Below are 144,179 nucleotides of genomic sequence, written 5' to 3'. Positions count from 1 at the left end.
AAGCCAGGAGCCCAAGCAGGGTTCCCTCTAAGGTGTGCACCTGGGCAGGCATGCACCAAGAATTTGACTCCCACACATCTTAGAAGAGACACTCAGAGGCTACTTAGCTCCTCAGGGCGGGCTGCATGGTGAGTGACTGTCCCACCCCAGGAGCAGCTGGGTAGACACTCTGCAGCCCTGTCCCTAGCCTCAGCCCTTTACCAGGGCTGGAGCTGCAGCCAGAGTGGGCTGCAGGGGGCCGCTAGAGATGGAACCTGGGCCGTGGTACTAAAAATAGCACCACAGCCCCAGCCCAGGAGCAGCTGCAGTGTGGCCCTGGCTCCAGTCCTGGCACATAGGGCAGCCAGCTGGCATGCAGCCATGCCCCATGTGTTGGGACTGGAGCTGGGGATATGGTGCTATTTTTAGTACCGTGGTCCCAGCCCCTGAAGCTGCCATGCAGCGTCAGCCCCAGCTGTTCCAGGGGTGGGACCGCATAGTGGGTGGCTGCCCCACATTCTGGGATTGGAGCGGGGATTGCCCATGGAGCTATTTTTAGTACCACGGTCCTGGCCCTGGGATCACAGTACTAAAAATATCATTGCAGGCTACCCTGGCTCCAGTCCCAGCACCTGTTCCCATCTTGAGAGCAGCTGGGGCTGCATGGCAGCTTCAAGGGCTGTGACTTAGGTAGTAAATATAGCTCCTCAGACCTGCCTCCAACCCCTAAAAACTGTGCAGCTGCCTACCGTGTCAAAGGAAGAAGGTGAGGGAAGGGGCAAGAGGAGAACTAAGGGGAAAGTGGACTGATGAGAGGAAGGGGCTTGTGCTGAGGGGAGAGGGCACATGGGCAGGAGAAGAAAGGGGAAGGCACCAGGGGACAGGGTGGAGGAGAGACAAATGCCAAGGGGCCAAGAGGAGACAATGAGGGGAAAGGGCAGGAAGGGAGGGAAGGTGTCCATGGGGATGTGAGAAGGGATGGGACAGGGTGATGCTGAGAGAGGAAAAGGGATTGTGGGGGTGAAGCAGAAGGGCAGACACAGGGAGAGACAATGAGGGCAAGAGGAAGGAAGAGGAGAGGGGAGGAGTGGGTGCCAGGAGAAAAGGGGTTGAAAGGAGGGGTGGGCATGAGGAAGGATGGGAATGGAGCAGGTCATGTGTGGGGGCACAAAGGGGCATGAGGAGAACTGGGGTAAAGGGTGGTGAGGAGATGGGTACCAGGGAGAAAGAGGGCAAAGAGGACAGGGGCAGTGAGGGAAGGGGGAGGTACCAGGAGGGTGCAGGTGGTAAGGGAAGGTGCAGGTGCTAGGGGGATTGTGCTTATTAGAACATAAGAACATAAGAATGGCCGTACTGGGTCAGACCAAAGGTCCATCTAGCCTAGTAGCCTGTCTACCGACAGTGGCCAGCACAAGGTGACCCCGAAGAGGGTGGACCAAAGACAATGATCAAGCAATTTGTCTCCTGCCATCCCTCTCCAGCCTCTGACAGACAGAGGCCAAGGACACCATTTTATCCCCTGGCTAATAGCCTTTTATGGACTTAACCTCCATGAAATTATCTAGCTTCTCTTTAAACTCTATTATAGTCCTAGCCTCCACAGCCTCCTCTGGCAAGGAGTTCCACAGGTTGACTACACGCTGTGTGAAGAAGAACTTTCTTTTATTAGTTTTAAACCTGCTCCCCATTAATTTCATTTGGTGTCCTCTAATTCTTCTACTTAGGGAACTAACAAATAACTTTTCTTTATCGGCCCTTTCCACACCACTCATGATTTTATAGACCTCTATCATATCCCCCCTCAGTCTCCTCTTTTCTAAACTGAAAAGTCCCAGTCTCTTTAACCTCTCCTCTTATGGGACCCATTCCAAACCCCTAATCATTCTAGTTGCCCTTTTCTGAACCCTTTCCAAGGCCAAAATATCTTTTTTGAGGCGAGGAGCCCACATCTGTACACAGTATTCAAGATGTGGGCATACCATAGTTTTATACAGGGACAGTAAGATATTCTGGGTCCTATTTTCTATCCCTTTCCTAATAATTCCTAGCATCCTATTTGCCTTTTTGACCGCCGCTGCACACTGCGTGGAAGTTTTCAGAGAACTGTCCATGATAACTCCAAGATCTCTTTCCTGATTTGTCGTAGCCAAATTAGCCCCATCATACTGTACTCATAGTTGGGGTTATTTCTCCTGATGTGCATTACTTTACACTTATCCACATTAAATTTCATTTGCCATTTTGTTGCCCAATCACTCAGTTTGGTGAGATCTTCTTGGAGTCCCTCACAGTCTGCTTCTGTCTTGACTATCCTAAACAGTTTTGTATCATCTGCAAACTTTACTACCCCACTGCTTACCCCTTTCTCCAGATCATTTATGAATAAGTTGAAAAGGATTGGTCCCAGGACTGACCCTTGGGGTACACCACTAGTTACCCCTCTTCAATCTGAAAATTTACCATTTATTCCTACCCTTTGTTTCCTGTCTTTTAACCAGTTCTCAATCCAAGTTCTCAATCCATTGTATTAATAACACAAAATACACACATGTTCAACCAGAGACTTTGCGGCTAAGAACATGGAATTAATGATCAGACAGCAGTTGTCTGTAGTGCAGAACCACCAAGGTAAATGGTTGCATAATGTATAGAAATGTTACTCAATATCTATTTTAAATAAAAGAGGACCATGAAAGTTCTTGCCCTACAAGAACCTTTATCAGTTCTTGTTTCTATCTACTGTATCCAAAAAGGTAGAGAAAATATTTTTCTAGGAATACTTTGAATGTCTTTGTTAGAGGACATAAAATGAAGTAAATACCATAATACATCACTCTTTTTAGTTAAATAATTTACTTAAAAACAATTTATTTAAAATAACAGCTTTAAGAACCAGATCCAAAGTCCAATGAAGTTAATGGAAAGATTCTCATTCACTTCAAGGAGTGTCGGAACAGGCCTTAAGTGTCCTTTGTTTTCTTGTCTGCTTGATCTATTTTAATTTAAAACAGCAAGACATTAATTAAACCCATCCAGTATGTGCTTTACTTTACACAAATTCTTTTGATAACCTTTCTATGAAAATACACACTTCTTTGCTTTGAGAAAAAATAAGAACTCTTCTAGTTGAGTTGATCACTTGAAATGATACTATCAAGTACCTGTGCACTCTGGCATAAAGCAAAGAATATTATTTGTTACCTTTTTTACACATTATTTTTATTTATAGACATTCAAGCTTTAAAAAATGCTTATGAGTGGCTCAGATCAGACAAGGGCAATCTGCACTTGATTCATCAGAGAGCTTTAGCTCTGATTTATATGTCTTGTGTTCAGAACAAGCATCCCATGTAACTACTTTTTCTAAGTTGGCTATTTATCTGTAATAAAAAGAACTGTCTAGAATTACGCTGGATTGACTTCACCTCTGATTTAAAATAAAGTATAGCACTGAGACACAATGTGAATGGGTAGACATTTTCAATAAGCTGTTATCTAGACGTGTGCCTACACGGTTCCCTAAATTTGAAATAAGATATGCAATTTGCACTATGTAAATTGCGTATGTTATTTCGAATCTATTTCAAAATAGCTTATTTTGAAATTTGTCACATCTACACAGTGCCAAATTTTGAAATAACATGCTATTCTGAACCATCGCTTAACCCTTGTGCAATGAGGTTTACTGGGATGGCGAAGTAGCTCACCTGTTATTTTGAAAAATATTTCAAAATAATGGGCGGCTTGTGTAGAAGTGGGGTAGCTATTTCAGGATACCTCCAGTATCCCGAATTAGCAATGATGTGTAGATGTACCCTAAGGCTGTGTCTAGACTACATGCCTCTGTCGGCAGAGGCATGTAGATTAGACACATAGGCAAAGGCAAATGAAGCCGCAATTTAAATGTTCGCGGCTTCATTTACATTTGCATGGCTGCTGTGCTGAGCCAACAAACAGCTGATCAGCTGTTTGTCCGCTCAGCGCGCTAGTCTGGACGCTCCCCTGCCGACATCAAAGTCCCATTCCTCGTGGGATGAGGTTTACTGGGGCTGCCGACAAAGGGCTTTGATGTCGGCAGGGGAGTGTCCAGACTAGCGCGCTGAGCGGACAAACAGCTGATCAGCTGTTTGTCGGCTCAGCGCGGCAGCCATGTAAATTTAAATGAAGCTGCGATCATTTAAATCGTGGCTTCATTTGACTTTGCCTACGTGTCTAATCTACATGCCTCTGCCGACAGAGGCATGTAGTCTAGGCACAGCCTAAGTGTGCAATGGAAAGTGTATCCTACATAAGCTCAGAAAGACCAATTAACACAGTTCTCTGAAAGGAGAGCCAGATTTAATTGAGGAGGAAGCCCAGCAGGGGAAGGGCCTGGGAGAGGGCTATAAACAGAGGAAGTTGGCTACTGAAAATTTTTCAGGATTAATTTTCTTTTTATTTGACTTCATAGTAAATAAACATTTAAAATCATGCACCTTATTAATTATCCCCTGTTTTAGTATTCTTTCTTCCATAACATTTTAAAAAATATTTATAAGATATTTGTTAATTACATGGGTGCCATGGTGGCACACATCCGAACAAGCGCACATGACCTAAAAATTGGTGCAGAAGACAAAACTCACTCTGCTCATGGATGGAAAATCTTAGAGGGAACAGTAATTGCAAAGTTAATTCTGGGAAATCAAAAGGCTACATTTTACAGAGGGCCTGTAGTTAACACTACACAGAGCACAGACACCACCCAGTTTAAACTCAAGCACTGTTCACATACCTATCACTGACTGGCTGTCTCAGGGTGAGTGCACATAAGACAAAAGACCCCCAAAATGGTGAGTTAACCACCAGGGCAGAGGAGTTCATTGGGGCAATTACCATGAAGTGAGAGAGTCCATCAACTTCCTGTTCTGCATCTGACTAGCCTTGTGTTGATACTCGCACCACAGAGACCCAAGCTTGTTTTCTGCAACCCTCCCACTCTCAACAATAGCTTCAGCACTTCCAGAAATCAAAGCCATTTATGAGGCTTCCCCAGCCTTGGACTGCTGCAACTGGTTACCCTCCTCCAGAGTAGAAATAGTTCCTGACTTCATGCATCTGTGGCTCTTGAGCCATCCTCTGGCTCCCTCCCCCTTGGCACCCTTGTTAACAATTTCTTCCTCCAGGTTTGGTCCACTCAGCCCAATAGTATTTCATCCAGCTTTTAGTAGAACTGGCAGGTCATAGGCACAGCACCAAGGTGGTGGTTTGCCTCCCACATATTATGCCTCCCACATAAAGTTCCTTCACTTTGACACTACACTGCATTGCATCCCAGTCATGGCCACTTTAGGTCATGCATCTGGAGAGCTGCCTTAGGTATAATATTTCTTATGGCTTGTCTGCAGATAAGACTGGACAGCCTTCTCTCCCCAAACACTGATGAAGTTCAGCATCTCGTCATTGCTCCAAAGTAGGGGATCTCCTGGTGTGTGGAGCAAGCATGGTCACCTGAAAAGATGCACTGGGAGCACACCATATATTCCTGAGCAAACAGGAAGAAGGCTTTCAAAATTCCAAAGGAATACAAAGGGCGGATCGGAGGATTGGTCATCTGAGGGGAGGGCAGTAGAGCTCAAACCAATGACCAGAGAGGCTAGAACCAGCACAGGTAGGGAGTCCTGTCACAGTGCTGTACAACACCATGGTGTCCACACTGGCACTCTAGCTCTGTATCCAGAGTGCAGCAAGCTCTATGGGTACGTCTACACTACAGCGCTAGTTCGAACTAACTTAGTTCGAATTAGTTAATTCGAACTAAGCTAGTTCGAACTAACGCGTCTAGAACTAAAAACTAGTTCGAACTAGCGTTTTGCTAGTTCGAACTAGTAAGTCCACATTGAGTGGACTCTGAACAGGGCTTAAGGATGGCCGGAAGCAGTGCCGGCAGGGCATAAAAGGAGGACTTAGAGCATGGAGATGCTGTCTCAGGCTAGCCGAGGGCTGCGCTTAAAGGGTCCCGACCCCCACCCCGGACACACAGTTCTAAGGGGTGCCCCGCTTCCAAAGAAGTTCTGGCTTGGAGTGCCCTGAGTGCCCACACTGGGCACATCACACCACTCGGCCATCAGCCCGGCTGCACTTGCCGCAGGCTGCCATCTGGGGAGAGGGAGTAATTGGGGGGCTGCAGGAGAGCTTCCACCCCCAGAAGCCCGCAGAGCCAGCCCAGTCCTCCCCATCGGGGGCTCGTACCCCATTCCTCCCTCACCTCCTTCCACTTACCCTTCCCTAGCCCCCCTTCTTATTGATGTACAAAATAAAGATAACGTTTCTTCCAACATTGACTCTGTCTTTATTGAAAAAAACTGGGGGACACTGGGAAAAGGAGGTGGGAGAGGGGAAGAGAAAGGCTGGGAGAGGGGAGGGCAACTAACATGATCAGGGGTTGGGAACAGGTCCCAGATGAAGAAAGGCTACAGAGACTGGGGCTGTTCAGCTTAGAAAAGAGGAGACGGAGGGGGGACAGGATAGAGGTCTCTAAAAGCAGGGGTTGGGTGGAGAGGGTGCATTCAGAAAAGTTCTTCCTGAGTTCCCATAAAGAAGGACTAGAGGACACCAAAGGAAAGGAATGGGTAGCAGGCTTGAAACTAGTAAGAGAAAGTTGTTGTTCTTGACAAAGCAAATAGTTAACCTGTGGAACTCCTTGCTGCAGGAGGCTGTGAAGGCTACAACTAGAACAGAGTTTAAAGGGAAGTGAGATCAAGTCATGGAGGTTGGGTCCATGGAGTCCTATTAGCCAGAGGGTAGGAGTGGTGTCCCTGCCCAAAGTTTGTGGAAGGCTGGAGAGGGATGGCACGAGACAAATGGCTTGGTCATTGTCTTCGGTCCATCCCCTCCAGGGTCCCTAGGGTTGGCCGCTGTTGGCAGACAGGCTACTGGGCTAGATGGACCTTTGGTCTGACCCAGTACGGCCATTGTCAGCTCAGGGCTCAGTGTCGGGGGTCTCAGTGGACCCCCTTGATTTTCATGCACACCTGGTCCTGGGTGGCCAGGCTGGCAGCTCTCCTGCCCTAGACAGCCACTTTCCTGTGCCTAGTGCGGAGATCGTGGACGAGGTCCACGATGTCCGCACTAACCCAGGAAGGTGCCCGCCTCTTGCGGTCCAGGGCAAGCTCCCGGGAGCCGCCAGCCTGGTCCCGGCAAGAGGGGGTGGGCTGGGGGGCATCGGGTGGGTGGCTCTGTGCCGTGCCAGGTGCAGGGTCTGCTAGCTGGGTGCTGGCAGGCTTGCACCTGGCACGGGCACCGTAGCCAGCCCGTGCCCCTTTAAGGGGTCCGGGGCCGGGAGGGGGGCATAGAGTTTCCCTGGTGTTGGCCAGAGTGGCCACCAGGGAAACCTGGGGAGGGCTAGCCTCCCACTAGTTCGAACTAAAGGGCTACACAGCCCTTAGTTCGAACTAGCTAGTTCGAACTAGGCGTTAGTCCTCGTAAAATGAGGTTTACCTAGTTCGAACTAAGCGCTCCGCTAGTTCGATTCAAATTCGAACTAGCGGAGCGCTAGTGTAGCACCTATTAAAGTTAGTTCGAACTAACGTCCGTTAGTTCGAACTAACTTTGTAGTGTAGACATACCCTGAGATTCTTGTCAAGGTGGTTTACCCAGAGCAGTGGTTCTCAAAAGTTTTGGACCACTTGGCTCAATGCAAACCTTTCTGTGAGCCACCAGTTGCTAATGGAAACTAACCATTAATTACATAATTATGCCCGAGCCATTTTACTAGTGCGGCAGCTAGGGAGAGTGGTTTAATTTAAATGATTAAACAGATTAAGCATTTTAACTTTCTCGCGTTAGTTTATCAAACTTTATTTTAAATAAAGTAAAATATTAATTTATGTCCAACACAAAAAGTTTCAATGTTTTCTTTATTTATAAAACAACAAATGGTCTGGTAGAACTTTATAGACTAACAAAACTTGTAGATGGTATCGTGAGCTTTCCTGGGTAAAACCCACTTCTTCAGATGACCGGCGTATAATGCAGGGGTGGGGAACCTTTTTTGCATTGGGGGCCACTGACCCACAGAAAAATCAGTTGGAGACCACACAAGTGAGAAGCAAAAATACTTCTCCAAACCCCTTCAACCCTCATTGATATGACCCCCAACTGAGACACCTCATTCCTTTGGTGCTCCAGTCCCACAGGGTGAGGGGAAGAGACAGGGAAAACTGAAGTTCAGGTCTTCCCATAGGCCAGATTTACTTTTCTGGGTTTTGGAGTTAGTGGATTTTATGGACTCCCTTAGGCTCTGGGGTGGGGACAAAATGGGGGATTCAGTGTGCAGGATAAGGCTGCCAGCGAATTGGATAGGGATGGGAGTGCAGGATTTGGGCAGGAGAAGGGATGCAGGAGGGAATGAATGGTAGGGATGTAAGTGACCAGTCAATTAGTTGCTTCCCTCCCTCCCTTGCTGCCTCAATTAGCTTAAAAGCCAGATCTGAGCAAGAGTTGGGGTGTGGGAGGAGATGAGGGTGCAAGGTCTGGGTGGAAGGTAGGGTGTAGAAGCAGGCTGGGAGTAAGGTGTCTGGTGAGGGGAAGGGCACAGGGCAAGGGAGAGTGTAGGAGCAAGGTAGGCGTGTGGGATCTTGGCACAAGGAGAGGGGCTAAGTGAGGAGGCTTGAGGGACATGGGTCTGGACATGGAGGAGGGCACTTCCAAGCCCTCTCCCTCCCACCACTCCAAAATAGCTTATTTCGAAATAGCACGTCTACACTACAGAGAAGCCTCAAAATTAGTCTGAAGCAGACTTCCCTAATGTAGAATAGTGATAGAAATGTAGCCGTGTTAGTCTGGTGTAGTCTGGTGTAGCTGTGCTACCTCAATTTAGAGCCCCAGAAGGCACTGGGGAGGAATAACTTAGAATGGCCCTAATGAGGGTCTGTTTTGAAATAGCAGTAGTGGAGCATTTACGCAGGCCTTATTTTGAAATAGCTATTTCGGAATAGGTGTTATTCCTGTTAGAATGAGGTTTACAGAAGTTGGAATAAGTTGTCCATTATTTCAAAATGATTTCAAAATAATAGAATGGCTGTGTAGACGCGCACATAGTTATTTTGGAATTACAGCCATTATTCTGAAATAACTTTGCTCTGTAGATACACATGGGGTGTTTTGCCACAGTCTTCAATAGGGCTAGAATTTCATCAAGGGATTTTAGTTTTGTGAAAGACATTTACCAGCTTCTTATGTTGTCTAAGGACCAAATTCCCATAAGCTACTGCTAGACATGCACCTCTTGAGTAGAACTAACTCTTTGGGCCTGATTCTTTACTTTTATGCAGTAGGAGTTTTGCCTCTGTAAAACACAAAATTGGGCCCTAAGAGATTAGCCTTAAAAGGAAATTAAAATGAGAATGTGGCTTTCATGATCATTAAGGAGAAGGTGATGTATGAATGACTTTAAAATTAACAGCAGAATTATTGTGAACTTTTCCAAATTTTTTCCATTGTCTGTGCAATTATTTAGATCTTTGTGTTTGTCAAGATTACCGAAGTATAGTCAGATAATTGGCTCTGCAAGAGGATCCCAAATATTAAAATACATTTATTCCTTTCATCTGCTTTCCTTTTCCCCTTCTTCACTAGTACCACCACCAACAAATACAATACATGGACACACCGGGGCCAAGAGCCACTGTGGGCCCAAGGACCAGGCCTGGGGGTGGAGTCTTGGCCAGAGAGGGCAGGGCTGAGGGCAGTCAGCCCTTAGAGCCACCCAGAACATGGCACTGGGCCTCACCGTGCCCCAGGCCTCAGAGCCCTGAAGAGGGGTGCAGGGCTCCCGCTGCAATTTAAAGGGGCCACCACGGCTGTCACAGTAGTGATCACTTCATTTGCCTTTCCCTGTCGATGAGCCTGCCTGGGCAGAACAATGAAACTATTTAATTGAAAAAATTATATATTTTCCTGTTATTGAAATAAAAAGAAAAGGCCTTTTGTACCTCTTATATGAGTGCGTGGAATAATATGCCTGTATACCTCCATCTCCTTATCTTCAGAGGAAGTGATTCATATGGGAGATTATCTAGGTTTGGAGGACTGACCGGATACGGTGAATTTTTATTTACCTCATAAATTCCTTCATGTAAAAGAAAACAATTCTCTCCTTGTGAATAATGCATCATACACAACCTGTTTTTCTCTACTAATAATTCTAGTTGTCTTCCAGGAAGCCACTAAGAGCTTTCTACATGTTTGGGGTTTGATTTTAGATATGCTCAGTCTTCCTGCTTTAATCAATTTTCATATAATCTAGTTTTCTTTAGTTTGTACCGTCTGATTTTTTTATTATTATTTTTATTTTTATTTTTGGAACAGACAGGAAGGAGGGATCCTGTATGTAATGTATTTGATGTAGTGAGTTTGTCAGGTTTGAAATGAGATTTGGTTACAAAGAACAAGTTTGCACAGAGGAGATCAAACCCTCTTCTGATTAAATTTGAAAAAAAAAAACGGGTGTTTTTCCCATCTGTCTAGAGAAACCAGTTGTTAGACAAATAGACCTTTTGATAGAAACTGCTATATTTTCAGAGTTGGCAAGGCAAGGTCATTTTTATTGCTGCGCTAAATATTGGCTGTAAGATCAAATGGTGCCGGCACCCTGATAACATGAATTATAATCAGCAAACACTTTGATTTCCTTTGCCTGTGCATCGAGTGACATTCAGGTTACTAGAAGTATGCCATTTTCCCTGCCGTTTTTTGCTTTTTGTTTGTCACAGCTGTCCTTCCCTCAGCCTGCTGGGGCGAGTGTCAGACGATTTATCCAGCTTAGCTGGGTGAGCAGGGCAGTGAAATAGTTTTGGTCAAGCCCATTGCCCTCCCTGCTATTCACTTGGCCCTTTTCCACCTTAACGACAGAGCTCTTTGTCATAGTTTATACCATTCATTTGACTATTGTGGGCAAATGGAAGATCAGACATCCATCCAGGACAGTGGAACATTTTATACAGCAAAGGAGCGCTGTACTGTAGAGTATTTTGGTACTAATAATAGCTTTGCAGTGGGGATACATTCTTGTAGCAGGAGAGGCAGTAATATGGTAGTGGAATAAACTATAAGGTATTAGCAGTATTGCTTTACCTGAGCATGATTATCCAGAAGATAAAACCCCTGAGGTGAGGGATGTCACAAATGCCTCTTAGCAAAGGGTCTCCTTTTCTTTCAGATAGCTCTCATCTCTGACCTGAGAAATTTACTACCTCTGATACAGTGCTTACAGGATATTTATCCATAAAAGGTAACATGTAAGGTTTCTAGTGAAAGCTTGCAATGTACCGAGGTTCATAATCATGATATGTCTCTACGGCTAATAATTAAGGAATAATGCAGTTGTAGTGAAGTGTATGCCCTTATGGATTTAAATGTAAAAAAAGTCATTGTGGAAGAATATTACATGGTGACGGCCTATTCTTGCAGATGGGATTTGCCACCCATCACTGGCTGGCTCAATTGTCTACCTTTGCCCCATCCCAGAACAGTCATTGGAAAATCAAAGACAATTGCAAACCATCAAAACATCTCGGTGGTCACAAAGCAACATTATAATAGACAAGGTATTGCCTGCCTCGAGTAAAGGCGAAAGACTGTTTCAGGATCACACCGAGTGGAGATAGGAACTCTGCAGCCAGTCACTGAGGAGATATATTGTAGAGCCAGGAGAGTTATTCATGAAAGTTTGGTTCCATATTCAAGGGAAGCTAGCCAGCTCTGCAACAGATTGAACGTTGGGGGAAACCTCCTTTATTCGCTAGGAAAGGTGACTATTAATATGTGTAGGCCCTTGTTCATCTTTTTAGGATTTTGTTTTATATTGCAACTCTTTGTTTCCATCACTCTCTTTAGTTTCCAGATGAATCTCTAATCTTTCTTAAATAATCCTGGTTTCATTTTATTATGAGTGTGGACAAGTGCTACATAGTTCGCAGGAGAGGTGGTTTAAGGCGAAAATGCAAAGCAGGGTACACTACTGTGATAGGGGCAGAGGCTCTGGGATTTCTGAGCGTATCCAGTGACAGGAATTGATATCACAGGGGGATGCTTAAAAGTGGTTAGGGAATTAGTGGACAAGGCAAAGACTGGGCTGGCGTAGCCTGTAGGAGAGTGCTGAAGTGGTTAATAGGTGGTGGTGTTAGGGAGATAACAGATAGCACAGGCAAGTCTCCCTCTTGCTAGTGGCAGAGGGTAACCAGGTGACATAGAATCATAGAATCATAGGACTGGAAGGGACCTCGAGAGGTCATCGAGTCCATCCCCCCGCCCTCAAGGCAGGACCAAGCTCCGTCTACACCATCCCTGACAGATGTCTATCTAACCTGTTCTTAAATATCTCCAGAGAGGGAGATTCCACCACCTCCCTTGGCAATTTATTCCAATATTTGACCACCCTGACAGTTAGGAATTTTTTCCTAATGTCCAATCTAAACCTCCCCTGCTGCACTTTAAGCCCATTACTCCTTGTCCTGTCCTCAGAAACCAAGAGGAACAAATTTTCTCCTTCCTCCTTGTGACACCCTTTTAGATATTTGAAAACCGCTATCATGTCCCTCCTTAATCTTCTTTTTTCCAAACTAAACAAGCCCAGTTCATGAAGCCTGGCTTCATAGGTGTACATGCTCTTGGGTACACCAACACCTGACGGCTATTTCACTTGTGGACATACCTGATTTTCTCAGCGTTCTGTTCTTTTGTACGACCTCACTGGAGCTTTAGCTCTGACTATGATGCCATGTTCAATGATATATTTTGCCTTCGTATAGCTCCTTCCCTCCCAGATCTCTTCACTGACTGTTTACTGGAGGGTAGTCACTGCACAGTGGAAGTCAGGAATTGCCTATACAGTAGGTTTCAAGAAGTCATGTCAGATGAAAACAGCTGCAGCTGAGAGTTATCTGGAGGTTGAACCTCAGAATCAAGTGGGGATCCTCCTATAGTTCTAATTTTATTGCAGTTATTTGACTTTCTTCATTATTAATTAACTAATTGATATAGTGCCTAGGAGCCATAATCATGCACCAGGACTCCATTGTGCTAAGGAGTGTACAAACCCCCTGCCCCAGAGAGTTTGTTCTGATCCAAATCATGAGAGCTGAGGAGACATATTTGTCTTAGCAGATTGTAGGAGACATTGGGACAGATGCACCCCACATGCAGTGCCATGCTGGGAAACAGCACGGTGAGGGGAAGCAGGAGGGAAATGTGATTAAGAAGACTGGGGCAAACCCTTCTTCATAGATGTGCCATTGGTTCTGTAACACAGGAGCAGACACCAGGAATTGGGTCACCTGCCTGAGCTGTCTTCTCTATGTTCCCTCACAAGGAGGTTGTCACTGATGTTCTTTAGCATTTTGGTAGCCACTGGTTCAATCACTATGGGGTAGGAATTACGTAAGGAGCTGACTAGGAAGGATATTACTCACAGGCATACCACAGAGTTCTGAACAAAACTGTCATGGGCTATTTTGAAAACAGTGTCTCACACTCATTTCCTTGTACATCAGAGTTTAGTCTCAACAATAATCTACTAAAACAGATTGATTTCTAATGGAGCGTTATGAATATTTACCTTCATATGAGCATTCTTTACTTATGAAAAACACACTTATCTATACTATAGGCCTCCTAATAGGCCACGGGGTAGCAAGTGTTTTTATACAGAGCTATTTGGTATGACTGTCCGGCTCTGTAGCTATTTATGTTGATTGAGTGACCAAAGTTCACATTGCCCTTCTTTTGGATTCACAAATAGCTGAAGAGATAGTAGTTTTTGGCAGATATTCTAAAGTCTCATTTATGAATGTTGAGGATGGTTGAACTAGCTACAGCTAACCTCTCCTCCTACCCCAACAACTCCTCCCATTTCTTATTATTACTATGTTATGTATTTATTAGTGTAGCACCTAAGGAGCCCCCATCCCAGACAGGTCCCCATTGTGTCAGGCACTGTACAAACACAAAACCAAAAGCTGGCCCCTCTGCAAAGAGCTTACAAGTTAGGTTTATCACTATCCCCATTCATAGGAATAAATACTTTACTTTAACTCTGTCCTATAGATTAACCCTCCTGGCATTAAGGTGCTCAACTTTGGGAATACCAGCATGAGGAGAGTAAGGGAAGGAAGCAGGGTGCACTTCAGAAAATCCAAGAAGAGGATTTGACATGAATGTTTCTGAAAACAAGAATCTACATTTTCAGAGGGCCAAACAATGGAAAATGTAACCCGTCTCTAGGGCCACCCTTATGCACAATAAGGGTGTCCCATGACATATCATTTTCAGGGCTTATTGACTGAGACATTCCAGGGACATTTCCAAAGGTATCTTGCACCTCGAGACATTCTACTCGTGGCACCATTGAGTAGTCTTATGGATGTCAGTGGGGCTTGCGGAGTTAGATATTATTCAGTGTGAATGAGAATGGCAGAATCTGGGCCTTAATGATTTAATATCTTTAAATGAAAAGAAAATTCTAATACTCTGAATATTTTAAATCATATCCCTGTCCTGATCATTTTATCTTCTCTTAAAGTGTGGCCTAGAGTTAAGTTCATGGGACATAATCATATGCTTATGTGCAGCCCTGAATGGGAATACACTAAAACCCACTCCTATGTGCTTCCTCAAACAGGGTGTGGCAGCCTGGTCACTAATAGTGCTACAGCCTGGAGAAGGCTGCAGGCCCACCTGAGGGAAATAATACACTTTCTGGTGGTGGGCTGTGAACACCTGGATGACAATTACTGAGTTAACAAGGTAATTGGGGGGACACTATAAGGGGAGGAAACAGGTGGCAAAGGCAGCTAAAGAGCTCTGGAAGTGAGTGTGGGCTGGGGGAAGTGATGGCTAGAAGGAAGGGAGCCTGTATTATGCAAGAAGGCAATAAACACCCTCTATGGTGAAAGATAAACAGTGTGGTGTGCGTGTGACTGCAGAACTCTCTGAACAGGCCAAGCAGTGAGGTTCACTGGGTAGCCAAGGCAGTGCCTTGTCAGAAGGGCTTAGGAAGATACTGTAGCTAGAAGTCACAAATATTTTGAGAGCCATCTAGCCACAGGGATAAGTCAGAAACTCCCTTTAGCAGTGGAAGAGATCAGTAAAGGCAATAAAGAATGGAGCCCTGCCCTGAACTCCAGGCACCCAGAGAATATGTTGCAAGAACTCCAGTGTAATTGCTGAGAAGTGTTTAAGCAATTTGGAAATGTCCCTGGAAAGTCTCAGTCAAAAAGGCACTGAAGATGACATGTCATGGAACAGATGATTTTTGTTCAGTGTGTTGCAGGGTTTCATCCACAAGGAGTGGCCATAAACTGACTCCTAATACATAAAACAATGAGCATTTGGCCTACAATTGTGCACGTACTTGAATTCATAACAATGATAGTTTTACAGTCAGGAAAACCCAGTTAGGAGATAAAATAAAAATCATCTTCCAGTGAGAAGTGATGTTCCCTTTCTACTGACACAGGAGAACCCCACTCCTTCAAACTCCCAGTCTGCTCCTATCTTTTGGAGAACTCCTTATTGCAGGGGCGGGGAGCCTAAGGTCCGGGGGCTGGATGCAGCCCCTGGTTTGCCTGGATCTGTCCCCTAAGGCTCAGGGCTACCTCCAGCACTGCGGACCCTGCACTGGTGCTCCAGTCCCTGCACACTGCCAGCAGAGCTGGAGCACAGAATCTACTAGCCTAGGCCCCACTAGGCTTTGGTGTGCGAGGGGAATGTGAGGAGTGTCTTTCTCCTTCTCAGTCAGGGGCCATGTCAATGAGGATTAGATTTTGGGGGTATTTTTCTTCTCACTTGTGTACAGCCCAGACTGATTTTTCTGTGACTGTGGCCCCTAACCCAAAAAAGGTCCCCTACCCCTGACTTACGGCACCCTAATTTCCTCCACTAAGGCCATTACTCTTGATAGAGAACATCATGATCCTCCCCAGATTCCTAGCAGCTCCATGAGCTTATCCCTCTCTTGCTCATTCTTTGCTTTCACGTCGGAGGTATCTTGCCTTCAGGATTTTCTCTCTTTACCAGGTTCCCTTGTGTATCCATTGAGGCCACTGCTTCCCTTTCAGTCCTGGCACTACTTCCATTGCCTTGTCTGCACTACAAAGGGTTGGTGACAAAAGTTATGCCACTTTAATTAAACCCTCTGTTGCATGTCCCATTAGCTCCTTGCACTGGCAGAGTGCATCCACAGTAACAGTGCTTGCATTGACACAGAGAGCAGTGTCCTGTGGTACCTATCCCACTGTGCAACTGGCTGCAAGGTGCTTTTGGCAAGGTTTGCAATGCCTTGTGGGGCAGGCACAGTGACACATGATGCAGGTTTTTCCAACTGAAATGTGGCGGGGGGGGGGGGGGGAGGAGGGAGAAGAGAATGGTGTGTTTGGGATGGGGGATACAGCAGGTGGACCAACCTATCCTGAAGCAAGGAGAGGGGAACATCCCTCCCTCCATCACCCTCTGGCTCTGCTCGACGTGCAGGGCCAACCTAGGGATGGACCACTTTGGCAACTGCGCAGGAGTGCCTTGGTTTAGGGGGCTCACTGTGGCAGCACAATGTAGTGTCAGAAGCTTCTCCAAGCTAGCAGAAAAGTGTTGTGTGGGGAGCACTCAAATTTCTCCCTGCTTCCTTCTGGCAGAGGAACATGGGGGGAATGGTAATGCACAGGCACTCCTTGTCCCCAACCCCCACCATGTTCCTCCTCTCTCCCCCCCCCCCCACTTGAAAGTAACACCAAAAAATCTTTTTGAGTCCTTTTCCCCCTGGTTATTGGTACAGACGTCATGGCAGGGCAAGAATGGACCCCGTCCAGCAGCGAAGTGCCATGGCAATCATAGCAAACATCATGTGTCTTATGCTGCAGTATGTCCAGAGCTTATCCTAGATTTTCTGGAGCAAGGCGGCAGGGCAGAGGCTCAAACCATGTTTTGCTGGGGATGAGCAAACAGAGGTATACTGCTGTGGTATCCATATCATGGCTTCCCCTGCTCCATCCACATTGCCACATGCAATATTGGTCTTCTCCAAATCACAAAGAGTGACAGGGAGCAGATACTGACTCAATGTGGCCAGAAACCTGGATCTTATGTGGCAATGCTTTGTGCTGCAATGACACCAGACCACTTACTGCTGGCTGGCTGGCATGGAGGATGGATTAAAGATGGATCCTACCATAGGGGATGGATGAAAGAGTTCCTCTAGGAGAGCTTTCTGGAGATATGCAGGGAGGATTCCCACTCTGTCTCCAGACACGTTAACAAGCTGTTCTGGGGAGCCCCCCCACTATGGAGGCAGAGTGGCCACCACAGGTCACACCCGATTGCCTTAACCCACTTTTATCACGATTAAAAATGTGATGTCACCAGAAATTCCCTCAGGGCCCAGCAGCGATATGTCCAGGGAGGAGGGGATGTCTCCAAAGTTATAAAAAGGTCTTGGTTGTTGGTGAGATCAGATGTTCTGCTTGCCTACTGACCATTCTCCTCCTCTTCCTCTTCCTCACCCACGCTGTCCTCCATGCTGTTGCCTGAGGTTGCCTGAGGAGTCTATTGGGAGGGATCTATGGACTGGTGTGGGAAACTGGTTGGGTGCCCCTCAGAATCCCATGCAGCTGCTCATAGATGCAGCATGTATGTGTTGCTGATCCAGACTGTCCATGTGCCTCCTTTGTCTTCTGGTACACCTGCCTCAACTCCTTTATTGTCACATGCCACTGCAGGGTGTCCCTGGTGTGTCCTTTCTCCTCCATGCCCTGTGCAATCTTGGCCTAGATACCAATGTTTCTTTTGCTGCTTCATAGTTCTTTGTGAACATATTGCTCTCCCCATACAGCAATCAGGTCTAGGATCGCCTGCAAGCTCCACGCTGAAGTTTGTTTGTGACACTGGGCACTCATGGTCAGGTGTGCTGCTGAGGAATGCTGCCTGCTCTGACATCTGCTCACCATGTTGGCCAAACAGGAAATGAAATTCAAATTTTCCTGGGGCTTTTCATGTATACCTGGAGAGCAGCAGAGCTGAAAGTCCTGGCCAGAGCGGTCACATTGGGGCACTGTGGGACACCTCCCAGACGTCAAGAATGTTTAACTTTCACAGCAATGCATCTGTACTACCCTAAAGCCAACCATGCAAGGTCCATTTTACCGTTACTCTTTGTGAAAAGCAGAAGTACCAAAATCAACTTTTATGGTCCTTAAAGTTGGTAAAATGGGTTTGTTGGTGTGACCTCATTGTTTAGAAAATTGTCAATGCAGCAAGTTCAACCTAAGCTCCTAGTATAGACCAGGCCTTAAATGGCACAGTGAATGTTGAAAAGTAGACAAATAATTTCCTTTGATTCTTCTCAATGAAAGAGATTTATTAGTTTTTAAAAATGCATGGTGCTCTCTCCACACATTCCCTCAGAACCCCCTTTTCTCTCCTTTTCCACTCTGGTTTCACATGTGTAGTTGCAGAGATTAGGTCAATATGTGAAGTGGAGAACATCCCAAAGAAGAAATGAACAAGACTGGCATTTTGTCCCAAAGAGATAAATTTATTGCAGAGATAAAACTTCATTACCTCAATGTATTAAGCACGTCATCTTTTGTTACAGTTTCCCAAGAACTCCCTTTAGTGGATGGAACCAATTCCTTATTTCAGTAGATGTAATTATAAACCCATAGTTCTGAATGTCACATTCCAATGAGACCTAAACATATTGTTTAATATCTTATAATCTGATTTATGCATATACAGCTATGGAGCCTTTTAAGTCTTCTAACTGGTGCTTACATAGCTTAAATACAACTTTTACGGCAATTAAAAAACAGTGTTGTATTGCTAGACTGTTTGGCCCATTATATTTTGCAGGGCTCAGAAAATGCTGTCCTGGTGTAGCCATATAGTTCAGAGCCATTACATAGGAAACACTATAGCTGTGTCTAGACTGGCAAGTTTTTCTGCAAAAGCGGTGGCTTTTGCGCAAAAACTTGCCAGCTGTCTACATTGGCCGCTTGATTTTGTGCAAAAGCACTGACGTTCTACTGTCCGAAATCAGTGCTTCTTGCGCAAATGCTTTGACGTTCCCGTTTGGGCAAAAGCCCTTTTCCGGAAATGTTTTTGCGCAAGAGGGCCAGTGTAGACAGCTAAAAACTGTTTTGCGCAAAAAAGCCCCGATGGTGAAAATGGCGATCAGGGCTGTCTTGCGCAAAACCGCGTCTAGATTGGCATGGACACTTTTCCGCAGAAAGTGCTTTTGCGGAAAAGCCTCCGTGCCAATCTAAACGCTCTTTTCTGCAAATGCTTTTAATGGAAAAACTTTTCCGTTACAAGCATTTATGGAAAATCATGCCAGTCTAGATGTAACCATTAACTATAGAGCAAATTTTATGGTCTGTGAATTTTACAGTGATTACTCTTGATTATTGCATGTAGGTAATAATCATGTTTAATATAGTTGTTAGCACTCAGGGCATTGCTTTAGTTTAAAGGGAGACACAATCATTTATTATGGTATTTCAGTGTGTCCATACAGAATTTAAGGCAGTCAGCTGTGAAATACAGGGCTGTACATAATCTCATTGAGGTGTTTTGTGGACACCATAAAGGATAAGTGCAGCTATGTGGTTTATGCAAGTGGCCACTACTAACCGGTGAAATTATATCCCTAAATTTTAAAAGGGCCAGTTTATTTTATATGTTACTAGAAGATTTACCCAGTGTTGTGCGGGCCCTTATCTCAATTAATTTTTAAAAAATAAAAAGGTGGTGCTGGGGATGAAGGGTTCAGTACGAAGGCTGTACCCAGGGAGAGAGGCCAACACCAGCCCTCTCTCACTGCAGCAGCTTGGGGCCAAGTGAGACACACCTTTGCATGGTCACTGTAGCTTCAGTGGGCACACCAGGGGGAGGGGTGCATATCCTTCAGCTGGGGCAGGTCTAGGTTCATCAGCCTTCTGTGCTCCCCATTCCCAGTATAGAATGCAGCAAACTGTGTACTTTCCCCTCGCTCCCTGACGAAAGGGAACAGTCAGCAATGTTCCTGTACAAATTGGGAGAGGAGGGAAGCTAAAGGGCTCGGTGTTGCGGAGGGGAGGCTCGGTGTTGGGATAGTCCTGGAGGAGGGGGGCATGCCCCTAGCCAGCCTCTTTCGCCAGCCTGGTGAATCTGTCTCTTTTCTGTATGGTTTTATGCATCCCCATGTAATGGGGGGGCCTTAGGGTTGGGGCACTCTTAGATGGGGAAGGTGTGCCCCCAGCTAACTTGTTTCACCTGCTTGGTGGATTCTGTCTCTTTTCTGCATGGTTTTATGAGAAGCAATCCCATTCCAGGCACATCCCATTTTCCTGGGATAACCAAACCCAGACCTTGCTTTAAGTTGTGATAAGAGGAAGCTACATATCAGATTGGTGGTCCTCGCTCTTGTTTAGGAGAAGTTCTTGAAAAAACAGACGGATGGACGGACGGACAGACAGACAGACACGCATGCTCACAGACAGACAAACTCTCTCAAATATATAGTAGATGATATGGACTCAGGTCTTGGAACTCTCTTTTGTTTTCTCCTTTCCATGGATGCTGCTTTGTCTCTTCCTCTACCCAGCTTCCCAGAAGTGGGGTTTTTGTTTTGTTTTGTTTTGTTTTGTTTGTTTGTTTGTTGTTTAGCTTTACTTCTCATCTCCTTCCCAAGAGAGAAATGGAATTTTTCTGGAGTGGCAAAGTGGGAGTGTGGCTGGATATAATTAGTAAACTACTCTTTAATCTATCAGAAAAAAAGTATAATACAATCCAATGGCTAGAAGGTGAAGCTAGACAAATTTGGATTGGAAACAATATGCACATTTTTTAATAGCGAGGAAAAATAACCATTGGATCAGCTTTACCAAGGAATATGGATTTTCATCATTTGCAATTTTTAAATCAAGACTGAATTTCTTTCTCGGTGACAAGCTACATGTAAACAGAAGTTTTGTGCTTCATGCAGAAATTATTAGGCAAAATTGTATGGCCTATTATATATACCAGATCAGACTAAGACAATCACAGTGGCCCCTCCTGGCTTTTGAAATGATTACATTCATTTTAAAGTGAGTATTTTAAAAAGTTGCCACAATCATTTTTATGCAGTAATTGGCCTGCTGTTGAATGAAACGCAGAAAAGATTGCCAGTGGCTGAACTTCATTCTACATACTGGCAAAATGCACTAATAGAAAGGGTCCCGTCTTGTAGTCCACACTCATGTGTTGTCCACAGGTTTCAAGGAACAGCTCATATAAGTAGGGATCTCTTATTTTCTATTTTCATCTTTGTACATAAGTGATGCTTATAGCTTTTCAGATGTGCTTACCCTGTGTTTCAGATGTGGTGCTGTCAATGTAAGTGATACATTGAATCTTAAGAACATGTTTAACTTTAAGATTATGGCTAATTTCATTTCATTTAATAGAAATACTCAAGGGCTTAAAGTTGAGCATGTGTTAAGCCTTGGCCCCAATCCTGCAAATACAAATGCATATCAGTAACTGCAAATGTGACACTGGCAGATGGGGGTTATTATGGGGCTACTCATATTTTGAAAGTTACACACCACATTGGTATCTGAAGTATCAGAAGTTAAATCTGATAGGAGAATTTGTTGGATCTTATCTTTGGATCTAAAGCTATAGCTTAGGTTACAATTTCCATTATAAATTCCCGCTTTTTGAAAAATGTCATCTTTGAGATTTATACTACTATGCTTTGTCTCTGCACAAAAGTGATTTTTTGGGGAAGATTTGAGTAAAAATCACTTCACACACTTGTTTAAAGCTCTGTGACCTCAAGGGAGATGAAGCATATATACCAATTGTATGGATGTATGTGTGTGTGGTCACTTGCTTGTATGTGCACAAATGCACACAGCATGTTTAGAACACCTTTATATAAAATGGTTTAAAACATATCTTCATAGTAAAATTTGCAAATTTTAGGGAGATTTTTCAGGATACAAAGTTCTGAATGTTTGTTAGCTATTACATTTTGAGCATTCATATATGCAATATTTATATGTCTGCCGGATGGGTGAAGGGTATCTGTTAGGTGCAGTAACCTAGAGGGAGAACAAAAGTATTTTCCCATCAGTCCCTCCTAAAGCACAACCAGTGCAGTTTATTCTGCTCTGATCAATGATAGCAAATAGGTACTTTTTGCCTCCGGGTTTGGTTTTATTATAAAAAAGCAACATTCAGATTTGAAAAATAAGATGGAATTCTATGTATTTCTACAGACTGCAATTATTTTTTTATAATTAAAAAATTACTCCCTTGTTGTTTCTCTCCTTAAGGATAATTATTTAATGTAAATGAGCCTTTCTTTCAGAGACACTGCTTTGCTCTCTCTCTGGCTTTCATCTTTGCCAGGATGGATTAAAGAGCCTGTTTATGGCTGCTTTCAGCTCATATTTGGGAATAAAACTGAAATCCAATGTTGCAATTACTGCTTCATAAAGGGTTTCTTTGTTCCTCATCACATGTCTGAATGCTGAAACCTGACAGCCCTAGAGGCACACACCCATGGGTCAGGAGGCCAGGATATGCCCTTTTCCTGTGTTCCACACTGGAGCACGATCATATGCAACCCATCAGGGTATGAAAAAGCAAACACAGTTTAGCCTGGAGCAGTTTAGCTTGACTGCACTATCTGGTGTATCTCTGATCTACTTTACCCCTTGAACAAAAGATTAGAGGAGCCGTTATCTACTTAATTATAAGGTTTGCTTTATTTATTTTCTTTGCATGGATAGCAGATTGTTGTTACAAGGAGACTACAGTAAGCTGCCTTTAGGCAACAGAACAGACACAGTTGTCTCAGGGCAATTAAAATTCAGTGTATAACTGACAGCATTTAAGAACATAAATGCAGCTGGTTGTTTTCTGGGTGTCGAGTGACATGAAAACCACTGGTGAAACACATTCATACTTTCTCACTATAGTCCCTACTTTGTATTAAATTGTATTCACTTTGCCCAACTACTTCTCCTCTTTCATTGCCAAGCTTACTGATTCTCTCTTCCCTCCCTTGTGCTTATCATTTATGTTAACTGTAATGTGTATCAATAACATTAACCTTCCAGATGCCTTGACAGAGCTGATTTTTAGACCTCTCCCAGCCACACGATTTGTGCAACAGTCCTGGGTGTCATGTGGGACTGGGAAGAGTGGGGCTGTCTTCTCTCTGCGCATACCGACCAGTGCTTTGCTAGTGGAACCTTATTGAAGTAGCATGCAGATTACCATGGTGATGAGTGAGGTATACAAATCCTGATCAAATAGGCAGAGAGAGAGAGAGAGGTGGTATTATTCCCCATGAATAAACTGGGTGGATTCTCTCAAATTCCTAAAGCCTGACCTGTGCCTTGAAACAGTATTTTGGCCTTTTATAGTGTCTTCCATCTAAGGCTATCAAATATAAATGTATGTATAAAGGGCACAATTCAACTCTCCCTGGGAATTTTTCCATTGATGTCAGGAGAGAAGGACTAGACACTAAACCTCACTCTGGCCTTGGGAGGTAGGTGAGTGTTGGTACCCGCATTTGAGAATAGGATACTGGAGGTGCACAGAGGTGGAATGGCAAGCCTGAGATCATACAGAAAGTCTGTGGCAGAAGTGGGAGTAGTTGCCAGATGTTCTGACCTTCCCCTCCCCCCACCAGGCCTGAGTTTAGCCACTAAACCACATTTGCACCTCAGAAGCAAAGAGCGATAGGGCAAAGTTTTTAAAAATAGGAGACTGCAGAGAGGTTCCCTAGACTAGAGAGAGTGCCCTTGATGAGTTGCTTCATTTTCAAATGTATTGAGCACCCAGAAGCTCCATTCATTTCAACAGGAGCTAGGTGGCAACATGGCTGGTGCTTATGTGTGGATTAGAGAGCCTACCTGTAGGATTTTTTTTTTAATTCTTTGCCACATCATGTAGCAACTAACTTATCTCACTGACTTTGTCCTCATGACCCATTACATTTTCTTAGACCATTGGCAGGTGTTTTGGTTGTAAAGACACGTTGTTGTCCACATTACTCTCTCTAATTGGTGCATATATAGAGCATTTAAAGCTTTGAGACGAAAACATTTTTCCTGTTTCTGATAGTCTACATGACAGTTACATTTTAAAGGTACTATTTTACTTCTTATTATGCAATATTTAGATGCGTAGACAGAAAATTAATGCCATATCAGATTTCCTTTTTCAGCAGTGCTCAACTGTTGTCACAGAATTCCTTCTCTCAGGAACAAAAATAGTTTAACTTTCCCTCAGGGCAAAAAGTTTTCAAAAGGAAGGAGCAAACACAAATCTTTTCCTTGAATGAACTGGCTGTATTTTAATATTAGGTCCCTGTTGCCAGAGCAAAAAATCTTTAAGAGCAACAGGTTTACCTCTGGGCATGCTGGGACAGAGGTCTAACCACTAACTATTAGAATCAAAATTAATTACAAAGTGAGCATTACTCACCAGATCCAGAGGAAAACTCCTTGAAATTCTTTCTCAGATTTTACTCATTTGTTACCCAAATAGAAACTCTAATTAATTTAAATGGATCCTTTCACTGAACAGGAACAAAGTAAAACCAGAGTAATTACTTCAGGATTTGGCCCTAGATATTTGCAGTTTAGTTAGAAAAAGGTTCAGATGCCATGCTCTTTAATGGATGTTAATTGGCTATATCCTTTGGATAAGGTTTAGAATACTATATTGGTCAGAGTACTAAACAGTATTAAAGGCAACACTGAGTAATTCTACCAAAAATATTTCCTCAAATATTTGAATGTTTAAATGAATTTGACTTCGTTATGTCCATCCCTAGACTTCCCTTTTGGATAAATATGTCACGTGACATGTTTCTCTATTCTGATTGGATAGGTGAAATCCCTTAGCATCTGATGCAAATACTTGCAGTTACATATTTCAAATTCCAATTAGTAAACTAATTCACAGAATGATCAGAGGAAGTGAACATTAAAGGGGCATGAACCCAGCAAAAATGAATTAATCTTCTTGCTCGAATTAATATTCATGAAAGTTTTTGTTTAGCTATTGTTCTGGCTCTCATCTTTCCTATGAGAAGATGGCCAGAATTATATATGCCAACAGATGTGTACCAAACAATACTTTTCACAGAAAAAAAATCACTCTATCTTGTGATTTAATCCCTAATCTTGTGTACATTTAGGCCTGATCTACCCTATAAATGTACATCAGTACAACTACATTGTTTGGCGGGGTGTTAAAAATCCACATTTCTGAGCCATGCCAAACCCCCATATAGACAGTGCTATGATGATGGGATGGCTTCTCCCGTTGGCATAGCTACTTCCTCTTACAGAAGTGGATTAACTATGCCAATGGGAGAAGCTCCCTTCTATTATAGTAGTGTCTTTATGAAGAGCTACACTGGTGCAGTTGTACCGATGCATATGTGCCACTGCAAAGTTTTAAGTGTAGACCTGCCCTGAGGTCCAGACATTTAGGCATCTCACAATGCAGAGGAATGCCTCGGGGGAATTTTAAAAGCACCTATAACAGGTTAGGTATCTAACTCCCATTGGTTTCAATGGGAGTTTGACATCTAGTCTGCTCAGGTGCTTTTGAAAAATCCATCTAGTTGTTTAGCTACATGTTTAAGTTCCTAAATAACTGTGCAGATATAGCCCATAAGCACAAAAGCAACTTTACTCAGACGCGTAGCCTCTTTGAGCTCAGTGGGACTATTTATGTCCACAAGCCTTTGCAGGATCATAGCCTTTGAGTTTGTCCCTCTACTTGATATCTTGGCCAAAAAAATATAAATAATAGCCACTATTGATGACTTGTAGTTATCATAGAATACTAGGACTGGAAGGGACCTTGAGACCTCAACATAACAGGATCCCAGGATCTCAGGCCACGACTTCCTTTCCTTATTCCTTGGAAATGTAAGGTATTTACATAGCCTTGTTTTGATCCACATAAGTTACAGTCTTTTCTTTTACAATCAATCATATATATCATTTAGTATTATTTTTTTCTCAGCTTTCTTCATGTATTTTATTGCAATAGCTTTTCCTGCTTAACTGGTCTACTGAATAGAGATTGACTGGAGGAGCAATTACTAAAATAAAGAACAACTGGAGAGGAGCTAATTTTATTAGTTAATTAGCCATTTTTATAACTAGGTTTTTAATAGAGAGACTGTTACCCCTTATCCTAGTCAACCAGTCCCAGCACAGCTTGTTATCACATGATATACACAATGATCTCACACACGCTATTGCATTTATTTCTGAATAATCACCAAGCTATTGTTCAAGAATGATGGCATGTCAGAACTGATCAACTTCTAATCCTTTTGCAGAATAGCCTGGTTAGGAGAGTGTTAGTATGCATTAATCACAACATGTATATTAATTATTAAAGTAACTCATTCGACAGGAAAACCTCAAGTGTGACAAACAGCATTAATGCAATAACAACTTCTGAATAATTCCCTCTTAACTGATGAAGATAAGTTTTCATAGTTAGGAGCTTTAGACAAAAGCAGAGGGGCTGTAATTGTTCCCAAACCAGTCAATGTCACGTGAATACTGCGTGGTGGGTGTTTAGTTCAGTCTAAGTCCAGGTCTACATGCAGATTTTGACCTGGGATAGTTATGTTGGGGTGTAATTCCTCTCCAGCCCCGCCGAAAAAGTTGTGCCATTCCATAGTGTGGATGCAGTTAGAGAAGCAATGGGCACCCTAGGCTGGTGAGTGTGCTGCATGAGTGACCCTCCCTCTCCTCAGTGGTCCACAAAGATTGCTGTGACCATGATGATCTCCCAGGATACGATGGTTTTGCTAGCTGTGCTTGCATTTCTTGAATTTGTGAGGTGTGCTGATTGAACCATATCAGCACTTTTCCTGGATGCAGAGGGAGCACATAGCTCTCACAGTCAATACTGTGCGCAATCCCCATGCAACTCACTTCACGTGATCCTGCTTTATGTGCGGGTTACTTTAGTAGTATCAGTAGGGAAAAAACGATGCAGACGGAAGCCAGAAGAATCTGACAGTCCTGTGTGGGCAGCAGTGAACAAAATGTCTTGCGGGCCACAAACAGAACCACAATGGCTTGCACGTGGTCCCCAGGTTGCAGGTTACCCACCATTGAGTTGGAGTGACATAAGGGTGCAACATACCAGTTTACTTATTCTCTTTCCCTTACAGGAATACATTTCAATGGCATAAGCACTTTTATATTGGTATGACTATGTCCATACTGCTTTAACTACACCAGTAGAGGGAAAGTGATTCATCTCTTCTGGGTAGATAAGCTCTGAAGTTCTGCAGCGTTGCTGTATTTGTTACTTGTAATTTGCATACTGTTGAATGAAGCAACGAAAAAATGTTAGGACATCTGTTCGCATCAGACTTGCTTCAGTGTGCTCTGTTTCAGGAGTATGTCAAAGCATTCTACAGGTCTCTGAGTAGCAGAGAGTAGGCCCACATGGCCAGTTAGTGGGTGCTATACTTTCACATCCCAGCTTGCCATGCTCTCGCAAGCTGCGTAGAAAAGCCTTGTGCCATTCCAAGTCATCCAAGCAATGGAAGATTATGAATGTTAGTCCTATGAAAGGCAAACCTACAATGGAAATGACTTCACTTTGGGTTTGTATCCAAAACAAAAAACATTCCTTTGACTGAACTCTGCACTGCAATGCTGTAATTATATTCCTGCCAACATCGGGGACAAACTCTCTGGGTTTTGTGTAGGTGTGAGACGAGAAGCAATTACCAGCCACAGTCATAAGGGATATAAAAGAAATCACATTCTCCTTTTCAAACTATATAATTAATGCCATATTCCCTATCTACTGTTTTTCTGTCTAATGCTGTTTTTGATAACTCCACTGTCATGTAGTTAAGGGAAAAGTAATTGTAGATAGTCATAAGGGTAGAGGCTGTTGTAGTGAAATGAATTTTTCTCTGCAACTTTTTGGACTTAATTTTATTTAACCAAATCTGCAACAGAATTATAGAAATTTAGGCCTGGAAGGGACCTGAAGAGCTTATCTAGTTTAACCCCCTCAATTGAGACAGGAGTAAGTATTATCAAGACCATTCCTGATAGGTGTTGGTCTAACTCTAACAGTGACAGAGATTCTACAACCTCCCTACGCAATTTGTTCCAATGCTTAACTGGAATGGGTGATTACTTTGATTTAAAATCTTTTCCATTCAGACTTGTTATTGCAGAAATTTAAAATGGTAATTCATTCATTACAAGATGTCCAGCAGTGCCAAGTATCATGGAGAGGTGTCCAAAAAAAAAAAAAGTTTTGATAACACTCTATAATATCATCACAGGGAAAAGGGCTAGTAAAAGAAGTTAAAGTTAATTTTCAGGGGAACTTCAAGATAAGATTTGTTAGGCTCCCCAGTAATGCACCAGTGGGCCCTGCAGTTTAACATCTGGATAGTGCTACAACACATGTATTTTTAATATATGCACTCCACTTAGCATTGAAATGCTATCTCTGGGATGAAACAAGATGGCTGTGTCTAGACTGGCCAGTTTTTCTGGAAAATCAGCCGCTTTTCCGGAAAAACTTGCCAGATGTCTACACTGGCCACTTGAATTTCCGCAAAAGCACTGACCATCTCATGTAAGATTGTCAGTGTTCTTGCGGAAATACTATGCTGCTCCCGTTCGGACAAAAGTCCTTTTGCGCAAAGCTTTTGCGCAAAAGGGCCAATGTAGACAGCTCAGATTTGTTTTCTGCAAAAAAGCCCCGATCGCAAAAATGGCGATCGGGGCTTTTTTGCGGAAAAGTGCATCTAGATTGGCACGGACTCTTTTCCGCAAAAAGTGCTTTTGCAGAAAAGCGTCCTGCCAATCTAGATGCCCTTTTCTGAAAATGCTTTTAACAGAAAACTTTTCCGTTAAAAGCATTTCCGGAAAATCATGCCAGTCTAGACGTAGCCGATAACTGCCCTTTCACCTCTCCCTCTCACTCAATACTCTGCAGTTTCTCCTCTTCTGGTTCCTCACCTCTTGCAGTTTGCCTCCCTCATGAAGGCTTTCAGCATTGTCTTTGCAAGCCTTGTCATGTGATCTGCCTCCCTCCCTCCACTAGTGAGTTCAGCACCATTACAAGTGTACCATGAGGGAGTTATGCTCAATAACAGGCATCTGCTAAGCTGGGAAGTGAAGCCTGGGGACTATAGCAGGGGCAATACTAAATGCTGCAAAGACAACAAGCCAGTCAGGGAGCCTTTGAGGGTATGTCTGCCCAGCAAACTAGATCCCCTCAGAAGCTGACTTGGGCTTGTGGACTCAGCTCTAACACTGAGGCAGATTGGATGGGGAGAATATCTTATCTGCCAGAAGACCACTGAATGCCTCAGGGTGTGGAGTTACTCAAAGTTCATTGAACTGATTTGGCTCTTCTCTTGTTTATATGCCATTGCGTTAAAGTGATGTGCTATCTCGCAGCTTCAGATCACCTCCCACTTGTGGCATCTTAACCTCAAAACTTCTATTTCGGGCCTTTGTTTCCTGCTCTAAAGGGCTACTTTTACCTTGCGAAGACCTTGGATCTGATTTGTCTTAAGAATGATTGATTTTATTTGAGTCATTAACCTTTGTATTGGCAACTTCATCCCCTCTTGCTCCCTTCTGCCAGCCTGGTTCTTAAAACAAATAGTCTTTTGAGTGTGGAGAAACTTATCTGTAAATGTTCCACACTTGTGCAATCTGATCTAACTTCCACTAAAGTCAGTGGGAATCAAATCAGGGCCAAAGTACACTGGCTATGTAAATGCTCCTAGTCTGAGTAAAGGCACGTATGTGCTAGGACAGGGTTGGGAGATCTTTTTTGCATTGGGGGCCACTGACCCACAGCAAAAACAGTCGGGCACACATAGGCGAGAGGGAAAACAAAAGCAAAAACAAACCCTCCCTGATGTGGCCCCTGACCGAGAAGGAGAACGTCACTCCCCTTGCACACCAGAGCCTAAGGGGCTCCAGCCTAGTAGATTTTGCATAGTCCAACCCCGCGGTGGGGTGGCAGGAGGCTGAAGTGCCAGTATGGTCTTCCTATTGCTGATGGGTGGCCCTAAGTATTGGGGGCCAGATCCAGGTGAACCAGGGCCACATCTGGCCCTGGACCTTAGGTTCCCCACCCCTATATTAGGAGATCAGAGTGAGTCCAAGGGAGATTTAATCAGCGGAGAATCAGGAGCATCTCACTGTTGAGCCACATTGGTGGGGTCCTGTGGGGAAACTTACATGTCACTGCCCAGATGTATTTTTGATTGCAGTGTTTTTGTAGCCATGTTGGTCCATGAATATCAGAGAGAGAAGATGGGTGAGGTAATATCATGTATCGGACCAGCTTCTGTTGGTAAGAGACAAGTTTCTGAGCTGCCCTGAGGTCTTCTTTAGGTTGAAAGTGGGTCCAGTAAAAGACATTACCTCACCCACTTTTTCTCTCTCATGATGTATTTGTTCAACTGATAAATACAGGATGTCAGCCTCCAAGATGATCAGGAAGGCGTATGCTCACTTAAAAAAAAAATCACTGCACACCTTCATTTGATAAATTGTCCCCCAAAATGGCTGTAGGTTGATTCCACCAGATGTGGAAGGAAGCGCCATGTCATTACAGCTTCCAAAAATGTCTCCTTGCAATAATGCTGGCAGAAAGGCTTGAAAAGGGGGTTTACTGCAGGTCCAGAGAGGCAGTCCCTCTCCTTTCAGCTGGCTATGCTGTATGCATTTTTATTTTCAGTTTATACTGATGGTGGGAATATGCATTCATTGTGGTTTCAAACAGCTGGATTCTGGATTTGAATACAGGCCCACAAAGTTGAAACCAGGCATATTTGTAGTTCTATATAAACAGAATGAATGAAATAATAAATAAATAAACTATACATTGAAGCATGCCCTGACATTTTCAACCCTCTCTTTCTCTATAAAATACTCTTTTGTTGCTATCTGATTTCCTGGTGGTGCTATGTTAACTAATAAAATGCCAAGAAGGCTTAGATATGGCAGTGTTTCCTTCTGGTAAAGAAGCAATAGCTGCACAGCTTTGGAAAGAGCCTGAGGCATTGGACTCAAAACTGTGCTAGGTCAGTGTGTTTGTTAGTGGGAAAAAGAAACAAACACATTTACAGAGTGATATCACCCATACAGCACCCAAATGAATAATCAATGTTAAAATGTTAAGGGAGAAATCATATTTAAGCTATTTCCCCAACCCCCTTTCATCATTCATTACAATCTTTAGCTTCCTGTATTTGAGAACATAATGTTATCATCTCGTTCCAGAAACAATCTGGACACATTTCTTCTTGGAAAACCTTCCCACGCATGTATATTTTGATGTCCTTTATTTCCCAGGCAGTCCGTCAGATCCTACTGAGAGCAACAGAATGCCGTAGCTAGGGATAGCTTGGTGTCCCTCCACCCATCCACTTCCCACCACCATGGCATGAGACTACTTCACACAGTGTGTTGCAATTTTGAAATATCAGAAAGAGGTTTCAAAATCACGGTTGGGGAAATGTGCATTTTACAGAAAAATCAGCTTCTTAAAGCATTAAAACCAAATTTACAATCCCAAAGATGTCTCAAGACCCAGCCCTCCTTGGCTGACAAGCTGTAGCAGAAGCATTCCTAAAGCCATTCTGCTTGTAAGTCGTGTTAAAAATATTATATGAACAATAGTTCACAATTGAAGGCCTGATTCTGCCATCAGATCTGGGGGGGGAGGGTGGCAGCTTCCACTAATGCAGAGACCCACAGATATAAGTGAGGCTCATTCCACATACTCTGGCTGTCAGAACAGGGAATGAATGGTGTGGGAGGCAGACAAGTAATTTTCATTTCTCTTCTGGCAGAACATACCTCATGTTCACTGATCCATGGTTCATGTTAAAATGATGGATTATTACCTCATTCAATTAAGGGGCTAATAAATGCTTTATTGTTGATTTTTTTCATCTCTATCTTATTCTTTTTAGTGATGATGAATGGGAGATGATTCTTTACTGCCTTGTGCCCAGTGTAGTTGTTTACTCCTGCACAGTGAAGGCAAATGAGTGTAAAATACCACAACATTGGAACCGTGAGGGACAGATGTCTCTGCAAAGAACAGGCTATAAATAGGGGCTGCTAGACTAGGACATCTCCCACAAGGAACTGTTCTTGCTCCATCCCCTGGTTTGGCTCAGGACCTGCTGCTTCCATAGAAGATTGCTTTGCATGGTGAGACTAATTCAGGGGTGGGCAAATACCATGTAGGCTGGATCTGGTTCTCCAGGGTTAGCCCCTGGTGGGCCACTGCCGCTATATTTACCTGCTCCTCTACAGGTCTGGGCAATTGTAACTCCTGTTGGCCATGGATCGACGTTCCCAACCAATGAGAACTATGGAAAGCAGTCTCCTGGTCTGCACCCCTTCCCGCAGCTCCCATTGGCCAGGAATGACGAACTGAGTCCAACCAGAGCTGCAATCACGCATACCTGTGGATGTGCAGGTAAATATAATGGTGACAGCCACAGGGTTAACCTTGGGGAGTTGCCACCATTTTATTGCCCACCCCGGTCTAATATCACCAAGTAAGGATGAAGAGCAGCCCCCCCCCCCAAGGTATGGTGAGGGAGAAGGGGGAGCCCTTCTTCTATACTAAGCAAGAATGGAGATCTGAGCTGGCCAGGACTCCATCTTCAGCTCCTGGTAATATGTCCACCTCTAAATAGATCATTCCCACCTCTCCTCTCATGAATCCCCTAGTTACAAATAGAATCTGCATTTGGTATTCTGATTGTGAGTGTTCTTCCCTGAGCCGTGGTAAATGAGCCACCAGAAGAGAAGACGGCGAGTTGTTCTGTGCCCAAGCTGGAAGTATGGAGCACTTGGAAATTCCACAAGACAGGGGTTTATTGTCTCAGATAAAAGGCAAGCTCCACCTACTCCCCTGTTCTACTTGTTCGAGGCTGGCTTGTAGCAGTGTGGCGCTCCTGTGAAGTTTAGCTGTATTGCAAAGTTAAATCGGAAAGCCAAAAGACATTTTGTTGCGAAGGGTTCTTATTTTTAAACCTTATCCTTTTTTTCATATCTTGGCTTTTCCTTTTCCCATTCCTTCCCTCCTTGCTGGTTGTAGATTTGCTAGAAAACTTTAGCTGGGCGGTGATAATGAACAAGCTTAGTAAGCCACATTTTGGGAACTCAGATTGTGAGAGCACTCTAAATCCAAAAAATTACTCAATTTCATTTTTTTGGTAATGCGATAGGGCCTCTGAGACTTGACATAGCTTAGGGCCTCAGCATGTCTTAATCAGCACTAAGTGCTGCATAAGAAAAACACCCCGATTAGCAGGAATGGTGGCAACATTACATTGCCAAAGAGGCATAGTATTAAACCACAATCTTAATAATCCTGTGTGGGACTGGCCTTGGATGTTTTGGCTCCAAGAACCAACAGATGCTCTCATTAAAGAGGAACTCTGCAGCGGGATCTTAATTGTGGCTCATCCAAGTCATTTACCTAGAAATCTCCTACATAGGCCATTCATACAGACTCTCCTAGAGAGATTACAGCTAAATTATAAATTTACCATATTATAGATCTGAGCTCATTGCATACCTAAAATAGATTGCATGAGCAAAACAAAGAATAGCATAGCCTAGATGGGTACATGTAAACAGGCAGAGTGCCCTGCTTCTTAAGAAAAGCATTACTCTCCCAGGGGGAAAAAGATTTGTTTTGTTTAATTCACGGAATTAAAATAAACCACAGGAGAAGCGGAGAACTAGTGAGCTGATGTTGCAGATACAGGATGGGAAGAGTCTTTGACCTTGTGAGGTATTTCACCAGAGAAAGGAATAGCTTCTTGGCTGAACAGCTGCTGTACAGAGGTATTTTTATTAGCTAAGTCCAAAAGGAAAAGGCATGACTGGAGAAAGTAGATCCTTCCAGTTTTAAACCTTGTATTTTTCCTCTAGAACTAAATCTGAAGCAAGTGAGTTTCAAATACTCAGTAAAAAGTCCCCATTGGTCTAATTTGCTCAGCAGTTTCTATCTCCATCATTATATTCTCATAAAGCGTGTCAGTCTCAAAAGTTAAGGTATATAAGAATATACAGAAGCAAAAGCGGCTAGTTTTTTTATTTCTGTTTCCTGTATGTTTCCAGTTTGCTTGGATGGTAGCACTTGAGAAAACACAGTATCGAGGTGTTCTTATTTTCAACTCTAAGTCCCTATGGAAGGCAAATAAACAGCTGACATTTTATGACACAAAGTTGATTAAAAATAGACGCTGCAGGGCTAAAGAAATACAACTGCTCAACACAACATCCAGAGGTGAACCAGGATATACAGCCGGTTACAGACTCTGACCTAAAGAAACTTGAATGACAAGGTTTGTTTTATACTGTAATACTTTTGATGATACAGTGGTCAGATGGTAAAATGTATTGTTGGTCTTCAAGATATCTGTAAGTTGTGCTGGATGTTGGGTATGGGCCTGTGAGGTCCTGAGCACCCTCAGTTTCCACTGATGTCAATTGGCATTCAAGGCACTCAGTACCTCACAGAATTGGATCCTTAGTGAAGATCAGTATCTGAGAAGGTATATAATCCATCTGGGTAGGTATGACTGGCTGTCCAGATAAAGCCAAAGCCTCCTCCTCTCCTTCCCCATTTTTTTTGTCAGGAGGACTGCAGTGATTTGAAACCAACCAGGCAGGGAGCTAAGTGGCTGTTGTGGAAGTGCAGCTGAAACTTGTTAACCCAAGCTCTAGCTTAGGTAATAGAGGAGAGGCAATACCCAGCACAGAGCAGAGTCCGGACTTAAGTTAGGGAGCCTTGCTTGGATTTCAAAGCAGCGAAGCTGGCTTTTGTTGGACCATCCTTCTGTTCCAGAAAGAGGAAGCTTTTTATTTGGATTTTGCTTATAGTCTGAGAAAGGGGATGAGCCTTTGGGTCTCTTTTGAGAGTGGGGTAACTGTACCCTCAGGGAGATGGAGCCCAGCCCATGATATTCAGCATAATTGAAGATACACTGATTGTCTGGAAAAACCCTGATTTTCATTCTCTCTGGCTATGTCTACACTCGCAACTTCTTGCGCCAGAAATATGCAAATGAGGCTAAGTGTGGAATATCACTGCACCTCATTTGCATACCTAATGAGCTGCCATTTTTGCAGAAGAGTCTCTTGCACCAGAAGGAGCTGTCTATACTGCCCCTTCTTGTGCAAGAAAAACCCTCTTGTGCAATGCCACTATGCTGATTATTTTCAAGAATAACGGCATTGCGCAAGAGGGTTTTTCTTGCATAAGAAGGGGCAGTGTAGACAGCTCCTTCTGTTGCAAGAGCCTCTTCTGAAAAAATGGCGGCTCATTAGGTATGCAGATGAGGCTTGGCGATAGTCCACGCTTAGCCTCATTTGCATATTTCTCGCGCAAGAAGCCGCGAGTGTAGACATACCCTCTGTGTCTCTTATGTTCCTCAAAGGTGTCCATACCATGAATTTCTTTCAAGTCCCTTCTAAAAACTGTGGTAATGGGAAGTTATGTCTTGTTTCTTAAAACAAACTTTAAAAGGCGTGATGGCAGATAAAGGAGGCACTTAACATACTTTAAGGTGAGTTCCTAATGCCTCACTTTGTAGCCTTATCAGAATGAGCAATAACATTGTGTCTCAATCTTTTATCACAAAGAATGTGCCTCTTTAGAGTTTGTCCTGTAATACACTTTATGAAAAGGTACATTACATTCCCTTAAAGAGCCAGCTTGGCACAATGGCTAAAAGTAATAATCTGTACTGTTTGGGAACCATCCTGCTTCAGCTGCTGTTACAAAAGGGAACTTGCTCAAACTGATTTGATGTCACTTCCAAGTGGGGAAACCCTGCAAAAAAAATGGTATCCTTCATTTTGCTTATTCACCACAGTCGTCCCCTCTTTGGCAATGGTGTATTGCCAGAGGCTGATTTAGCTATAGATAAGCTAGACAGCTTCCTTGAGTGGCAGATTTCTGGGCGGTTGCCTAGGGCAACAAATTTGGCCTGGCTGCTCTTCTGTCATTAGGGAAGGGCAGTTGGGCCAAGTGTGAGTGGCAATGCAAGCCTGCATGCCAGGTTAGAGTGCTACAAACATTCGCCAAATATAAACTTATTGTACTGGCAAATCCAGTGGTGGAAGTAGTGTAACTGTATTTTTATTTTCATTTTAGGTAGGGTGGGTGAGGAACAGGATATGTGGGATGTGTGCGCATCAAGGGCAGTTTGCATACTGCCATGCAAGCACAGCTTGTTGGCAGGTCTCTGGACTCACAGGCCTGGTGGAACCTGTGCAAATTGGCATCACTAGCCTCTTCCGTCAGCCAAACAGAGATAGAGGTAGACTGGATGTTGTGTGATCCCTGACTTGGCAGTAACTGCCATGGAACGGCTTGTCTATAGATCAATGGTCTGGGAGGAATGACTTTCAGCGCACAGCCTGACTGCTGGGATTCTGTGCTAGGGGCAAGATCTGGGTCAGGCTCACAATCTATGTATGTCTTTCTTATGGCTAATATCTACTGCTCAGGGGCTTTCAGTCATATTTTTAAACACTTACACTGAACTCCTGTGTCCACACTGTATTTATTGGTGCTGGAACTAGGGATGCTTCGCCCCCTCCTTCCCCCCATCCTCCCCACTTGAAGTGATTTCCATTATGTACCGAGTTTGCAGTTTGGTTCTATGGCTTTCATCAGCCTCACTATAAACATTGTTTCAGCACCAATAACCATATGAATGTCCGATACCAGGACTCTGACATTAAACTGTGCAACTAAACACTGCAATAATGAGTTTTGTTTTTGTATTTTGTTTTTCGCATAGGATAAAAACAAGAGTATTAAGGAACTGGAGACACTCAGTCATAACAACCCTATTACTTATTTCAGCAGTCTTTTTGAGCCAAGTGGCATGCAATTCCATGTTCTGTTTATTATAGGAACATAGATGTGTAAATATTTATTACATTCACCAAAAAGAAAAACAAGAGATAAAAACTTGGCAGTGATATAAACTAGTGCAAATGTTTTGTTTGCCTGAGTGCATTCTTATAGCCTCAAGATCAACTGCTATGAGCAACAAGATCTGATGACTAAAACATTGGCGTCTTAGAATGGTGATCACAGATCCTTCCATTTAGTGTCACTTGTTGCCAAGGTCTATCAAACAATCAAGGTCTATCATACAATCTAGGGATAGAGCTTGTGTTTCAGTACAAATACTCCTGCATGAGTCGTCCCCTTCCTCCAAATCACCCCCCAATCCTGTTCCTCACCCACCCTACCTAAAATGAAAATAAAAATACAGTTACACTAGTTCCACCATTGAATTTGCCAGTACAAAAAGTTTATATTTGACGAATGTTTGTAGCACTCTAACCTGGCACGCAGGCTTGCATTGCCACTCACACTTGGCCCAACTGCCCTTCCCTAATGACAGAAAAGCAGCCAGGCCAAATTTGTTGCCCTTGTCAACTGCCCAGAAATCTGCCACTCAAGGAAGCTGTCTAGCTTATCTATAGCTAAATCAGCCTCTGGCAATACACCATTGCCAAAGAGGGGACGACTGTGGTGAATAAGTAAAATGAAGGATACCATTTTTTTTGTAGGGTTTCCCCACTTGGAAGTGACATCAAATCAGTTTGTGTATACGTTATCAATAGACTCTCTAATGATCATTTATTAATATCTTCCTCTGTCTGGTATATTTGAAGTAACTTTCATCTGAAGGTCTCAAAGCACTTTATAAACACTAATTTTACTTCACAATCCCCATATGAGGCAAGGACTATTTTTCCCACTTCAGTATTGGGTAAACCGAGGAACAGATGCTGTTATGAGACCAAAAATCACAGAATGAATCAGTGGAAGATCAGGGAGCAGGACTCTTGATTTCTGGAAGCCACTACTCTGCAATAATCATTAGAACATGGAGACTGCTTTCATGACATGCTGCTTTTATTCCAGAGGTGGTCAGAGACCAACTCGCAGGCTGAATGCAGTTCACCAGGGTTAGCTCCTGACAGGCCACCACCACTGTATTTACCTGTGTTTCCACAAGTATGGGTGCTTGCAGCTCCCGTTAGCCACGGATTGCCATTCCCGGCCAATGGGAGCTGTGGAAAATGGTGTCCCAGTCCACGCCGCTTCCTGCAGCTCTCATTGGCTGAGAGCTGTGATCTGCAGCCAATGGAAGATACAAGCACCCAGACCTGCAGAGGCACAGGTAATTAAAATGGCAGCATCCCACCAGGGGCTAACCCTGGTGAACTGTCTCCATTTTATTGCCCACACCGACTTTATCTTCTGTTCACACATCTGCTTGATTCCCTTTCCTTATTTAAATGGAGTTGTCATCTCATTACTTAACATGCTGATTCATCTTCAGCAATGATGAAATGTTGGAACCCATTGAAAGGTAATTTGCATAAAGCTAAGGGAAGATTGCAAGATCAGTCTAGCATCCTAGCTTATTTTGAAAGTGAACCAGGCTAAGGTGAGGAAAATGAAAGAGATAATGGAAGGCTGGCTACAGCTGAACTATGAAATAACAATTGGGGCTCTATAACTAAGCTTTGCACAGCAGCCTGTTTTATAGGCATATAAAGTGAGAAACAGAGATTATAGACTTGGTCAAACTATCACAATTAGTCAATGGTGGTTCTGGGAACAACCTAGAAATACTAACTCCCACTCCCTTGTTCTAATGTCTAGTTAACTGATCTGTTATAATGACTGGTATTTGGGGTAAAATGAAAGCAACTGCATTTACATTTGCCAACATGAAGTCCAATCTTGGGAATTAGCTGTTTTTGGATCCTTGCATCCTTGTGGGGAAGAGGACTGTCCACTTCTCCTTAACTGATTCGGAAGATTCCTGTGATTTGGGTTTACTGCATGGAGTGCATAGAGAAAAAGAGATCAACTGCAAAATCTGAATCCCCAAGTGAACGGCTGTGGGTCTCCCCATTCACAATATTTATTGGTTACATCTTAATAAATATGGAGATATACCTATCTCATAGAACCGGAAGGGACCTTGAAAGGTCATCTAATCCAGTCCCCTGCCCTCACGGCAGGACCAAGTACCATCCCTAGATGGCCCCCTCAAGGACTGAACTCACAACACTGGGTTTAGCAGGCCAATGCTCAAACCACTGAGCTAAGAGGATCAGAAGTGCTCATGTGTATTGGAAAAACATTTGAGTACAATCTGCTAGGTGTGAAACACCCGACAATAGCTGTGAACATTCTTTCACCAGTCCTCCAGAGTGTGTTGTGTGTGTTTGTAAATATATAAATAACAGCAGCCAAATGCTGCTGCTTAAAAGTGTTGAGTCTCCTGCCTGAACACTTTTCACAATATTCTTTTGTCTTTTCTGAAGCTAAATAAGGTATGGACCTAAGAATGAATTTGCAGCTTGTTGAAATGACTATGACTAATGCAACATGGCTTTGTCCCCTTCTGGTGGCTAGATCACACAGTCCTGTTTAAGAGCTAGTTATTCAGTCCAGTTCTTTAGTCCAGGTAATAGAAGCTCCCGTTTTTAGGTCCAGCCAGCGTACATTTAGTCCCTTGAAGAGTGACCCATCTGAGGTATTATTACTACAGTGCCGAAAAATAATCTGTTCTATTTAAAGATCATGTACAGCACTGTCAGTAGCAGGATATCTCAACTATGACCTGGACATGACCTCTCTCAGAGAGAAGGATATTCCATTTCTTTGCCCACCATTGTCTTCTCCAGTGAGTGTTCAGAATTGTAACCATGAGGTTATATAGGAAAATGATGTCAGATAAACCATGTAGGTCAGACAGCTATTCCTGTGAGAAATCGCTAACACTATTACGACTACTTTCTCTGGGCAGTTTAAATAATTTAATGCAGGGCCATCATCAGCAAACCCTGCAACTGTGCTCCAGTTATGAAGAGACTTAATAGTCTGTTTCTTGGGTCATTAACTCTCGGGTTTCTGTGGGCTTTCTAGTTTCCAAGTCAGATAAATGCACTAGGCCTCTTCAGTCAGAAAGCTAACACACAGGGTGAAATTATGGTTCCACTGATATAAATGGGAGTTTTACCCTTGACTTTCCTCAGGCCAAGACTTTTGTTCCCGGAGCAGCATCTTCTGGGATGAATTCTGCGTGTACACAGGCTTTAGAGCTGTCCCTCCATCAATTTCAGTGACACCAGCAGCATAAGCGAGAGGTTAACCAGCTACTGGATCAGCGTATTGTTACGGTAAACTTCGCAGTTTTTGTAAAGAAGTGATTTGTACTATTTCCTAAGTTACCATGATATCTTTCCTCTTTCTTCATTACTAGCCTTGCCATACTGATAGGGCAGGTGAGGGAAAAAACGTAAGAGAAAAGCAGATGATGGACTGGTTTGTCCCCCCTGAAACAGAGTTCCAGTCTAATCAATGGCCTAGAGCGAACTTATTATTTCACTTTCTAGCTGATGGTTGCTCATATCCCAAAATCCCAACAAAGAAAGGTTTACAGTAGTTCTGTTTGAGAATGTGCCAGTGGTGGCCTCAGACTGAATCTAATTTCTCTGCTTGGGGGAGAAAATGCTAGGCTGCCAACAGCAACACAGTTTAAAGCAAGAGAATCCAAAAGATAGGGTACTTCATAAAGGAAGAAAAGAAGTTGTGCTTGTTTGTGCCATTTGCCCAGCTGCTGCTTTCTAGGACGTGTTGCCTGAAGGAAATCTGTCTTTGTTGAGCCCTTTCAGGTAGGGCTCAAGGACAAATATAAACACCCACTAGTTTCAATTTCATAACAGTTGGAAAATCTTCTCTTGGGATGTGAGTCTGTGACAAAAAATATTAAATATGTTAATTTAGCATGTTAGCATATTTGAGTCCTTTCCTTATAAGCTTTACAGTGGTGTTAAAAGAAAAAAATCATTCTTGACTACTGTGCTCACTGGGTTTTGTCACTGACTGTCTTTTCTGACTACCACAGACTCACTGGGTAACTCTGTATATATAACTAAAGGCCTCAGCCAAGACCACTGAAGTCAGTGTGATGTTGGGCATCAATAGTACCAGGGTTTGACCTGATGGGTCTTTCAGAGGACATCAGTGGGTTCTGGATTGGGCCCATTATCTCTGAGTTTATCCCCATTTCACTGATGATGATGACACCTACCTCTAATGTGCTGCACAGCTGCATTAATGTTTCACCAAGAAGCTTGATAATAAGTCCAAAAAAGTGCAGGGGGGTTAATATTTTCAAGTAGCTAAAAGTGAGGCCCAGCTTCCCCATGGATCTCTGAAAGTGGTGATTTTTTAAAAAAGAAAATGGAGGTGACATAGCAACATATTCACCCCACTCTTCATGGGTCATGCCATTTCCATTCAAGAGGGGATGGGATATAGATATGATGTCCATAAACTATTTAAAACATCATCTCTTTAATTAGAAAAGGAAAACATGCATGGACAGGTGAAATGAAATACCCCCATTAATAGCTACTAGTCCGCTGGATTCTTTATCCTACCTCAGGACATACCCTGTCTATACACTGAATATATAAAAAATCTTTACCTCTTTGATAATTAAGTATCAAACACTGCCTTGATATAAATAGGCATTACTCCCCTGGAGCAAATTTACACATGAATTGGGCCCAAAGCGGAAACTGAAACCAGGTGCACAAATCAAAAGTGAATGTAGTTTTTATTCAAAGGGGAATATGCTAAGAGTGCATGCAGTTGCCTTGGTGATAGAAAACAGTGACAGAAATCAAATGAAGCCAATACCACCTGCAACTTACACAAAGGAGACTTATCTATATCGTCATACTCTTCATTTAACCTTTAGGGGGTCAATCTCTGCATCAAATCCATAAGAGGACCTGTATTTCAAATTCCCACTGCCCTCAACAGAAGAAGTATGGCTCAAGATTTGGCCCTATTTGTTTAAGCTTTTGGCTGAATAAACGTTTTTCTTCTGTGCAATAATAAAACTAATTCCGTATACCCTGCCCCACAATAAATAAATAAAATAAAGTAATGTTTTCTGATAGTGATATTTGTTTTGTTTTGCTAAACTACATCATGGCTAGAGTTTCTAGCAATCTCTGTTTGCTGTATTTTAAAGGCTAAGTGCTTGTTATTGGGTCTGATCTTCAGGAACTATAAATCCCTATATTTCGGTTTACCTACTGGAGTGACGCTGATTTACACTACCTGTGAATCTGCCTGAATTGACTCTGTTTATGAAGCCAGTTAAGTATCTTTTATTATTTTATAAGTTACGTGTTACTTATTTAGATATCAGTTGCGAATGGATCAGACATACATTGGTTATTGTAAGCAGTTAGTGAGTCAGAAAATCAGACAAATTGTAGCACACTGAATTATTCATGTAATTTGTGGGCCGACACTGAGTGAGTTAATTACTAGCTTTCTAAAAGCCATCGCTGAGTCAGTCTGAAGTGTAGACTAATGAAAACAGACAAATGGATTTTTCTGAATTTAAGTGAAAAGTTGTGAATATATGCTGATTTCTCTTAGGACTTGTGAATGCTTTTCTTTTGCATAGAAGCTGAATCCTGCCCTGCATAGCAATTGCAGCTAACCAGTTATGGTGTAAATGTAGATCAAAGTTGTGCCTTGAAGCGCATCCCACCATCTGCTTCAGTTGGGGTTGACGTGATCAGCGGTCTGTCCAACAGAATAGACACCAAGCTCAAAACTTTAAAGGCAAACATATGCTTTTGGAAACAGAAATATATAACATTGGCTTGGAGGAAAGGAGAAATGTGGTTGGCATGAATATGTAAACCACAGTGTATGGCTTTCATGTACGCTTTAAAACAAAGCCATTTAGTTAGTTTCCCAGATGCTCAGAGAGTGTTAATGAAAACTACAATTTCAGTAAGAGCTACAGTATTCATTCAACTCTCTTCTTCAGTTTAGATACAGTTGTAATATTGACCAGCAAGCACTGAGATAGACACTTAGATTCAAATATTACCTTTATAAGATCATTTTATCTCAGTGGTGCTGGAACAATTTGTATTGTGGGGGTGTTGAGAGCCACTGAACCAAACAGCAAACCCTGTATGTGATAGAAACCACTCCAAGCAAGAGGGTGTTGCTGCACCCCCTGCACCATCCGTTCCAGACCTATGTTTTGCCTATACCGTGCAACTCTATGCACATCTGTATATTGTGCACATGAAGATAGGATAACAAACCAAAGATGATTGGCGCAAAAAGGAAGAGAATTAGACATTCCCATATGGAAATTTGGTTCTTTCAGGAAATTAGGGCCAAGGTTTCTTAGAAAACAATTCCAGTTAGACTCGAAAGAGAGAATCAAGCTCAGACAGGCTGGCGTTGATTTGAAATGCCTAGCGGGGAAATGAAGAAAGCAGTAAAGAACTGTTAGTGTAGCACAGAAGTACTGTATAGACATACTCAAAATGTCTGCATACTAGAGAACCTGAGGCAACCCCTGATGGCCCGTCACCTGCACACACTGTTGCTGGAGACTGGTGATGTGGTATCACGGTGTCTAAAAATGCACCAACAGTGACCAGAGCTTCTGCACACGTGTGAGGGGGCAGGCAGAAGGAACCTCTTCTTGTACCAGGGTCATTCCTACCTGTAGTTATCTCCTGAGAGCAGCAACAGCTCCCTCCTAGTGTCCCCTGGGCACAAATTACTCTAGAAATTGTTTGGGGGAAGGCAGACCATGGCCCGGCTTCTCTGTTCCCACCACCAACATTGGCCAACTGTGCAGGGGTAGCTGAACTACCCCATCCTCAAGGAATAAAGTACCAGGTGAAATCACCCACAGTCCTGAGACGCAGAATTGATGAGGCACAACCTTTTCCTGAATTCTCACTGTAGTAGTGTGGTTCTTCTCTGCTCCCACCTGGGTCATGTGCTAAAGGACGCACTTGAATTCACAGAAAACAGTGACTACATTTGGACTGCCACTGGTTTGCATGTTAGATTTGCAACCTGATTCCTGAGGTAATTCCTTTCAGATTATTCCAGACACACTCAATGAGCACATCACCGGCATGTTTGTATTAACTCTTAACTTCCCAGTGACTTATATTTTGCATTTTATTGATTTCCTCGGGTGTCATTGAGTTCGCACCTTTCAAAGCTTATATTATAACATATCTGCAGGGTAAAGTCAGCGATGCTGGCTCAGTTTCATGGTTTTCATCATGAAAAGGATCAGAAATTAAGCTTTTATATTTTAAAGTATCTTTAAAGTTTGTGGAAAACCCTGAAAATAACCACAATCCACATAAAATCCCTATGCCTTCCTCCAAAGTCTCTTGACTTCAGATGGTGCACCCTGTGCTCCTAACAGTAGCAAAATTATTAGAGCCCTATACAGATACAAAATTTGTATCTGCATCTGTATTGGCAGAAATGAACTGCAGATATCCTCAGATTTGCAGGGCTCTAAAAATGTTTGCTCATGCTTGATTGTCACATGTAAAACTTTACTTGTAGGATGCCTGACACTTCCATGCTGGATAAATGCCTCTTTGGAAAACTATTCAGCCATTTCTGAGAATGCAGTAAAAAATGCATTGGTCTGCTTGTGTTTAAAACATCTTTGAGAAGCTCTCTCTCCCACATAATCTGACGCAGTGACTTGAAGAACCAGGAGAAGAGTCCACATGTGATCTTTGTTTTCAGGATGTGCATTTCAACATATTTTTTTAAACAATACAATTTTTTAAAAAAGCCCAAGTCTGGATAAGCTATAAGCCTTTGAAAAGTCCTAATTCTCACACGCGCCATAAAGACTTGCTAGGGCTTCACAGATGAATTCCCTGAAGAGCCTATCTGCATGTGATATGCTCTAACCTAAGGTTGTATGGGGCTGAACAGGACTATCCCTGCAATTGTAGAGCTGGAATTCTGTGCACTGGACTGGGGATGGACATTGGGAAACTTGAGAGCTGGAAGCTTTTCTCCCTTATCCACTCGGTGACTCAGGATGAGCCCAGAAACGCATGGAGGAAAAAGTTGGCTGATTCAAATACATGAGAGAGAAGAACCAGACCAGAATGGAGAATGTTGATTGGAACAGTGACTATTAGCCAGGATGTGAACGGCTATTGACTATGATGGGCAGCAATGCAAAACCATGCCTAAAGTGTCCCTAGCCTCTTTTTGCCAGAAGCTGAAACTGGGCAATGAGGGATGGATCATGTGAGGATTACCTGTTCTGTTCATTCCCTCTGGGGCACCTGGCATTGGCCATGGTCAGAAGACAGGCTACTGGGCTACATGGACCTTTGGTCTGACCCAGAATGGCCATTCTTAGGTTCCTTATAGTCTTAATTGGGAATAGGGGGTTGAGAGAGGTAGATAGGAATGGGAAGCCAGTGGGCACAGCAGAGGAGATGCAAGGAGGTGAGAAAGCAGTAGGTAAGGGTGAAGGAGGGAGTAAGCATGGTGTTGGAGACAGATCTGACAAGGATGGTAGGCTGTTTGTGGAGAACTGGGATTGGCTGGACAAAATGATTGAGAAGTTGTGGAAGGGAGTAAAGGAGGGAGAAGAAGATTAGACAGTGTACAGACCCTAATAGGAGGAGAAGGAAGCAGCTCTGTATGCTGATGCTCCCACTCTTCCCCAGCTGGGGGAACAGTTGCACAGGAAAGTGCTTTGCTGGAGGTTTTTCCCCACCACTACCATACTGGCAGAGGGTGGTGCCTGGGAGCAGCAGGCGGAGCAGAGCGGAGATGTGTGTGTCCCCAGGAGCAGGGTTCCCTGTGAACTCCCCATCCCCCTCATTCACTCTCTCTCCGTCTCTCTGAGACCCCTCACCCCAGTGCCCTCCATAGTTCACAAAACTTTCTTAATCCGGCATGCCCTGTTTCCCACAGTTGCCGGATTAAAGAGGTTTAAGTGTATGAGTAAAATATGTTCTCATGTAGAGCTTATTAGCAACTGACCTCCATTATATTCAGTGAGAAATTTCAATGTACCAGAAATTCAGGAATGGGTGCCATGTAAATCAAAATAAATGATACATTCTCTCCATTAGAACTACACCCATTCTATAAGTACTAGGAGAGCGAGCGAGCAATAGGGCTGTGTTGTAACACAAGTCAACATCAATGAACATTGCAACAGCAGACCCTTTGGCAACTAGTCTCTGCACTCAGGAGGTTGGAAGGCCATTCAGATTGAGTGCATGGGGAAAATTTGGAGCAGAAATAACTTTTTAATCACAGTGTATATCACCCTGCCTTAGAAAATTAGTACAGATTGCCAACAGCCTTCTGAGCCAGCAATATATCTTCTCCCACTTCTAGGAGTTGGGCAGGTGAAGACCTAAATGAAACATGTAGTGGTAGCCATAGCAACCATCAGGCCTATAAAGCAACCGATAGGATGTGCTTCCTTTTATAGCTGAAGGGGAAAGCAGCACATGGGAAAGCAGGTATGTGATCAAACAGTGAGTTTTAGTGGGGTTTTCCAGTCTCTGAAGTAATCATTTTCTAATAGCATCTAGCTGATTTTCACTTTGCAAACTATTAGCTTATTCATATTTAAAGGGAACTATTAGTGTATCTGTATCTACTATTTCATAATGCATTACAAAGTGCTCTAAGTACCTGTATCATATATTAAAATATCAGCTCCATGGACAGTTGGTGCAGCTAGGACTGGGGAGGCAGGACCTCCAGCCCCATCTATAGCCTTGCCCTCTCTGCTGAGTCCCCACCCTCACAGGGAGGGGAGGAGGCAGGACAGCATGCCAAGCTTGCCCCCCCCCGGGGGGGAAGAGATAGGGGAGTGTGCTGAGTGTGCCCCCTGGGAGGGGAGCAGGTGCGGCAGCATCTGAGCACTCCCCAGTCTCCCCAGAGCACTGGGGAGGGGAGGAGAGGCAAGGGGGCACGTGCCCCAGCCACATTGGAGCAGTGCGGGAGGGGAAGAGAGGTGAGGGAGCACGCGTGCACAACATGGCTCCCCAACCTTCCTGGAGCACTGGAGGAGAGGAAGAAGCCATATGGTTCAGCTCTCAAAACACCGGGGAGGAAGGAGACCATGTGGTTCCAGCCTCTCTGGCCAAGAACATGGGGAGAGCAAGCGCTGGGGGCAGAAGCACTCCACCCCCAGACCACCTGCAGAGGCATTCTGGGGGCAGAGTGTGGGTGTGGCCATGCCTGGTGGTTTGGGAAGACAAAGCCCCCCTGCCTAAGTCACCAGACACCCATGGTCTGCTCTATGGGTACAAACAGCAGCCGATCCAGCAGCCTCACAAGAATGGGAAACAACCCATTCTGCACACTGTTCCCAGTCCTCCATGTACCCCCTCTCTCCCCCAGAGAGAAAGAGAAAGATTTTAATGTGTGCCCTGAAAGTCAACAGATCTGACCTAATTCCAACCAAGGAAAGAAGTAAATTCAGGAGAGCAGCATCTCCCATTGAAGATGCTATACTTAGCAGGAAATTGGCACTGTGGGGATCAGTTAACCACTTGATCTTGTTCCCATTGACTCTGGAACTCCACTAAATCAAAAAGAGGAAGGGAAGTCAGTGGAGATGCCACAATAGCACAATCTAAGACAGTGCTACTCAACTTTGGAAGCCCCAAGAGCCACAATGATACTCACAGCACTTGCTGAGGGCCACAACTTAAGTGTGGTTGCATGTACGTGCAAATATTTATGCAAATATACGCAAATAGCTTCTTTCACACTGGCAGGCATGAATACAAAGATTAAGGCAAGACTACACAACATTCAGGCCCCATTTAAGTCAGTTCTGCTCATATTAATAAAATGCAATATTTACCCGATTTCCACCAATATGACAGCACTTTTAATAATCAATGACAGTCCAAGAATTTAACTACTAAAACGCATATCAACAGAAGACTTATATTGACTATTTTTTTGTTTTGGCTCCCACCCACGGGCTGCGTGTTGAGTCCCGCATAAACCCGAAGCACACCACGGGCCGCAATCAAAGAGGCCATGGGCCACATGTTGAGTAGCCCTGATCTAAGGTATGTTGACTCCAGCTACACTACTCATGTAGCTGGAATTGCATACTTTAGTTTGACATTGGCCCTTAGTGTAGACCTGGCTTTATATCTGATCAGAAAGCTGTCACCTATAGCTACTAATAACACTGCATAACCATTGTATGTGTGCAGTATTTTATAAACAATCAATGAGCATACTTGATGCTAATGGTGAAAAGACAGCTGTTAAAGGAAGTGAACTGAGTTTATTTTATGTATTGAAAATTTAGTTTACTAGGAAACTACTGTTGAGATTAACAAATTTAAATAAAGGGAGAGTTGTTGAGGAATTGGATAATAAACGTAAATTGTTATACGTATATAATAAAAGAGTAAGTAGCTTCTCCATGGCACTGAAATCTATCATATTACTGCCATCTACCTATGTGCCAGATAGTTCATTACATTACTTCCTCATTTCCTCTTTTTTTCCCCTTCTCAGGCTGGATTCTCAGATGAGTCAAATTAGGTCTTGTCTATACTTACCTGAAGATTGACACTCCTGAGATTGCTCTTCTGGGATTTGATTTAGTTGGTCTAGTAAGGACCTGCTAAATTGAATGCTGATGGTGCCTTCGTCGATCCCAGTGCTCCACTGGGTTGTTAGGAGTAACTGAAGTCGATGAGAAGTTTCTCCTGTCAGTCTCCCACAGTGGGGTTGATGCAGAAATTTGATTTAAGGTACGTCAACTCCAGCTATGTTATCTTCATAGCTGGAGTTGTGATCTTAAGTTGAATTTATCCCATACTCCACCTCCATGTAGACCTGCCTTCAGTATAACTTCTCTAAGGGCACGTCTAAACTACATTCCTCTTCCGAGAGAGGAATGTAAATGAGCCCAATCAAAAATGCAAATTAAGCACTTCATTTGCATAATCACATGCGAGCGCTTTTCAAAAAAAAAAAGAGGAGTACGGGTTCTTTCAAAAAAGGGATTTTCCCCCCTGAAAGAACTCTGTCTAGACTGTGGTTTCTTTTTTGAAAGACCCTTTTTTGAAAAATCGCTCACACACAATTATGCAAACGAAGTGTGAGATTTGTAAATCCGCACTTCATTTGCATTTTCGATTGGGCTCATTTACATTCCTCTTTCGGAAGAGGAATGTAGTTTAGACATAGCCTAAGTGCCAGGTTCTTCTCAAGAGACATAGCTGGCTGGAAGAACTGAGATCTCATCTACATTAGAGATCCATATATAACTGCATCATTCACAGGTGTGAAAACTCCACAGGCCTGAGCGAAATAGTCTCCTGTGTAGATGGTTCTATGTGGACAGGAAAGTTTCTTCTGCTGACCTGACTAGCCCCTCTATAGGAGGTGGTTTAACTAAGCCAATGGGAGACACTCTCACCCATCAACTTGAAGTGTATTCATTAAAACGCTACATCAGTGCAGCTGCACCAATGCAGTGTTTTAAGTGTGGATGTGCCCTCAAAAAAAAGGATGTGTTTGTAGTGCAAATAACACTAAGGCCCGGACTACACTGCAAACTTGTATTGGTATAATTTATGCCACTTAAGGCTGTGAAAAATCCATACACCTGAGCAACATAGCAACCTAATTTCCAGTCTAAATAGAGCTATGTTGACAGGAAAGCTTTTCCCATTGATATAGTTGCTATCTCTTGGGGAGGTGGATTAACAAGGCCATGGGGAGAAGCTCTTCTATTGGCACAGCAGCATGGTCATTGAAGTGCTATAGTGACACAACTGCACCATTGCAGTGCTGTACGGAAAGACAAGTCCTTTAGGGGAAAGACAATTATATGGTGCGTCTGGCCTTTCTGAAATTCTATATCATAAAACACTGTCTACAAAGAATTACAGTGCCTCCCAGGCAAACGTATGTAATCTGGCTATCCAAGAATATTGTTTACTTGAATAGCTGCAAATGTTATTAAGAGTCCTGAAAACATCCTGGAATTTCCTTGAAGTTCTTTCTTTAGCACTTGTTGGCCTCAGGGTTGTAAAAACACGAACAGTGTTGGGAGGGAGAGTACTGAGAATGCAGGAAGGCTGCAATCCCTTCAAGAGGAGAGACAATAAGATAATAAACCTGTTATAAAAGAAGCTGTTTCATTGTCCTTGCTCCAGCCGGGCTCTTTGTGCATGAACACTTGACTGCTTATGCTCCTAGAAGACTCCTCTCTAAAAGTATTTGCTCCTTTGTGTTGGGTGACTGGGTTCCATTAGCTTGCCTTTCTCTACAGCACACAGTAGTCATTTCCAATGTAAGGTCTGGCAGCCCAGGCTAGAAGAGGGGAGAACTTTTACTTAATGAGGGAGGACTTGTGTTGAGGTTTGAGATCAGGATGGGTTCCACAGAACTGAGGTTTACCTAGCCTATTTAATGACCTCATCTAGTGTTTCATTTCCCCTAGTAGTTTGACATAAATGGCCTAAAGTCATTTCACAAGCCATGCAGGGACATGGCTACTCTGCTCCAGAGGGAGTTAATTCTCAGGTCAATTATTTTAAACTTAATGGATGCTGATGTGAACTAGCACCTGTGCAGTGCTGAGCACCCTCAACTTCCCTAGGCTTCACAGGATCCTGAAGTGAAAGTTTAACAGCATTGCAGGGTATTTAAATGTGTGTTTCCTTAGATAATCTTAGAGGGGTAGCCGTGTTAATCTGTAACTTTAAAAACAATTAATAGTCATGTGGCACCTTATAGACTAACAAAAATATGTAATATCATGAGCTTTAGTGGGTAAAACCCATTTCATTAGATGAATAGTAGTCCAAATAACAGAAATATATATATATATATATATATATATATATATATATATATATATATATATATATATATACACACACAATATAGCAAAAGTAGTACCTGTCAATTTTAGGGCCCATGTTAATGAGGTTAACTAAGTGGGCTGGATATGTCCCATACATAGCTTTTGATGAGGAAATGCAGATGTTAATGGCAGGAGAAATTGACTTTGTAATGAACTAACCAGTTAATGTTTTTGTTCAAGCCCAAGGTAACAGTGTCAAATTTGTAGATTAGTGATAGAAATGAATTTCAGTTCTGCAGTTTCTCTCTGTAATTGGTTAGTAAAATTCCTTTGCAGAAAATGGCTATTTTAAAATCCATGATTGAGTGACCAGGCATGTTAAAATGTTCCCTACAGGTTTATGTGTGTTACCATTTCTCATGTCTGATTTGTGTCCATTTACCTTTTGTCACAGAAACTATCCAATTTGGCCAATATACATGGCAGAGGGGCATGGCTGGCATTACTGGCATATATCACATTAGGGGATATGCAGTTGTATGAGCCCTTAATGTGGTGGCTTAGGTGGTTAGGTCCTGTGATGATGTTGCGTGTATAGATATGTAGACAGAGTTAGAAATGGAGTTTATTGCAGGGGTAGGCTCCTGGATGAGTGTACCTGAGGTTACATCTAGACTACAGGCTTCTTGCACAAGAAGTTTTTTTTGGAAGAGATCTTAAAAAAAAAAAGTATTGCGAGAGAGAGCATCCACACTGCAAAAGCGCATCGAAAAAGCCTGGACGCTATCTTGCATGTAAGCAGTGATTGCTATAGACAGAATGGCCACTAGGGTACCTGTGCTTTTTCCTCTTCCCTCCTCTCTTCTTAAAAAAACTCCCTCTTCCCCGTCCCCACATGCCTTTTTGTGAAAGAGCTCTTTCGCAAAAAGTTATTCTTCCTCATAGAATGAGGTTTACCAATTGTGGAAAAAGCCCTCTGTTCTTTCGATTTACTTGCAAAAGACTGCAATTGCAGTGTGGATGTAACTCAAGTTTTGTCAGAAAACCGGCCGTTTTTCTGACAAAACTCTATAGTTTAGACAAACCCAGAGATATGATATGTGGCTGCTGGAAAGAATTTGCTTCCAGATGAGTGGTTGTCTATAGGGGAGAATGAGATCCTGGTCTGTGAGACCAGTGGTGTAGTATTCTGTTATTTTCCTTGTTGGGCCTGTCTTGAACTAGTTGACTTCTGTCATCACCTACATATCCCAGCTTAAACCCCTCCAGCGCATCATGAACAATCTACCACCTATCCTAGACACTGATCCCTTACTCTCACAGGCCTTGGGAGACAGGCCAGTTCTCACCTACTACTCATTTCTTAGTTAAATGTGTGGCTCAGTCTCCTGGTCTTCTCTGAAAAATCTCAGCTCTTGTGTCTAGTAGTGTCAGTGGACCTCCCTGGGTATCTTACAGAATAAGAGCATTTTAGGTATCTTACAGAATTGGGTCCATGGAGAGGACCAATGCAACTTTGTGTTGTAAAAACATACTCTACAATTTCACCCCTTACAACAGCTGCACATTTAGGCAATAATCATAGCTTAAAAGGACAAAAAGGGGCTTTCAAAACATAGCTTTCCCAGCACAGTCTTTTATTCTTAAATGGCAATCTGCCAAAGCTTTGAAACCCGACAACTATTATTTGACAGTTACTGGAAATGTTGTGTTAAATGTCTGATAACATATGCTGTGCTGTGTACTAGAGTACTGACAGTTCTACAAAAGTCTCTTAGGTAATATTTCCTTAAAATGTCACTGCTGGGAATTGGTTGGTTATTGATGCACATTTTGTAGCAAGAGATACTTTAGTATGATCTTAGACTACCCCTTTCTGCGTAGGCAGGTCTGGCTTTTGAGCTTGACCAAGTCCAACCAGTTTTAATAACTTCATAGTGGTTTGTTAGTGCATCTTTCAACACACTGAGGAATTCTGATACTGACACCAGTTTATTTCAGTAACTTCCCTGATGGAGCAATTTTCAGTGTGCTGATATAGCCAACTAGTCACCATTTTTGATAGATATACAACTCATGTATTTCAGTATTAGACTTTTAATAGTGCTGTGTCAGCAAAATAGGAAACCTATGACTATTACCTTATGAGGATCACCTTTATTATCCTCTCATAGCTTCATTACAAAGGTGTATTTTGTATATCATAGCATTTCCAACAACAACAACAACAACAAAAGCTGCTCATTCCTTTTAATGTCCCCCTGAGAATTTAGTCACAGTATATGGCAGTACGATGGAGAGAGGGGCTGGTGTTCTTATTAATCTCATATCAGTGTATAGTACATACATGCCGATACATTCTTGTTGGGAAATCACTTGTTTAGTCCCACAGTACTGAAATGTGTTTATAGGACACTAACGAATGCTGAGTCAGATTTCTCCCTTGTGTTACTCCTGTGACTTCAAGTGGCGACTAAGCAGGGATGAATCAAAACTTTTCCCCCTTATGTGGGCTACGTACAGCACAAACAAGTCAGTATCTGAAGCCATTTCATTAGTAGAAAGCAAAGGCAATGATTCTAAAGAATAAAAGACAGCAATCTGTGTATATATCCCTAGTGTCTGCAGACCTATCTCCAAATGAAAGTACATCTGATTATCCATTATTATCTCTGATGGCCATGGGCAATCTCTACCTCTTGTGCGGGTACATTATAACAGGGTCTTTCACTGTGTGATCATAGCCTGATGTTGTATTTGAAGAACTGCTTGGCAAAAGTTAACTTAATGATGTCAGTGGTTACGGCATGTGTGACTTTTTTGGGGGGTGGAATGGGGGGAGGATATTGCTTGATTAGTAGTTACTGATGCTTCATCCCCTTTTACAGATTCGTGTTCTGTAAGCCCAGTGATGACAAGTGAAAGCATACTAATATTTTAAATGTTATATCAAAATTTGCCAGAACCTATCCAGTTACTTTTGCTCACGTTATTTGTACAAAATGTGTAAAATAACACCTATGCAAACATTCTTCTTTCTGCCTCTGAGGACTTGGCATCTCAGTAGAACATTCAAAGAATGTGTCAGTTAATGTTTCTTAGTAATCTGAGAAGGATTCTTCATGTGTTCAGTGACTTGGAAGGGAATTGAAGCAAAGTTCCCTGCTATCACAACCCTCCCTTTTTGTTTGGTGGGAAACAATCACATTCCATGTACATCCCATTTTCCTGGCCCAACCAAACCCTGACCTTTCTTTTAAATTATGATAAGAGGGGGCTACATACTTAATTAGTGGTCCAAACTCTTATCCTTTAGGAAGAAGTTCTTGAACTGATGGATGGTAGACAGACAGATGCACAAACTCTTTAAAATATATAGTTGATTAAATCCTACCTTTTATACTTAATACATCACTTTTGTTTCTGAATAAACCTTGTGTAAATAATTGTTACCTGTGAAGTAAAGAATCTGTGTGCATCTCCTTACACTGAGAAAAAGGGCGATTTCCATAAACTTATAGGCTATGTCTAGACTGGCCTGATTTTCCGCAAATGCTTTTCACGGAAAAGTTTTTCCGTTAAAAGCATTTGCGGAAAAAAGCATCTAGATTTGCACACACGCTTTTGTGCAAAAGCACTTTTTGCAGAAAAGCGTCCGTGCCAATCTAGACGCGGTTTTGCGCAAGAAACCCCCGATCGCCATTTTCGCCATCGGGGTTTTTTTGCGCAAAACAGTTTTTAGCTGTCTACACTGGCCCTCGAGGGCTTTTTCCCGATTGAGAGCAGCATAGTATTTGCACAAGAATACTGACAATCTTACATTAGATCGTCAATGTTCTTGTGTAAATTCAAGACAGCTGGCAAGTTTTTGCGCAAAAGCAGCTGCTTTTGCGGAAAAACTTGCCAGTCTAGACGCAGCCATATTGTGCAGATCTCTATATAGCATTGGACAGATTTATCCAGGGTTCAGCTACCACAGGGGCTGGGTATCTGAGTGCTGGAGACAGGTGTCACATTGTACTGTTTTCAGGTATGGTCTGCAGCTTTGGAAGCTAGACTCCAACCCCGTGTCTGTGTTACAGTAGGCTAGTGTTTCTAACTCCAGGATAGAATACTGGGGGCCCAAATTGGCAGGAAAAACAGTCTCAATGGGGTTTCAGCCCATTGAGTTACAGCAGCAAAGGGAGTCCTCCCTGTCACACCCACACTAGGGTTTCTTTGCTTCTTGGGTGTCTCTGGTCTGCTGATCTAGAGGCATCAAATTATCTAGTAGGTCATGGCTCCTGATCGTGTGACTACAACACAAAGTTTTAAGGAGTCCAAGGCTGTAACAGGCACACTGGGGATACGTCTAAACTACATGGCTCCGTCGACGGAGCCATGTAGATTTGTTGTTTTGGCAAAGGCAAATGAAGCCGCGATTTAAATGATCGCGGCTTCATTTAAATTTACATGGCTGCCGCGCTGAGTGGACAAACAGCTGATCAGCTGTTTGTCCGCTCAGCGCGCTAGTCTGGACACTCCCCTGCCGACATCAAAGCCCTTTGTCGGCCTCCCCGGTAAACCTCATCCCTCATCCCACTGATCAGTTTCAGCAGCGGCTGACACCAGTTCCGACTTACATACAGATTCAACTTAAGAACAAACCTACAGTCCCTATCTTGTACGTAACCCGGGGACTGCCTGTACAACATTTCATTGTATTTTGAGGACTTTGAAAACACCACAGATATATAACTCCACTAAACAAATGTTTTAATAATATATTCTAAGTGAATTCATTGGTTAGATGGAGTGCTGGAGACTTAAACAGTCACTGGAAAGTAATTATCAACCCGTCCAGGTTGTTGTTATCAATAATAAAATTATTTGACCTGCTAAGTAAGAGAGATGATGAATAATTGCAGCTTGAATAGGAACTTTGAAACAGAAGATTTTGGTAGCTGGGGAACAAATCAGTGAATAATAGTGCAAGTTATTATTTTAATAATTGCAATATTCTTAGTGCCAAAAAGTAAATATTTTCAATTGTGTAGAAAATTGTCTTTCAGGTACGTATCATGGAAAAAATAAGGCTGACATGGTTCATTCTCTGTAAATAAGATAACTATTTATTTATAGATTGACAGACTATAGCACACCAAATGAATTATAGGCTTTGCCTATACTTGAATTTATATATGAGTTTAGAAGTTGTGTCCCATCTATGACTGAGTTTAAACATAGTCACATGCTAGTAAATTCTTAAAGACTTAGTCCATTTTAGGAAAATAGATCTTGTGTCTCAGTGTGGATTCCAGCTCCCGAATTCACCTCCATTTGTTGATTAGCACTCCCCTACTGTACCCAGACACTCCAGGAGGATTCAGAGAATTTCTAACACAAGGTGGGAAAAAGATACTGTAGACTGGGTATTAAGGTATCAAGAGAATACGATACGGTTGGTTGGTGGACAATGTTGCCTCCTAGGAATCACACACATCCCTTCTCAGAAGAACTCCTTCAAGTTCTAGGGGAAAGGAAAACATTGCTAAGAAGGCTGTGAAGATGTGCAAGGTGCAATTTGGCCCCAAAGTCCTTTACAAATTGAACGGATATTTTTAAATAAAAGTGGCACATGGTGTAGCACTGAATTCTTCATGGCAGGGACTTGTTCATCTGAAGTGCCTAGCAGAGTTTTGGGTGTCATATTAGTAATGAATATTAATAACTTCCCAAACTGAGTTGCTGCCAACTGTGTTTATATGTATTCTGAATTCTTACTGCCAATTGCTGACACTAAGGATTTGCAAAAAAAGTCCAATTGTTTTTGGTCTCTTGTCTCAGAAGAACTATGTCCACATCCATTGCCCTTGTTGAATACTTTTGAAGTTAAGCTAGTGAGGCTGTCCTTACTTTTCTTTTTCAGAAGAGCAGTTTGGTTGATGCAATTTAGTTGACAAAGTTTGTATGTGGCATGGGAGAGAGTGTTGTGGTTCTGAATTGGAAATAATCCACTTTTTCCAGATAGACTGGCAAGTTATGTTCCAAGGTACAGGGAAACAAACCCTAATTGCTTTGATTCCATCTCAGTTATGGTGACTGCACAATTCAAAAACCTTTAAATCAGGGTACGCCAAAAATGTTAAATTCTATGCCAGGGATGGGCAGCCAGGAATGGTGGGTGGGCTGCATGAGTGGTTCTCCTTCACCTCAGTGGGCTGCAGCAGCCCACGGTCCACTGGGGTTCCATCTCTGTGGGCCCCGTCTGCCTCCTTCCCCCGCATACTCTCATGTACTGGGGCATTGGAGCCCCATACTTACTTGCTTCTCCCCCTCCCTCCCAGCACTCTCAGAGCACGTGAATCACCTGATTCATGCTCCATCCCCACTCCTTTCCCTCTCGCACAGAACTGGAACTACATGAACAGCACAACATTCCAGCTCTGAAAGGGTGGTGGTGGGGAGCAGGGACAGAGCAAGAATCAGACAATGTGCAGAACTCTGAAAGTGCTGGGTGAGAGGGGAAGGAGCAGGTAAGTGAGGGGCTCTAGTGCTTCAGCGTGAGAGAGATGCATGGGGGAGGGAGGGAGGCAGCCAGAGGGTCCACAAGCTACAGGTGGAGCCCCAGTGGGCCCCATGCAGCCTGTGGGCCACATATTACCCACCACCATTCTGTGCAATCTCTGCTTAGAAATTATACACTACAGCTGCTGTTTAAATATAATGATTGAATCTGTTACATTTATTGTGCTACCAAAAAGATTTCAGATGGTACAATCCATTCCCTTCCATAAAGCATATACGAAGATGTCTTTTAAATGCCCGTGGAAATGCCGGAATTCTTTTTATACCAGTGTCATCAGGAAAATCCATCTGAAGAAATTATCAGCCTTAACAGTACCTCTCCTGTTCATTTATCATACGCTATTCCCTGCAATGAAAAGGTATTACAAGCTATTAAGAGTCCATGGGAACACTCTTAGTTTGAATTTGCATCCAAGATGATTGAATGCTAATTAGACAGAACTTTAAGTGCAATAAATAGGACATTTGAAGACAGCTGGGAAGATTGATGGAAAAGGATAATGGCCTTAGCTCAGACTATGGGAAAAAGGCAATCAATTAACTGAACTAATCTAAATAAACTAAGGTACTCTCTCTGTAGAAGCACTTGTGTTTATATAAGATTGGACTCAGAGGAAACAGCTGTTTTTTTTTTTAAAGGGCCAATGTGAGGATGTATATTTTTGCTTTAAATCTGTAGCATGAAGCTAGGAGCTAGCATCTGCAGTGATGTTCATTGAGAGAGAATTTATGAATTACATGATCATTATTCATAAAGCTTTAATTCCAGAAAGGCACACAGTCCATGAAAACAGGCATGTTGTTAGCAGAGAATGCAGAGGTCTGAAGAATGTGTGAAACCCTTTGTAACATTTCTAAGTGACTGGGATAATAGTAAAGAAGATCACATCTAGTCATTGGGATTTCATATAGAGAACTTTCAGAAACATCCTCCTTGCTGTATTGCTAATTCCAACTGTTGCAAAAATGTGATTTGGGTGCCTGAAATCAGGAGATTTTTACAAAAACAAAGTCTGGGTTCTTTTCATTTGCCTTCTGGTGTTTAAGCCTTTTATGATTCATGTTGTCAGGCTTCTCTGCAGCTGTGGGGGTCAGAAACTTTCAAAAGAAAGCAGAGATTCACATGTAAATCTGGGTCTGCAGGACTTGGGGATTTCAGAAAAATATGAAAACTAAGACTCTTTATTTATTATTTGTACTATCATAACACCTAGAAGCCCTAGACATGGACTGGGATCCCATATAGAATAAGACATGCCTGCCTCAAATAATCTAATCTTGTGATTTAAATCACAAGTGTTGGCAACACTGCATTCAGAACTTGCTTGTTAAAAACTGATGACAGGTTTCCTCAGCCTCAAAGCCTATTCCACTGCTTAACTACACTTATAGTTAGACGGTTTTTCCTAGTATCCAATTTAAATCACCCTTGCAGCAGATTAAGCCCATCACTTCTCACCCTATTTTCAGTGGACATGGAGAATAGTTGATCCCCATCTTGTTTATAAAAGCCATTAACATATTCAAAGATTTATTATCTGTCTTCTTTTTTCACGACTAAACATAACTAGTTTTTAACCTGACCTCACAGATCAGGTTTTTAAAACTTTTTATCATTTTTGTCACTCTCCACTGTACTCTCTCCAATTTCCACATCATTCCTAAAGTGTAGTGCCCAGCATTGGCTGCTGGGCTCCAGCTGAGTCCTCACCAGAGTGAATAAAGGATCTATTGAGAATTTTGAGAAAAGGATGTATCCCTGAGACATCCAGTTGGAAACTATTCAGGCTGCAATGAATGTTGAAGCTGCTCATCCTCTCCTAGATCAAACCATGTAGTGCAGAGATAGGGAAGACCGCATAGCCCTTACCCATTTCAATTATTTTACAACCCCTGGGAGCATTCTCAAGTAGTGGGGTGGGTGAGTATAGCTCTCTTGAGGCAACTGACTGAGAACTCTGTTTATAGGTTAAAACTTTTTCTCCCTTTGGAGAATTACCTTTTCAGACTTCCTTCTTCCTTTTTTCAAACATCAGCTAGCCGAAACCATCCCATGGGGTGTGTCTAGACTACATGGCTCTGTCACTGGAGCCATGTAAAGTAGTTTACTCGACATAGTTAATGAAGCGGGGATTTAAATAATCCCCGCTTCATTAAAATAAAAATGACCGCCGCGCTGTGCCACCAATCAGCTGATCCGGCACAGCGCGGCAGTCTAGATGTGGCGCGGTCAACAAGGGAAGCCTTTGTCGACCACTCCTGTAAGCCTCGTTAAATAAGCAATATTACCAGTCCCAATTATGAAAGTATTTTATGTTACCTAAACTGTGCTAATCACTTTACAGAATATAAATAGCGAGGAATCCTGAGGTACCTTAAAGACCGAGGGTATGTCTACACTACCCCGCTAGTTCGAACTAGCGGGGTAATGTATGCATACCGAACATGCTAATGAAGCCCGGGATTTGAATTTCCCGGGATTCATTAGCATAAAGCCGGCTCCGCCATTTTTAAAAGCTGGCTAGTGCAAACCCCGTGCCGCGCGGCTACACGCGGCACGGGCTAGATAGTTCGAACTACATAGTTGTTCCGAACTATCTGTACACCTCATTCCACGAGGCGTACAGATAGTTCAGAACAGCTACGTAGTTCGAACTATCTAGCCCGTGCCGCGTGTAGCCGCGCGGCACGGGGTTCGCACTAGCCGGCTTTTAAAAATGGCGGAGCCGGCTTTATGCTAATGAAGCCCGGGAAATTCAAATCCCGGGCTTCATTAGCACGTTCGGTATGCATACATTACCCCACTAGTTCGAACTAGTGGGGTAATGTAGACATACCCTAACAGATTTATTTGAGCATAAACGTATAGATGCTCTGACAAAGTGGTTTTTATCCGTGAAAGCTTATGCCCAAATAAATCAGTTAGGATACGTCTACACTTGCTCCCTAGTTCGAGCTAGGGATGCAAATGTAGCCGACCGAAATTGCTAATGAAGAGGGGATTTAAATATCCCATGCTTCATTAGCATAATCTCATCCACGAGTTGTTCCACTCAACAGCTGATTTGAACCAGGAAGTGCTTTCCAGTATGTGTTAGTTCGAATCAAACCCCTTGGTTCGAACTAACATTACTCCTCAAAAAATGAAGAGTAACGTTAGTTCAAACCAAGGGGTTTGATTCGAACTAACGCGTCTCTGAGAGCACTTCCTGGTTCGAATCAGCTGTTGAGTGGAACAACGCGCGGGCGAGTTTATGCTAATGAAGCGTGGGATATTTAAATCCCCTCTTAATTAACAATTTTGGTCGGCTATATTTTCATCTCTAGCTCGAACTAGGGAGTATGTGTAGACATACCCTTGTTCTTTAAGGTGTCACAGGACTTTTTGTTATTTTTGCAGATACAGATTAACATGGCCATCCCTCTGAGACTTTACAGAACATAGATGCAGTTCCTGCCCTGGAAAATGTACAATCTCAGCCAACTTGCATTTTATCCTAGTTAGTCTCAGTAATGTTCTTGAGATTTCCCAGCATTTATACATTATCGCATAATGGACTTCATTAGTAATCTGGGGACATGAGAAACAATATATTATGTAGGAGTAAAGGTATGCAAAAGCTATGTAAAGAAACCTTATAAATCTGAAGGCTGGGCCAGCTCACAAAAAGGTTTGTGAATCTTCCAAAACAACAAAAAACGAACTAGGTTATTTCAAGTGATTTTAATCTGATTTTTGGGGCAGGGAGGAAGCCAGGTAGAACTTGATGCCATCGACTGAGGTAGATTTAATGCTTTGCACAACTTATTTCAACTTGAAACTCAGCATGGGTATTCACCCCGATTAAAAGCATATTCAAAAACCCACACATGAACTTTTATTAACCAAAGCTGCATTTACTTTAAATGTACATAAAATAAATATAATTGGGTCTAATTCTGTACTGTTTTCTACCCTGAGCATACATCTATAGTTGTGGCTGTAAAATGCTATCAGTCAAATTTGATTTGAATTTTTAAAAAAGGTCTGCCTCTTGTAAAGGTGAAATGACTATACAAGGTACAAGGCTATAGAATTCAGTGTTTCTCAAAGTAGGTCATGGGCCCAATCGGTGAGAGCTGCTAATGGGCCGCTCCGGTTCCCACGGCCCCTTGGCTGCAAATGGTGAACTGGAGCCAATGGGAGCTGTGAGGCTCCATGGCTGTGGAGTCGGTAAGTAAAGAAACTGGAGCAACCCATTAGCAGCTTTCTCAGAGTGGGCCTCTGGCCCACTTTGAGAAACACTGCTCTAGAAAATCAGGTCCATTGTTTGTTAATGGGATTTGGGTGCACAGCTCAGGTATACATCATTTAAAAAGTAAAGCAGTGTAATTGTAATGAAAATAATACAGGTATAGAAATCTCCTATCACTCTGTTTCTGCCATTGGCATACTGCATAATTTCAGGAAACTCATTTGACTTCCCTTTCTCTGTCTATAAAATGGGGATAATGTGGATTACCCATAATCTGTAAAGTGCTTTTAGATCTTTGGTAGAGAACTCTCTATGGACAAAATCCAAAGATCATGGGATTCAGTGGTAAGACTCTGATCCATGACTGGGATTCCTAGGTGCTACAATTATACAAATAATAAATAATAATATTGATTTAATGAACTCTGCATCTGGCTATTAGTACTATAACTATTAATGGACTTCCTTATCTGTTTTGGTTTTGTTAGTAAATTGATACCAAGTTCTTTAGGTTATTTGTTGAGTATAAACCCGGTGTTTTCTTTCTGCAGGACTAAAAGTACTCTGACAGTATAGCTTGTAACATGCAAGAAGAACAACAGAGCCCTGAAGGCTGCAATGCAAATTTAATCACCAGAACAGAAATAGTTGCAGACAAAAACATGTTGTTTGGCATAAGGATATTTTGGTTCATGAAGGATGCTAGAGAATGAGAGGTTTTAATATGCTTAGCTCTGTCAATTGAAGTGTTTGATAAACATCTCTCTTTGTCCAGAAAAAGATCTGAGTTTTTGAAGTAATCTTTCTAAGCTATTTGAATAGAAGATGTACTACAACAAAGCAGTTCTCAATTTTCCAATCCATTCAATATCTCCTGAGGCTTTATGTAATAGTTGTTTCAAATGGCCCCAGGGTGAAGTCCTTGTCAACATTGCTACAACAGCAATAATAGCATAGTACTGTCACCTTAATGACTTTATATATTGCTAGATTTAATGGGAAAATGTGCCACTTCAGTGAGGCCAAATATAGCAGAAAATAAGGTTTGGAAAATAACACTGGCGCTGTGGAAATGCCAGCTTCTGGTCAGCTGAAGAAATTTATTTAATTAAGTTATAAAAATCCTCATAAATATTAGACAGCTTTATGCTGCTGCAATAAACCAAAATCATACAGAGATGCAGAGAAACTCATTTTGCACGATGATGTGAAACAGTATTATATTGCTGATGAGGACAAAATGACCTATAAATGCGAAACCCATAATTTAACATATAATAGGCGAGCAGCACCATTAGTAGTTGGGCACATGCAATATTTTGAAGTTGGGGACAATGTGAAAAGTAAATGGGGATGGGGGACCCAGCTTATGTTCCTCATGAGTAAATGCTAAACTTTGTGGTCTGAGAGACACTTCAGCCAGAAGTGACCAAGAGAAGAAAGATGAAATGTGTTAAAAGGAGAGCAAGGTGGACTTCTAGGTCAAAACATACTTCACATTTCCCATCAGGAAACATAAAAATGAATTGGATGTAAAGCCATGAACAGGTCACTAAAGGTAAACTGTGGACCCAACTGCTATTCCCATGAAGCTAAGGGTTAAATTCCCAAATCTCAAAGCCAAGTCTAGTCGAGTGGGACTCTGGGGGTTGTCTACACTGCACCCATAGCTCAAAATAAGCTATGCAATTTGATCTATGCAAATTGCATAGCTTATTTTGAGTTAATTTCGAAATAGCGTATTTCAGAATTTGGCGCTATCTACACAGCACTTATATTTTGAAATAAATTGCTATTCCAAAACATACCTTAACCATCATGGAATGAGGTTTACAGGGATGTCAGAAAAGCAAGCCCGTTATATTTTGAAATAATGGACGCGCTCAAAAGATGTATAACAGCTATTTCAGGCTGTTTTGGGATACCTCTGGTTCTGTCAAAAGGATGCAATAGCAGTGTGGACGTAAGGGCCTGACTGTTTGGGCTGGTAAATGGTGAGGTACTGGTAGGCCTTAATTTCTACTATTGGGGTGTGTCTAAACTACATAGCTCCGCCGACAAAGGGTTCTGGGGTCGGCAGATCCCCGTCTAGACTGCTGCACTGAGCCGACAATCAGCTGATCAGCACAGCGCGGAAGCCATTTTGGTGTAAATGAAGCCACAATTATTTAAATCGCGGCTTTATTTCCCTTTGCCGAGTAAACTAATCTACATGGCTCCATCGACGGAGCCATGTAGTTTAGAAGTAACCTTGGTTTCACTGTTTACTGGAGTTGTGGGTCAGGAGAGGCTGTTGGTCTTCTTCCTGTTGTGATTGTATTAATGGGTATGTAAGTGCTGGAAGTTCTGATAGACATTCTTTCCTGTGTCCTTATTATAAATATACATGACTAAAAACCACCAAGAGCCAGAATATCCACTTCCATTTAAAAGTCATATAAACTAACACATTTTTTGTGAGAACACTTTAAAGAGGAAATAAACAAGGTACAAGAATTTTTTCCCCCAACATAAAAAACATCCTATTTTCTGTTCACTTTATTTCTTTACTCTTTAGCCATTGGGAGAACTTAATCTGTAGTCTGCAGAACACCCTTATGTGGTGTGCTTCTTATTTAAACAAACAAACAAAAACCCCAAGAGAGGTAAATTTATCACTATTTCTGTGTCATTATACAGATTGTAGTTAAAGGGATAGAGAATTGCAAATCCAGTTGCAGAAAAAGATCTGTGTTATTATCTTTCGCAAAGGGTTGCTCCCTGTGGCAATAGTTGATTTTCATGCCAGACTAAACCCCGGAGCGTTTGACATTTTTTCTTTTGAAGGGATTCCTGAATTCTGTAGCTGACTAGGAAAAATATGGTAATATGAAGGCATGAAGATCATCTTTTTCTTAATAGGATACACATCATTAGATGAGAAAATCAAGAGGGAATTCCAAGAAGTAGTGCTATGTTTAAGATGCACTCTATGGAATCAATAGACATGGGGTGGCCACAGCTCTTTAGCTAGTTGCACTGGGTCAAGATCACTTGGGTAGAATTCCACCAGAGATTTAACTTGGGCCATTAAGAGTACAATTGTACCTGGAACCAATCACTGTTCATATTTTCATGCCATAAATAGCAAACCAAACTTTCTTTGGGGGATGTCTCTCAGTGAACATGGAATGGCAACAGAGACAATGTTGGAAGGAATCCCTCTGAGGTGAAAATGTCATATTTTGCACAGCATTAAGGTCCTGAGGTAAGATATTGCAATTCTGGGCATGGGTGTGTAGAGAACAATATTGCAGTGCCATCAGGTGCCGTGGGCCAGATAGTCAAGAGCTCAGAACCAACAATGGATGTCTTCCATGGAGACATAAATACATTCATAAGAAATTACAACTGGAAGGATGAATGCAGGGGATAATGGAAGTCCTGTCCATCTCCACTGGTATCATTGAGCATAATAAAAATATGTGCCATTCAGTAGGCGAGTGGGGAGAATGTTAGATGATGGACACCATCTCTGCAAGCCAAAACTAAACAAAAGGCCATGCTTGTGCAGGATTCCCCTCCCCTCCCACCCAAAAAAATCCAACAAAAGAAACTTACCGTCCCTGGGCTTTCCCCCCCAATCTCACTAAATAGCACATGACCTTTCTCCACTAGGCTCTGCCTTGGAGTAATTTTTCTAAAACAAGGGACAATGTTTGTAATATGAGCCAATCAAACCCCAATTTGGGTTTCCTCCTCCTCCTCCAGACATTGTTTATCTGTGTCTTTTCCTCTGCGCTCGTTATCAAGTTGGCCAGAGAACTGCACTTCTCAGCAATCTTTCCCTGCTGAGGCGAGAACAGTTCTAGTTCTTTCAGTACTTTGAACTGTGGCCTTGGGGGACATAGGCTCTAAAGAGATTTAGTTCTCAGTTATTCATGAACAATAACTTGTCACCCTGAGACCTCTTCTCCTGCTCCCTTAGCAACTCTTCTCTGTCCCACAGGTGTGTTCCTTGGAATGGGGGGAGGGATATTCTTTTTACAGTCCCCTCACCATAAAGGAAGGGCTGATACCCCCCACTAGAGCACCTCTGAAGGGGATAAATTAAAGTGGGTTGTTCTTTAAAATCAAGACACTTGCTTATGCCATGAGGTGCTCTGTAAATGCTATTTATTGTCATGGCTCTCATTTTTGGTGGGGGAAAAGCCTCATACTATTAGTTTTGGCCTCTTAGCTGTAATCTAGTAGTTATGGCACTGCAAGTACCTTATGTGCTCACTTCAAATTAAAAATTGTGAGGATTTGAGCATCTTTATGCCTTTGAAAAATGTTAATCTGAGAATTCTTGAGGGCAAGGATGATACCTTGCTATATGTCTGTAAGTAAGCATTCATCACAACAGGGCTCTAGTCTCAGTTGGGTGGCCACTGAATGCTATTTATAATACAAATAAATAATAACTAGGTTTTTTTCCCCCCTGCTCGCTGCGCTCACCAACCCCCCCTCTCCTGGTGTAGTAGGCAACCCCGGCTCTTCCCCACCCCCGGCCACCTGAGAAGTCTGGGCTGTGGCCGTGCCAGCCTGGGTCCCTTTTCCCTCCCCTCTCCATCAGTCTGGGCCCCTTCTTTCTTCTCCCTTCCCCCCGCCAGCCTGGGCGCCTTCTCTCCCCCTCAACCCTAACCCCCCCTCTGGGCCATGGTGCACACCAGGCCCAACTCTAACCCAAGTGGCCGAGGAGGTGCAGGGGTGCCTGCCTGCCCTGCATAGGACACAGCGAGGTCAGGAAGTGCCATGTGCATGTGGTGTTCCAGTGCACTGTGTGGCCTGCTGAGGTGGGGAAAGGAGCAGTATGGGGTGGCCACTGTCCCAACCTCTCCTCCATGTAGTCCCATCTGCACTGCTCAGCACCCCAGCCCTGCCAGCAGATCTGAGGGCCACCCATCCGCCCACCATGAGGGAAGGGAAGGAGCAGACAGATTGGTGTGGCAGCACCCCTGGGCAACTTGGGGAATGCTCTGGCAGCCACAGTGAGTGCAGCGGCTGAGGAGGGGATGAGTCTCTGCAGGGGCAGCTGGACTCTGGGTGGTCTGGCACCGCATTTCGGCTCCCCAAGAGCCTGGCAGCAGGGGAGCACCCAAGAGCCCGCTGCTGGCACATAAGCCTGGCTGGGAGCCCCACTCCTAGCGCCTGTACCCGGGCTGCTGTCCCAGTCACCATATCCTTCCCCCATAGCCCTGGGCTGTCACAGCTGCGATGTGGAGTCTTCCAGTTACTGTGCCGTGTTTCTTGGCATGGAGAGCCCTCTGGGGTGGGAGTGGAGAAAGGGGAGCAGGGGCTTGGTTTAAAATAGCAATTCCAAGTGGCGAGGGGAAGCAGCGACGTTGGGTTTGAACTGGGATACGGGGGAAGGTAGAAGAGAGGGAGGAGGCAGGTGGAACACAGATTGACATGATGACATCACTCTCATCCCGCAGGAATATATATTTTTAATATAGATATATATATATAGAGAGAGAGATAATGCAATGTATTTCCAGTGCGCAAATGGAAGAACAACCAAGAAGGAAAATTATGGGGACAGCAAAAAGCAAAGAAGGGAGAAGCAAATACAAGGAAGGAAAAGGTTATAGAAGAATGACAGAACCAAATGACAAATATGGAGGGGAATAGAATGACAAATAAGGGAACAGAATGACAAAAGGCCAAGCCAAACAGGATGGCCGAGAGAACTAGACACTTGCAAAGCCAGGAAGAAGGAGAAGTAGAAGAAAAATGGGAAAATGAAGCAAAAATAGAACAAAGAAAAAATTATAAAAAAGTAAGATGAAAAAATTAATTAATTCAAGTAAAAGATAGCAGGTACAGGAAAAGGGACAATGGAACCACATTTTTAAAAGAGAGAGGAGAAAAGAGAACACTGTGTATTGATTGTTGAATGTTCAGGAAAATACAAATTAGAATGCTTCTGCCTCTGCTGTAGAGTTGAGAGTGAAAGTCAATTTTCTTTGATCTGCTCCAGTGGTGCAGATGAACTCTGAGGGAATGGATCAATTAAGAAAATACTGAAATTGCTAGTACAGCATTTTAAGTATCTTAGGTTATTCCAGAAAGAGGATGCATTTGAAATTCACTACATCAGTTCACTCCATTTTGGAACAATTCGCTCAACTCTGGAAAAGGGGAGGAAAAGGATTTCCCTCATTCTGTGGATCTTACATATTTATTACATTATAAAACAGAAATGATTTTGTTGTGAGGTCTTGACACCCAAAATATCAATCAGTTATGAAACCCGGAACTTCTTTTCCTTGCCATGAAACTCTTGTCAATTAATTTCCCATTACTTTATCTCCTGAAATGTCAATTGTTATTAATGACACTTCTGGCAACAATCTTAAACAACAACAATCCTCCTTTTGTGCAAAAAAAGTCAACCAGGATGAAAACAACTTCTGAAAACTGAAATTGTTATAGAACTGAACTTTGGTTTCATGGCCAGTTCTTAGGGATGAAGATCAGGCAACGATCTCTCTCTTTTTAATGGCTCTCTGTATTTTCCATTGGATAACATTCTTTTGTTATAGGAGCTCTTCCATCTGTTGAACAGCTGAATTCAGGGTGTGCCCATTTCGTTAGCCAACATTCAACATGACACAATAGTTTCAACACAGAGTAATGAAAATACCTATTATCTAACTGGCTGACCATTCTGTGCTGCTAGAATTGTTAAAAGAAGCTCCCTCAAAATTTGTCAATTGGAATTGGTGAAACATATAATATTTCCTTGGTCAAATACTCTTCCTCTTTGTTCTCTCCATCAAAAATTAATCAGTATGACACTGTTTTCCCCAACCCCACATTTCATTCTCCTTTCCCCATTCCAAATGCATGACTCCTTCCACTCTTCTGGTGCTTCTTAGCTTTTCCTTATGGCAAAAGTAATAGGGGAGAAGTCGTGCTGTCTCTGCTGGCTGTAAATAGTGGTACAGGTTAAACCACATGACTCCAGCACCCTTGGGACCTGACTGGTGCTGAACCTGAAATTTGCTGGACCACAGGAGGTCTAGCAGCATTAACAATACAGTACTTTCACTGTTTACTGGGTTCTTAGAAGACATTTAGGGGTAAATTAGAGCTAAATATCAGCACAGAACACTAAGAGCCAGGCCTGGTGGCTGTAAGCAAACTTTATGGGACAGCAGGAAACTTGGCCACATCTGTGAGGAGTGGACATCAAGGTAACTAAAATCATGCCAGACCATGAATGCTGCTGGACCAGAGAGTGACAGACTAGAGAGGTTCAACTTGTACCAGCCATGTTTTAATCTCAGAGAGAGAGACTGTTCCTTTTGGTGGGGGGCTTGGTGATCACTTAGAAATATACCCTAAAACTACCACCTCCTTCTGAGGTTCTGATCCATACCTTCCATTTTATATGCTCAGGACAATTTAAACCACTCAGACCCATCTTCATTATTCTCCATTGGAGCCCAGCCACATACGAGACAGGTGAAATTATCCTCCTGGTTCTGATGACAAAAACAAGGTCCAATACCTGTCTTTCAAAGGTCTAGTTATCTTTGTTTTGCTCCTCCTCCACAATCTGCTTGACTGAAAGCCCAATATAGTCAATAAAATGACTCCCAGTGACTTTCCTGGGATTTGGATCAAGTGCAATACACACAACACAGATTAATTACCTAAGGGTATGTCTACACTACCCTCCTAGTTCGAACTAGGAGGGTAATGTAGGCATACCGCACTTGCAAATGAAGCCTGGGATTTGAATTTCCCGGGCTTCATTTGCATAAGCGGGGAGCCGCCATTTTTAAAACCCCGCTGGTTCGAACCCCGTGCAGCGCAGCTACACGGGGCTCAAACTAGGTAGTTCGGACTAGGATTCCTATTCCGAACTACCGGTACACCTCGTGTTCCACTGACTGGTGCCTAGTCCGAAGCCTAGTCCGAACTACCTAGTTCGAGCCCCGTGGAGCCGCGCTGCACGGGGTTCGAACCAGAAGGGTTTTAAAAATGGCGGCTCCCCGCTTATGCAAATGAAGCCCGGGAAATTCAAATCCCGGGCTTCATTTGCAAGTGCGGTATGCCTACATTACCCCGCTAGTTCGAACTAGCGGGTTAGTGTAGACATACCCTAAGAAGCCTGGCTACCTCTTTCACTTACCATACAGGCATGTGACACATGTTCTGTGTGTTGTTGGGAATGTGTATGCAATATTCAGCCTTTTTACTGCTTTCTATTCTCTTACAGGAGGCTTTGTAGCTAACAGTTTTTGAAGGGTGTTAGGGGGACTCTTGCAAAATTTTACTTGAACACCCTGTATCAGTAGTAAGGAGTGACCTTTTCAGCGTGTCACCAACCTATTCTCATTCTGCTGGTCTATGAATCACAGCAAGAGCTTTGATCAACTGTGTGTGAAAATTATACCATAAGGTCGTATATCTCTTTGAAAAAACAGCTGTTTCATTTTTTCTCTGTTTAATTGAGTTTGTCCTGCTGCAAAGGACATGGCGCTTCGCTCATATTTCAAAGAGATTAGTTTTTTGCTTGAGTTCACTGCCTTCTTTTTGAAATACTTTTTCTGGTGTCCCTACTTCATCTCTTCACAAACTCCCAGAGGGAACTGTTTGTCTGTATTTACTAGCCTAGTTTAGTCTACATCCACCAATCTGGCAGTGTAGTGCCAGTACAGGGCACAGTCATCATGGTGCTCTGAATGCAGGCCATTGCCCCATGGTTGGCACTGGTGGGGACTGCTGTGGAGGCAGCATTAAGATTCCCCTGGAGGAAGAAGAAGAAGAAGAAGAAGAAGAGTATATCTCTTTCCTACTTTGCCCCCTCGCCTCCCGTTTGGCTGATGGCATAGCAGTGGTGACTGGCCCTGTTAAGCTGTCATTATGTGAGAATAGGGGAGACAGAAAAGTGAACGGGTTAAAAAAGAGGGATTGCCAGCATGATCCTCTTCCCCACATGTGCAACAAAACAACATACTTATAATGGGTACTAAACCAAGCTGAATCACAGTGACTTCTTTCTCATCGATCTACACATAAAAATAACACACACACATGCCATTAAAGCAAGGCTAAGGATGTGACTCAAGCCTATTTCCATTTATGGAGCATGATCTGCAAACTTCTTTAGAGTTATAAGAGCAATAAATGATTCAAACAAAAGAAATGTCTCCCTTGTATTTGTTTACTCTTGTTTAACTAAAATACTGCTGATAGATTCCGCGCCCCCCTCCCACCCATTCAGTCAGTTTTCACGGCCTTGTGTTAATATGCTAAGTTTCAGCTAGGTGAATTGTTTCTGAATGACAACATATGAACATAAGGAGCTTACAGTGAAGATGCTGGCATGAGTTTAAATGCAGCTTGGTTTGTGTATGGCTGTAAGTGCCAGCGCTGTTCTTAATTGGAGAAATCTCCCTTTGGATGCTGGTTATCTTACATCCTACCCTTTCCACAGGCAGTAAACATCAGGGAATTGTGGTCCACATATTGAAACAGTGGTGATGCCCACTAAGGAGCCAGCTCTTCATTGAGCTCCATTCAGCAGTGCTAAGCTAAATAGCTAACAGGCTCAATCCTATAACCTTCCTTCCTGAGACAGAACTCCCACAGAAGTCGAGGGCAGTTAGGGCTGAGTAAGAATGCCAGGATTGGGCCCAGTATTTGTAAAGACCTTTGAAGCTGGAACATGTTAACCTCCCTGTTATCCCAATGTAATTATTATGAAATGGGTGAGTCAGATATAGCGACACCCAGTTGATACTGAGGTAGAACACAAATGAATTGTTTCAGCAGACTGACTCATTGCATGTCAGAAGCCTTAGCCTTGTTGGCTTGTATTAATTTCTCCAGTATGGGGACTCATCTGGAAGAAATTAATTTTTATTGTGGATAATTGGTTGGCATAAATACATGTTGAAATAGGCCAGATAACTTCAACTTCCTTCCAACTCACTAGGCACTTGGATGGCTAATAAGCTCTTCCACTGAGTCTCATTAACAGCTAAAACTAGTCAGAGTGATAATGAAAGCTGAATTAACTCACATCCTGTTATTTGGCACCACGGTTACAAAACTGAAATGACTGGACACAATGCAGCAACATGCATGGTTCATCAGCACTGCTGCCAACTGTTCTTGGCATAAAAATAGGTTGACTCATCTTGAAAATGGGCTTCAGTTACTTAAAACACTGGGGCAGAATGCAAATGTTCATCTGGTGGCTATAACTGACATTACTGGCAGTATGTGATGAGCATTGCTGAGCAAAAAATTCACGGGCATTGCAAATTTGTGGATAGGGTCCAGGCTGATGTGTTAAACTATGAGAGAGAATAATACCTAATAAACGTGAGCAGGAAAAAAAAAACCCTGGTGATATTTTATATCTGCAAATGCCTCAGGAGATCTATGAGATCTATGAGAAGAGCTGCCCATTCTTTCTGACAAGTAAATACACAGTGCAAGTTGTCTGATTCCCTTGGGCAGTGCACTGCATTATCTTGGCCTTGAAAGTAACAGGTGTGTGGGCAGAAGGCACATATGGGAAACGGAGGGCATTGGAAGGGTTACTAATGAAGGCTATCATAGTGAAAAGGCTCAGTCTGGTCAATGGATGCATTGCTTTTCATTTCATTGTAATCGTAGCTAAGCTATGCAGTGTGAGAGAATAGATTTACATTTTCCCACCCGATTTTATGCAAACACGATATTAGTTACTTCATTTTCCATGGCTTTCCTTTTATTATTTCATGCCACAGAAGCCTAGAAATGTAAGCTGATAACACAGAAGGTTTGTAATCCTACCTGCATTGATTGTTTGGCTTCAGACTGGACAGGACGTGCAGTATCCTGTCTCGATGGATGATGTGCAAAAGATATGCTATCCATATACAGCAATCTTTTCACACTAAGTAATGCTGTAGCTAATACTACAGATTATTGGGCTGTTTAGAATAATCCTAACAGAAAAAGATTCCTTTGTAACCAGCTCCCAAAGGCAACCTTGCTCTCCTCTGTGCTTTCTCCCAGTTCATTGCCTCAAACATTACAGCAGCTGCATGAGAGCCTGGAGATTCTTTCAGGAGCAGTCCTCACAAAACCCTGCAGAGCAAGAATATCAGCTCTCTGAAAATCCCTGAACCAGCTTAATAAAAAGAGACTGACTATTGCTTACATTACACCAGACACCCTTTTAAAAATGCACCATGTAATTATCCAACATTGAACCAGTCTAGGCAAAACAGAAATGGAGGGGATAGTCCTTTACCAGAGGCTTGAAGCTAGGGTGGGGATATGAATGGGTCCTGGTTTTCAGCTCACAACCTCTATTAGGGCTATGTCTACACTGCATTCTTTTTCCGGAAAAATATATGCAAATTGCAAACTGCAATTTACGTACCTTTTTCCGCTCTTTTTGGAAGAGGTTTTTCTGACATTTGGCCCATCTACACGGGGCCAAACATGAGAAAAAACCTCCTTTTTCAGAAGATCCCTTATTCCTCATAAAATGAGGAATATAGGGTTTCTGAAAGAACGCACTCACTTTTTCGGAAACTGTTTCGAAAAAGCGGACGTGTTCCCTGGACGCGGCAGAGTTTTTCCGGAGGTATCCCGGAAAAACTCTGTAGTTTAGACATAGCCTGAGTAGTCCTGGTTACATGTGCCTAATGCAAACAATGCTGCAGGGAACATATCTGGGAAAGGGAGACATGAATTAGTTGAAAAAGCTGGTCACCCAATCTCCAGGTAAAGTCAATGGATGCTGCAGGTGATCAGCAAGCACCTCTGTATATCAAACCACAAGTAATTGATTTTAAAGAGGCTAGGTCATTGGACAGTTTTAGGAGAAAGCTCACCTGCCATTTTGCAAGGAATAGGAGGATAGTCTTGATGATGAAAATAAGTGATTGAGAAGAAGTTTGAGTCTGAGTAAAAAGGGGAGAAAGTAGCAGTCGTCTCAACTCAATGTAGCTCTTGGTTCTTGTGGTGGGACATGTTCCTGCCAAGCAAGAAGGGATTAACGAGTTCCTACAGGCATAACCATTCCCAGCCTGGTGCTCCTGTAAGGCTGATCAAATCTGGAAATGGGCAGGTCCTTAAAAAAGAGGATCCAAGCCCAGTGAATGGTGGCACTCTGAGGGAGGCAGGACTAGAGCTTCCTAGCCCCACAGGGCAGGGACTGCTCACCAGGAGAATGGCTGAAGAGCTACCTGGACCTTCTGTAAAAATAGAGGGACAATCTTTAATTTTCTTCCCTTTTGTTGAGTACCCAGTGTGCTGAGCCTTTGTCCTTCAAATTCGAGGAGGAGAGGGGACCAGACCCTTTCACAGAGTGTTGTCACCTCTTACCCAGACTGTTTTGTGAGCTGCACTATGATTTGGTTTGCACTTATTGGTTTTGGACAGCTTTCACACATGCAGGAGAGGCTACTGCCTTCTTAAGACTAACGGCTACAAGGCAATAGTCTCGACTGGCTCTACAGTGACACGGACAGTCAGGAAGGATGTTTGTGATGAGGGAGGTGACCATTCTCAGCCCTAGATTTGGAAACCATGATAAATGACAGAGAATGCAAGCACTTGGTTGCCCTACCTTAATAAAAGGATAAATTAGACTGAGACTAAAAGTCCCTATACATGAGAAACCGAACCCAAACAGTGTGGGTCCAGAGTAGTGGTGCAAGTAGCAGATAGAGATCCAAGGACAGTAACAACCTAGTAACAGCTGGTCCAACAACAGCTATTGCAATAGTGGGCCATTCAACAACAGCTGCAGATAACCCAAGAGCAGCAGCTGCTAAGCGAGATGGTGGCTTGGTACAATGGTTACTGAGAAGGCTTCAGGTTGTGGTGGCAACTAGGGGTCCATGCTCCCAGGAATTACGCTATGACTAACAAAGGGCCTGACAAAATCCCTGAAACGTTCTTGACCACTTTTGAGCGGGAATAAGTGCCATCTTGATGGGCACCAGGACATTGTAAAAGTTTGTGGCTGATACCAAGCTGGGTGGGGTTGAAAGTACTTTGGAGGATAGGATTCTAATTCAAATGATCTGGACAAACTGAGAAATGCTCTGAAGTAAATAAGATGAAATTCAATAAAGACAAAAGCAAATCAGTCCTCTTCGGATGGAACAATTGGTTGCACATGTACAAAATGATCTGCTTAGGAAGGAATATGGCAGAAAAGGATCTAGGGGTCAAAGTGGACCACAAGCTACATATGAGTCAATAGTGTAACCGTGTTGCAAAAAAAGCAAACATCATTCTAAGATGTATTAACAGGAGTGTAATAAGTGAGACACAAGAAGTAATTCTTTCATTCTACTCCATTCTGATTAGGCCTCAACTAGAGTACTTTGTCTGGTTCTGGACACTACATTTCTGGAAAGATGTGGACTATTAGAAGGAGGTGCAGAGGAGTGCAACAAAAATGATTAAAGGTCTAGAAAACATGACCTGTGAAGGAAGATTGAAAGAACTGGGTTCATTTAGTCTTGAAAAGAGAAGACTGAGAAGAGATATGTTCAAAGCTTTCAAATATCTAAAAGGTTATTAGAAGGAGGAGGGAGAAAAATTGTTCTTCTCAACTCCTGATGATAGGACAAGGAGCAACGGGCTTAAATTGCAGCAATGGAGGTTTGGGTTGGACATTAGGAAAAATTTCTTAACTGTCAGGATAGTTAAGCACTAGAATAAATTACCTAGGGAGGTTATGGAATCTCCATCACTGGAGATTTTTAATAGCAGATTAGACAGACATCTATCATGGATGGTTTAGATGTTGCTTAGTCCTGCCATGAGTGCAGGGACTGGACTTGAATACCTCTCAAGATCCCTTCCAGTTCTAGAATTCTATGATTGGATTTTTGCACTGGCCCCCCACATCCAGCCAGCCTACTGACAGCTTAACTCTGTGGCCACATGGGATTATGGACTGGTTAAGGCTGCTCTTCTTTCCTGAAATCAGTGAGGACTGCAACACTGCTGCTTCCAGTCAGAAACATGTCCCTGGGGAATCAGGCCAGGGGTAGTGGCCCAAAATCTGAAAGAGCATTTCTGGTGGTGATCATGACTGGGTAAATAGAGAGAAACCCAAGTGGCTGAATTAGTTCCAATCTAACAACTCATACCAATATTCCCTGCAAGGGACTGGAGGGGGTACTGAGGCATTGCCCAGGGTCTCTAACAGATGTGGTGCAGTTGATGGAAAATATCATACTTACTAATGGAAGGGGAAGGGGACAGACTGCAGCTATGAAGCTGATGCTGCTGACATGAAGGTCAGTCAGTGGATTGCACCCATTGCAGGCCAGGACAAGTATCTTTTGTCTTCAGCTTTCCAGCACCTGGCCCAAGCACTCAACTCTGGGTAAGTCACAGGAACATGCTAAGAAATGCCAGGATGGAAACTAACCAGAGTGGGTGACTCCTAGCCCCATTCCGCAAGATACCAGACTCCTGCCACATCCAGGATTATCATTAGACAAGAGAATGGGCTCAGTTTACAACCTGTGGGCAATCAGGACAAGACCAAAGAGGTATGTCCATCATGGAGTCATGCCTAGAGGAGAGTAAGGCAGAGTAAGGCATGGGAGAAAAGACTCATCAAAATAATTGTCCCTGTATGGATCAATGGGATGAAAGTGCAAGGTCTGTTGGACTCTGAGTGCAGTCACACCGTGGTGCAGACTCTTTTGACTGTGGCATAAAAAAGAAGCTCCTTCATGAATCAATATCTAGAGCATTCACAGGGATGTGAAAGCCTACCCTCAGGAGAGAGCTACAATTAAGTGTGCGATGGCAAACAAAGGTGCTCCTGATGGCTGTAGCCTCAACATTGGCCTGTCATTACCAGATGGGATTGCTAGTGCCTTCAGAAAATTATCATTGAGCTGGAAAAACCAAAGTCTTGAACTGGCAGAACCAGGCAGAACAAGAAAATCCTTGAGGGGAGCTTGAGGCCCACAAGGCACCTATCCATGTAACAGGCAGGAGTGGCAGCTGGAGGATTGCCAGAGCCAGATTTAGAAGCCTTGACTTGTGATACAGATTTCTTCTGACCAAAGAGGGGCTCCAGTGCTGAGCAAGACCTGCAATCCAATTGCTACTGAGAGCAACAAGGTGGTGGAACCTCATTGCCTAAGGTATTGGCTCCATTTTGTATTCTGGTAAGAATGTATGCACAACTGTTATAGCTGTGAATGCTCAAGAGTGAGGCCTGAGATCAAAGCCAGGGAAAGCAGGCAGTTAGGGGAGGTAGCCTAAGGGGCAGGAGTGAGATCCTGGGCTGCCCCCTGCTTCCTCGAAGCCAGGCCTGCCATCACCGCCGCCTCAGGAGCTAGGCCTGCTGATACAGCTGCCGAGGTCTCGGGACATAGCCTCAATCGGGGGAGAGGAAGGAAGCAGCCCAGGGCGGAGGAAGGACCTCTGGGAGGTCAGCGTGTTCCGGCAGGCATCCCCGCCGACCAGGCAGTAGATCCTTTGACTACCAATAGGGCCCTGGGCTGGGACCCAGTGGAGTGGGAAGGCCTGGGTCCTCCTACCTTCCCCTCCCACCCCCTAGTAGCCCAGCCTCCAGGACTGAGAAAAGGGCTGAACTTTAGAGACTAGGCTGAAGGGCCATATTTCCCCTGACCGAGTGGCACTGAACTTTAGAGACAAGGCCTGGAGGGCCGTATTACCCCAGAGTGAGGGGCATTGAACGTTGGGCCAGGAAAAAGGGATTGTGTATTCCCAGAGCAAAAGGGAATCTGCTCTGGGACTGGGGCCTACCCCTTCACAGTATCCCAATTGTACCGATAGGCACTCCTACAGCTAGCCCATGACAGTCCTTGTGCGGAGTGCCTAGACCAGGAGAACATCGTGCCCAGCATGTTGGCTACTTTCTATAGGCCCAGTGTCCACCAGGAGGTCAGAGAATTCTTTCCTTTTGTCCCGCGTGCTAGATGACTAGCCCAAAAGGCAACACAAAATCCTCCTCATCCTGCTGCCACTGATCAACACTACCTTCAAACAAATTGGGATAGTTATAGTAGGCCCCCAGAGAAAAGTACACTGGAATAGCAATATGTTCTTGTGATTGTAAACTACACTACATGGTACCCAGAGGCAAAGCTGCTGTGCTCTGTAAAGATGACAGTTGTCTCCCCAGGACTCAGGAAATGCTTCTCAATTAGAGATTGCTTGGGGGCCCAGTTTTATATCCCAGGTAATGAAAGAGCTACGCTCCCTGCTGAAGATCAATCAGCTAAAATCTATCATCCACAAATGGACACATGAGTGGAGAGATTCAACAAGAAACCTAAAGGCAATACAAGAAAGATATTAGGTTTCCAGTCCCATGCACTGGATCCAGCTACATCTTTCCCTTGTTCTGCATAAGGGAGGTACCACAAGCTTCTATTAGTTTCTCAGCTCCTGAACTGTTTAAATGGGTGACAACCTTAAGGAATATTAGCCATCCTATGATGGGTTCTAGTCCTTCCTAAGCTGTGTGTGTACAACATGGCGGAGTAGAGCCCTTAAGAAAGCCGGGGGAGGAAAGTGTTGCTCATGAAAGTCTGCAGGGGCAGGGGGAAAGAGAGAGGGAGAAAGGGGCTCAGGCACAAGAACAAACATGCAATCAGGGTGCATGTCTTTGTTCTTTCCAGCCCAGACTGAGAACTGTTCCTATCGCCCAGGCCAGAATCCAAGTTGCTAGCTGAAACGGCAAGGAGCTTTTTGAATTGGTTTGTCAGGTTGCCTTTGTAGGACTATGAGGTTTGCCTGCCCAGGAGGTGGAAAGAAACTAAGCTTTACTATGTGAATCTAATGAAGCCTTGGAAAACCAGAAAAGGGATGTTGATAATGCCTTCACCTGAGAAAGCCAGAATTGGAACTCAAGCAGTTTTGCTACCAGGATGGTCCATCAGAGAGACTTAATCAAAGGTAGAATACTAAAGAGGATAACTGGTTGATAAAGAAGCACTAGCAGGCAAATGGGCCATAGGATCCCTTAGGTATTACTTGCTGGGTAGCCCTTTTGCTTTTGTTATAGACCATGCCCCCATCAGTGACTAAACATAGTGAAAGAGGTGAACCTGTCATTACGCAATGGTACTTAATTTTCCAGCTCTAGAAATTTTAGGATGCATCATTATGCAAGACTAGGAGCACCAACAGCCTTTGCGGACCCCTAGGCAATTGGGGAGGAGGTGGTTTCGCACTCCCAGAACAGACAGGGCCTCAGACAGAATGGGTGGGGCCAACCCTCCATGCCACCCAGAGCACAGAGTTCCACCTGCTAGGCCTCAGAGCTGCACAGAGCATGTGGCGCAGCACTCTGGTGGTGATTTAAAGTGCCTGGGGCTCCAGCCAGCGGCAGCTCCAGGCCCTTTGAATCACCTGCCCCCAGGGCAACTGCCTCCTTAGCCCCCACGCCCCATTGGTGGGCCTGTGTCAGAGGCAATTGAAATACCATACACTTCTTTATGCAGGGAATGGGGGAGTCTGGACTGGACAATGGATTTTGGGTTCTGTATTCAATGGGACAGTTTGTCAGCCCAGTCTGGGAGGGGTTAAACAGCTCCTCTGGGCCCAGTCAGCTTGAGCTTGGTGCAGCTGTGAGGCCTGTCAAAACTGGAGTTGTACAGGTCCTTAAAAGTGAAGATGCAAGCCCACTACAAATGGCCCTCAGATGGAAGCAGAGTTGCAGCTTCCGAGCCTCACAGAGCATGGGCTGCTTCCCAGGGGAATGGTTGAAGAGCTTCTGCCACCTAGACTCTCTGGAGAAATGGAAGGACTGCCTTTACTTTGCCTTATTGTTTAGGGTGCTGAGCCTGGGTCCTTCAAAATCAAGGGTTCAAGAGGCCTAGATCCCTTTCACAGAGACTTATCTGGTGCAGCACTGCTGGGTGAACCCTGACTGTCTTTTTGTGGCTGCAGTGCTATTTGTTTGCTCTTCCCAGTTCTGGACAGCTTTACAGCTAGTACTTAACTCTCCAATGCTAGAGTTTTAATGTGCATTATGCCAGAGCAAAGTGGCATGATATTAGAGGGGACCAGCTTAGCATGCCTCTTCTCTCCAAAGGTTCCTCAAAGACAAAAACCAGAATTCAGAATCTGAAGGACTAGGCTGATCATTTAGCATTTTTATACTTGATAGTGTAAATCCTCTTTGGGTGGCCTTTGTTTAGCATTCTGGTATCGACAGAGAATGATTCATATCACATGCATCCATAGCCGTACTAGAGATTTTAAAAAGTGCCCTGAAACTGTTTCAGGATAAATAGAGAACCCAAGCTTTCAGAACAGCTCAGAGAGGATAATCCTTATGACTAACTCAATATTGATTTATGGATTATTTCAGTCAAAATTTGCTGTGTGCTAGGAGGACATTTTGCAGCAAGAAACATGAAGGGACATTGAGAAAACACAATGCCGGATTTTAAATGATTTTGTGTTCCGCATCAGGAGGTAGGTTGATTGCTTTGTGGTAGGCCTACATTCATTATCCCTTTATGCTCAGAAATTGAAGCTATAGCAGTTATACTACCTTTAAGACTGAATGATTATTTATAAAGTTCTTTCACTCTAGCTGTGTATACCTCTTCATCTCTTATGCAGCTGTTACTCTCCACCTGGCACACAGACAGTATTCCCCCTTTGTCGGCCTGCACTGTAAAACTAAGAACACTGGAAGCAACCTCTTCTCTTACAAAAAGGGCAACAGAATCTCTGTCCTTGTAGGGCAGAGTGGACCTCACTTTAAAACCCTATCCCAGAACTTAGTTTGCCTGCTGTGGAAGAATAAAGGGCTGGGACAGAGATAGTAACCTGTAGATAAAGGGTTTTTTCTCAGGTACTGCAGGCAATTTTGACTTGGGTCACGTCTTCATGTACTGGGTTGGTGCAAGAAAGACCTGATATCTTGCGACAATAAAACACAGTATCAACAAAATGAATCTGTAATACTACACAAAGTAGGGCATACCAACACTTTCAGATGTGGACACTGTTTTTTGGGGTGCCCATCTTGAGGCAGCTTGACATTTTTGGAAGTGCTTAGCACCCACAACACCAACTGAGTCAGAGGTAGGTATGTAAGCATTCCTGAAAAGGCCTAACGTGTCTCAACCTGGGCCTGCAAAAATTGAAGCATCCAAGAAACAGAGGCTACTCCTGAAAATTGTGACCACACAAACTCTCAAATGCGCTTTTTTTGAAGTTTCAACATTGTGTTCTATGAATGGCCTATTAGCCTCTTTTTCTAACTTAGAAAATGTCTATACTGCAATTAAAAACCTGCAGCTATTCTGATTCAGCTGACTAGGGCTTGGGCTACAGGACTATTCAATTGTAGTACAGATGTTACAGCTCCTGAGATCCGGGACCTTCCTCACTCTCAGGATCCTAGGCTATGTCTACACTGGTGGGTTGTTGCGCCAGAAGTATGCCAATGAGGTTAAGTGTGGAATATCGCCAAGCCGCATTTGCATACCTAATGAGCTACTATTTTATGGAAGAGGCTCTTGCGCTAGAAGGAGCTATCTACACTGCCCCTTCTTGCGCAAGAAAAACCCTCTTGCGCAATGCCGCTACGCTGATTATTTTTAGGAATAACGGCATTGCGCAAGAGGGTTTTTCTTGTGCAAGAAGGGGCAGTGTAGACAGCTCCTTCTAGCGCAAGAGCCTCTTCTGCAAAAATGGCAGCTCATGAGGTATGCAAATGAGGCTCAGCGATATTCCATGCTTAGCCTCATTTGCATACTTCTGGCACGACAACCTGCCAGTGTAGACATTGCCTAGCTAGAGTCCAGGCTTAAGCCCAAAGCTGAGCATCTACATTGCAATTAAACCACCCTGAGAGCTTGAATCAACTGGCACTGGCCAGCTGTGAGTGTCTAATTGCAGTGTAGACATACCCTGTGATAACACTCTGACTTCCTAGTTCATTAACAGACCTGATATTCCAGACACAATAAAGCATTTCCTTTTGACTGACCTGAAAATAATTGACAGGTTTGAGAGCTGGCAGTCTGCTGACCACAGTAGGCTACTGCAACCTAACCTGCTATTTTGGACTCTTAATGGAATAAACAGCCCATAAAATATCTTTTGGGTTGGACTGATGTTAATTAGTGTGAAGATTAACTCCTCAGTTTTTCTGTTCTCCTAAAGAAGGGTTAGCCCTTTTCACGTTGTGGCAGCAAACTGTGATCCTGTCAGATTACATTGTTTCACTCTAATTAAATTCTGGGCATGGGGAACAAGTCACAACATAGGGAGGCAAAGACATGGTGCAGTAAATACATTTGTTAAACTGACCTCAAGTGGGTAGACAGCTTTGCTGCCCAAAAATACTTAACGGGTGCAAATCTGCCAGACACCAGTGATGCACAATATGTTTCTTTAACAAGTAGAAATCTCTATGGGCTGTTTTTTAATAGCCGTGACTCTTTCCCATGTGCTTCTGTTTATTTATCCTGATATTTCGAATGCTGTTGCTCACAGCTAGACTTGACAATGACATAGCTCATAGATCTTTGCACATTCCTGATTCTTACTTACATACAAACATTTTTACAGTGATCACTGAACTCATTTAAACTTAGAAGATGCTCAAATTTACTGGAATTGAACAGTGGACTCGAACATGGGGGGGGTTGTGTTACATTTGAGCAAGTCAACAAAAAAAAGGGGAGGTAGTGAGAAAAAAGCCAATGAAAAGGTAAGATGAGAAATACAGCATAGGCAGAGAGGAAAAGCAAAAGCAGGGACTCTGGCTAATGTATAAAATGGAATGACCCAGGGAGGAAGAAACCTATTGGTAAATAAGGAAGGAAGAGTCCCAAAAACTCAAACTAATTAGCAAGGTGCAACCATCATCAAGGTGCAACCATCATCACCTGGAGACAAAGACATCTCTGCTCTTTGTATTTCATTACTGAATAATTCCAGCATCTCTATTTAAGATGTTGGTGTATTTCGGGCTTAGGAAGATGATTGTGAGATCAAGCATGAGAATGGTGGGATGGGAAGGGGACTATCAAGCTGCAGAATGATAGGTTCCTCATAGATACATTGAACATATTCCAGCCTCTGCACCTTCAGTGTGGCTAGACACTGAGACAAAAGAGATTGTTTCTTGGGGACAACAATAAAATGCCCACCTCCTCCTAACGTGGAAGGTTTGAGATTGCAACCAAGTGCCCTAGCACTACTGCTATCATAGAGGAGAAATGGGAAGTGAAAGGGGAGCAAACAAGCAGCAGAACCAGTTAGGGAGCCGAGAGGTAGGGAATCAACAGCAAAAGCCACAAAGGCAGAGTGCAAAATTAGCAAAAGGTAGCTACAACCCAGTGCTTCAAAATGTCCAAGCATGCTTCCACGCTTCTCTCTCTCTTTCTCTGTCTCGTGCTCCCCATCACCTCCCTGGCACTTCCACTAGTGACGTCTTCTGTCACCTGTTTATAAAAATCTGAATGTCCAATCGGAGCACATGATATATCATGTGACTTAGGTAATAACTCAAATACTGTATTCTTATTGTTGAATCATAGAATCATAGAACTGGAAGAGACCTCAGAAGGTCATCAAGTCCAGCCCTCTGCTCTAGGCAGGACCAATTCCAACTAAATCAACCCGGCCAGGGCTTTGTCAAGCCGAGACTTAAACACCTCTAGGGATGGAGACTCCACTACTTCCCTAGGTAACCCATTCCAGTGCTTCACCACCCTCCTAGTGAAATAGTTTTTCCTAATATCCAACCTGGACCTCTCCCACCACAACTTGAGACTATTGCTCCTTGTTCTGCCATCTGTCACTACTGAGAACAGCCTCTCTCCATCCTCTTTGGAACCTCCCTTCAGAAAGTTGAAGGCTGCTATCAAATCCCCCCTCACTCTTCGCTTCTGCAGACTAAACAGACCCAAGTCCCTCAGCCTCTCCTCATAAGTCATATGCTCCAGCCCCCTAATCATTTTGGTTGCCCTCCGCTGGAACCTCTCCAATTCGTCCACATCCTTTTTGTAGTGGGGGGCCCAGAACTGGACACAATACTCCAGATGCGGCCTCACCAAAGCCGAATAAAGGGGAATGATGACATCTCTGGATCTGCTGGCAATGCTCCTCTTAATGCAACCTAATATGCCATTAGCCTTCTTGGCTACAAGGGCACACTGTTGACTCATATCTAGCTTCTCATCCACTGTAACCCCCAGGTCCTTTTCTGCAGAACTACTACTTAACCGGTTGGTCCCCAGCTTGTAACTATGCTTGGGATTCTTCCATCCCAAGTGCAGGACTCTACACTTGTCCTTGTTGAACCTCATCAGATTTCTTGTGGCCCAATCCTCCAATTTGTCTCAGTCATTCTGTACCGTAGCTCTGCCCTTAAGCGTATCTACCTCTCCCCCCAGATTAGTGTCATCCGCAAACTTGCTGAGGGTGCAATCCATCCCCTCATCCAGATCATTAATAAAGATATTGAACAAAACTGGTCCTAGAACCGAACCATGGGGCACTCCGCTAGAAACCGACCGCCATCCTGACATCGAGCCATTGATCACTACCCGCTGGGCCCGGCCTTCTAGCCATCTTTCTATCCATCTTACCATCCATTTATCCAATCCACAATCCCTTAACTTGCTGGCAAGAATATTGTGGAAGACCGTATCAAAAGCCTTGCTAAAGTCAAGGTATATAACATCCACTGACTTCCCCATGTCCACCGAGCCAGTTACCTCATCATAGAAGCTAATTAGCTTGGTCAGGCATGACTTGCCCTTTGTGAATCCATGCTGACTATTCCTAATCACTTTGGGTATGTCTACACTACCCCGCTAGTTCGAACTAGCGGGGTAATGTAGGCATACCGCACTTGCAAATGAAGCCCGGGATTTGAATTTCCCGGGCTTCATTTGCATAAGCCGGGCGCCGCCATTTTTAAATCCCGGCTGGTTCGAGGAGTAACGGTAGTTAAATCCACGAGGAGTAATGGTAGTTCGAACTAGGAAGCCTAGTCCGAACTACCTAGTTCGTGCCGCGTGTAACCGCGCGGCACGGGGTTCAAACCAGCCGGGATTTAAAAATGGCGGCACCCGGCTTATGCAAATGAAGCCCGGGAAATTCAAATCCCGGGCTTCATTTGCAAGTGCGGTATGCCTACATTACCCCGCTAGTTCGAACTAGCGGGGTAGTGTAGACATACCCTTTCCTCTCATCCAAGTGCCTCATTATGGATTCCTTAAGGATCCCTTCCATGATTTTTCCAGGAACCGAGGTAAGACTGACCGGCCTATAGTTCCCTGGATCATCCCTCTTCCCTTTTTTGAAGATGGGCACTACATTTGCTTTTTTCCAGTCATCCGGGATTTCTCCCGATCTCCACGACTTTTCCAAGATAATAGCCAAAGGCTCCACAATGACATTTGCCAACTCCCTCAGTACCCTCGGATGCACTAAGTCCGGACCCATGGATTTATGTACGTTTAGCTTTTCTAAATAGTTCCTAACCTGTTCTTTACCCACCACGGGCTGTCCATCTTCATTCCATCTTGCGTCACTTGGCGCAGAAGTCCAGGAGCCGACCTTGTCCGTGAATACAGAGACAAAGAAAGCATTGAGTACTTCAGCTTTCCCCACATCATCTGTCACTAGGTTACCTCCTTCATCCATTAGGGGCCGCACACCCTCTCTGATCACCTTCTTCTTATTAACATACCTGTAGAAATCTTTTTTGTTATCCTTCACATCCTTAGCCAGTCGCAATTCCATTTGCACTTTCGCCTTCCTGATAACCACCCAGCATTCTCGAGCTATACCTTTAAACTCCTCCGTGGTCATTTGTCCAAGTTTCCACTCTTTGTAAGCTTCCTTTTTGTGCTTAAGTTCACCAAGGATTTCCCCTGTAAGCCAGTCCGGTCTCCTACCATGTTTGCCTCTCTTGCTACGCGTCGGGATGGTTTCTTTCTGTGCCTTCAATAAGGCTTCTTTAAAATACTGCCAGCTGTCCTGGACTCCTTTCCCCTTCATGTTAACATCCCAGGGGATTCTGCCCATCAAATCTCGGAGGGAGTCAAAATCTGCTTTTTTGAAGTCCAAGGTGTGTATTTTAATACTCTCTTTTCTTCCTTTGGTCAGTATCCTGGAATCTACCATCTCACGATCACTGCTTCCCAGGTTGTCACCCACCTCCACTTCCCCTATTAGTTCCTCCCTGTTTGTGAGCAGCAGGTCAAGCTGCACACAGCCCCTGGTCGGATCCTTCAGCACCCGTGTCAAGAAGTTATCCCCAACATTCTCCAAAAACTTCCTGGATTACCTGTGTACTGCCGTATAGGTTTCCCAGCAGATGTCAGGGTGATTAAAGTCCCCCACGAGAACCAGGGCCTGCGATCTGGAAGCTTCGCACAGTTGTCCGAAGAAAGCCTCATCTACCTCATCCACCTGATTCGGTGGCCTGTAGCAAACACCAACCACAACATCAATGCTGTTGTTTGCTCCTTTAAACTTAACCCATAGACTCTCAACAGGTTTTTCTCCCTCTTTATACTGGAGTTCAGAGCAATCGTAGTGCTCTCTTACATATAGTGCAACTCCTCCTCCTTTTCTCCCCTGCCTGTTGTTCCTGAACAGTCTATACCCTTCCATGACAGCGCTCCAGTCATGCGAGTCATCCCACCAAGTCTCTGTTATCCCAATTAAATCATATTTCTTGGTCTGGGCCAGGGCCTCCAGTTCTTCCTGTTTGTTGCCCAGGCGTCTCGCATTAGTGTACAAACACTTCAGGTAACCAGTTGATTGTCCTATCTTCTCCATTCGAAACATGGGTCCTCCTTTCTTGCCCCTTCCTCTCTGCATTTCTTCCCGGTATCCAACTTTCCCACTCCCCTCAGGGTTTTGGTCACCGTCCCCCGACAAACCTAGTTTAAAGCCCTCCTCACTAGGTTTGCAAGCCTGCCTGCGAAGATGCTCCTTCCTCTCTTCGTTAGGTGGATCCCATCTCTTCCTAACAATCCTTGCGCCCGGAACAGAGTCCCATGGTCAAAGAAACCAAAGCCCTCTCTGCGACACCATCTGCGCAACCACGCATTTACGTCCTCAATTCGACGATCCCTGCCCAGTCCTTTCCCTTCAACAGGGAGGATAGAGGAGAGTACCACTTGTGTTCCAAATTCTTGGATCCTTCTTCCTAGCACTACATAATCCGCAGTAACACGTTCAAGATCATTCTTGGCTGTATCATTAGTTCCCACGTGGAGAAGCAGGAAGGGGTAGCGATCCGAAGGTTTGATCAGCTTGGTAAGCCTCTCAGTGACATCCTGAATGTGAGCTCCCTGTAAGCAGTACACCTCTCGAGATTCCAGGTCCGGACGGCAGAGGGATGGCTCAGTCCCTCTTAGGAGGGAGTCCCCGACCACCACCACCCGTCATTTCCTTTTGGGCGTGGTGGCCGTGGAACCCCCATCCGTAGGACTACGCATCCCATACCTTCCAGTAGATGGTGTTCCCTTCTGGTTTCTTCATTGTGAGGTCCCTTCCAGAGCTTTCAGCACTGCAGAGCCTGTGGAGAGAGCTTGAAAGCGAATGCTTACCTCTATAGCATCGGGGGATTCCCATGCTGGCCTTTTTCCCCTTCTAGAAGTTACATGCTGCCAGTTCTCTTCTTGGTCACATACTGCCCCCTCTGGCTCTTCTGCCTGCCGTGCTTGAAGGATTAAATGCTGCCTTCTATCGAGGAAGTCTTCATCCTCTCTGATCAAGCGTAGGGTCGACACTTGGGCCTCCAGTCCTCTAATTTTTTCCTCCAAAATGACGACCAGCTTGCACTTGGTGCAGATGAAATCCGTTCTTTCTTCCGGGAGGAAGACAAACATGGCACACGCTGTACAGATAACAACAGCAGACACATCACCAACCATCGCTGCAGTCCTGGAAAAGGGATTTAAAAAGAAAGGCAAGAGAACCTCCCGCCCTTCCCTCTCTCCTTCCGAACTCCCTCTCAAAACTCCCTGTTAGCAATCACCTGTTCACAAGCTCCTTGGTCACTTGCCCACTGCCTTATAAAGCCCCTCCCCCTACCAAGGCTCAGCGAATCAGCAGAGGCTTCTAGAATTCAAACTTTAATTAGAAGCCAACAGTTTCCACCTGCCAATCACAGCACAAACTCCATCAAGGGGAGGGGTAGGGCAGAGGGAAGGTGGGGAAAAAAAAAGCCTCACTCTCAAACACAGGGGAAAATAAATAAATAAATAAACAAAAAACAAAAAAGAACACACACCAACCCTCACTCACAAACACAAGCTCAGCACACAATGTTCTAAGGCTCTCTGGCAATGCACCAGAATGATATTTAGTCTTGTACAATTATACTAACACTCTTTTCATAATATTGCTCAAGTCAATTCTGAGACTCTCAAGCTAAAACAAGGACATTTTAAAATTATTATGCATCATGTTTCTTAGAGTTAAATTGAACTTTTAGGCTCAGCCCTGCAACTGCTTCACAACCCTTCAAAAATTATAACCTAGTCATGTTTACTATTGGAAATAAGATTTCTGAAAGGATCATACTTTCCCTCTCATGCCTAGCCAATGACTCTGGCTGAAAAGTAAGGGGAAGTAGAGATGAGGTCAAAAAAGTTGTATTTGGAGATTCCAGGTCCAGTTCTGAGATTTGAGGGTGGGAGTGGAGGGAATGACTTTGTTGATGCTCCTTTTCACCCAAGTTCAAATAGAGCATAATCTAGCTCTTGCAACATGTGGTGACTTTCCCTGTATAGACTTGTTTTCGGGAAACCTTCCTCACAGTTTCCCTGTGTCAATAAGTGTACTGGTTAATAGTTAATCTTGTACCAACAGATCTATGATTTGAGCCAACTGTACTTATATAAATAGATAGAAGAAGCTTATGGCCAAGCATAAGGAATTTACACGACTGCAACAAACTAGCAATGAATAAGAAAACAGAGCTCCCTTTGTTACATAAGAAAAATCTCAGAAGTCAGGCTCATGGGCTGTGTCTAGACTGGCCAGTTTTTCCAGAAAATCAGCCGCTTTTCTGGAAAAACTTGCCAGCTGTCTACACTGGCCGCTTGAATTTCCGCAAAAGCACTGACTTCTTACTGTAAGAAATCAGTGCTTCTTGCGGAAATACTATTCTGCTCCCGTTCAGGCAAAAGTCCCTTTTGTGCAAAGCTTTTGTGCAAAAGGACCAGTGTAGACAGTTCAGATTTGTTTTCCGCAAAAAAGCCCCGATCGCGAAAATGGCAATCGGGGCTTTTTGGCGGAAAAGCGCGTCTAGATTGGCACGGACGCTTTTCTGCAAAAAGTGGTTTTATGGAAAAGCATCCATGCCAATTTAGACACTCTGTTCCAAAAATGCTTTTAATGGAAAACATTTCCGTTAAAAGCATTTCCGGAAAATCATGCCAATCTAGACGCAGCCATGATGATTATCTCTATGCCCTGCCACCTTCCCCTTTTATTTCTCAAGTTACGAAAACTCTTTTGAAATTATTATAACTCTTGCATTTATAAGAAACCCGATCCAAGTTATTATAGCCAGCTAACATTTGTATATCATTTAACAATGAACATATGTGGGAGGTATTTTAGGTCATGTGGTGTACACTAGGAAATTATTTTGAAATAACTTATTATGAAATAGTAACTCCTGAAATAACTATTTTGAAATAAGCTTATTCCTCTTCACAAGTAGGAGTTATTTCAAAATAATGGACTTGTTATTTCAAAATAATAACAGGCCAAGTGGTGTGGACGCTTGCCTTGTTATTTTGAAATAAGGGGAGTTATTTCATATTAACTCCCCAGTGTAGACATGCCCTGAGGATTCATGATGGTTAGTTCATTAATGGTCCTGAAGTGTTTTGAAATCTGCTATAGACTTCCAAAATATTAGAGTACCAGTAGGCATTCATATTCTAAAAACTTTTAATGATCAACAGCTTTTTAATTCAAAACTGCCATTAAAATGTGTTTCCTTTATTAATCCACATTCTGATGAGTTGGCAGTAATATTTACTCATGCCTGTCAAAAATAGGAGAAAAGATTTTTTTAAATCCTCCCAGGTTACATAGCAATCCTTGAATTTTTAAACTATTTTTGTACTAAGACCTTGTCTAATCAGAAGCTGTACAGTATTAACTGTTATAGCTGGCCCTTACACTCCATTTGATGGCATGTCTCTGAATAGAAGGCTGCCCATACGGGATCAGACCAATAGTCCAATTAGCCCAGTATCCTGTCTTCTAATAGCCACTGAACTTAGGCTATTCTCCATGAACTTAGGGGGTTTTTTTTGTTGTTTTTTGTTTTCTGCACCACATTCTAATTTTGGCGTTCAAAATATCCTCTGGCAAGGAGTTCCACAGTTTGAATGTGTGTTGTGTGAAGTGCTTCCTTTTGTTTGCTTTAAACCTGCTGCCTTATTAATATAATTGAGTAACAATATGTGTTTGATGTTGGGTGACAATGTTATAACTTTTGAACACTGCATTCAATCAAATCCAAAATGTCCAGGAATGACCTAGACACCATTGAGCAGAAATATATTGATTTTAGTGACAATTTGAAAAACCAAAAAATTTGACATGGGGGTCACATGGAACCCTGGTATCTAGTTAGCAGAGTAACAGCTTCAACTAGCTCTGTAATTCTCTACAGAATCATAGAAATGTAGGGCTGGAAGGAAGCTCTAGACATCGTGTAGTTCATCCCCCTCCCAAAATCTGAGCTGAGACCAAGTATATCTAGACCATTTGTGACAGGCAGTTCTTAAAAATCTGCAGGGAAGGGCATTCCACAACTTCACTAGGTAATCTGTTCTGGTGCTTAACTATCTTTATAGTTAGAAAGTATTTCCTTAAATCAAACCTAAATCTCCCTTGCTGCATTCTTTGCTGATTATTTTTTGTCCTGTCCTCAGTGCACATAGAGAATAATTGATTACATATTTGAATCCTTTTGGCATGTCCCCAGTCAGTCTTCTCTTCGTTAGACTACATATCCTTAGTTTTTTCAATCCATCCTCATAGGTCAGTTTTTCTAAATCTTTTATCATTTTTGTGGCTCTCTTCTAGACTTGCCAGATTGTTGATGCCATTTTTAAAGTGTACTACCTCAAACTAGAGACAGTACTCGATCTGCGACCTCACCATTGCTGTGTAGAGTGGGGGTAAGTATCTTTTGTGTATTGCATAAAATACACCTGTTAATACATCTCAGAATGACATTCGCCTTTTTTGTAACAGCATCACATTGTTGACTTAAAAACATAGGTGCTAGAACTAAGAGTACGGGAGGTGCTGCAGAAGGCTTGAAGTTAGTGTCCATCATATACAGAGTTTACAGTTTGGTTTGATGGCTCTTAGCACCTCCACTATAAAAATTGTTCCAGTTCCCCTGCTAAAATAACCAGTTGAAGGCAGAAATTAATATTCCAGCATAACAATATACCGCATTCTAGCTCAGCAGTCTTTGGAGTGTTTTGATTATTTTTCTTAAAGCCCTGGTCCCAGGAATCTTCTTATACATGAGAATGTTAGCTTTCAATTAAAAAAAAGCTAGCTCTTGAGACTGTGGAGAGAAGATTGAAACTGTGACCCAAATCACAAAGTATGCCCTAAAGCCTAAAAAATTCAGAATGCAAATCAAAACTCTCCACATTTTATTATTTTTATAAAATAATCAATTAATCATTTGATTAATTACATGATTTTGAAGGCATGCATCAAAATTTCTGAACACTTGGAACTGGCAATACTGCATGTATAATTGTTTTTTATCTATGTTATCCTCTCTTTACAGGTGTGTTTGTTCCAGCTGGATGGCTGTCTGAAAGCCATGTACTACCTCCTGCCAGCATTTCTAGAGCAATATATTCATCTATTTAAAAATTGTTTGTATTTCTGGTGCAGAGATTTGGTGTGGGACTATCTCTAGTTTTAAGATGTCATCATCCCTGGCTTCTTGGGTAATGATTATCGAGAGGTAGGAAATGCCAGCCTCACTGACTATCAGATTCTGCTAAATGAAATTCACTGCATGTGCTCTGCTTGTAATATTCCTACCTGTCTGGTCAGGTACAACTTTCTTTTGTTCCAACTGTTGCTGAGCACATATTAAGCAGTTCCAGTCATCATTCTAGAACCTCCTACTAATGTTACAGCAGCTTGTTATTCTGTTGCAATTCAAACAGGATTGTTCAGACTTTAAAAAATGACTGCTGTCCATAGACTTGATACTCTATCTAATGGGCTTTCAGATTTCAAGAAGCCTGTGATGGGGTGGTGCCGGCCCTGAAGCCCCCTGCTGGAGGCTTCAGGACGCTGCCCCACACTGACCCACAGAGGAGCAGTACAGAATTCCTCCAATCAGCCTACAGTGGTTGTGTGGACGCAGACAATAAGAGACGCAGCAGGAAACAGCTAATCAGGGTCAGTGGTGCCTGGAATTGGAGGAGTGAGAACTGTGTTCTGGGCTGGCAGAAGGAGCAACAGCAGCACTAGCAGGACCATGGACAGAACTGTTGTTGCACGCACCTGGGAAGCTAGAAGGAGCTCCTGACTTGTTTCTGGTCCTCAGAAAGAACCAAGCCTAAGGCGGGCTAGAGAAAGACAGCGTCTCCAGAGAAGAAGTCCTAGAGGTCCATTACCATTGCAGGCCAGGACTATATAAAGACTGATCCCAGGAAGGGCTACAGATATACCAGCAGAGGGGTACTGGGTTAGGCCCTGGGTGGACTGTATATGCTGGGAGGGGTGTGACTCGACTGGAGGGTTGAGTCATGGCAAACCCATCTGAGAAACCTCCATTAGGGATCACCACAAATGGGAAGATTGCAGGGGCACTTAATCAAGCAGGAGGCTTGCAAGGGGCACTTAAGCAAGCAGCAAGCTTGCAAGGCCGCCCTGTCACAAAATAATTTGATGGTAATCATTGATGCAGAGCATCTTTCCACCAATTGTTGCAAAGTGCTTGACAAAGAATTAGTGGAGTTCCCCTTTCACAAATAGGAAAATTGAATTACAAAGACAGAAAGTGACTTCCTCAGGCTTGCATAGAAGGTTTCTCCAAAATAAGTAAAAGAACCTAAATCTAGCAGCTGACCTAACCACTGGATAAGGCTGCCTACTATGGTCTCCTTTCAGCAAAATATGTCTTTTGTATCAGCTATATTTTGTTTCCACTATTGCTTTATGATAAAATATATGTGTGTGTGTTCAAGCCTGCAAGCACTCCAAAAAAAATGTAGTAAGGACATACATGGCTTGCTTCTGCCCTCATCTGTGGAGCTAATTTTAACTATATTGTGGCATTTTAATATAGATGGCTGTATGTGTCTATTCTGTTCTGAAGTTACTTATGAGTACAAGGAAGATCACAGATTGGAAATGCCTTTCAGTAATGTCCTGGTTTTTCTATTTCAGTAATATATTTCCTGCACAAAGCTGCTTTTAACCGGCAGCACCCGAGGAAAACTGCAAGAGCAGTGTGTCTGCATTACAAGCACATACCGATTTTTAATAAGGTCATCTTTTCGTGTTAATATCTTTATTGAAGAATGAAGCCTCAGATTTTTAATGGGCAATATATTTTGCTAATTACTTTTTCATTCTTTTTCTTTAACCTTGTTAACAGTCTGCATATGTGCATGTGTGTGTGTGCATGCACATGCACACATATGTATATTGATCCAAACTACCAACAAGAGATTGAAGATCCAGGAAATATCTCTGTAGAATAATACAAAGTAATACAACACATTTCCCCAATTTAGAGTCTGAGGCATCCAAATTCTATATTTTCTTCCTATGACAAAAGTTGGAAAGAAGCCCTAATATCATCTCTTCATAAAGACTGTCACACATGGTAGTGGACTAAGCTAAAGAGGTTGTCACCAACATAGTAGTAAACAAAGGCAGCCAGCAATAAATAACACAGAAGCTGACCTTCACTGCTTTTTTCAGAACAAATGAGAGCACTCCTATTGATCTGGTTAAGTGCTGAGGATTATGCAAAGACCTCTTAAAACTTGGGAGCATGTCCCCCCTCCCATTCCAAATTCTAACCTTTCTGGCCAGTAACCAGCACAGTGTGACAAAGACAACACTAAATTAGCTATTGAATATTTTGCCCTTTTTAAAAGCACTTCTGTGAAAGATTCCTAGTTTGTATCCATGAATATTTCATTTGCTCTGTGTTTTTCTGGGGCTGGTTTTTTTTAATTCTGGATGTCAGTGTAAACCAGTGCAGCATTCAGTGATACAATCACAAGTTCTGAGTAATTTTGTCAAATAAGGCTGGATTTTGTCAAATAAGGTCTCTTATCTGTGTGGGGAAGCTCAGGAGAATCAGCAGAAGTTATTTCACCTTATTTCTGTGAGGCTACGTCTAGACTGCATCCCTTTTTCAACAGAGGGATGCAAATCAAGCACGTCAAAATTGCTAATGAAGCAGGAATTTAAATATCCCGCATTTCATTAGCATAAACATGGCCGCTGCTTTTTTTCAACACGGATCTTTTTTGAAAAAAACTCAGCAGTCTAGATGTGGATCTGTTGAAAATAAACCCTTTTTTGACAGATCATGTAAACCTCGTTTTTTGGGGAATACAGGATCTGTCAAAAAAGGGTTTATTTTTGACAGATTCACGTCTAGACTGCCGTTTTTTTTCTGAAAAAGCTCCATGTAGGAAAAAAAAGTGGTGGCCATGTTTATGCTAATGAAGCACAGGATATTTAAATCCCTGCTTCATTAGCAATTTTGACGTGCATGATTTGCATCCCTCTGTCGACAGAGGGATGCAGTCTAGACGTAGGGTGTGTCTAGACTACAGGGTTTTGTTGATAAGTGGGCTTTTGTCGACAAAACTATACCTGCGTCTACACTACCGCCACGTTCTGTCAACAGTAAGTCGACAGTGGTACATATCATTCTATGAGGAATAACGCCTTTTTTCGATAGTACTCTGTTGAAAAAAGGCACTACTGCATGCAAACTGTGCTTTTTCAAAAGAAAGCATCTAGACTCTCTTTTGAAAAAGTGGTTTGCTTTGTTGACAGTACTGGTTGTAGTCTAGATGCTCTTTTTCGACAGTATCTGTTGAGAAAGCCTCTGTTGAAAAAGGCATGCAGTCTAGACATACCTGTAGCCTGAGGGCTGTGAGCCTGCATTTTATGTATTGTCTGAGTTACTGGGGGGCTAGGGGGGGCAATAGTGTCTATTGGGTCTCCTCCTCCATCAGTGTTTGGGATTCTAAATATCCTCACCTGAGAAACTGATTTATTTTTTAATTTGAGTGGCTGAGATTCTACTCTAACATCAAATGTTAGCAGTATGATGTTTTACAAAGAAAAATTCCCCCAAGACACTGTCAGATACCTGAGCTATGGCAACTTCCCAGTCAGATCATTCTGCCTACAAATCTTAAAACTGTGTGCCAAAACTTGAGTGCTAATTTACCAAATGTAATCAGAAGGACCAACCTGTTGTGGGAGACATCTGCCTGTGGCTGAAGTGCAGGTGTTCCACAGTAAGGCAGTGACAGTTGCTTCTTCTGCTGAATTTGGAGAGTTAGTTAAAAAACAATCAATAGTCCTGTAGCACCTGAGGGTATGTCTACACTACCCCGCTAGTTCGAACTAGCGGGGTAATGTATGCATACCGAACTTGCTAATGAAGCCCGGGATTTGAATTTCCCGGGCTTCATTAGCATAAAGCCGGCGCCGCCATTTTTAAAAGCCAGCTAGTGCGAACCCCGTGCCGCGCGGATACACGCGGCACAGGCTAGATAGTTCGAACTAGCTAGCTATTCCGAACTATCTGTACACCTGGCTCTCCCCAGGACTGGGAGCTGCCCCAAGACTGCACCCATGCCCCTGTGCCGTGTAGAGTGCAGCCGAGGCGGGGGGGGGGGGGGGATATGTCCCCTGCCTCGAGAGGGTGTGTGAAGGGAGAGCGTCCTGCTGGGTCCCTCTCTGGGGTTGGGAGCATGTCAGGTCTTTTCACACATGCATGTGCCTATTGGGCCACAGCCCCTGGGTGTCATGCAGCTGGAGCCACCTGCCCAAGGGTGGCATAGCACGTGCTCACACGTGCACAGGTGGCTGCGTGATCCATGGGAGGCATGGCCCATGCACGCGGTCCCTGGTCTCCCTCCCCGGGTGGGGACAGTGCTGGCACTTACCCAGTATGGCCTCCCTGGCCAACCCTGCTGACTCCGGTGTCGGAACAGCTGGCGGTGGCCCCTCCGGTGCGCCCGGGTCAGGGCCCCCCGGTCCCGGCTCGCTGCCTCCCAGGCTGGTGTGGACCGCCCCGCCACCCAGGAGTTGGTCAAGGGTGGGGAAGTAGGGGCAGGTGGCAGCCCCTGCTGCGGTGCCTCCCCTGGTGGCCCTGGCATATGCCTGCCGCAGGTCTTTGACTTTCAGGTGCATCTGCTCCTGGGTGTGCCTGTGTCTCTTTCGGGCCATGGTGGCTGCTATGTGGCCATAAACGGCCACATTCCTCCTCCTAGTGCGGAGATCATGGACGTTGGGGGCCTGCCCCCAAACCTCAATGAGTTCCATGACCTCCACACTAGTCCAGGGGGGCACGCGCTGTCTACAGCCCCTGGATGGCCCTTGGGTGCTGGGGGACTGGGTGGGGGATGGCTGGCTGTCACTGGCTGCCTGGCTCATCCTGGGGCCACTGGGTCAGGGGTAGAGACTTGCTTTACCAAGTTCGAATTAAGCACTCCGCTATTTTGAATTAAATTTGAACTAGTGGTTTGCATGTATAGCCGCTATTAAAGTTAATTCGAACTAACAGCTGTTAGTTCGAATTAACTTTGTAGTGTAGACATACTCTAAAGTGTCCATGCTACTTTAGGTACTAACTGTTCTTAAGTATTCATGGTTTGGTTTTTTATGTCATTAGGATGTGCAATGTAGTGGACCATCTAGCCAATGTCTTTATTCATACCTCTGTTACAGGAATCAAACTTGTAAATGAAGTTACGTTCTAAAGCTTCCCTGTGGAGTTGGCTTGTGAAATTGGCCTGAAACAATACTGTGACTTTGAGATGCATTAATGAGTGCCCAGGCAAGTTAAAATGTTCCCCAACCGGTTTCTGTGCATTGCCTTTTCGGATATCTAATTTGCGTCTATTAATTCTTACATATAGCATGGACACTCTAATTGACTATTTCTTCCCCCACCTTTTTCCTTTTTTTTTGCCTTCTCTCCCCCCAGATCTCCTATTTATTTAGAAACTGGACCTATAATAACTCCATTCATCTGAAGAAGTAGGTTGTGCCCACGAAAGCTCATGATACCATCTACATGTTTTGTTAGTCTCTAAGATGCTGCAGGACTATTCATTGTTTTTTAAGTTTTTTCAGTTACGGACTTATTTGGCTACCCCCCTGAAGCTTTTGGAGAGTTAGTTCATCTGGACAGAGATGAGCATGTAGCCACAAGACTATTCAGCTATGCTGAGGAGGAGATGCAAGAGTTTACTAATAGCAGCCATTGAGAAGATTCCTGGAGTAATGTCAATGAAAAGTTAAATGTTGGGCCCAGGGCCGGATTAACTCTTCTGAGGACCCAGAGCTAGTACATTTTGTGCGGCCCCCTAAGGTCCAGAATGGCCAGAAATAAGGGATGTGGAACGGGGCTCCAGGCTGGGGTAGAAGGTTGGGATGTGAGAGGGTGTGAGGGCTGGGGGTGCTGGTTCTGGGATGGGGCCAACTATGTGGGGTTTGATGTGCAGGAAAGGACTCTAGGCTGGAGTGTGGGAGGCAACTCAAGGCAGGCGGTGTGGGGAATGAGGTCCAGGAAGAAGTTGGGATGTAGGAGGGTTGGGGAGTGGAGCATTTACCTGGCACAGCTTTCTTTTGGTGGCACAGTCTTCAGGGAGTGGAGCAAGCAGATGACTCTACATCAGGGGTAGGGAACCCAATGCCTGGGGGCTCGATCCATCTTGCCTGGATCCAGCCCATGTGGCTCAGGGTTCCCTACCCAGCAGTGGGGCATCCACGCTGGCGCTCCAGCCCCTCTGCTGCCTCACCACGGGGCTGGAGCACACAAAATCTATTAGCCTGTGTCCCCCATACTTCTGGTATGTAGTGTAGGGATGGGGAACTTTTCTTGAGTCAGGGGCTGCTGACTCGCAGAAAAATTAGTCAGCAGCCACATCAGTGGGGTTTTGTTGTGTTTTGTTTTTGCTTCTCACTTGTGTGCGGCCCCTGACTGATTTTTCTGTGGCTCAGCAAGCCCCCGACCCAAGAAAGGTTCCCCATTCCCGCTCTACACGTTACGTCCATTGCCCCTTGTAGCTCCCATGAGCTGTGATTCCAATGGGAGCTGCAGGGATGGAGCCTGCATGCCAGGGAAGTGCACAGAGATTCCCAGCACTGCAGCTCCAGTCCGAGTGGGAGGAATTAGAGCACACAGCGCTGTGTTCTCTCCCCACCCCACCGGGCAGGGCTGGACCACAAGGTCTTTAGTGGCTGTGGCCTTGGGCTAAGGGGGTCCTGCAAAATGATCTGCAGTTTTGGTGGCCGGGAGATCTTTTTGCTGGGTCCCTTTAGCCCAGGGCCCTGAGCTGCAGGCCCTAAAGACCTCTCCAGAAAAGGAATGCCAAACAGAACTTTCACACACACACCGTCACTGTTTGAGCTCAACTGTAGTCATAACTCTCTCATTATTACATGCCATCTTTTTGTCACATCAGTTGGTGTCCACGCTGCAGGCTTCATTTTGGTCACAGAATGTTTGTGGAAAACACTTTAGCTTTATTAACCACAAAATTAGCATTCATATAACAAACTATCTGTCCCAGAATGGTTTTTAAGGGCTTACGAAGTTGTACAATCTACTGCCTAAGGCTGAACACCTGACACCAGACACCATAGCATTCATGTCCTAACTTTTCTGTACCACACATGAATTTCACTAACCCTTGTATTTACAAATTAGACATATCAGAACCCATTTGTAGGTCATGCGTTCCTTCTAGGCAGCACAGCTATAAATAATCAAGTCATGTCTGGTCACATACATATCTCTTGGGCAAAAAGACAGCCTCGTAATCTCCTTCTGTTTTCCAATAGCTACTACCATAGATTTTTAGTCTCTTCAAACTGTCCTGAGCAGTGACAATGATCAAAAGAATCAGTGTGCCTTTGAGAAATGCCTTATAATGCTGCTAGAACTTTTACAGCTGGTTCCTCTGAAACGCAGTCAGCTCACTTGTCCCATGTGGATTGCCACTGAGGGAGTGGCTGTTGTCATGACAATTCAGAAAGAATGGCAGCTTCTGCTCCCAAAGTATCTGCAGAATATTCTTTTATCTTACAGAACTGGATCGCCTGCTGAGTGACATGAGGGTGAATCTGGGCTCAGAGAAATTAATGACCATAATCCTTCTTTTCTATTGCTAGAGCTTTAACACTCTCACCTAAAATAGAGTACATTTTATATTAGAGCATGCTATTACATTAAATGATATCCCTTTATTCTACCTCATTGAGTGAGTGTACAGCCAATATCCTGGCCATTGTCACATCCTGATTTTTGGAGCACCTGGGCATCTTTTTTTGGCTACCACTGCTACCCCTATTATTGAAAAAGCGAGTCGAGAAAAAACAAGGAATGACAATGGCATGTTCTCAAAATTAAAAAGCCACCTGTGTGTGACTTTCAATGTACAAATATATGTACGGGACCCTAGAAACCTTATCCTAACCTGCACCTGGTGATAAGGCTAGGAACCGCCTAGTGGTTAGATCCAAGGGCTCTGTTTTGGGAGAACAAAGGTAAGGGAAGCAGCCGTGCATACTGGGATGCGGCTTGCTTTTCTTCTCATTCCCCTGATGGTAAGGGAGTGAGGGGAAAGTACACGGCTTCTGTGCATGCCTCTCACTCCTGGCTGGTGAAGGAAGGGGGCAAAGGAGTAATTCACAGAACCCAAGTACTTTCCCCTTGCTCCCTTATTGTCAAGGGAGTGGGAAGAAAAGCAAGCCATATCCCAGTACGCTTGGCTGCTGTCCCACCTGCTCTCCCGAAATGGCACCCTTGGTTAGATCCCAGGGTCACTACTCTCCACCATCTTTAGTACCCCTGGAGTAACAGAAGTTGGAAAATTCTGAAGAGTCTAATGGGAAGTAATCTGAATTTGATGCTAAATATGAATACATGTTTCAATTTCTGGAAGTTGGGAAAAAATCCTTTAAAAAAAAAAGAAACTTTAGACTCTAGTACTGCAAACACTTATGTACTTTGTTAAGTTTTTGCATAAATGAAGGATTGGACAGGGTCTATATCTCCTCCATTCAACTATTAAAAGAGTTTCCTAAATGCTAATTTTATAGAAAAAAGAGATTATGCATATACCATACGGTCTTAAATGCAATAAAACAACAAAAAGATTAATATGGTAGAACGCTTCAAGATTTCACAAAACGTTTTCCTATTGGTTGAAATCAAATCTGCTACCTATCTCTTGTGTGAATTCATAAATAGTCAATTGTTTGTTTCACTCAATATAAGTATGTGAAACTTTGAACATGTATCAGAACCTGTTTGATCTGGAAGATGGGATGGGGCATTTGGACGAAATACTTGCTTGTGAAATTTACCAGTAAGTCCAGTTTGACTGGACTGTATATACCACAAGAACAGACTTCCTAGTGGTAGTCCAGTCCTTCAGCTTCTGGTTAGGGGTGAAACGACGATGTGTAGAGCTACAGGAAATTAAAAAAAAAAAAAAAGCTAATTATCATCCTAAATCTCCAATGACTCATTTGGGATTCTGACCTATTCTCTTTTTGTGTTTACTTATGACCAACCTTTAAAATTCAGTACAACTCTTGGACATCATGAGGAAGTTGATGTTCAGAGCATTCAGTCAGATACACTATGGGGTTGAACATTACCATTAGGGAGCTATGTATGTATACAGGGATACAGCAGAAAATATTAAAAACTTAACATTTAAAGAATTGCTTTTCCCACCCTGTACTATTGAGCTCAGGTGTATCGTTGATGCCTTCCCAATATTATCAGGAATTTCCAGGTGCCAGAAGATAAGCACATTTAGGCATGGTTGTCTATCTAATCCAAAGAATAATGGTGAAGATAATGTGGCAAGTAATTTCCCAACTCTACCATTAAAGCAATTCTCTTAGCAAGCTTAATGGCTGGTATTAGCAGTGACTAACTCCAGAGGAAATTCATAGCTTCTCTGTTACTAGAGACCATTGCCAGAGATACAAATGTATAAGGCATGGTGAGAAAGTGAGGAGAGAGACTGGAGGACTAGGAGAAAGTAAAAAAAAAAGGGAAAATGGTTTTAAAGCAGCTTTCTTATAAACACTGTGCATAGGGAAATGTAGGTATAGGTGTGTTTATGGTGGTGATATACTTATTGCAAAATGTGGAGCCATGTTATAGACTCACAAATTCCAAAGCCAGAAAGGACTAATGTGATCATTTAGTCTGACCTTCTGCATAGCACAGACCATCATGGGCAGTGGGTGAAGCTGCTGTTCGAGAAGCAAACTCCCCAGTCTGTGGCCCCACCCATACTCTACCTCTACTGCTTCAGCCCTGTCCTGCCCCCCACTTTGCCCCCTCCCCCCACTGTCTCCCTCTTCTCCTTCCTCCCACTCTCTGCTCACCCCTTCCAGCCAAATACCTGAACTCAACTGTAGCAAATACTTGGGGGAAAAACCCACTCTTTTGAAATTTCTTTCTAAAGAAAATGGAGCAGATTGTGAAGTCTGGACATTCAGAAAGTATCTAATTAAAACACTAAATTTGGGAATAAAAAATGTCAGTCAGAGGTTCTTGATATACTCTGAAGTTTATCAGAGGTTTATTAGCAAAAACTTTGTAATGAAGGCAAGTCAGCTGTCCTGCTGAATACAACATTAAATATTATCGAATGCAGATGCAACCCTTCTCTCTTTTTCATTTTCTTAATCAGCCTTTCTAAGATGATTTCATATTTCAATTGTACTCTTAAGCCTCCGTAAAGAAATCATTCCAGGTTACTACATATTTAACACACTGAAACAAAGACATTATTTAAAATTAGTCAGAGTGATTTAGTGTGTTCATGCCAAAGTTCAGAAAAAGGAACACTATTTTATTGTGTGTGATCTCCATAACAATAGACATGTTTATGAAATTTCACCATATGTTTATGTTAAAAGTATTTTTCCAAAGATTTTAGGCATAACAAAGGATTTTATGTCTTAGTAAAGTACCAATTTTGGTGGAGGGTTCCTAAACTAGTTCATCAAATAGTCAGAAGTAAAGAAAGGGAAACTCAACTTTCTTTACTTCCCAACTATCTGGAAAAAAATCAATGTCGTCCCTTTAAGGGCTCTCTTCAACAGGAGAGTATGGATGAATAGAAAGGACAGGAAGACTTTGGAAGCAAGTTTTTGTACTATAGTAATTAAAATAAAAATATGTATTTTAGATAAGGGTGGTCTTTTGAAGAATTTATTTAAAAAACTGTATCTCTGAAGATCCAAGCATTTTAAGCTAAAGCTGAATATTCAGACCATATCTAAAAATCTATGCAAGGATTATTTAGAGATGTGGTCTTGTTTTTTTTGTAAAAATGGGGTTATGACTACACTAAGCAGCTATTAGCAGCAAGGCTGTGTCAACATAGCACTGTGGCTAAAAGTCAGCTTGTGTGAATGCTGTTTGTTGCCACTTTTGCTGACAAAATACAATATGAGCAGATTTGGCTTTGTTGGCAGGAGGACAGTCTTGCTGACAAAGCAGCATTCACACATGCACTTGCTGTGGCAAAACTTTGTTGTTCAGAGTGTGGAGGGGTGTTTAAGCACCTGCGAATGACAAATGTTTTGTTGAACAAGCCCAAGTGAAGACAAGGCCTGGGAGAAAGAGGGCAAACAACATGAGCTTAAAACTCATGCATAAAACTGTACAGAGTTAAGACACGTTTATCTGGGGTTTAGGTCCCACTGGGGCTCTGCACCTAGGCACTGAGGCAAGTCCCTTTAACTGAGCCTTCCCAGAGCTGATCTGATCTCAAGGTCTGCATTACACTATACAGGGCTGTGATCCCATCTCTCTGTCAGTGCTGGAGGAGGCCAGAGGGCCTCACTCAGCAAGATAGAATAAAGGGAGTACCCAAGAAACAGGAAAATGGGCTCGGTGGTATTTCAGTACATAAAGTGACAATCACAAGGGGCTTTCTATGACTAGACCCATCACACCTCATTTCCAATCTGAAGGTGCCTAGCTTTAACTTCCAGCCATTGGATCATGATAGACCTTCCTCTGATAAATTAACAAATACAGGTCGAACCTCTCTAGTCTGGCACCCTTTGGACCTGACTGGTACCGAACCAGAGAATTTGCCAAACCACGGAAGGTCGGTATTGTCTAGCAGCATTACCAACACTTCCACTGTTTACTAGGCTCTTAGACGACATTTAGAAGTAAATCAGAGCTAAATAACAGCACAGAACACTGTGAGCCAGCCCTGGTGACTGTAAACAAACTTTATGGGACCACAGGAAATTTGGCCACACCCATGATAACTGGACATCCAGCTAACTAAAATCATGCCAGACCATGGATGTTGCTGGACCAGAGAGGTTCAACCTGTATTTGTTCCTTGTGTAGGTATTTATAGATTGTAATTGAGTCATCCCTGGATCTTCTCTTTGTTCATCTATATAGATTGAAGTCCATGAGTATATCACGGTGAGGCATGTTTTCTAATCTTTTAATAATTCTTGTGGCTTTTCTTTGAACTCCCTTCACTCTATCAGATTCCTTTGTGAATTGTTGACACCAGAGCTAGACACAGTATTCCAGCAGTGATCACACCAGTATCAATTAAAGAGGTAAAATAATCTCTTTACTCCGATTTGAGATCCCCATTTATGTATCCAACCATTACATTAGCTCTTTTGGCCACAGTGCAGTACTCGGAGCTCATGTTCACATCATTATTCACCATGTCCTCCAAATCTTATTCAGTCATTGCTTCCCACATAAAGTTCCCTATTCTTTAAGTCTGGCCTTTATATTTTTCCAAATATGTATCAGTGATCACTTTGTTTTCCTCCGAGTCATTAATAAAGCAGTTACAATCGTAGGGTTAGACAGGACTTCAAGTGTCATCTAGTCCAATGGTTCTCAACCAGAGGTCCATGGTCCTCACCTACTTCTTGGGATCTGCCAAACAGGGCTGCATGGAGCCAAGAGCCCCACACCCTCTAGGGAAGAAGCACCAATCTCAGGTGCCCTGCTGGGCTGAATCTGGATCCCCCCAGTCCTGTGGATCTTGAGATCCAAATTCTGGTGCTCCAGCTGAAGTTACCTTGTATGACTGAAGCCCTGAGTCCTGACACCCCTCCTCAAAGGGCAGAAGCCCCTCTCTCTCATACACGCACATACACATAGCCGATAGCTTGCCCCATTGGGCCATAGAGTTTTTATAGCATGTGGGGGTGAGGGACCTCTGAAAGAAAAAGGTTATGGACCCTGGGTCTAGTCTTACCACATGCCAAGCTGCAGGTATGTTGTGTCTAAACAGCAGTCTGTTCCATCGTCCTGTTGTTGTAACCGTTAGAAAGCTTTTTCTCACACTTACTCTAATGTTCCTATGCCGAGCAGGTTGGACTCCCTGGTCTGGCACCCTTGGGACTTGACTGGTCTCGGATGAGGGATTTTGCCAGACCAGGAAGGTCATTTCTGGCTTCCTTGCTGCCAGCCCCATCCCCAGCCCTGCTGCCCCACAGGGCTTCCTGGCTCCCTTGGCAGCCCAGCTGGGTCACACCAGCTTCCTCCCATACCCTTTACTGCACCAGTTCAGCTGGGTAGTGTACACCAAGCTTCCTATCCCCTCCTCCCTAGCCAAGCTGAGCTGTGCACCACACACTGGCTCCTTTCCCCCCACAGCATCGCACTGGGCTCCTGCCCTCCTCTCCCTCACATTGCACCGGGCTCCTAGCACCCTCCCACCCTCTGCGGCATGCTGGGACTCTCTGATCCTGGAACATTTGCAATCCTTGTGGACCACAGATGTTGCCAGACCAGAGAGTTCCGATTTATAGAGGTGCAACCTGTAGTTTGATCCCATTACTTTTTGTCCTGCCCTCTGTGGCAAGCGAGAGCAACTTTTCTTCATCTTTTTATGGCAGCCTTTTAAGTATTTGAAAATCACTCGCCTGTCCCTCCCAACACACACCTTAATCTCCTCTTTTCCAAACTAAATGCACCCAATTCCTTCAACCTTTGCTCACATGGCTTGCATTCCATCCCTTTGACCATCTTTGTCACTCGCTCTGGATCCTTTCCAGTTTCTCTACATTCTTTCTATGCATGGGTACCAAAACCCGACAGTGCTGTGTCTGAGGCCTAACTAGCACCAAGTAGAGCAGCAGAATCACTTCTCATGACTTGCATGTGATGACTCTCTTAATGCAACCTAAAATTTTTTACAACAGTACTGCATTGCTTTCTCATGTCAAGGTTGTGGTCCACCACTACTCCCAGATCCTTCTCAGCAATGCTTCTGCCAACCCAGTCAGCCCCCATTCTGTATTTTTGTAGTTGTTTTTTCTTCCCCAAGTATAGCACCTTGAATTTGTCTTTGTTGAATTTCATAGAATCATAGAATCATAGAATAATAGGACTGGAAGGGACCTCGAGAGGTCATCGAGTCCAGCCCCCCGCCCTCAAGGCAGGACCAAGCTCCATCTACACCATCCCTGACAGATATCTCCAGAGAGGGAGATTCCACCACCTCCCTTGGCAATTTATTCCAATATTTGACCACCCTGACAGTTAGGAATTTTTTCCTAATGTCCAATCTAAACCTTCCCTGCTGCCCTTTAAGCCCATTACTCCTTGTCCTGTCCTCAGTAACCAAGAGGAACAAATTTTCTCCTTCCTCCTTGTGACACCCTTTTAGATATTTGAAAACCGCTATCATGACCCCCCTTAATCTTCTTTTTTCCAAACTAAACAAGCCCAGTTCGTGAAGCCTGGCTTCATAGGTCATGTTCTCTAGACCTTTAATCATTCTTGCCGCTCTTCTCTGTACCCTTTCCAATTTCTCCACATCTTTCTTGAAATGTGGCGCCAGAACTGGACACAGTACTCCAGCTGAGGCCTAACTAGTGCAGAGTAGAGCGGCAGAATGACTTCATGAGTTTTGCTTACAACACACCTGTTGATACAACCTAGAATCATATTTGCTTTTTTTGCAACAGCATCACACTGTTGACTCATATTCAACTTGTGGTCCACTATGACCTCTAGATCCCTTTCCGCCATGCTCCTTCCTAGACAGTCGCTTCCCATCTTGTATGTATGGAATTGATTGTTCCTTCCTAAGTGGAGCACTTTGCATTTCTCTTTATTAAACCTCATCCTGTTTACCTCTGACCATTTCTCTAACTTGCTAAGGTCATTTTGAATTATGTCCCTATCCTCCAAAGAAGTTGCAACCCCACCCAGTTTGGTATCATCTGCAAACTTAATAAGCGTACTCTCTATCCCAATATCTACATCATTGATGAAGATATTGAACAGTACAGGTCCCAAAACAGACCCTTGCGGAACTCCACTTGTTATCCCTTTCCAGCAGGATTTAGCACCATTAACAACAACTCTCTGACTACGGTTATCCAGCCAATTATGCACCCACCTTATCGTGGCCCTATCTAAGTTATATTTGCCTAGTTTATCAATAAGAATATCATGCGAGACCGTATCAAATGCCTTACTAAAGTCTAGGTATATGACATCCACCGCTTCTCCCTTATCCACAAGGCTCGTTATCCTATCAAAGAAAGCTATCAGATTAGTTTGGCATGACTTGTTCTTCACAAACCCATGCTGGCTATTCCCTATCACTTTATTACCTTCCAAGTGTTTGCATATGATTTCCTTAATTACCTGCTCCATTATCTTCCCTGGGACAGACGTTAAACTGACCGGTCTGTAGTTTCCTGGGTTGTTCTTATTCCCCTTTTTATAGATGGGCACAATATTTGCCCTTTTCCAGTCTTCTGGAATCTCCCCTGTCTGCCATGATTTTTCAAAGATCATAGCTAAAGGCTCAGATACCTCCTCTATCAGCTCCTTGAGTATCCTGGGATGCATTTCATCAGGACCTGGTGACTTGCTGACATCTAACTTTCCTAAGTGATTTTTAACTTGTTCATTGTTGTCTATAGTCCAGATCTCCATTTATCAAGATCCCTCTGAATTTTAGCTCTGCCCTCTGCAATGCCCTCACCCCTGCCATCTGTGATCAGTATGCTCTCCATTTCTACATCCAGGTCTTTAATAAAGAGGTAAAGCAACAATGGACCCAGAAATGATCCTTGTGGAACTCCACTTGAGACCTCCCTCCATTCTGACATCATTACATTAATACTTACTCTTTGTTTGCGGTTGTTCAACAGATTATGTATCCACTTACTTAATGGTAGCTCTGCCAAGCTTGCATTTCTCAGGATGTCATGTGGGTCTGTGTCAAAATCCTTGCTGAAGTCCAGTTAAATAGCATAAGACTAAGAACAGATCTTCCTGGGCCCCATTAGAAACAAAGCCATTTACCGGTGATTCCCCATTTACAGTTACATTCTGAGACCTATCAGTTAGCCAGCCTTTAATCCATGTAATGTGTGCCATGTTGATTTTATATCCTTCTGTTTTTTAATCAAAATGTCATGTGTTACCAGGTCAAATGACTTACAGAAATCTATTACATCAACACTATTACTTTCTCAACCACACTTGTAAACTCATCAAAAAATGAAATTAAGTTAGTTTGACAGGATCTATTTTTCCATATTCATGTTGATTGGCATAATTATATTACCCTCCTTTAATTCTTTGTTAATTGAATTCTATATCAGATGCTCTGTTATCTTGCCTGGGATCAATTTCAGGCTGACAAGCCTATAATTACTTGGGTTGTCCTGTTTATCCTTTTAAAACTTTGCACAACATTCACTTTGGGTATGTCTACTCTGCACGGTTATTTCAGGAAACCGGAGGTATCCCAAAATAGCTACCCCGCGTCTTCACAAGCCACACATTATTTCAAAATATTTTTCAAAATAACAGGTGCGCTATTTCAGCATCCCAGTAACCCTTGTTCCATGAGGATTAAAGGATGTCTCGAAATAGTGCGTTATTTGAAATTTGGTGCTACATAGCACAAATTGTGCATATTATTTCGAGTGTAGGATGCTGTGTAGATGCACTCGTTGGGTATGTCTAGCCTACACGGCTCCGTCGATGGAGCCATGTAGATGAGTTTACTAGACATAGGAAAATGAAGCGGCGATTTAAATAATTGCCACTTCATTTACATCAAAATGGCCACTGTGCTGTGCCGATCAGCTGTTTGGTGGCACAGCACGGTAGTCTGGACCCGCCGCGGTCAACAAGGGAAGCCTTTGTCGACCACTCCGGTAAACCTCATTTCACGAGGCATACTGGAGCGGTCAACAAAGGCTTCCCTTGTTGACCGTGGTGCATCCAGACTGCCCCACTGTGCCACCAAACAGCTGATTGGCACAGTGCAGTGGCCATTTTTATGTAAATGAAGTGGCGATTATTTAAATCGCCGCTTCATTTTCATATGTCTAGTAAACTCAACTACATGGCTCCGTCGATGGAGCTATGTAGTCTAGACATACCTTTTGTGTCTATCTTCTGGAACATCCACATAATTCAAAGACTTACAGAAAATCTATATTAACAGTGCAGCAAGCATCTTACCCTGCTCTTTTAAAACTTTTGTGTCACAGTTCAGGGAAATTGCACCCGTATTTTCTACCTATGGTTCAGCAGGGTAACCACGGTAGGCTCCCACATCCTCAGCTGTCACCTCTGTAGGAGGGAGTCCCTGATCTCTCTTCCTCCTGACTGAGATTTTTTCTAGCCTCTGCAGAGTTTCCTGCCTGCACTGCAACTTCTTCCACAAATCAGACTATCTAAGCAATCCTGCCTTGCTTTCTCCTCTGAGGCTATGGGCAGCATAATTATACTCACAGCCAGTGTTCCCTGTAAGCTATGTGTTTGTGCAGCCACTCAGAAGAGATTCAAATGCCATTCAGCTAATTAGCAGCTAAGTTTTGTTTCTGTTGGTGGTGCACATTCACATGTGCCTCAGTGAACATAAAAATTATTCTACACAGAGGTGGAAAAGATTAGAGGGAACATTGCCCACAGTTAGATGTTATTGTGACCATAGGCTTCCCTGTATTAACAACCTACACAGACTGCAATGATTTTTTTAAAACAAAATATGCCTTCTGAGGAATCATTTAAAAACCAATAACACACTGGTCAGTCGTGTCATTGTAAAATTATGAATAATCACTAATCGTATACTTTAAAAAGTCTCAGGGATAGCCATGTTAGTCTGTAACTTTAAAAACAATGAGCAGTCCTGTGGCATCTTAGAGACTAACAAATATACCATGAGCTTTTGTGGATAAACCCACTTCATCGGATGAGTTGGAGTTCCACAGGACTATTTGTTGTTCTTTTACTATGTTGTTCTTTTAGTCTATGACTAAAAAATGTTTAAACCAGACAAAAGAAAGAGGCTGACACCTCAAAGTAGGTGAGGCCCAAATTCAATGGGTTGTTCATTTGTATTGGAAGTTGCAGCAGGAAGAGATAATTTGCATAATAGTTAGCAACCAACAGTAGGGAAGAACCAGCATGGAGCCTTGTTTTCCATCCCTCATGGCTCCTTTCTCAGCATGAGCTAATGACCTTTATCTGGGGGTACTCTTCAGAAGAATACACTTCACAGTTTCATTGAACTATATATAAAGAGGGGGGAAACAAACCTCTAAATTATCCTTCATTTTAAGGAGACAAAGAAACCAAGACATTTGATCTCTGTGATGGTTCCTGGCCAGATCAGCCCATAAAAAGCTGGAAAGACTGGGGGTCAGAGAAACTATCGTGAGCGAAGACAGTATCATGCAAAATTAAATTGTAGACATTTCTATGCATGTTTCCATTTTTATTTGCTTGTAAACATCTCTACTTTTATCTCTGGGTATGTCTACACTAGAAAGTTAGTTCGAACTAACGGACGTTAGTTCGAACTAACTTTCCTATGCGCTACACTAGCGCTCCGCTAGTTCGAATTTGAATCGAACTAGCGGAGCGCTTAGTTCGAACTAGGTAAACCTCATTTTACGAGGACTAACGCCTAGTTCGAACTAGCTAGTTCGAACTAAGGGCTGTGTAGCCCTTTAGTTCGAACTAGTGGGAGGCTAGCCCTCCCCAGGTTTCCCTGGTGGCCACTCTGGCCAACACCAGGGAAACTCTATGCCCCCCTCCCGGCCCCGGACCCCTTAAAGGGGCACGGGCTGGCTACGGTGCCCGTGCCAGGTGCAAGCCTGCCAGCACCCAGCTAGCAGACCCTGCACCTGGCACGGCACAGAGCCACCCACCCGATGCCCCCCAGCCCACCCCCTCTTGCCGGGACCAGGCTGGCGGCTCCCGGGAGCTTGCCCTGGACCGCAAGAGGCGGGCACCTTCCTGGGCTAGTGCGGACATCGTGGACCTCGTCCACGATCTCCGCACTAGGCACAGGAAAGTGGCCGTCTAGGGCAGGAGAGCTGCCAGCCTGGCCACCCAGGACCAGGTGTGAATGAAAATCAAGGGGGTCCACTGAGACCCCCGACACTGAGCCCTGAGCTTACAATGGCCATACTGGGTCAGACCAAAGGTCCATCTAGCCCAGTAGCCTGTCTGCCCACAGCGGCCAACCCTAGGGACCCTGGAGGGGATGGACCGAAGACAATGACCAAGCCATTTGTCTCGTGCCATCCCTCTCCAGCCTTCCACAAACTTTGGGCAGGGACACCACTCCTACCCTCTGGCTAATAGGACTCCATGGACCCAACCTCCATGACTTGATCTCACTTCCCTTTAAACTCTGTTCTAGTTCTAGCCTTCACAGCCTCCTGCAGCAAGGAGTTCCACAGGTTAACTATTTGCTTTGTCAACAACAACAACTTTCTCTTACTAGTTTCAAGCCTGCTACCCATTCCTTTCCTTTGGTGTCCTCTAGTCCTTCTTTATGGGAACTCAGGAAGAACTTTTCTGAATGCACCCTCTCCACCCAACCCCTGCTTTTACAGACCTCTATCCTGTCCCCCCTCCGTCTCCTCTTTTCTAAGCTGAACAGTCCCAGTCTCTGTAGCCTCTCTTCATCTGGGACCTGTTCCCAACCCCTGATCATGTTAGTTGCCCTCCCCTCTCCCAGCCTTTCTCTTCCCCTCTCCCACCTCCTTTTCCCAGTCTCCCCCAGTTTTTTTCAATAAAGACAGAGTCAATGTTGGAAGAAACGTTATCTTTATTTTGTACATCAAGAAGAAGGGGGGCTAGGGAAGGGCAAGTGGAAGGAGGTGAGGGAGGAATGGGGTACGAGCCCCCGATGGGGAGGACTGGGCTGGCTCTGCGGGCTTCTGGGGGTGGAAGCTCTCCTGCAGCCCCCCAATTACTCCCTCTCCCCAGATGGCAGCCTGCGGCAAGTGCAGCCGGGCTGATGGCCGAGTGGTGTGATGTGCCCAGTGTGGGCACTCAGGGCACTCCAAGCCAGAACTTCTTTGCAAGCGGGGCACCCCTTAGAACTGTGTGTCCGGGGTGGGGGTCGGGACCCTTTAAGCGCAGCCCTCGGCTAGCCTGAGACAGTATCTCCATGCTCTAAGTCCTCCTTTTATGCCCTGCCGGCACTGCTTCCGGCCATCATTAAGCCCTGTTCAGAGTCCACTCAATGTGGACTTACTAGTTCGAACTAGCAAAACGCTAGTTCGAACTAGTTTTTAGTTCTAGATGCGTTAGTTCGAACTAGCTTAGTTCGAATTAACTAATTCGAACTAAGTTAGTTCGAACTAGCGCTGTAGTGTAGACGTACCCTCTTTTATTTGGTATCACTTAATTCAAGCACTATTGTTAGTAAACTTGTTATTTTGTGTGCGCTTCTAGAGATCTGACAGGTTGGAATGTTAACCTGTCTTTGTGGAGGCGGCAAACCTAATACCCTTTTAATTGTCCACTGGAAGGGAGTGGATCCTTTCAGGAGTACAATTTTGGAGTGAATTCAGGCCTGGAAGGGTACTAAGTTCAGCCTGCCAGGAGTAACCAAGTTGGGAAAAGCCAGGATGAGGATTCTGGGCTGCTGGTAGGCTGTTGGGGTTAATACTTTGCACTCTGGATTATAACACAGACATTGTTTGAATCCCCTACTGGTCTGGATGAATCCCAAAATGTCCCAGCTAGCACACAACCCTTTCTAAGCAAGCACATTTATTTTTAAGGCAAAAGCATTAGAGAAAACCTATTCAAACAATTCTTGATCATTTTTTCTCTGATAGCCACAGCCTGTCAGTCCTTATCTGCTTGCACTCTTGATGAATGTTGATGTGATCTCGTGCTTTGGCTGTAGCCAGGTCTCCTCTTAGACTTCCAACCTGACTCCTTGGTGGCCAACCTCTGACTTCCTTGAACCTGGGGTACTGGCATTGCCTGAACCAGGTTGTCTAAGAACTTTTCAGTGCCTCTGATTATCAGTATCATCTCTACTTGCCCCTCCTAACCAAGATTTTTTTCCTCTAGTACAGCCACCAACCTGCGCTGAATACACAGAAAGTTCCTTCAGGCATGAAAGAAAATATGGCCTATCGATTGCAGGTTACTGCTACTGTTCCATCTCTTGTCTTCTTGAAATTGCACATAGGGATGGACCTGGAAGGAAAGCCTTTCACACTCCCTGAACTCTCCTGCTAGCTGCCTAAGGCTATGTCTAGACTGCAGGCTTCTTTCGAAAGAGGCTCTTTCGAAAGCATCTTTCGAAAGAGCCTCTTTCGAAAGATTGCGTCTAGACTGCAGGCGGATCTTTCGAAAGAAAAATCCGCTGTTTCGAAAGAGAGCACCCAGCGAGTCTGGATGCTCTCTTTCGAAGACGGCCTCTTTACATTGAAGAACGCCTTCTTTCGAAAGAGGAACTTTCGAAAGAAGGCGTTCTTCCTCGTGAAATGAGGTTTACCACCATCGAAAGAAAAGCCGCGTTCTTTCGAAATAATTTCGAAAGAACGCGGCTTGAGTCTGGACGCAGGGGAAGTTTTTTCGGGAAAAGGCTACTTTTCCCGAAAAAACCCCTGAGTCTGGACACGGCCTAAGTGTGGGGTTTTCAAGTTTGTCTAGCAAGTGACTTTTTATACCAGGTTTCACTGTTTAGGTCAGAACATCTCCACCCTTTACCACCAGAGACTTCAAACAACATGCCTGATCCAAGTTCCCAGGATCAGAGCTTCTGGCCTATACTAACACATCAACAAACAGATTTCTCTCAGCTGCTTCTGCAGTAGCCCACAGCCTCACTGCAGTCTGTTGAAGAGAACAAATAAACAAACTTGTCACCAAGGCCCCCTATCTCTAAGGAAAGAGTCTACAGCTATTCCCCCTCCATCCACACCTGAAACTTTCCTGTTAATTGCCTCTGTTTATGGCCCAGTTTATGATGGTCCTTTCAGCACCTAAATTGCACCCTGTCCAATAATTGCTCTTTCATGATCACTTCTAACATCCCAAATCTCTTAGCAGCTGGAAACACTGGCCTTTTATCTTGAACCACAAGTGACTATTGCTTCCCCCACCATGTGCCAAAACAAGCAGTTTATACTACAGAGAAGAGCTAGAATCTCCCCCTTTTCCATATGTATTTTTTAAAAATTTCACTTTTATCTACTAGACATTTATAAAGTACCAAATAGTGTTAATTAGGAACAGATTGTAAAATCAGAGGATACCAAACATTTTCCATTACGTACTCTACAAGGTCACTTAGTTTAGCTACTGTTTATATGAGGCCACCACTTAAGAGTACACTAGTTTCTGAAGCACCAGATGGAACCTCTAGCAGACACACCTGAAAGGACTGCAACTAAGATGGACACCAGAGTCCCCTCACACTGTTTCCTACAGTGGTTTGAGTCAGGGGTGGGCACAGAAAGAACAAGAAACTCTTTCTGAGGCTTATGGGGAGACTTCTGGATGGGGTCATCTGCACAGCCCCTAGCAAAAGTCCAGCTTGATTGAGAGACTATTTCAGTTTTGGAGGCTGGGCAGGAGACAGACCAGCTCAGGAAGGCCCAGCTAAACTGCCACTCCTCTAAAGGGAAATCTAGGTGTGTGAATCAGCTGCATCCAGCCCTGCAGCAGGGGCCACGATGTGTACAGTGTGACCTAGAAATTAGAACTGTAATCTCGTCTAATGGGTAGAGCCAGAAAAAAAGTGAAAGCCAGAGCTAAGGATCAGAGCGTCAGTTGGGGACCTGGAGACAAGGGTCAGAACAGGAGTCAGAAGCCAGGTGAGGGCAGAGGGGTAGAGCAGAACAGGAACAAGGCATAAGCACTGAGCAACTCCTGGCCTGCTGCTGAGTTTGAATGCAGACCTGCTGGCTTCTTATAGCCATTTAGGTGGTCTGGTCAATCAAGTGATTTTGCTGCAGCCCAGATGGCTCATTAGCCAACCTGAAGACTGAGTGGGCTAGTCCCAATCTCAGTTGAAGAGCCTAATCAAGTTCAGAGTTCCTGATAGCTTTGTTTGATAAGATAACAAGCCTTGTGGATAAGGGTCTACCTAGAGTCCTGGGCTACGTCTAGACTGGCATGATTTTCCGCAAATGCTTTTAACGGAAAAGTTTTCTGTTAAAAGCATTTGTGGAAAAGAGCATCTAGATTGGCACAGACGCTTTTCTGCAAAAAAGCCCCGATCACCATTTTCACGATCGGGGCTTTTTTGCGCAAAACAAATCTCAGCTGTCTACACTGGCCCTTTTGCGTAAAAGCTTTGCACAAAAGGACTTTTGCCCAAACAGGAGCAGCATAGTATTTCCACAAGAAGCACTGATTTCAGACAGTAGGAAGTCAGTGTTCTTGAGGAAATTCAAGTGGCCAGTGTAGACAGCTGGCAAGTTTTTCCGGAAAAGAGGCTGATTTTCTGGAAAAACTGGCCAGTCTAGACACAGTTCTGGACTTTAGTAAAGCATCTGATACACCTACCCAGCCCTGGTTACTGTGAGCCAGCCAAGAGAGCCACAGAATTACAGACTAGGGACACAGTGACTCTTGCACTGAAGTCTGCCCCTGCCCTGAGTTGAAGACAGGGGCATTTTGTTTAAGCTGATTCCACTGTACTGCAACAGAAGGTTGGAGGACTCACTCTGCAAATCATCTGCCTGAGAAGGTGCCAGGGATGGAGCTGGGAGTATGTATGAATTGGGAGTGTTGAGAGGTGGATGATTGCATGTTATTAGCTAATTCTTTCCTTCCCTCGGTCCTATGTTCCCATTCTCACTAAAGTCATCTTTTGTTCTGCAGTTACTTTGGGTGTGTCATCCCTTTGTTGATGTTTGTATTATTGTATTTTGTTGTCCCTTGAGCACTAGCCTTTATGCTTCTCACGGGTTAGTTGCATCCTCAAGGCTCAGTGAGGAATAACCTTGGATGGAGGCTGCAGCTTCCAGAGCAGAACCCAAGGCCCAATCTAGGTGAAGAGAGGGGAGAAACTGCTTCTAATATTGGTGATAATAAGCACTAGGAGAGAGAAGGAGGCAGTGTAAGCCACACCAGATCGAGTGGCAATGTATATACTTATTTTCCTCCCTCTTAATTGATATACAATCTTAATTACAGAGGTTATTAATGGTGACCGCTACAACATAAGCAGACCCAGGTGCATATAAGAATGATATTGCTGAGGAACACATCCTTCTGTTTCATGGCTCACGGGTCAATAGTTGCCGTGCTTTAGGCCACAGAGAAAGAAATGATTGCTTTTCCCCTTTGCTCCATCACAATTCATTTTCTGATTCTTCCAGATTATAATTAGAGCCAACGATTATATCTGCCGTTCTCATTCTGTCTTGTGCTGGAACAGAATTAAAAGGAATCTGTACTAAGCGAATGCTGTTGGCTCACAAAGCTATTTGTAATTCTTTCTGCATCCATCCAGAATGTCTTAATGAGAGAGGGAATTCAAATTGACATGCAAAAAGCTAATTTCCAAAGACTTTAAGAAAGATGGTTGTTTAGTACTAGCACCCAACTAATTCCTGGGAACTCTAGATTCTCTTCTCAGATTTTCTGCAAAGGCCTGTGTGACTTTGGGAAGATAACTTACTCTTTTTTTGAGACTCACTGATAGTAATCTCCTTTGACGGGGGACTGAGGCTTGACTGATGTCTCTAAAGTTCTTTCAGATTCTGAAGTGTTAGATAAATATAAGTATTGGTTTACAGATGCTGACTTTTCTTTAGTGTGATGACACCAACAAAATAAACTTCTCTGAAGTGCCACTGAACAATGTATAAACCTGCTGATCTGAGGAAGTAGGGTTTGCCCATGAAAGCTCATGATGCATATTTATATTTTTGTTAATCTCTGAAGTGGTACAGGACTGCTTGTTGCTTGGAAATCAGAACAGACTACAATCTCCTAATACTAAATGTCCACCTGGAGGCTGCCTGAAAGCTTCCTATCTTGTCTGTCCAAGTGCTGGCTCATTCCAAAGGCTGTGCATATGAGAATTCAGTCTCCACAAATATTTGAAAATGATTATGTGTCTGAACTGATTTATTATTGCACACACATTTCTGTTACTTCTTACAGTCTAAGTAGGTGTGAACTGGTAACTAGCAGTTGTATATTACAGTTCTAAAATGGTTAGGCAGTTAGGATCTTAAGAAAAAGAAAAGGGAGAGGAAAGAGAAGAAATAGTGGGGATGGAAAAATACACATGAGCAGGCCCACCAATGTAGGGAGAGGGGAGAAAGGGGGCAGTTGCCCCAGGGCCTGGTGATTCAAAGGGGACCAAACTCCTGGCCGTCGCCGCTGCTACTGCAGCAGCAGCAGTGACCGGAGCCCTGTGCCCTTTAAATTGTCACTGGCTAAGGGGGGGAAAAAGGCCACATTTTATATGCCAAATGGGAATGAGCAGTTGGTGAAAGTAGGGCTGGGGGAGCCAAGCCCCCAACCCCACCTCAGCCCTGTCGCTTCTGCTGAGGCCCCACCCCACACAAGAGCCAAGCCACCTTCCTGTCCCCTCACCACCACTGAGAGGCTAGGCTGCACGCTGTGTGCCCCCCTGAGATGGGGAGTGTGGGTAGGCATGCATGTCCTAGCCTGCCCATCCCAGAGCACAGGGAGGCGGGAGGACGCATGGCCCCAGTATTTTACATGGCTGGAGTTGTATACCTTAACCCAACCTTTCAGGTCTAGTGTAGACCTGTCCTAGTTTTGCCCCCAGTCAGTCTTGTGCTGAGCATAGTTTGGCCAGACCAGAGAGTCTGAATTATGCATACATCATTGCTGTAGCTTTTAATACAGTAAATTGATTTTTAAAAAATCTAGTAATAATCTAGTGGCCACAGCTAACATGTGACGCTTATCCTTTGAAAGGCATTAGCCAAGCATAAGAGTCACCATTAGAGTGAAATTAAATGTCCTATTCCAGTGTTGACCACTTTAATCACTCTTGTTCTATTATATTTAATAGAAACTAACCCCTCAGTATTGTTGTCTGGATTTCTCACTGATATGTCCCCTGCATGCTTGTAAAGACTCTCCTGAAATCACAGTGTGACTTGCTGAATGTATTGACTCTGAAGAATGGTCATATTCCTTTCCTGGACTGGGCAGGAGATTAATCTCCATCTAGTGTTATCACAATGGAGTTGTGAAAGAGCCACAGATTACATGGAAAAGAAAAATGTCCCTTTTCATTCCTTGACAGCCACAGCAGTTCTGGTTGTTTGGAATGGCTAACATGGGAGATTTCCTCTTTTGTGTAATTGTTCTACCTTTTTATAGTCAACTCCCATGTTGCATACTTACTGGACAAGTAAACATTGTCAACAATGTTTGAAAATGTAAACACTAGCCAAACTAGTTACTATACTGTCTCAACTACTTGAGCAACAGTAACATTTATAAATGTTGATAATGAGCTGGTATGTAATGGAGGACATATGTGGTTATCTATTTTATTCTGGAGGTAAGAGAATGTCTATTTTTACCTTCAATTTTCCTAATCAAAGTAGTGCTTCAGTTATGTAGATTCTGATCTCTTTGTCACAGCTAAGTTCATGTCTATTATGTTGCTACAAAGCTTTCCTTGAGCCCTAATAAAACCTAACTTATTAAAAGACCTCAGTTAGTGATTTATGTGATCAGTGAAAACAAAGGATAGTTAAAGGTCTAGTCACATGGCTTGAGCCAGTCACTCTGTTCATGTTTTCTGCCACTACACCTTCAGCCTAACATGTCTGTTAGGCCGTGTCCTGACTCAGGGGTTTTTTCGGGAAAAGTAGCCTTTTCCCGAAAAAACTTCCCCTGCGTCCAGACTCAAGCCGCGTTCTTTCGAAATTATTTCGAAAGAACGCGGCTTTTCTTTCGATGGCGGTAAACCTCATTTCACGAGGAAGAACGCCTTCTTTCGAAAGTTCCTCTTTCGAAAGAAGGCGTTCTTCAATGTAAAGAGGCCATCTTCGAAAGAGAGCATCCAGACTCGCTGGGTGCTCTCTTTCGAAAAAGCGGATTTCTCTTTCGAAAGATCCGCCTGCAGTCTAGACACGATCTTTCGAAAGAGGCTCTTTCGAAAGATGCTTTCGAAAGAGCCTCTTTCGAAAGAAGCCTGCAGTCTAGACATAGCCTTAGGCTTGTTTTGGTCCTCTGCTGGACAGAGTTCAACATTCATGCCAACCCATGGCCTTGTCACATATATATCTTTTTTACTGGTGGTTATGTTTGCACTACAAAGCCATTTCTCGAGCCTTGTTATGTTCCATAACCCCAAATTTGAAAGATATGCTTTCCTGAATAATTCATGCATGGAATCTAGACTCCTTTGAAAATCTCCTATAAGGCTGTATTCTTGATTTATGTATTTGTGTGTGTTTACCTATTTAATAACTATAAAACTTTAAAGTGTTATGGACCAGCAGGTTTTAAATTCTATTTCTTTTGTAGGAGATTTCCTATCTGGCAGGATAAATAGCACATTCTAAACTTGTTTTACAAAGTTTAAATTAGAGGTCTTCCTACCTGAAATATAACAATCTATAAAATTTCAAATGCACCCACTCTATTTCTATTTCCAAACTAGCCAATTAGCCCGTCATAAGACTGGATTTTCAGGTTTCTCCTCCACATTGGTCTTCTCTCCTGTGCCTCTGGTCTCTTGCTCTCTCTCTCTCTCTCTCTCTCTCTCTCCCCCCCCCCTTCTCCTACTGCCTCCCCCCCTTTCTCTCTCAGCTCTCCTCCGCCTCCTGCCTCTCTCTTTCTCTTCTCCTCCCCACCCTGCCTCTCCCTCGGGGGACCACGGAGCCCAAGTGGCCTTTTGGTTCCGCTCTCCCCGTGCAGCATGAGGAATGTGGAGCCCAAATGGTTGCTTGCACCACTTGCTCCCACGCGGTGGCCTGGCTGAACGGCGCAGAAGTCAGCCCAGCGGCACAGCAGGAAGCGAAGGGGGTGGGGTGGCGACATTCACGGCCAGGGGGCAGGGCCTGGAGCCACTGTCACACCACACATAAACGCCCTGCCCCCCTTTGCCTCCCGCCGTGGCACTCGGCTGACTTTTGCGCTGCTCAGCCGGGCCACCGTGGGGGAGCAAGCGGAGCAAGCAGCCATTTGGGCTCCCCCATGGCGGCCCGGCTGAGTGGTGCAGAAGTCAGCCAAGTGCCATGGCAGGAGGCGAAGGGAGATGTGAATGGGGGTGGGGCGGTGACATACACGGCCAGGCCCTGTCTCCTGGCCGTGTACGTCACAGCCCCGCCCCCTTCCCCTCCCGCCATGGTGTTTGGCTGACTTCTGCACCGCTCAGATGGGCTGCCACGGGGGAGCAAGCAGCACAAATGGGAGTGCTGCATGGGGACAGTGGCACCCAAACAGCCCGGCTGAGCGCTGCAGAAGTCAGCCAAGCGCCATGGCAGGAGGCGAAGAACGTGACTCGGGCAACAGCGCTGCCCAGAGGGAACAGCCAGCATTTCAGGCAACAGCGCCACCTAGAGAGAACAGCCAGCATTTCAGGCAACAGTGCCCCCCAGAGGGAACAGCCAGCATTTCGGCATTACAGACTCTCAGACACTGGGCTACTATATATATGATATCCAGACCAAAAGCTTTTAGGGGTGCTTGTCAAATGTGATTACCAATGGTTAATTTAAGGTTCTTGTTCAAAGGGAGATGTCCTTAACTTCAGTGTATTTTGGTAATGAATACTTGCTCATCTATAATAATTTCACCTTTACTTCTCTGTGAATCTTTTGAAATTTTGAGTAGCCTTCCATTGATTTGTTTATCTATCCCTTGAAATGCATGGATAGATTCATAACAGGACTTTGGCACCTACCTGTCATTTTAGGCACCTAAATCCCAGAACCAAGCCAAACTCTGATTCACAAAATTTGCACTCAGCTGCCCCTAAATCCTGTAGGTGCTTAAACTCATTCAGTACCTAATATTTTGTAGCAGAAATTCCCCGTGTGCCTATGTTTCTGTTTTTGAATGGGTTTACTGCCATCCAATGCCAGGATGCCTCAGCCCAAAAGAGGGGCAAAGAGGGGTATGGGCAAAGATTGGTGTTTCTCTGCATAAAATGCCTGTAGGGCCCAGTCTAATAAACAAGCTCCAATCCCGCTTATGGGGTTGCATTCCTATAGATGAGACCCAACCCATATGTACGCAAAACAGCTGGCTGGGTGAGGAAGGACCCAGCCACTCTGGGAATTACCTCAGTCCTGCCTTTAAGCACCATTTCCTGGTGGTGTCTCATCTGTTATTAGCTGCCCTTTCAATCTCCACTATACCAGGATTCATGTCCCTCCCAGATTATGGTGCCCCTTTCTGGGTATTGCCCTCCAGGGCATGCCCACATCCAGGGTCCTCACCTCCCAGGGAATCCAGTTCACCTCTAAGCCCATCACTCACCTCAGTGATCTACTGCCGTTCTTCATCTAGCTCCTTCCCACAGGGACAAACAGTCTGAACTGACCACTCATCAGTAAGGGAGGTGGACTTGCTACCTATTGCTGCCCCTCTGCAGCCCTAATACTGCCTCTAGGTCCTATTTCAGGCCCTCAACGTTGGAGTTGGTCAGGCCAGACCCCTTCTGGCTCCCCTGACCTTCCCCAGAACTGCTCTTTCTCAGATGCCTTGCCCTAGCAGGCAGCTTGGTCCTTCTCTCTCCAAAGCTGTAGAAAGATGGGGCTCCCTCAGGCAAGCAACCCTTTTATACAGCTCCATTGTGCCCAGATTGGCTGCCTCACACCCTCTCCCAACTGACTCCTGGGACAGCCCTGTTCAGGGCTGTTTTTAACCCATCACGCTCCAGTGCATCCCATCACAACCTCCCAGCCCAGCCACTAGGGTAATAACCTGAGGTAGAAGCGTCCTCCCACTTCAAGAAGTCCCTTTGTATCAGAGAGAGAGAGAGAGAGAGAGAGAGGATTTGAACAAGGATCAGATGTGAAAGTGGGCAATGTACTGGTGAGACGTGGCTGCCAGTACTGGTCAGTACATGGCTGATATCAAAGCACTTTAATGTCACTGCCCTGGGGCCTGGTGATTTGAAGGTGTCAGGGCTCCCAGCTGCCACTACTGCTCCACTGGCTTTTTAAAAAATTATTTAACCACAGCAGAACAGCTTCAACAGGAGAGAGTGAGGAGGGCATATATCAGGCAATCCTACCACTCTTTGGGTAGGTCATTCATCTGAGAGGGAGCAGCGTCTTGTTCAATTTCTTTCTCCCCCTTGAGTGGGGAGAGGGGACTGAAACTGAGGGGCTTCCACATCATTGTTGGAATAGGAGGCCAGGGGGCCATATGTTTCCCGGGGCCCCCCTTTCATGGCAAGGCCAGAAGCTGGAGTACAGCTGGGGAGCCCAGGCACTATGGGGCACTGCACTGCCGAACCCTCCGCTTGACATGGGTTGGGTGGACTGAGAGTCATCCTGACCTGTTAACCCGCCCAGCTCAGGGCAGGTAGAGGGTCTGTAGCTCCTCACAGCTGCCCACATGGCTCTTACCATGGCCAGGCTGTAGCTTCAAGGCCCTGTCCCCTAGCTGGAGCTGAGCTGGGGTAAGAGCCATGCAGGTAGCTGTGGGGAACTATGAACTCTGTGCAGGGGGCCAAAGGAATGGGGACACAGTCAGGGGGCTGCCCTCCATCCCCACTGCCACTGCTGGCCTTCTCTAGTTTCTGACTTGATCAGGCAAGGCCTCAGGTAGAAGGGGCAAAGGTGGAGCCACAGAAGGGGCAGATGCTACTTCTGGGAAGGCTTTGTCATGGCTGAGTACCCTCATCACTGAACTATAGATTGTGAGGGTACACAGCCATGACAATGCCTTCCCAGAAGTAGCACCTGCCCCTTATGTGGCCTCCTCAGCCTTCTCATAAAAATGGTGTCCGTTCCTCCCTCCAAAAGAGAGTTTACAACTGAGAATCCCAAGCAGAGGGAGGCACCTCCCTGTATCTTGGAATTAGGCACCTAACTCCCTGAGGGGGTGAAATTAGGACCCCTCCCTCACCTTGGTACTTCTTATTGGCTAGCTTAGGTAGAGGACTATACAGGATTCTGGCTTTTGTGAGTCCAATTCTTAGATACATATCTTCCTTTCATTATTACATAGGTACCCTGAGCACCTAAGTCAGGTTTTGTAAATTCTGGTGATTTTCTAGGTGCCTAAGTTTCTTTGTGAACCTAGCCCTCAATTTCAGGCCCTAACAAGTGTATGCCTCAACCCTATCATCTAATATATGACTTTACAAAGTGTCTGGCCCTACAAATAAAACATGTGTTCACCTTTTCCCAAGGCACTACACCAGTGTATAAAGTTCAGGACAGTAATGTTTGCAGTACCAGGGTCATAGTTTGGTACAAAGAGCTACCTGTTTATATGTGTATGTCAAAGTAATTGGTTTGGCAAGATACCGTACACAGTGAAGCACAGCCCCATATTGGATGGTGTGATATGAGCCCTTATGGCTAAAATCTCTACTTGGGGTACAGAAGACCAGTTTGGAATCTATTTAATGTCCATAGGGTATCGCTATTAAATAACCTCCAAATGTTGTGGAAAAAGCCTCCATAGACTCTAACTATATTAATTCATAAGATGAATTCATTACATTGATTTTTCCTGTTTATGCATGAATGCTATTCTTGGCAGAGTTTGCTAACAAAATATTTTAGTAATGCAGATGCATTTTTTAGCAGCCATAATGTTCAAAGCAACCATCTGGTGGTAGTGGCTATGCCTCCATGAACAAAATCGATCATTATGTAATTATTCTCATATAAGAACATAAGAACGTCCATACTGAATCATAACAAAGGTCCATCTAGCATAGTATCCTGTCTGCTGACAGTGGCCAATACCAGACACCCCAGAGGGAGGGAACACAACAAGTAATCCTCACGTGATCCCTCTACTGTCACCCAGTTAACTATCCAACCAGAGCCTTTGAGAATATACTTACACCTTTGAAATTAAAATCAATCCCACATCTTAAGCAGAGAATAAGGTGTACAAGACCAAACGTGCAGAATATGAAAATCAATCATTATTCAAAATGCCATTTACAAACAAAAGCAGCAGAAATCACTCATAATCACTATACTCCAAACACAGCATCTTATTGACTAAGTATTTGCAAAGTCAGTTGGATTTCTGCCAGTATTTAATTTTCTTTTGCAAGGTGAAGGCAATTTGCTTTTTGTTTTTTTTTTAAGTAAACATATGTTGGTGAGGAAAAAATCCAGTACAGTTAGGCTTAAACAGACTATTTTTTGCCTTCATTATGTACATTTCAAGATAGTGCTATTATCTGTGAATTACATATAATGCAAAAATAGACGAAGTAAGAAGGAAAAAAAGGCCAAAATGTACCTTTCCTGGGGACAGGGTGACTCCTTTTAAATTTCTTGGTTTCTGTTTTGTTTGGCTGTTCCTCTCTCCCCCCATTTCTTCTCCCCTTTCTTATAATCATTTATCTTTTATTCCCTTTTCTGTAACTTTGTGCAGACTCAATTTACCAATTGCCTCATCTGTGTACTTATCTATAGATAGTTATTCCACTCTAAACCCCTAATTAAAACACTCTCATGAATAAATCACAATAACTAACCTAAATCAACACACTTCTGACTCTTATCTGTCCAGTTCCCAGCATATCTTTTTCTTGCTCTCGCTTCTTCATACAGCTTTTCTTATAACAGTTGTTCTTCTTCTTACTCCTCTGTTCATGGGGCCTTGATTTTAATTTGTTAGCTAGTTCTTGGCTGATTTTCTTTATTTAGATTAATAATACCTCACCATTACTTACTGAAGAAATAACTCCCTCTTGACTCTGTATTTCCTGTTATCTGCATGGATGGAGAATTTTACAGCTGAGACAGAGAAATCAGTTTTCTAATTTACACAACTATCTCAGCGAAAGACTGGTGTGCTGTCAGCATAAACACATACAACAAGCTGAAGTTCCCATATGTTTTCTCTAACAGTATTTACTATGTATTTGACTAATACAATTCTTTACACTTTCTTTAATTCATATATCTGTACTCATGAATTATGCATCCAACTAGTGTTTGATAAACATATTCATATTACTGCCACCCCATTCCTATTTTCCTTCCTTCTGCACATCTCTCTCTTTCATCACCTTCTTGTTGCAATCTAAGGCTATATCTACACAGCAACATTATTTCAAAATAACTAGCATGATTTCAAAATAATATAGTCCGCGTTTACACAGCCGCCAGTTATTTTGACATAATGTCAAAATCCTGTCAAGCTGGAGGACTTCTTACTCTGACTCATATAACTCTCATTTTATGAAGTGTAAGGGAAGCCAGAGGAAGAGTGCTCTATTCCAAATAAGTGCTGCGTAGACAGCACCAAAACTTGAAATAATCTATGCAATTGATGTAGCTCAATTTGCATAGCTTATTTCAAGGCAAGCCGTGCTATGTAGATGTGCCCTAAGATTGCAAGCTCTTTGGGGGCAGAGGTCTGGCATTTACTATGTCTATACAGCACCTAGTATAATGGGGTCCTGAATAGTTTTGGCCTGTAGATAGGGATATCATTGGTTAGCGAATTAACTGGTTAACCGGTGGCCTGGTTGGACTGGAGCAACCCTGCATCTGATGCAGGTGCTTTAGCACAGCTGGGCCCACCATGCTACAGCGTGGGCTGGGAATGTTTCAGCCCAGCTGAGCCTGCCGCGCTGTACAGTGGGCAAGGTGCTCCAGCCCATTTAAGCGGTTAATCCAATAAATATAACATTTAACTGGTTAACTTATTAAACAGGATTTTACATTCCTACCTCTCAGTGCTATTAGACACTACAACTTCCATACTCCACTTGTCCCTCATTTGGGAACACCCCTGGTACGGACCCTGGCAGGCAGAGACAGAAGTAACTCTGCACCCTGCCGCTCCCCCTCCCTCCCAGCTGGGGGAATGGCAGTGCGTGACACGCTGTACCAGAGACTTTAAACTGCCACTCCAACAGTGGCATGGGGTGGTGCCTGGAAGTGGCGGGAGGACACGGAGTGCCAGGTAACCACCATTCCCCATCTCCCGTGCTCCCTCCCTGGCCCAGTAAAAACTTTAATCCAGCAAATTCTGTTTCCCAGTGTTGTCAGATTAAAGAGATTCAAGTGTATTAAGAATTAAACATTAAATATTAGAAAAAGATTGACTGTGGCTGCAAGTGAAGTCTTCTTTTCCTGTAAAACAACAACAGCAGCAGCAACAGCAAGTGTAAGCTGCACCCAAATAGATCTTCCTTGACTTTGATCTAGGAGGAAAGCCTTTAGGGATGAGAAGCTAGCTAAATCCATCCTTCTAGTTAATCTTCAGCTTCTCTGCTCATGGAGCCAATTTTGAAGGTTTTAAGTTTGATGGTAAAGAGCAAATTTGAGACAGCCAGCTCAGATCAGCAGGTGACAAATGCATGGAAATGCAAAAGGTTATTTACTGGGGTATGGTTCTATTGACCATGTCTGTATTTCTGAAGGAAAATGGCGTCTGTGAGAAACAATAGAATGAAACACAGGATTACTAGGATCCAGAGCACGAATAAATATTTTAGCTATGGGTCAAAACGTCCACGCCTTAAAGTCAGGCTCCTAAATCCATATTTGAAAACACCAATTAAATCACTTGATGATTGCCTGTTCTGTTCACTCCCTCTGGAGCATCTGGCATTGGCCACTGTCAGCAGACAGGGTACAGGGCTAGATGGATCTTCGGTCTGACCCAGTATGGCCATTCTTATGTTCTTTGTTCTTCTGTATAATATTATCAGAATAAAAATATACTGTATAAGGTAATATGCACCCTCTTCTCTAGAAGTAATTTTTTTTACTTATTATATTTGATTTTTCCCTATTAAGTTATCCATTTCATTCTGTCAATTGAAGCTTCCATTTGCTGCCATTTCATTCATTCCTCCTTCAATCCTTCCCTAATATCTGCTTTTCTTTTTCAATGCTATCTTTACTCCTCCATGTTTTACACTCTCCTTTACTTTCAGAGCCACTTTACTTATTGCCTAAGTTTTTAATTCTTCTTTTTACATTTCATTCCCCCAGATTTCTACCACTTTAACTATGTGGGAGCAGGATCTGGCCTGCTGTCACTTCATTTTAAATAATTCTTAACATAAGTAAATAGCAGGCTATTGTTTTACTTGTTCATTTTAATTGCTGATTCAAAGTGTTTTTTCTCTGGGGATAGAACTACTGGTACAACATAGCACCAAATCTTGCCATCTGTGTAGGGCTCTGATGCCCTTGAGAAACAAAGCTGTAAGGAGGTACTGTATACTCTCTAGAGCATGAATACCTTAGGCTGTGACAGTAAGTGGGACATGAGGAAATGCAGTTACAAATGGAGACATGTTTTCTTTTCATTGACCATAATAGAGACATTTGTGATAAAAACCATGAACATGTATGTCCAATAAAATAAAAAAGCCTGTTGATGGGACAACACATGGCAGACAATGGGACAAATTCACCCCAGCAGTGAACATCCTTCAGTCAAAGGAGTTATTTTAACAAAGGCTTTAAGCTATTAAAGTACGGGCATCTTTACATTAAGTAAGGATTACTCTTGCAATGCTTCTCAATGTCCATGCACTTTTGCCTTATCAGTCATATTCATATCAGTCTTGTAAGCTGCTGCTGCTCAGGGTGCATTTTGACTACCTTTACTGCTTTGCTATTTTTAGGACTTGCACCATGGGTTTTATCACAAATTATTGCTTCTTCTGCAACACATGCAAATAGACATGGTGATGAAAGAGCAGCCTCATAGTTAGAACTCAAAGGGTCAAATTCCTACGTCAGTTACGGAGGCACAGCCCCCATGACTTCAGAGGGATTGCATGTGTTGATCTGAAGTCCATTCTTTCCCCACTAGGAAACACAGGTTACATCTACACTGCAATTGAATCACTGAATCACTGCCATCTGATTCAGGCTCACAGGGCTATGGATTTATTTAATGGTGGTATAGATACTGGGGTTCACACTTCAGCCTGAACTCTGGGGCCCTCCCTCCTCTCAGGGACATAAAGCCTGAGCCTGAACATCAACCCTGCAATTAAACCACCTTATAATCCTGAGTCATCTGGCGTGGGCCAACTGCTGGTTTTTAATTGCAATATTGACATATCCACAGCCTCTCTCCCACTTCCCTTCACCACACTCTGGCATTTGCAGGGTTGAATCAGCTACAATTGAATTGTTCTTATTCCCTGAATGGAACAGAAATATCATATTCTGGCCCTACTGACCATGGTATTAAGGTGCCTGAAGAGCTAGTTTGGTAGTCGCACAGGCTTCTGCAAATCCTGAAAGGGAGTAATTAGCCCTCAAAGCAGCCATGTGGTCAGAGCCATTCCACACTTGCTTAATGCTGGCTTGTTCCAAAAAGGCTGTGGTCCTTATTCAGTCTAGCTCCTTCATCACTGGGGCAGGCCTTTTTGGGTTGCTAGATCTATTGATCTCCCCGTACCTTGCAACAGGAATACCCTGTTCTCCTCCAAAGCCATAAGTAGATTTCCATATCGCTGCATAAATGACTTAAATTCTATAATACAACAGCCTCCTGCCATCTGGCAGACAGTTCCCCAGACTAGTTACTCTTCCTGTCTCATGTATAGATGGCAATCAAATCTTCTCACATGCCTTTTTCTGGATTATCTTTTAATACTTATTGTTTGAATCCCTTTAGATACAGGAAATATCACTCTCAGAGGGGCAGTCATGTTAGTTTGTAATTGAAAAAACTTAAAATACAATTAATAGTCCTGCAGCACCTTAGAGACCAACAAAAAATGTAAGATGGTATCATGAGCTTTTGTGCCTACAAAAGCTCATGATACCATCTTACATTTTTTGTTGGTCTCTAAGGTGCTACAGAGCTATTTGTTATTTTTAAGGAAATATAACTGTACATTGTGGGCCTCTGCCTGTGCCACTCCCATTGATTTCAGTGTGCCACGCATTCATACAGCCAAAAGCAGAATTTTGCAGTATATTTCTGACCACTGAAAACTATAGGGTTGTACTGTATAAAGCATGCAGTGTGCTATCCTCCTAAACAACTGTGGGCCTGACCTTTTACAGGGGACTCTAAGCCAAACTTTTTTTTTCAGCTGTAATTAATTGTGGACCTTCTATGTAGCCATTCAGCTATCCAATTTAACAATATTATCTTGGACATCTATAGGATAAGATTTGTGGTCACAGTTAATCAGAAGCCCCAAAATATGCAAGTATGCACGGAAAAAGGTTAGCCCTACAAACATGGCCTTGATATGGAATTATGCTAATATGAAAACTGAGTTATGATGTATTTTGTTCATCACAAAGGCTGCTGTGTTACGATAGTGCCAGGCTATAGTAGGATGGGCTGTCACCAATCAAAGAGGAAAAGAGCAGCGGGCCTGATCAAAAACAAAACAAAATACTTTGTAGTATGTCAGGATTTAATAAAAGAACAGAGGAAAATGGTTCCTTACACCCACATGAGTCACATTCCCCATGTTAGAACACAAATACTCAGCCAGATTCCCTCTCTGTGGGCGAAATCCTGGTCTGATTGACATTAATGGCAAAACCTCCATTGCCTTCAGTAGGACCAGCATTTCTCCCTAGCTGTTTCATTTAACACCCTGATTTTCTAGTTTCAGACATTTTAAATTAGTATTTGCCATCACTGCCACTAACATTCATTCTCTTCATTGTATTTCATGCCGTTGCCATACAGACTATGATCGTGATATACAAAAGCAATACCTTACTTGAGAACAAAAAGTGGGAGTATGCTAATAAAATCTGTGGCTGACACAATGTTGGGAGGCATTGCCAATCCGGAAGAGGACTGGAATATCATAGAAGAAGATTTGGAGGAGCTTGAAAACTGTAGTAATAGAAATGCGATGAAATGTAATAGTGTAAACTCACACTTAAGGCAGGTCTATACTACAAGGACATAAAAGGAGATTATATATTTTCCATGTTAAACATCAGCCTCTAGAATAGATTTCTAGTGTTCCATTTCTTTTCTCTGCCACAGAAAGCAATGAATAACAAATGATGTTATAGTCACTTTCATAGCCATGGAATCATAAAAAGACATATTCCTCGGTTTTATGGTTCATGGACAGTGCTTTTGATATTTTATAGATGGCAGTATATTCAGAGACAGGAAAATGGCAGATGGTTACCTTACTGCTCATTGCAGATGCAGATTTCTCTTTAGACTGTACAAATAGGCTCCTTCAGTTCAGAAATCCATGTCACCAGCGAAAGGATTGGAGACAGTGACTCGATAGGTGTGCAACTGTTACACAACATGTGTATGCTGTCTAATATATGTGTTCACATTGTATATTTATTTGAAATTTAATCAAATAGTTTGAAAAATTGCTTCTGAAATGTAAACAAATCCTATATGATTGTCCCATAGCAAAGAGTTGTGAAATTACCTTCATTGCTCAGGCATGACACTTCAGTGGGGTTATTACTGAGTTCACACCACAGATGGTAAGTCTTGTTATATAGAACAAATGGGGATTGTCTTTATTACAGTCAATTAATTGGCCATCCTCAGGTAATACCAGTTAGGGAAAGACATATTCCACATAACAAATATTGACTCAGGAAAATGACTGACAGACTTTCTAGGTGTTTTCCTTTCCTCTAAAAACTGACTGGTCTCATTGGAATAGGTTCTTTTTCCTCCTTCTCTCTTTGTAACAGGTTATGACTCACCAGCGTGTTGCCTCCTGCTGGTCTGTCTGTGAATTAGCTCTTCCAGCTCTGTTGGCCAGTATCTCACCATTCGTTACCTGTCTTCATCTGCCTTTTGTCAGGCCCCATGTGCCTCCCAGCCCATGGTGTGCCTTTTTTCATGGCACTGTGGCACAGCAGTGCCACTGCACTCTGGGCCCTCCCCACCCAGGAAACCCCAACCTCCTATGTCCACCTTGCCTCAGTGTCCCACTGCCAGGCACCCCTGCCTCAGGGGCAAACTACAATCTGAATTAGCCAGTCATCATTGGCAAGGGGGTGTGGACCTGCTTCCTTCTCCTGCCCTGGTTCCCTCCCTGCTGACCTAGTACCCCTCAAACCTCTGTATTAGGCTTCAGTCTGGGAGTTGGGTCAGGCTAGAGCTCCCCAGCTCTGCCTGCCTTTCCCCAGCACTGCTCTGTCTCAGGTACTGTGGCTTCCCTGGCAGCCAGGTCCCTCCTGCTCCATAGCTGGAGCAAGAGTGTGTGTCTGATCTTAGCAGCCTCTATTTATACTCCCACAGCTGGGCCCTAATTGACTGCTACCTGCCTTAGCTGATTGCTTCACGGTCCTAGCCAGGAGGGCCGACAGAATTGCTGGGCGCCTGGACATTGGGAGGAGGGAGGGCTGCCTCAGGGAGAAGAAGTGGGGCTGGGGCAGGCAGCCCCCAGCACCACACAGAACACATGGCACCCCCTGTCCCTAGCCAGCCCTCAGAGCTGACGGGTGGCTTGGGGCTTTGAAGTGTGCTGCATGGCGTTTTGATGGTGATTCTAAGGGCAGGGGGATTGGGAGGCCTTTAGAATTGCCAGGCCCTGGCGCGACTGCTCCCTTTGCCTCCCCTTGTTGGTGGGTTTGGTCCCTGCCCTCTCCCAGGACTGGGTTTTACCCTTATCTCACTTGGAGCAGGGTAGCTGCCACTCTTCAAAGAGAAAATGTCTTCCGTTTTTCCACTCTTTGAGTGACTAGTAATGCCCCTTGATCAGTGCTTGGACAATAACCACGTAGGGTAAACATCTCTTGATGCTGTTGACTGTGGATTCTACAGAATGTCTGAGTGCAGAATAAGCCAAAGAGATCAGAATTAGAGGTCTGCAGTCAGCTCAAAGATGTGATTTCTTCCTCATCCCCCCGTTTGTAATAGGAATGCCCATTCCCTTTTGTCTTCTCTTATTTATTATAATAGTCTCCTTAAATATGAGCCTGGCCCTTGACTATAGCTGAAAAGATGTTTGGACATATGTAATGATTGGGAGAGTATATAAGCCTAAATGACAGCATTGCTGTGGTTAGTGTGTGGAAATGCAGAAGGCCATATTCTGCTCTGTTACATGGTTGCAAGTTTCATTGTTTACAGTGGAAGCAGATGCTTCTCATTGACTTTGGTCTTGGATGGTCCCAGTATCTGAAAAGGAACAAACAACAGGAGATAGGAAGACAGCAACACACATTGTAGGCCTAGTTCTTCTCTCTGTTACATGAGTTCCAGACCTACTGACCTCCACAGGAATTAGATCTGTGTGACTGAGCAGAAATGAGCCCTCGGTCATTAATTGCTTTTAGAGAAAGCAGGGGGAATAACAGCTAATGGGCTGTCAACCTCCGCACACACTGCATGATAAAACTTGTTCTCGTACCCCTCTGATCTCTGCTGTCCCTTTCATCACTGGAAAAGTCTACCATAATCAGACCTTGCCCTTTCAAGCACAGCCTCATTTTCATGTTCATTTCTTTTGGAATGAATGTGTAGCTAATGACGTGTGCGCCTGGCCAGGTGCATGCTACCATCTCCATTCCTTGTTACTGTTGAATGCTGGAGTGCAGCCCAGGCAGAATTAACCTACAACATTACAAATTATGCATATTGCAGCTAAGAGTATAATTACACTACTGTTATGCACCCCATTTCTGTAAAATGTCATTATTTTACTGTTAAAGACATCCCCTTTGCAGCAGCTATAAATGTACTTACAATCGGTGGCAGGCTAATTATATATCAATTATGATATTTATTAAATAACTTATTAATTGGTTATAAATACTATGTCAAATGAAACAAATGGCTTAAATATATTTGAAATTATATTTTAGATTCTGGTGTAATTACAGCTAATGCAACTGTAATCTATATGGAAAGCTTAATGAGAAATTTATCATATAATTATGCTTTTACAAAAGGTGTATGTTTGGTAAAAATCATTTCAGTCTCCCTTTTCCCTTAACTTTTAAACTTGACTTCTTGATATAATAATAATTTTAAATATAGAGGACAAGTCAGTGCTGCTTAAAGCTTTTTTTAAATATACTGTCAGAAGCAGCATAGGCAAAATACTGTGTTGATTTCTTTAGAATCAATGCACTTTACCTACTTTTGTGATCTAGGGGATTTGGTATGGTCCACACACTAAGGAGGAAGGAATAAGTTTTTTCATAAACTAGTCCTAAATATAGTCCCCAGTTACATCCTTGCAAACGACCTGGACCTGGTTAACTACACAGGTAAGAAGAGCCCCAATTGCTAAAGTATTTGGCAAATGTGCTGCATTAGAGTTCCGAGGTTACTTCGGCCAGCTCATTTTATCAAAGTAATTGTGGCAATTACCTTCTTTACTACTAGCTAGTCTAAACAATGGAGTTTCCATTGTGGTGGAATGAGGATATATTTCTCCTCCGCTTTGTTGATTTCAGTATTGTTATTCCTCCATAGATTTAGATTTCCTAAATATGGATACACACTTAAGGGAACAGTATTTTCAGAAAATAGCACTATTAAGGATAACACCTGCTGATAATGCTATTGTTATTCCCTGACTGCACAATATTACATGGATGAGCAGAGATAATCCCCAGACAAACCCTAATCCCTAAAGCCATGTATACACTACAGATAAGATTGAAGCAGCAGCGGTCGATCTTCCGGGGTTCGAATTATGGGTTTAGTGAAGACACACTAATTCAAACTGAGAGGACTCTCCCATCAATGCCAGTAGTCCTGCTTCTATGAGGAGTAAGGGTAGTTAAAGGGAGAGTGTTCTCCCGTTGACTTCCTGCAGTGTGGACAGCACTGAAATTTGAGTTAAGATACTTTGACTTAAGCTACGCAATTAATGGAGCTGAAGTTACATATCTTAATTCGAACTTATCCCCTAATGTAGACCAGGGATAAAAGACATATGCTTATTCCTGTTTACAGAATTCAAATGGTGAAAGGCACATTTTGCCAATCCCTAGAATTTCAAAGTGCCAGTCCTTGGATCAACCTAGTAACCTTTCTCTGCACCTGTTCCAGTTTGAATTCATTTTTCTTAAACATGGGAGACCAGCATACTATTCCATATCAAGACACACCAGACCTATACTTCCTTATCTCTATTGGGGAATACCTCACTTGATGCATTTTAGGATTGAATTAATCATTTTCATGGCCATATCACATTAGTAGCTCATACTCATCCTAGGATCAACCAACACACCCAAGTCTCGATCCTCCTTTGTTGTTTCCAAATGATTCATCCCCAATTTATAGTAAAATTTCTTATCCTTATTCACTAAGGCTGTGTCTAGACTGCACCCCTTTTGCGGAAAAGGGTTGCAGATTAGACACAGCGCAATTGCAAATAAAGCGGGGATTTAAATCTTTCCCGCTTCATTTGCATGAACATAGCTGCCGCTTTTTTCCGGCTCGGGGCTTTGCCGGCAAAAAGCGCCAGTCTAGACGGGGATCTTTCAGAAAATAAAGCCTTTTCCGAAAGGTCCCTTATTCCTGATTTTAAGAGGAATAAGGGATTTTTCGGAAAAGGCTTTATTTTCCGAAAGATCCCCGTCTAGACTGGCGCTTTTTGCTGGCAAAGCCCCGAGCTGGAAAAAAGCGGCAGCCGTGTTCATGCAAATGAAGCGGGGGAGATTTAAATCCCCGCTTCATTTGCAATTGCGCTGTGTCTAATCTGCATCCCTTTTCCGCAAAAGGGGTGCAGTCTAGACACAGCCTAAGGGTACATCTACACAACAACATTATTTCAAAATAACTTAGTTCACACCTACACATCAGGCAGTTATGTCGAAATACTGTCAAGCTGGAGGACGACTTACCCCAACTCCTGTAACCTTCATTGTACAAGGAATAAGGGAAGTTGAAGGAAGAGAGTTCTATTTTGAAATAAGTGCTGTGTAGATGCTCCCAATTTTGAAATAAGCTACGCAATTGATGTAGTTCAATTTGAGTAGCTTTTTTCGAGTTAAGTCCTGCTGTGTAGATGAACCCAATGTGTTTGACTTTGAATGATTAAATTCCAACTCATTTTTATTACTACAATTTTCAAGGACCTCCAGATTTTGTTGTGTGATATTCCAGTTGTCCTCCGAATTGGCAATACCACCCAACTTCATGTCATTTTAGTGGTACTATAGACCACTCCAGCAGGGATATGATTAAAAGAAGGCCAGAACAAACTAGGCCAATCAGGGAGAGGAGCTGTCAGCCAATCAGGGCCAGGCTATGCCCTATAAAAGGCTGCAGAGCTGAAGAGTGATCACTCTCACCCTGACCAGCAAGGGAGAAGGAGCTGAGGCCTAGAGGGGAGGGAATCAGAGGCACCTTAGACAGAGCAACTCTGGGCAGGCTCAGGGGAGCTGGAGAGAATCTCCAGCCTGATACCTGCCAGGCTGTAGGTTTTGGTACAAGGGCTGAGAATGTGCAAGACTCTTGAGGAAATGGCCCAGGGAAACAAGGAGGGCAAGAGATGGCTCCACTAGAGGGTCCCTGGGTTGGGAAGCAAAGTAGTGGGCAGGCCTGGATCACTCTCTATCCCCCTTGCAATTCACCTAGCCACCATGGAATGTGTCTTTACAGACTGCAGCATGCCCCTGGGGCCAAAGGGTAGACTTTTGGGGCTGCAGTTCACTGCTTAGGAGGGTGTATGGACTGAGGACTGCTGATTCCCCTGTAAGGTGGAGTGAATGGATAGGTGGGCACTGCTGGAAGGCAGTGTCTTGCATCAGACTCTGTGGACAAAGGGAATTAATAGGTCTAGAGTCAGAGGATGGAGACAAGGAAAGCAGAGCGATGATGGGCAAGACACCAACCAGGAGGCAGTGCACTCCATGGACTGAGCTAATTCCCAATGTGACCAGCAGGAGGCGCCACAGCAATGAGTTGACCTCGCCAGTCATCCACATTCCTAGAGCTGTGTGCCTGGCTCGTTCCTGCTCTGGAACATCAGGACACCCACCTGCGGCCTGCCACCCCCCTGCACACAACTGAGGTCAAACTAATAGGCCTGTAGTTTCCTGGATCACATTTTCCCCTCTTTCTAAAAATAGGTACTATATTAGCAATTCTCCAGTTATAGGGTACAACTCCTGAGTTTACAGATTCATTACAAGTGATTCATCACTTCTCTGATGTCCCCCTTTAATAGGGGAGGAAGGTTCTAGCTAAAGCTGGGCAGATTTTTTCAGGCAAATAATTTATTTGCCCAAAATTACAGTGTCTGTGAACTCAAAACTGATAGCAAAATTGACCTAATTAATTTCAGCTGGAAAACTAGTTTTTCCTCTAGTAACTTCAGAAAACACAGATGGTCTGTCCCTTGTAAAACTTTAGCCCACTGGTTGGGTATTGTCCTGGGATATAAGAGACTCAGATGTGAAGCCCTATTCTGGAGTAGACGCCTGGGCTCCAGTCTTTCCCCTCATAGTTAATTACTTTGAACAACCAGCTAAAGGCTCTTCTGGGGTAGGTTGCTCTCACTCTTTTCTGTTGAAGATGTCCCATTTTGTACACATACTTACATTTTCATTGGGGCAGAGAAAGAGAATGATCCTCTACCTGCTGACAGAGGCAATACCCTGGGAATGGGAGATATTGTTTGAGATGATGAGCAGACTAGCATGGGGTATGTCTACACTACCCTGCTAGTTCGAACTAGCGGGGTAATGTATGCATACCGCACTTGCTAATGAAGCCCGGGATTTGAATTTCCCGGGCTTCATTAGCATAAGCGGGGAGCCGCCATTTTTAAATCCCCGCTGCTTCGAACCCCGTGCAGCGCGGCTACACGGGGCTCGAACTAGGTAGTTCGGACTAGGTTCCTATTCCGAACTACCGTTACTCCTCGTGAAATGAGGTGTACCGGTAGTTCGGAATAGGCACCCTAGTCCGAACTACCTAGTTCGAGCCCCGTGTAGCCGCGCTGCACGGGGTTCGAAGCAGCGGGGATTTAAAAATGGCGGCTCCCCGCTTATGCTAATGAAGCCCGGGAAATTCAAATCCCGGGCTTCATTAGCAAGTGCGGTATGCATACATTACCCCGCTAGTTCGAACTAGCGGGGTAGTGTAGACATACCCTTATAGACCAGTGGTTATGGGACTGCCCTGGTGAGGGGAGAGCCTCATTTGATTCTCTGGCACACTGAACAGGTAGCTATTTACACACGATGGAACAGCTTCAACAGGCAAGCCCAAGAGCAATTCACCTCAGAATAGCCTGCTGCTTAATGATTAGGATGCTTCCTTTGGGGAGAGGGGCAAGAGCTGAGTTCAAGTCTCTTCTACAAAGCAGAGACTGAGACATTAGTCTCCCACATGCCAAGTAACCAGGCTGATGGTAAAATATGGACACCTGGCCTGGAATATAATATTTCATAGGACCCTGTGGGGAACCATGCCCAGCGGGCCCTCAAGTTCGCCCCCTCTTTGCCGGCCGTGTCCCCTTCCTACAAAGTCTTAGCCGCCACGCGCTGGTGCCACACACTATTGCCTTCTGTCTGCTGGGGAAGGGGGTCCGTGCCCACCCTCACTCCGAACCCCGGCCCAGGGCCCTAAGGTCAGGACGCAAGTCCTCACCTAACGGGGTGGGTGGAAGACCCTAAACTCCCCTGCTCTCGGGCTGGGTCCGGTGGGGCTTCCCGAACTCGGGTAGCTCCCGCCCTCCCGCTGCTGTGGAGCCGCGGCGCTTTCGCAGAGGGGCGGGGCTGCCCCGCCACACACCTTCCCCCTTAAGTCTCGCGTCATACTCACCGTAACCGTCCCTGGGGTTTCCGCTACGCGTGAGAGCCAGTCCGCATTGTCATTGTTGACTCCCGGGCGGTGTACGACTTGGAACTGGTATGGTTGCAAGCTGAGGTACCATCGTAAAATCCACGGGTTCGTGTCCTTCATGTGCTGTATCCATTGTAACGGGGCGTGGTCCGTCACCACAGTAAATTTATCACCTAAAAGAAAGTATCGTAACGAATCAATCGCCCATTTCAGGGCCAAAGCCTCCTTTTCGATCGTCGCGTACCCTCTTTCCCAGGGAAAGAGCTTGCGACTCAAGTACAGAATAGGGTGTTCCTCGCCTCCCTCCTCTTGCATCAGTACGGCCCCCAGTCCCGCTTCGGAGGCGTCGGTCTGTAGAGTAAAAGGTTTATTAAAGTCTGGCTGCGCCAGCACCGGGGCGTGTACCAACCGGTCTTTCAATTCGCAGAAGGCGGCATCACATGCTGGTGTCTGTCTTACCTTCTCGGGTTGCCCTTTCCGCGTGAGATCTGTGAGGGGGGCAGCTAACGATGAGAAGTTAGCGATAAACCGCCTGTAATAGCCCGCTAAACCGAGGAACCTTTCTTTTTGTGGTCGGGATAGGGTGCTCTCGTACGACCTGTACTTTATCTACCAAGGGCCTGAGCTTCCCCCTCCCCACTGTATATCCCAGGTATGAAACCTCCGCCCTCCCAAACTGGCACTTTTTTGGGTTAGCTGTTAACCCCGCCTGTCTCAGGGCGTCTAATATGGTGGCTATATGTTCTAAGTGTTTTTCCCAAGACTCGCTAAATATTATGATGTCGTCAATATATGCTGCCGCGTAGTTCTGATGGTCCCTTAGGATTTGGTTCATCAGTCTTTGAAATGTGGCCCGTGGCTCCATGCAGCCCGAACGGCATATTCCTAAACTGATACAACCCAAAGGGGGTGGCGAAGGCTGTTTTTGCCTGAGCTTCTGGCGATAATGGGATTTGCCAATATTCCTTGGTTAAGTCAAGAGTCGACAGATACGTGGCCCTTCCGAGGTGGCCCAATAGCTCGTCTATGCGCGGCATGGGGTAAGCGTCAAAGCGGGAGATCTCATTCACTTTGCGGAAGTCTATACAGAACCTCGTAGACCCATCCGACTTGGGTACCAAGACGATAGGGCTTCGCCATTCGCTGTAAGACTCTTGTATTACACCCCACTCCAACATAGATTGGAGCTCCTCCTTTACCGTACCCCATAATTTCCGGGGGAGGGGGCACATGTTATCTCTTACCACTCTGCCCGGCTCCGTCATTATCTCATGTTGTATTAGCATAGTCTGACCGGGCCAACTTGTCAACACCGACCTGAATCGCTCAAGAAGGTGGCACAACTGTTCTTGTTTCTGGTGCGGGAGCTCACCTCCGATCCGTATCCCTTCCACTCTCACCTCGGGCTCCCCCCATGGCCCTAATTCGATGTCTACCATCCGGGGGTCGATCAAGAGGGCCTCCCGCGTGTTCCACTTCTTTAACAGGTTCACATGGTAGATTTGGGTCTCGCGTCGGTTCCCGCTTACCCGCACCTCGTAGTCAACGGGGCCCACCTTCCTTACTACCCGAAAGGGTCCTTGCCAGTGGGCCAACAGTTTAGAGTCCCCGCTGGGGAGTAATAGGAGGACCGGATCTCCCAGTTCGAACTCCCTCACCTGCGCCTTTTTATCATAATAAGTCTTCTGCCCTTCCTGTGCCTTTGCTAGGTTCCCCTAAGTCCATCCTGCCAAGTCATGCAGGATTTTCTTTAGTTTATGTATGTATTGAGCGGCTCCCAGGGCAGGAGAGACTGTTGCTTCCCACCCCTCTCTTACGAGGTCCAAAATCCCTCGTGGTCGTCTCCCATACAATAACTCAAAGGGAGAATATCCCAATGACGCCTGTGGTACCTCTCGTACGGCAAACATCAGGGAGCAGCTTATCCCATTCCCGAGAGTCGTCCTGGGTGAACTTCCGCAACATCCCCTTCAGAGTGTGGTTGAAACGCTCCACTAGTCCGTCCGTTTCAGGGTGGTAGACTGACGTCCAAAGCTTTTTAATCTGCAAAACCCTACACAAATCTGTCATGACCTTGGAGGTTAGATTCGTCCCTTGGTCCGTTAATAATTCTTTGGGCAGCCCGACCCACGAGAACAGTTTTACCAGTGCCTCGGCTATCACGGGGGCCGTGGCCTTTTTCAAGGGAACAGTCTCCGGGCAACATGTGGCGTAGTCCACGATGACCAAAATATAGCTATGGCCGCGCCCCGATTTCTCGAGAGGTCCCACTAGGTCCAGTGCTACCCGTTCAAATGGGGTCCCAATTACGGGGAGAGGGATCAATGGGGCTGGTGGGACCCGGTTCGTGGACGTCTTCTGGCACTGTGGGCAGGACGTGCAGAAGTTTTTAATTTCCTGATACACCCCGGGCCAATAGAATCTTTGTAGCACCTTCTGTTGGGTCTTCCCGGTTCCCAAGTGCCCAGCCCATGGGTGCTCATGGGCTAACTCGAGGACCTTCCACTGGTAAGGCCGAGGGACTAGCAGCTGCCATCTTTCCTCCCCGGGGAGGTCCCCCTGTGCCACCCGGTATAAGCGGTCGTCCCTTACCTCGAACCGGGGTCCTTCAGGTCGGTTCGGCTGATTCTCTCCTCGAGGTTCGCTGGTTGTTTGGACCTGGTCCCAGGCTGCCCGTAGGGTGGGGTCCTCCCGTTGCTGCATGAGGAAATCTCCTTCCTCGACCTCCAGGCAGGCAAACATCGGTGATTCTGCCACCGTGGTTTCGGTGGCTGGAATTCCCCCCCGCCCTCTTCTCCTTGTGCTACCAATGTCTCTTGTTCGGATTCCTCCCCCTTCCTAGTGGTGCCTGCCCCCCCGCCCCCACTGACCTAGGAGCCTCTTTAGCCCGGGCCGGTCTCATCCCAACAGGAGGGGGTACACTAGCTTGGGGCCTACCGCCACTGTGCATTCACCTTCCAGTTCCCCGTTCCCTATCTGCACCCGCGTTATGGGGTAATAATGCACGTCCCCATGGACACATCGCAGTGCTACTGGGGTGCCCCTTGCCCGTGCCGGATATATCACGTCGTTCCGGACGATAGTCTGCCCACATCCCAAGTCTAATATGGCCTCCACCAGTTTCCCATTAACCCGTAGCTCCGTCATTACCTGCGCCGGGCTCGCCGCCCTTCTGTCTGTACCGCCCCCTCGCCTCTGTCCAAAGGTGCAGTCCATCAGGGTACAGTCTCTCTTGTAGTGCCCCTCTTGGCCGTACTGATAACACACTACCTTTGGGACTCCTTCTGCCGGGGTGTTACCTGCCCCAGTTTCGGTCGCCCGGTCCACCCGGGCTTTGCTGAGCGGTCGGCTCCACCGGGGTGCCAGCCTCCTCTCTGGGAGAGGTCCTAAAGGGGCTCTCCGCCCCTCTCCACCACGTGGGGGTCCCGTGGGTTTCGGCGCGGTCGTCTCACCCCTCCTGGGGTCCCTCTGTGAACCAGTTGTCCCCTTCCCTTCGGCCCCTTCTGCGGCTAAATAGTGCTCCATGAGAGTTACGGCTTCGTTGAGGGTCTCCGGTAGATGCCGTTGTACCCATAACTGCCCTTCCGTGGGGAGGATCCGGACGTACTGCTCCAAGACGACCAAGTCGGCCACCTGGACCCCCGTCTTCATCTCTGGTTCCAGCCATCTCATTCCCACCTCCTTTACCCGTTGGGCCACGGCTCGCGGTCGTTCTTGCGGGTCGTACCGGGCCTCGCAGAATCGTCGGCAATGGGTCTCCGGGATGACCCACAACTGGTCGAGAACCGCCTCTTTGACCTTAAAATAGCATAGTGCGTCGCGGGCCAACATCCCCCGGTATGCTAGCTGGGCAGGCCCCGACAAATAGGGTGCGAGAAGGGTCGCCCAATGCTCCTGGGGCCATCTTGCCGCAGTGGCCACCCTCTCAAAGGTCACGAGGAATGTCTCCGGGTCATCCTTCGGCCCCAGCTTAGTGAGCCGTATGGGTAACTGTGTCCCGGTCCCTTCGCCCCCTCCGGGGATCCCGGCCCCCCCCAGTTATCCCTGCTGGGGTGCCTCTTGCCATCTGGTCCTGTTGCTCCTGGAATTGGGTGAGGAGCTGTTGCAACGCCTGCATCTGCTGTTGCTGTTGCACCTTTTGAGTCTCCGTCCACCACTCCAAAATCTTATTTGCCTCCATCGTCCCCTGGCAAGCAACAACCCGTTAACTTCTCTTATCTCTGCTCCGACCCCTATCTCAGGGTCTACCCTGCCCACATTCTCCACCACGTGTGGGGAACCATGCCCGGTGGACCCTCAAGTTCGCCCCCTCTTTGCCGGCCGCGTCCCCTTCCTATAAAGTCTTAGCCGCCACGTGCTGGCGCCACACACTATTGCTTTCCGTCTGCTGGGGAAGGGGGTCCGGGCCCGCCCTCACTCCGAACCCCGGCCCGGCCTAAGGTCAGGACGCAAGTCTTCACCTAACGGGGTGGGTGGAAGACCCTAAACTCCCCCGCTCTCGAGGTGGGTCCGGTGGGGCTTCCTGAACTCGGGTAGCTCCCGCCCTCCCGCTGCTGTGGAGCAGCGGCACTTTCGCGGAGGGGCGGGGCTGCCCCACCACAGACCCACAACAAACATTTTTGATTTGCTAACAAATGCCAAACATTTGTTACTTAGGCTGCTGGGTGGGAAGGATTCTTACCTGGGTTCATCAAAGCAGCTGTATAAACAGGAAAGAGGAGCTAAGATTTTGTCTAATTTTTGGGTTTGCTGGCTAAATCAAAAACACAATTATTGACCCTGTTCAAGTCCCAGCTAGTTCCTGGCTAGATGGGAAAAACATAAGACCATAAGAACAGACCAACGATCCATCTAGCCCAGTATCAGACAGAGGGAACACAACAAGTAATCCTCACGCGCTCCCTCCCTTGTCACCCATTTCCAGACAAAAATAAGCATCTTATGGTGAAACAGGAAGCTGTGGTAAGGAGAAGACTGTGAACCATTGCTGTAGCATTTGAGATACCCTTATCAACCCCAATGAATTCGTGCTCACAGTACTGGTTTTCCTTTGGGATGAGGCAGGGGAACATGTGGGCCTCAGTAACTGCCATCAATGTAAACAGTAATTACATGCTATTTGTGCCCGGTGAAAAGAGTCTGATTTTTGCATACATCTAGAACTGTCTTTGAGGATCCCTGCATTACAGTGATTTTTGCTGACATAATGTCCATTGTCAGTATGCAAGATTTGTGTATTCAATTCCTATGCATAAATGTTCTCTTGAGAGTGCTCAGTAAAAATAAAACTTGTTGAGCTGCTTTATCCTGACCTAGTTTTCAGCTTTATGATCAGTACAGATGATGAATGACTTTCTAAATGTCAGCAGCTGAGATGCTGCAGCTGCAATAAGCTGTTAAAAAGCTACAACTTTTCTTCTCTAAAGATTTCATATTCATTACACTCCTTACACTTGGGTCTCAGTCCTTCGTGGTGAGGCAGGACAGAACTTCCTTAGCTCTCAAAGTTTGGGGCCGTTTGAGGAACTGACAATTCAGCTTAGTCACCAGGTATACATACCTCCAGCTATGTCAGATAAGGAAAAGATTAATCCCTTTGAAAGGTAACCAGGCAGAGGGCCTTTCCCACCATCGAGAAACTACTTAGGCTTCTGGCTGGAAAGGATTCCCACCTGGGTTCATCAAAGCAGCTGTATAAACAGGAAAGAGGAGCGAATTGATCCTCTCTCCCCCATGTCCAAGTAGAGAAGCCAAGAGTCATGAAGATCCTTCAGAACTGAGGGTATGTCTAAACTACATCCCTCTGTTGAAAGAGGGATGTAAATTAGGCAAATTAAAAGTGCAAATGAAGTGGGGATTTAAATATCCAGTGTTTCATTTGCATAATTGCATCACAGTGGTCTTTTGAAAAAGGGTATTTCGAAAGTGAAAGCACCGTCTAGACACAGTTCTTTCGAAAAAAAATAACCAGTGTTTCTCAAAGTGGTCTGCAGATACACTCTGAGAAAACTGTGGCCAGGCCGCGCAGTATGTTTATTTACCAGCTCCGCAGCCACAGAGCTTCTCGCTCCCATTGGCTGCAGTTCACCATTTGCAGCCAAGGGGAGCCGCAGGAGCAGCAGCCTGGGTCACACAGCTTCCCACAATTCCCCTTGGCTTTAAATGCTGAACTGCAGCCAATCAGAGTTGCAAGACTCTGTGACTGCAGAGTCAGTAAGTAAACAAACTGGAGCAGCCTGGTAGCATCTTTCTCAGAGTGCATCCATGGACCACTCTGAGAACCACTGGTGTAATTATTCATTGGGTTGGCTGAGCGCTTTGTTTGTTTGTTTTCCCTGTTTAAAAAATCCATGTACTCATTTCTGGCTCTCCATTGTCTCATAACTCAAGTATTTATGGCAAACAAAGGCTGCCAGAGGATATGGATCTATTGCAAGAAGTGTGGGTGAGGTTCTGTAGCCTGCAGTGTGCAGGAGGTCATATTAGATTATCATGATGGTCCTTTCTGGCCTTCATGTCTGTGAGGGTATGTTCACACTAGCCCCCTAGATCGATCTAGGGAGGCTAACGAGGGCGACCGGAATTGCAAATCAAGCCCAGGATTTAAATATCCCACGCTTGATTTGCATGTTCCCGGCCGGTTGTCATTTTAGAAATTGACTAGCCCGAAGTAACTGCTTGCATCTACACACGGCAGTGAAACGGGATTCCAATTTAAAGCCCCTAATTCGAATTAGGTGGTAAACCTCATTGCAGGAGAAGTCTGAGTAAGGAAAGTGAAGGAAAATATCTTCATTTGACTGTGTTTTCACAAGAGAATGTTTTTATTACTCAAGGCCTCTGTTTTTTCAGTGCCAGTTCTACACTGATTAGATGAACCTTTGTGTTTTCAAGGAGCTACTTAAAGGAAAACAAAGGCAACCTGTCATTTTCCATCTGTTCAGATCATCTTAGCTAACCTCTGATGGCCCTTTAAACTTTAAAAAAAAAGAGCAATCTGGGCTCTACTCAAGCTTGAAACGTGTAAATATGTTTTCATTTGAAACCCATTTGTGGCTTAATTCAGAATTCATGG

At 44.1% G+C, this 144,179-nt stretch overlaps 1 long non-coding RNA gene across 1 annotated transcript; it reads left to right on the top strand.

Moving 5' to 3' along the window:
* Nucleotides 1-34,175: 34,175 nt before the first annotated feature.
* On the top strand, nt 34,176-94,073 carry LOC112545528 (uncharacterized). Its single transcript, XR_003089025.2, has 4 exons — nt 34,176-34,411; nt 40,152-40,295; nt 90,739-90,833; nt 91,466-94,073. It is a non-coding gene; the product is annotated as an uncharacterized LOC112545528 (long non-coding RNA).
* The last annotated feature ends 50,106 nt before the right edge of the window (nt 94,074-144,179 follow it).

The sequence above is a fragment of the Pelodiscus sinensis genome, chromosome 1, assembly GCF_049634645.1.
Source record: "Pelodiscus sinensis isolate JC-2024 chromosome 1, ASM4963464v1, whole genome shotgun sequence".
Classification (NCBI taxonomy): domain Eukaryota; kingdom Metazoa; phylum Chordata; order Testudines; family Trionychidae; genus Pelodiscus; species Pelodiscus sinensis.
The sequence above is the reverse complement of the archived record's forward strand: the minus strand, read 5'-3'. Positions and strand labels throughout refer to the sequence as shown.